Raw genomic sequence first — 125,411 nt, forward strand, 5'->3', positions numbered from 1 at the left:
TAGATGCTTTCTGACCAACGATCTTGCAGTAATTTTAGTCTTTTTGTGAGTTTTAAACGTTATAGATGCTTTCTGACCAACGATCTTGCAGTAATTTTAGTCTTCTGGATGAGTTTTTAACGTTATAGATGCTTTCTCAGCAACAATCTGGCATGTAATTTGTCTTTTTTGTGAGTTTTAAACGTTATAGAAGCTTTCTGAGCAAAGATATTGCAGTAATTTTAGTCTTTTTGTGAGTTTTAAACGTTATAGATGCTTTCTGACCAACGATCTGGCAGTAATTTTAGTCTTTTTGTGAGTTTTAAACGTTATAGATGCTTTCTGAGCAAAGATCTGGCAGTAATTTTAGTCTTTTTGTGAGTTTTAAACGTTATAGATGCTTTCTGAGCAAAGATCTGGCAGTAATTTTAGTCTTTTTGTGAGTTTTAAACGTTATAGATGCTTTGTGACCAACGATCTTGCAGTAATTTTAGTCTTTTGGATGAGTTTTAAACGTTATAGACGCTTTTTGACCAACGATCTGGCAGTAATTTTAGTCTTTTTGTGAGATTTTAACGTTATAGATGCTTTCTTAGCAAAGATCTTGCAGTAATTTTAGTCTTTTTGTTAGTTTTAAACGTTATAGATGCTTTTTGAGCAAAGATCTTGCAGTAATTTTAGTCTTTTTGTGAGTTTTAAATGTTATAGATGCTTTCTGAGCAAAGATTTTGCAGTAATTTTAGTCTTTTTGTGAGTTTTAAACGTTATAGATGCTTTCTGACCAACAATCTGGCAGTAATTTTAGTCTTTTTGTGAGTTTTAAACTTTATAGATGTTTTCTGAGCAAAGATTTGACAGTATGTTTAGTCGTTTTGTGAGTTTTAAACGTTATAGATGCTTTCTGGGCAAAGATCTTGCAGTAATTTTATTCTTTTTGTGAGTTTTAAACGTTATAGATGCTTTCTGACCAACAATCTGGCAGTAATTTTAGTCTTTTTGTTGAGTTTTAAACGTTATAGATGCTTTCTGAGCAAAAATCTTGCTGTAATTTTAGTCTTTTTGTGAGTTTTAAACGTTATAGATGCTTTATGAAACAATCTGGCATGTAATTTTTCTTTTTGTGAGTTTTAAACGTTATTGATGCTCTGAGCAAAGATCTGGCAGTAATTTTAGTCTTTTTTGTGAGTTTTAAACGTTATAGATGCTTTCTGACCAACGATCTGGCAGTAATTTTAGTCTTTTTGTGAGATTTTAACGTTATAGATGCTTTCTTACCAAAGATCTTGCAGTTATTTTAGTCTTTTTGTGAGTTTTAAACGTTATAGATGCTTTCTGACCAACGATCTGGCAGTAAATTTAGTCTTTTTGTGAATTTTAAGCGTTATAGATGCTTTCTGAGCAAAGATCTTGCAGTAATTTCAGTCTTTTTGTGAGTTTTAAACGTTATAGATGCTTTCTGAGCAAAGATCTTGCAGTAATTTTAGTCTTTTTGTGAGTTTTAAATGTTATAGATGCTTTCTGACCAACGATCTGGCAGTAATTTTAGTCCTTTTGTGAGTTTTAAACTTTATAGATGTTTTCTGAGCAAAGATCTGACTGTAATTTTAGTCTATTTTTGTGAGTTTTAAACGTTATAGATGCTTTCTGAGCAAAGATCTTGCAGTAATTTTAGTCTTTTGTGAGTTTTTAACGTTATAGATGCTTTCTGACCAACGATCTTGCTGTAATTTTAGTCTTTTTGTGAGTTTTAAACGTTATAGATGCTTTCTGAGCAAAGATTTGGCAGTAATTTTAGTCCTTTTGTGAGTTTTAAACGTTATAGATGCTTTCTGACCAATGATCTTGCAGTAATTTTAGTCTTCTGGATGAGTTTTTAACGTTATAGATGCTTTCTGAGCAACAATCTGGCATGTAATTTGTCTTTTTGTGAGTTTTAAACCTTATAGATGCTTTCTGACCAACGATCTGGCAGTAATTTTAGTCTTCTGGATGAGTTTTTAACGTTATAGATGCTTTCTGAGCAACGATCTCGCATGTAATTTGTATTTTTTGTGAGTTTTAAACGTTATAGATGCTTTGTGAGCAAAGAACTTTAATGATATGTTTGAGTTCGCCTTCCAAAGCGTCTTATTGTCCCAAATTGTAAGAGGAGTAATTCATATTTTATTTTTTTCAGGATACAGTTGGTCACTCTTTGAGATCAACAAATGATTGACGGCAGATATAATGGTGATGTCCATCAATCATAGGAAAACTTCTATTCTACTGTGCTAATGGAATTCAAGATCTGTGATTTCAAGAAAAAATTACACACCAGGGTTTTAGATCTTGGGGAAAATTCATAATTTTTAAAAATTCTTGTCTACATCTGTTTACAGCCAGGCTCTAAGTACCTGGATATTGCCTAAAGTTAAAGTTAGCTGTTAGAATTTAACTGCAAAAGTAATGTTTTTTCTATAAATCCTAAGATTTGTTGTTGTGACTTCAAGATCAAAATACACCCCCAGGGTTTTAGGTGTTGGGAGAATTGTTAGTTTTAAAAAAATCTTTTCTAGATCTGTTTACAGTGAGGCTCTAAGTACCTTGATATTGCCCAAAGTTAAAGTTAGCTGTTAGAATTCAACTGCAAACTAATGTTTTTATAAATCCTAAGATTAGTTGCTGTCAGTACCGTCGAGTTCTATTTCTACATTACTGTATACTGATTATCATAACTAACGTAAATGCCACTGTCAGTTTATTTGAAAACTTCAACAAAGAGCAAAGCGTAAAAATAAGTTTTTCTTATTTGCTATTTGAAATATCTCTGAATCACCACTTTAGCAACTTTGATCAGTATCTCACTCTTTTGGTTATCTTGTGTGATGGTAAATTTACTAGAAGCCTCAAAATTAAATTAAATCTTACTATTTGCTATCTATGTCATACTAAATTTTGCATTTACTAGAAGCCTCAACATTAAATTCACTCAATAATGTATTGTCGTCAATTGGAAATTTTACTTATATTTTTTCGTATTTATAGGCTACAATGTATAAGAATGTTGGTAATAATTTGTTTTATTAGGACTTAAAGAAAAAGGTTTTAGGGTTTTCAGTTTTGTGCCACTTAATTTCTATTTGGTTTGACTTGATATATTTTGGTGTCGTAAAGTTCAGCTGGTGACCACTTTCTTCCTATTGGGTGAAGATCTCTCTTTTTTTTTTTCTTTTTTTTTTCCTTTTTTTTTTCCTTTTTTTTTATAGAGACTTCTATTCTTCCTTTATTTCTATGATACCTTTAGTGGTACCTGTGGATTTTGGACTAATGCTGATAGATTGGAAAGCTACTTAACAATAACTGGGTTTTTACCCTGTTGTTTAGCTTGTGATATTATAAGGTTTTGTTTCTGTCCTTACTTTCCACCAAGCCTTCCTATTCTGTAAATATTTGTGGATAATTAAGCTTTGCCTTTAATTAATGCACCTAGATGCCATAAAACCTATGACGATTACTATGCTGGTTTGGAGTTCTCTGCTTAGGTGTTGCTTTTTCATGAATAACTTAGTTTCAACAGTGTTAATTTAGTTCCAATTTTCTTGCTTTATTTGGTGTGAAGTCTGCTCATGATGTTGAATAATCTGAAGAATTGCACATGACATACATTATTTGGTTAAATCATAATTCATATTTCATGGTGATTGATTGGTTTGAACGTATAGTAGTAAACTTTGCTAAGCTATCAAGTTGTTGTTAGTAACTGATTATGCAGTATATAGAGGTTCTGTCCAGAAAGTTTTTCCCTCGAAGAATCTATAGTCGGATACTTTACCAAATGTTTTATGAAATATCTTTTTCATGGATCTTACTGAAAACTTATATTTTATTATTGGTTAATTGTTGATGGTGTGATGAATTGTAAATGCTAGCGTTTTTAACCAGTTAAGGAATATAGCTTGAAAATTTAGTCCTAATCAAGTCCTCAAACATGATATTTTAGACTTCTTAGAAAATCTATTTCTCTTTTCATGATACGTCTGTTTTTATATAGAAAATCCTTGTTTACAAACTTTTACAGGTAATTATCTTTTAAAGATATAATTTTATAGGTCACTAAGAGGTGTAAAGGGCTTTCTTTGGTATTCAGGCTTTTTTGAGCACGTCCTGTGTAAAAATATCTTGCAGAGCACCCATTGTTTCATAATTTTCTTTGGGTAAAGATTGGCTATTGGGTAATGCCTTGATTTAACAAGCTTTCGTGATTAGACTCCTTAGTTCTGATTTCCTTAAAACTTCATTCATAGCACTCCTTAGTCTGTAAGAGTTATTCGAGGAACTCCTTGGCCATGGATTGTGGAGAAATTCATGCCCTGCATGCTTTTTTAGATTATTTGGTATACTCATTAGTCTATGCAGTAATTATGGAATCCTTTATCTATTAAGATATTCAAGGGGTTTCTTGATTCAATAAGCTATATGAGGCAACTTTTTGACTTACCAGTTTTTAGTACTTCTATGTTTACAGAATTTTTTTTATAGCATACACTGATTTATTCAATATGCCCCTTTGTCTATAGAATTATTTGGACCTTATTTCTTTGTCGATTAAGTTATTTATAACACTTCTTGGTCTTGGAAGTTATTCTGGACACTTTCCACTTTAGTTTTATCTAAAACCCTTCTATAGGGTTGTCTTAACACTCATTGGAAAATGAAGTTATCTGGGATATTCCTTGATCTGCAAGTTATCTGGAACACTATATTGCCTATGCAATTATTTAGAGCAATTCTTTAAGTATGGAGTTATCCGCTACACACCTTGGTCTAAGGAGCTATTTTGTGCAATTACTGTTTCTCTTTTCTTTTTTCTATTCAAGTAATTCCTCGTTTTATTTCTCCAATTACTCTTGTTTTCAAGAGTGTCAGTTTTCTTCTCAATCTTTTCGCTCCGGAGTTATCTGGCATTGCTCTGTGAATTAAGATCTCATTGACAAAATCTTCGTAAATGGTGGACTTGAGATTTAAACATATTTCATAATAATTTTGCCTTAATGTTTTGGAAAGATATTTAAAAGGGAACTTATGTATCAATATAATTCAAGGTATGTTCTTCACATGTAGCACTTTAAGTTTTTCCTCCTATGTTATCTACCAAACTATCATAAAACTGGCGAGAGATTTGCTTCTTCCCCTTTTGTTTCATAAATTAGAAAAAGTTAAAAGCATAAATGTAAATTTTTGTATATTGCCAAGGGAAAACCTTGCACAATAATTAACTTTCCCTTTCCTTTGATTAAAAGTAATGTATCCCCCTTTCTAAAGATGAAAACAACTATAATATTTCTTTTGATTTATATTTTAAAGATAAAGAATAGCATGGCTTCTTGCATTTCTTCTTTGTGAATAATTCTTAAGTGTTAATCAAATTTCGTCGCAATACTCATCCTCCCTTTGACTTTTTGTATTTTTTGCAACAGTTGGCTCTCTCTCTCTCTCTCTCTCTCTCTCTCTCTCTCTCTCTCTCTCTCTCTCTCTCTCTCTCTCTCTCTCTCTCTCTCTCTCTCTCCACTTGCGAAAAATTGAGGAACTTGGAGTAAGAAATAAATGGTATTTAAGTTATTGAAAAGCTAGATATTAAATTAGATATATTATCACCGTAGGGACTTAGTGCCATTAGTATAAGTCCGGCGGCTCATTGTAGGCATTGCTAAATGGTCTTTCCAAAGCTCCTTCTGACCTTACCTATACTTGTACATTCCTTCTGACCCTACCTATACTTGTACATTCCTTCTGACCCTACCTATACTTGTACATTCCTTCTGACCCTACCTATACTTGTACGTTCCTTCTGACCCTAGCTATACTTGTACATTCCTTCTGACCCTAGCGATACTTGTACATTCCTTCTGACCCTAGCTATACTTGTACATTCCTTCTGACCCTAGCTGCACTTGTACGTTCCTCCTTATCCTACTTACACCTGCACGTTCCTTTTGAGTCTACCTGCACTTGCACGTTCCTTCTGATCCTACCTACACTGATCCTATCTATACTTGAACGTTCCCTCTGATCCTACCTATACTGATCCTACCTATACTTGTACGTTCCTTCTAACCCTAGATGCTCTCTTGCAGGCTTCTTCTGACCTTGGCTGTACTTGAACGTTCCTTCTGACCCTACCTGCACTTGCACGTTACTACTGATCCTACCTATACTTGTACGTTCCTTCTAACCCTAGATGCTCTCTCTCGCAGGTTTCTTCGGACCTTGGCTGTACTTAAATGTTCCTTCTGACCCTAGCTGCACTTGCACGTTCCTTCTGACCCTAGCTGCACTTGCACGTTCCTTCTGACCCTAGCTGCACTTGCACGTTCCTTCTGACCCTAGCTGCACTTGCACGTTCCTTCTGACCCTAGCTGTACTTAAACGTTCCTTCTGACCTTAGCTGCACTTGCACATTCCTTCTGACCCTAGCTGCACTTGCCCGTTCCATCTGACCTTACCTATACTTGTACGTTCTTTCTGACCCTACCTACTACTTGTACGTTCCTTCTGACCCTACCTATACTTGTACGTTCTTTCTGACCCTACCTGTACTTACACGTTCTTTCTGACCCTACCTGCACTTACACGTTCCTTCTAACCCTAAATGCTCTTGTAGGTTTCTTCTGACATTTGTTGTACTTCAACGCTCCTTCTGACCCTAACTTAACTTCCTCGTTCCTTCTGATCCTAACTAAACTTGCACGTTCCTTCTAACCCCAGATGCTCGTGGAGGTTTCTTCTGATATTTGCTGTACTTAAACGTTCCTTCTGACCCTAGCTGTACTTAAACGTGCCTTTTGATCCTACCTATACTTGCACGTTCCTTCTAACCCTAGATGCTTGTGGGGGTTTCTTCTGACATTTGCTGTACTTAAACGTTCCTTCTGACCCTAGCTGCACTTGCACATTCTTTCTGATCCTACCTATACTTGCACGTTCCTTCTAACCCTAGATGCTTGTGAAGGTTTCTTCTGACATTTGCTGTACTTAAACATTCCTTCTGACCCTAGCTGCAATTGCACGTTCCTCCTGGTCCTACCTATATTTGCACGTTCCTTCTAACTCTAGCTGTACTTAAACGTTCATTCTGATCCTAGTTGCAGTTGCACGTTCCTCCTTATCCTATCTATACCTGTACGTTCCTTCTGACCCTAGCTGCACTTGCACGTTCCTTCTGACCCTAGCTGCACTTGCACGTTCCTTCTGACCCTAGCTGCACTTGCACGTTCCTTCTGACCCTAGCTGCACTTGCACGTTCCTTCTGAGCCTAGCTGCACTTGCACGTTCCTTCTGAGCCTAGCTGCACTTGCACGTTCCTTCTGACCCTAGCTGTACTTAAACGTTCCTTCTGACCCTAGCTGCACTTGCACGTTCCTTCTGACCCTAGCTGCACTTGCACGTTCCTTCTGACCCTAGCTGCACTTGCACGTTCCTTCTGACCCTAGCTGCACTTGCACGTTCCTTCTGAGCCTAGCTGCACTTGCACGTTCCTTCTGACCCTAGCTGCACTTGCACGTTCCTTCTGAGCCTAGCTGCACTTGCACGTTCCTTCTGACCCTAGCTGCACTTGCACGTTCCTTCTGAGCCTAGCTGCACTTGCACGTTCCTTCTGACCCTAGCTGCACTTGCACGTTCCTTCTGACCCTAGCTGCACTTGCACGTTCCTTCTGACCCTAGCTGCACTTGCACGTTCCTTCTGACCCTAGCTGCACTTGCACGTTCCTTCTGACCCTAGCTGCACTTGCACGTTCCTTCTGACCCTAGCTGCACTTGCACGTTCCTTCTGACCCTAGCTGCACTTGCACGTTCCTTCTGACCCTAGCTGCACTTGCACGTTCCTTCTGACCCTAGCTGCACTTGCACGTTCCTTCTGACCCTAGCTGCACTTGCACGTTCCTTCTGACCCTAGCTGCACTTGCACGTTCCTTCTGAGCCTAGCTGCACTTGCACGTTCCTTCTGACCCTAGCTGCACTTGCATGTTCCTTCTGACCCTAGCTGCACTTGCATGTTCCTTCTGACCCTAGCTGCACTTACCCGTTCCATCTGACCTTACCTATACTTGTACTTACACATTCCTTCTAACCCTAAATGCTCTTGTAGGTTTCTTTTGACATTTGCTGTACTTCAACGCTCCTTCTGACCTTAACTTGCTCGTTCCTTCTGATCCTACCTAAACTTGCACATTCCTTCTAACCCTAGATGCTCATGGAGGTTTCTTCTGATATTTGCTGTACTTAAACGTTTCTTCTGACCCTAGCTGTACTTAAACGTGCCTTTTGATGATCCTACCTATACTTGCACGTTCCTTCTAACCCTAGATGCTTGTGGGGGTTTCTTCTGACATTTTCTGTACTTAAACGTTCCTTCTTACCCTAGCTGCACTTGCACGTTCACGTTCTTTCTGATCCTACCTATACTTGAACGTTCCTTCTGACCCTAGCTGTACTTAAACGTTCATTCTGACCCTAGCTGTACTTAAACGTTCATTCTGACCCTAGCTGTACTTAAACGTTCATTCTGACCCTAGCTGTACTTAAACGTTCAGTCTGACCCTAGCTGTACTTAAACGTTTCTTCTTACCCTAGCTGTACTTATACGTTCCCTTGAACACTTCCATGTTCCTTCTGACCTTAGCTGCACTTGCACGTTTCTTCTTACCTAACTACACTTGCATATTCCTTTTTACCTACCTACACTTGCACAATCCTTCTGACCCAAGACGCACTTCTACGTTCTTCCTTACCCTACCTTAACTTGCACAGTATCTGTGCTGATTACTGAAAAAATCTATGCAGTGAATTGCATAATTAGATGAAAATTTTAATTTATTGGGTCAATAACACCTTAGTGTAAAGTTATTTTGTTTAGCTGAAGGGAGGGAGAAGAGTTCTAAAAAAATCATATGGTTGTGTAGATAAAAGAGAATTTATGTATAAAATAGATGGGATATAAATTAGATCCATTTTAATGGCCACTCAAATCTAAGGAAGCTCCTTTAATTTCCAGGTACTTTAAGTAACCTAGTGATATATAATTATATATAAATATAAATTATATATATATATATGCATATATATATATATATATATATGTATATATATATATATGCATATATATATATATATATATGCATATATATATATATATATATATGCATATATATATGCATATATATATATGCATATATATATGCATATATATATATATATATATATATGCATATATATATATATATATATATGCATATATATATGCATATATATATGCATATATGCATATATATATGCATATATATATGCATATATGCATATATATATGCATATATATATGCATATATATATGCATATATATATGCATATATATATATATGCATATATATATATGCATATATATATGCATATATATATATATATGCATATATATATATGCATATATATATGCAATATATATATATATATGTATATATATATATATGTATATATATATATATATATATATGTATACATATATATATATATGTATACATATATATATATATATATATATATGTATGTATGTATACATATATGCATTCTCTCTCTCTCTCTCTCTCTCTCTCTCTCTCCTACATGAATATACCTTGAAGAATGAAATGCTAATTGTTAAATTAAAGGGAGATTTTGTACACATTTTGCAATAAGGTTGAATTAGGAAGAAGTTCTCTTTTAATTGTACCTGATGATCACCAATTTCAGATCTCCCACTCCCCATCCTTGATCCTTCCATATCCCAAAATTGGAAATGTTATAAAAAAATGACACTCGCCTCATATGGCTGATGTGTCTCCCACTGCCCCCCTCCTCTTTGATCATCAGCATTTGCCAATTTGTTCCTCACTATAAAAAGAGCTAAAAAGTTCATGAGGTGGATCCTGATCTTAACTAGAGTAATCACTTGTTCTTTTAGACTGTTATTTTATTCCCCATGTACAGAGCTTGTTCATTCTTTTACTGGTGGCTTGAGAGCGGTAGCTCAATGTTATAGCTTGAATATATTGTACTTGTCAAAGGCCGATAGCCTGTACTGGTAAACATGTTGGACTTTATTCTGCTTGTTGATTCAGCTGTCTTGTCTGAGAAGGTTTTATCCTAACAGCTAAAGTCATGAAAAATTATGGTTGTGTTATGCCATTATTAACTTGCTCAAAAGCCTCATATTCTTTAAATTGGTAATGTTTTGTCAGATTTTAGAATTTAGTACAAAGGATCTTATTTTAATCAAGTATTTCAGAATGTTTAAGATGCTTGCATTGTAGAAGGTTATTATGTCAAATAGACAGGTTTTGGTACTATCATTTTCATTTCTTGTAAAGTTTTATTCACTTGTGTCAATGACAAAAACATCAAAATTTTATGAATTTTGTAATGTAAGTAGTGGAAAGTCTCTAATGTAAAAGGGTTGTGATTCAATGTGTTCCAGACATGTTTATGATCTTTCTGAAGTTAATGTGTAATCAGTGGTAATTGTAATTTCCAAAATTTTCATAAAAACTTCCAGTTCAAGTATAATTTAAATGTTAAAGATTAATGATAAGTATACTTAACGTAAGGATTTCAAGGAATTTGGTAAGTGTCATTTTGAAGTCTTGCATTTCAGAACTTTCTATTATGGCTAGATACCTGGGCTCTTTGAAAAGGTGCACAGCTCGGTTCATAAATTCCATTCTGTTTCTTGTCTTGTGTCGTTTGTGCCTATGACATAAAGAAGGGATAAAACACACTTTCAATCAATTTAGATAAATTGTGTAATAAGTTTTTGAATATCTTGAAGCTGGCGTGAAAGCTGTTCAGATGTGTGTGGATGTGTGTGTGTGTGTGTGTGTGTGTGTGGTTTGAAGGGTGGGGAAAACTGATTTGATATGAAGAATAGGTTTATAAATCGTTGAAAAAGAATCTCGTCAGGTTTGTGTGTTTTAAGTGCGAAGTTTCCTGAATTTAAATGTATACGATAAAATTATTGTGAAGGTCCTGTAGAGAGTAGGGTTCCCCTGCTATAAGGAACCAGAAAAACAGTTCTTAAAGTAAAGTATATATCCTCATAACCCGTGTTTTAAAGATACATTGATTTATAGAAACCTTTTCGGTTAATGCAATACTGATGTGCATAAATAGCCCTATCTTTAAACAATAAGATTCTTTGAGGAAAATTCCATAACATTGCAAGAGATGTATTAGGTATTCTACACCTGTAAAATATTCAATAATTGGAATATCGTACTAAAAGAATCGTTAATGCCTTAAACATAGATATTTCATTATTCACTTTACTACTATTTTATTCCCTTAACTATCTTTACGGTTAGATATCTTGATAATGTATTGAAATTGTAAGATTATTAAATTATACACTGCATCGCTGGCAGGTTCATACCTAACATTTTTGTGTAGCCATTTCAGCTTTAGTTCGTTTGTTAGATTGCCTGGCCCTTTGGCGAGTTTTAATTTTAATTCATTAGATAAATGGTATAAATCTATAAAATTTGAAACTAGCGTGAACTTTTGATTAACGTTGTAATGATTAAAATACTTTACACTCAGAATATGGATCATTATCAAAGTAATAACAAACCACCCTCATTATTTATAAGGAGAAATTTACAAATTATCATATTGAAAGAAGGTACAATTTAAAATGTTACAGTACAATATTAAAGGTTAATGTCTTTCGATATCTCTAAAGGTTTTCATCTTGCCTAAAACAAAGTACCTACTACTGACCTTGTAATCATTTCTGTTCCCACACCCATTGATTTAGTAACTTTAGTTATTTGCTCGTAAGGGATCATCAGAGTTCACTCTGGCTAGAGTAATTTGAGTATTAGATTAAGAATTATAAGATTAGATTAAAAATTATAGAATAAGCTGCATAAGTAATTAAAAATAAAATATTTGAAATTGGATATTGCATAACCTAACTACCTTAGTGTTACTTTTGTGTTCCACGATGCAGTGAAATAAGGTCTCTCTCTCTCTCTCTCTCTCTCTCTCTCTCTCTCTCTCGTCAGGATGTTGGATAACTTTCTCTCATGTCAGGATGCCAGATAACTCTCTCTCTCTCTCTCTCTCTCTCTCTCTCTCTCTCATGTCAGGATGCCAGATAACTCTCTCTCTCTCTCTCTCTCTCTCTCTCTCTCTCTCTCATGTCAGGATGCCAGATAACTCTCTCTCTCTCTCTCTCTCTCTCTCTCTCTCTCTCTCTCGTCAGGGGGTTGGATAACTTTCTCTCATGTCAGGATGCCAGATAACACTCTCTCTCTCTCTCTCTCTCTCTCTCTCTCTCTCTCTCTCTCTTTACTTGACGGTTTTGGTAGCTTTCCTTCAGAGACTACTCTAGCTCCACTATCTTCATAACCTTCAACTTACCTCCTCTCCTGCCTTCATTCTTCCAACTTGTTGTCAAAGCTCTTATAAGTATTACTTTAAATTGTACCTGCATTATTTTCCCTCTGTTGCACACAAGCACAAGTGCTTGGCTATATTCCTAAATTTAATCCAATCTCCCTCTTCAAAAAAAAAATATTAATCACGGGATTCCCTGTGCGTGAATGTTTCTTTTATTAATGCTAACGAGATCAATTGTTTTTAAGCCACTTTTACTCTCTAAGGTACTGTACATATTTATCGCACATCAGTATAGCAAAAGGAATAAAACCTATTAAATTTTCATCTTGGATATCAGTGTTTGATTTTGTTTTTTAAGCCACTTTTACTCTCTAAGATACTGTATTTATTTATCGCACATCAGTATCGCAAAAGAATTAAAACCAATTAAATTTTTATCTTGGATATCAGTGTCTGATTTTGTCTTTTAAGCCACTTTTACGCTCTTAAGATACTGTATTCAATTATCTCACGTCAGTATAGCAAAGAATAGAATTAAAACTCAGTAAATTTCTACCCTAGATATCAGTGTCTGATTTAATTATCATATTAATTCGTAAATATTGAATGTTGGGTCTTTGTGCTATGATAGTGTTATGAATTCCACTGCAAGGAATGAGGGATTGCTGTGCTAGTATTGTGTGATTGGTGTGAGATTCTTATGGAGAAATTGGGTCGTTCTTTTTTCTATTTCTCTTCAATAGATCATGTCCCAAGGTAGGCAGGGGTAGTCAGTTTTTTTATCAGTGCTTTGGTAAGGATGTCGTACTGGAATTATTTTAGTTACAACCTATTTTTTTGTTAATGGGTATGAATTAGGAATGCAGTTTTTTTTTATGTACAATTAGGATAGGGTTTGCATTGTAATTTACGTAGCGTGTTCTCTGAATAAATGTAATTTAACTATGCGGAAAGGTGAAAAATATCCTCTATACATTTTTGCTTGGACAGCACGCAGTCAGTCAGCTCATTGGTAAGCTTCAAACTCGAGTTTCTTAAAAAATCAACAATGTAGACTCCACAGCTTTCGTATGCAGAGTATGAAAAAAATGCTATTTTAACTTTTTCTTAAATAGATTTGCCCGTGTTATAATCATGAAAATGTATCACAGTTAAAAAAAAAATTCAAATGCCTAAAGTTAGATTTTCTGATATAAATATGCTTTTAACTTAAAAGTTTAGTTTTATATGAATTTATATGAAAAGTTCTTTAAAGAGTAAATTCTTTTCTCGATTTTAGAGTTTTGAGGTATTATTTTTATTTGCGGAACTATCTAAGGAGAAAATTTCAGTCTTCATAAGGGTCACCGAAAACTAAATGATAGAATATAGTGTCTTTTTGTTGGTTCAGAGATTTGAGTTTGATGATTTGCTCTCTTTAAGTAGCCTATATATTTTCCTAAAAGATAATTAACTTGTATAAAAGTTATAATTTCTGGTCCTGTGTTTCTCTATAACGAAAACGATTTTAACTTTCCATTCATTTGAATTTAAAACACGCAATGAGTGAACTACTAGCTATTTTAGCTAATTAAGTATATAATAATCTAAAGATATATTTGCCTTGGTAATTTTTAACAACCTTACATTGAAAAATATCTGAGTTCAGACACATCCGTGTTTCCGAGCAAGACTAAAATCATACCTTTTATTTAATAACTGTTCATCTTGAAATGGTTCTAACAAGTTCTTAACTCAGAATTACTTTTAAATAATTCAGACTAAAAGCTTTTACGCCTAAAACTAATAACTTTCCCAACGATGGAAGATGAATCGTAATCTATGAGCGTGATTTCCATCAGTCTCTCTCTTGTTTTAGCTCATACTGGTAACTTTACGAAGGCATTTTAGAATTAATTTCAGATTGGGGTAATCGGGCTAACCTAAAGTCTGTTGAGAGCAAAAATCCACAAGGTATCAAATTAATTTAATTACTAAAAATATCTTGATAATTAGGCTACTATTTTGACCGTAACTTGCCATGATGTATACAGTTACACAGGATCTGCGTAAAATATCTAATAAATGATAAAGAATCATCTTTGATTATTGACTGAGGATACAATAGTCAGGAATATATACGCTTGCGATAGCATAGCAAGGGATTATGAGCACAGGAAAGTATAGTAAGAGATTATAACAGTGTATGATAGATAATTATAAAATTATGATGAAATATCAAGGGCATTTATGCTGTGGTAAGGAATTATATGCTGAAGATAGTATATTAAAAGATTATAGATGAGGATAGTAGGTAGTGGAGTTGACTTCATTTAATTCTGTGTATAAAACATAGGCCTACTCATATTTATAGGAGTATTGCATATTTTTGGGAGTGTTGATTGTAGGCCTAAGTTTTTTTATCAGGAGTTATATCAACTTTGAATTAAAACTTAATCTACCTCAAACTGTAGGTTAATATTCAATTTGAAGCATGTGTTTCATATATCTACAAAAATGCAAAGAGAAAGTCATATTCATAAGGTTATTTTTCATTTGAAATAGTGTCGTTAACTTTATAAAGTATTTCAGGTTAAACTCGCTTTCCAGCGTTGCTTTGTCTAAGGGTTGTATTTGAAAACTTTATTACACAGCTAAATTGATTTAGGTGTCCACGTGTAAGATGAATGTGTACTTCGGTCCGATCTGACTGTCTGCTGGGAGGAGTAGCAATGATGGTCAGGGCAGTAGTCTTGCACGTCTCTTCTTATTTACCTGACTCAATCATGTGCATTAAATGGGGCGAGACTGGGAGGCACCTTGGCATTTGTGAATCTTGTCTGCTTTTTGAGAGAGCTTCAGGTGTCTGTAGTAATGGATCGTTCTGAAATTGCATATAAGGCCTGAAATTGACCTAGATTTTTTATTTGTGTTCCACTCTAGATATATTGGTAATTTTATTTTCGTTTTAAAGTGTATAATTTCATGTTTCATTAAAGAATTAACGTAATCTTATAATTTCTGGAATTTTGTAATGTAAATAACAAATGTTTTACCATTTAACTTCAGGAGAGCTACAAACTATTCCTGTAGTCATTGAATTACAATCCTGATATCATTGTTTGTAAAATTATAAATAAAATAAAAAATTCGAAAAAAGAAGGAAAAGGAAAGCATTCAAGGGCCTAGTAACATTGCTACCTAAAAAGAAAAACTGTGCATTAAGATTCTAGTTACTAGGTGGGATAGGGGATGGCCTTGGTGGGCTTTCCATTTCCTTTTTTTTATTAATAATTTTATATTCATATTAGAGAAAAAACTACTTACTTACATGGTCATGAAATTTGTAATATCGTTTCCCGAGCTTCAAACGTACCAAGGTGTTCAATAAAAAGAAAACGGACACACTGGAAAACAAAGAAAACGGTAAATTGTCATTCTATGCACCATATTAGATTAAGGGGGACTTGTCTAGAGCCCTTCTTAGTCGCTTATAGAGGCTAAGACATGACAAATTTTTCGTTTTCTTTGAATCTAGAGCGTTTAAAGCTTTCAGAAAATGGTGTTTCATGAATTTGATATATTGTCATTGACTTCCTTGTTTGTATTTCAATTATATAACTCAGGTGATTATACTGAAACCTGTCCATGTTTGACATTCAATCTTCTACAATAAAAGTCTTTAACGATTTTCTAAGTTTTTCTTCAGCCATACCGTGTTCATTGAAGTTTTAAGTACATATTTAGGTATAATTTTGTACCTAAAGTATTAATTGAATATCTTCAAGATTGAATAAGAGGCTTTTGAGGAATATTAACTAATGGAAATAACAAGAACATTAATTACCATCATGACTTTAGTCAGGAAAAAATCTACTTTAGACAGCTGAATTAAGAAGTGGACTTAGGTCCAAAATGAAATACGAGACAGTTCGGCCATCTTGACTTTCAATATATCATGAAACATTGGTAGTGCTGCTCTTAAACACCAGTGGGGAATGAACAAACTCTGTATATGGGGGATCAAGAACAGTCCAAAAAGGACAGGTGACTAGTTAGGAGAGGTCTATTTCAAAAGGCTTTTTAGCCCTTTTTCCGTGGGGAATAAGGCATTTGCTGGTACTAGAAGGGGTAGGGGGCGTTTAGGGAGAACACTCGGTCATACGAGGTTCATAATAGGGGTAAATAACCCACACGTACCTCTTTCATTGTTATTGTTTCGTTTTCTTTCCATGTTAATTTCTCATTTTCTTTTCCCATTTTCTTTTTATATATAAGGGTAAACTAAATTAAAAACTATAATACTTTTAACACATTTTATTTCGTATTCATAAGCTGTTACAATGTTTGAATATAATAAAAAAAATATCCTAACAGTTCAATGAAGTTTAAAATACCAAAATTATAATGACCACTTAAAAGGCATGTTACATATAGCACACAAAAATATTCAAAATTTTACTGGTCTTTAAATATTTTTTTGGCATGTATGATGTTCAATAGGGCACATATTGAACAACAAAATGCCAACAAAATATTTCAAGACATCAGTAAAATTTTAAATTTGTTGTTAATAATAGACGCTACTTCATAAGGTCCATTGCCTAAGAGTAATTGGTATAGACGAAAATACTTGAATACAAAAGCCAATCCTGAATGATTATTTCTGGCAAAAAAGTGGCATACCACAGTTAAAAGTATAACTACATATATTGAATAAGTAAAAGTAGATGTCCCAGAATTTGGACGTCATTGATATGGGCATTACTGACTACTTCAATTCGTTTTTAAGTTCATTGTAGTCAGCCGAAAAGGGTACATTCGTGATATTGAGTACAAGATATTAGAATAGCTAATTAAAATAAACTTCATTCATAGACAGAAATGAGACATCTTGGGCAATCCTGACGTTTAGCAAAGGTTGTTAAGTTATTTCACAATTCCCCCCTTAATTAATGGTAAAAAGCCTATGATTCTGGTCTTTTTCAAAATTGAAATGGGTAACATCAGTTTATATATGAAGTCTACAATGAAAACCCTGGTTAACTATTAATAGAAATGCCCCGTTTGACTTATACAGACATGCCGTCTGTCTACCATTGCCATTTGTATCAATATTACTAACAATAAGTCTTTGCCAATCGCATTGAGTATAATTTTTGGAAATAGTTTACTGAACGAAGGTTGTTTACGTTATTTTCTCTCGTAAGACCAATCTTACATGTCTACATTATTTTTGCAAAATCAATAAAATATTAGGCATTAACATTTCCTATGGGGAGGTAAAGAACTAACGACACATTACCCAATTCGAGGATTATTTAGACAAGAGTTTGAGACAGCTATTAAAATAGTAAAAGGGGAGAAGCAGCTAGTCATAGGAACAGACACGGATGGCAGGGTATGGAAGAAAAGGGATGGATGAGGAAGAAAAGGGATGGATGAGGAAGAAAAGGGATGGATGAGGAAGAAAAGGGATGGATGAGGAAGAAAAGGGATGGATGAGGAAGAAAAGGGATGGATGGGGAAGAAAAGGGATGGATGGGGGAAGAAAAGGGATGGATGGGGAGGTACATAGAGGCCATGGGTTTGGAATTAAAAATGAAGATGGGGAGTATATATTAAGACATGGCTCAGAGCTTTGAATTGGCATGTATGAATACCTGGTTTCAAAAGTTGCTTAAGCATTTGATAACCTATGAAAGTGGAGTGGAAAGCCAAAGGGACTACATCCTGGTTAGAGAAGCTGACAAAAAATGTGATAAACTGTGAAGTGATTTTGGAGGAAGCATGTGTTAAACATGTCTATTAGTGATGGATTTGAAAATGAGACAGATAACCCAAGAGTAAGAGGAGATCTAGAATTCAAGTCTGGGACCTTGAAGGATAAAAAGGATGGCTTAAGGGTAAATGTGGATAAAACTGAAGGAATGGTGAACTTCAAGAAATGTAGGGAAAGGATAGCTATACATGAAATTAGAGGGTCAGATATAAAACCAGCAGACAATTTAGATTATTATTATTATCACTTGTTAAGCTACAACCTTATTTGGAAAAGCAGGATGCTATAAGCCCAGGGGCTCCAAGAGGGAAAGTACTTGGGATCTACTACAGGTCAGGAGGGAGAATGAAGCTGAAGTTGAGAATAAAATAGCAGCAGCCTTTGGGGAAATGGAGGCAGATAGCAGGAGTGGTAAGTGATAAAAAAATGTTAAGCTAAAAGTCAAGATCTATAACACAGTAATAAGACCAGTATTAATATATGGAGTGGAAACATGGGCTTTTAAGACGAAGAGGAAGCAAATCTTGAGTGAACAGAGATAAGAATGCTGAGGTTGATTATGGGAATATCACTGCTTTAAAGATTGTTAAACGAAGAAATTAGAATGGCAAGCGTAGTAAAGATTACAGAGGTGATAGGAGTCTCATGACAACTGAGACGGTGGGTGTGTGTTGAGGATGAATGGTGAGGAAGGAGTGAGGAGGCCTTAGTTAGAGCTTGCTAGGGGGAGAAGACCAAGAGGGAGGCAGAGAATTAGATGCTGAGATAAAGTGAAGGATGATATGACGAGAAGAGGTTTGGCGGAAGAGGATGCCTTTGATAGAAGGCATTAGAGAGGGGGCATTAAGCAACCCACCCATTAATGTAGGGATAACGGTGAGAAAGAGGAATACTAAATCCTAGGACTGCTCAAGTTAAGACTTCTCATTTCCATTATGAATGAAGTTGATTCTGATCACCAATCCAAATATCTTGTACTCAATATTATGAATAAACCATTTTCAGCTATCTGAATATAATGAACCAATGATATGATTAAAGTATTCAATAATGACCACATAATAACCACTGATATCCAGATGCTAGGCCATCTACCTTTAATATATGTAATAATACCAATAGCATTAGTAGGTCACTTTCTTACCATAAATCATCATTCTGGATCCTTGCTGTTGTTTCTTCAAGTATTTTTATACACAACAATTTTTTCTTATGCAATTGACATTATTGAATAGTGCCTATTATTTACAAAATATTTGTAATAATTCCAATATACAGTTATGAGTTATACAAGCATATCACATCTCAAAAATTTTCATATTTGTAAAAAAAAATTGTGAATGACAAAACAGTATTTCATTCTACATTAAAGCAACTGGTTTTAAGCATTGGATATTGTGGGATCCGTGTGTACGATATGTTTTCCCGCGCAGTTATAAAGACGTGCGGAGCCTATTGCAGGCCCTTGTAATCTGGGTATCTGATTATTAAACAATGAATCGTCATCGACTCTTCTTCCTCAACCCCAAGATGGCGCAGTGAGATATGAACCTACGCCTGTGGAGCGTAGATCAGGATGGCACCACCTATTAGACCTCGTCTTGCAACGCCCTCCAGGAGGGCCATCGCAACTCCGTCACTTCGTCAGGCCCGCGACACCATTATCTCCCAGCAACAAGCTATCATTGCACTGCAAACCCAGGTGGCTAACCTGCCGGTAGCCAGAGTGCCACGTGTGTCCAATGCTTCAGCTCCTGAGAAGTGTGATGTGGAAATGTCTTCAGCGGCGTTCAGGACATGGAGGCGGTCTATGGAGTGCTGGATACACCTGAACAGGTGGCCTAGTTTGGAGGCCGTCATGCACATCCGTCTTCTGTGTGTGCCAGCTCTACAGAGAGCTTTAGATGCAAAGTTCTCAGCGGCCCAATGGTCATGTGTGAGCCCCAAGGAGGCATTAGATAGCGTTGAAAAGCTAGTACTACGGTCATCCAACCAAGCAGTGCTATGGAGCGAATTCTTTAATGATGTTCAGGCCACGGATGAGCCTATCAATGTGTATTTTCAAAGGTGTTCTCAGTTAGCTCTAGATTGCAAGTTCGAGTGCCCACAGTGTAATTCCGATCTGTCTGAATATATGCTATTGCGTAAAGTGATGGTAGGGTTGAATAATTTAGTGCTTAAAAGAGAAATTTTTCAAAGTTATCATAGGTATGATAGCGTAGACGCCCTCAGGGCACAGTGCATAGCATTTGAAGCTGCGGTTAGGGATGTAGGTGAGAGCGGGAAAATTTCCCGCCAAATTTCAAGTTACCCGCCAGTCGAGGCAGCCAATGTCACGGAGGAGGGGGAGTGTGCAGCCGCCACTATCCACCGTGCTGTGCATCGTACGCCGCCAACGAGGTGCGGCAACTGTGGCAGTTCGCACTCCGATAAGAATTCGTGTTTGGCCAAAGGTGTTACTTGTTATAATTGCCAGAAAGTGGGGCATTTGAAGAAATGCTGTAGGGGCAAACGTAAGGTCCTGCCAGAAGTATCTAGTGCTGTAGTGATTGCATCTACCGCCGTTGCGGGACAACCGTTATTGAATGTATCAGTGTCAGTGCCGGGGGGGAGGGAGTGTGTACCCACCACCGCCGTTGCCGATACGGGGGCCCAGGTTTGCGTCGCTGGCAGCGAGCTGTTGCAGCTGCTGCACCTCGACCCCGCGAAAGTTGAAAAGCAGCAGACGCTGAGAGATGTTGCAGGCATTCGTTTGAAGTGTTTAGGGGCAACTAAGTGTTGTGTATCATTAAATGGTCGATCCTCTATGCAGGAGATTTTCTTCGTGAATTCTGCAACAAATTTATACTTGTCATTGTCAATGTGTAAAGAGTTGGGTCTAGTCCCAGCTACGTTCCCCTATCATCTCGCCAGTGTTGCCACCGTTGATACAGTAGAGGAGGTGGATCTCTCACGTCCGACAGTGTTACCATTCCCCCCGCTGGAAGAAAACGTTCCCTTACTTCAAGATTGGCTACTCCAACGTTTTTCGGCGACAACCTTCAACACCTCCAAGTCACCCCTCCCAGTTATGGAGGGCCCACCCCACCGCATCCACCTCGTCACCGGGGCCATACCCTATGCTTGCCACACACCTGCAGCGGTCCCAAAGCACTGGGAAGATGAAGTCAAGGCTCAGCTGGAGGAGGACGTACGTAGGGGCATCATCCAGCCAGTACCACCGGGGGAGGCCACAGAGTGGTGCGCCAGAATGGTAGTAGTGGCCAAAAAGGATGGCCACCCGAGGAGGACAGTGGATTATCAGCGCTTAAATGCATGTTGCAAGAGGGAAACGCACCATACACCAGCACCCTTTGATATAGTATCTGGTGTACCTGTTCGAAGCTATAAGACTGTTGCAGATGCGTTCTGGGGTTTCCACCAGGTGGAGTTGGATGAGGACAGCCGAAGACTGACAACTTTCATAACCCCATGGGGCAGGTACCAGTATCGTCGCACCCCGATGGGCCATTGTGCAGCTTCCGATGCCTACACTCGACGGTTTGATGACGCAATTATGGATATTCCTCGCAAGTACAAGTGTGTAGACGACACCCTTCTGCATGACATAAGTGTTGAGGGAGCCTTTTGGCACACCTTTGATTTCCTGGCTACCTGCGCGAAGAAAGGCATTACCCTAAAACCAGAAAAGTTCTCATTTTGTAGGAGAGAGGCTACCTTTGTTGGTTTTCACCTGGGGTGGGACTCGTATGAGCCTACAAGTGAAAGGTTGGCTGCCATAAGAGACTTTCCCATGCCAGCCCAACCATCAGTTACGGATATCAGATCCTGGTATGGTTTCGTCAACCAGCTGGCACCCTTTTTGGCCACCGCGCCCCTCATGGAGCCCTTCCGGGAACTACTGAAGAAATCTACAGGAAAGAAGGTATATTGGGACGAACAGCTGCAACACAAGTTCCGACAGGCTCAAGATATTATTTGTCGGCTGGCAAAGGATGGACTACGGTATTACGACAAGACTAGGCCTACAGCAGTAATCACAGATTGGAGTAGGGAAGGTATAGGTTTCGTTGTCCTGCAACAGTACTGTGGTTGTACCTCCCTAGAGACCCCTTTTTGTTGCAAAGGGGGTTGGCGGCTGGCTCTGTGTGGGAGTCGTCACCTGTCTGCTGCCGAATCCGGATACGCAGCAGTGGAAGGAGAAGCTTTGGCAGTGGCCTGGTGTCTACGGAAAGCAAGATTGTTTCTGTTGGGATGCCCCTCCCTCATTATCGTAACAGACCACCGCCCACTAGTGAAGCTTTTGGGGGATAGGGCCCTCACAGATGTGGTGAACCCAAGGTTATTCCGCCTTAAAGAAAAGACTCTGCAATATAAGTTCACGATAAAGTACCTGCCAGGAAAGTGGAATTCAGCAGCCGATTTTCTATCTCGGTACCCCTCCCTAACGGCAGTCCCAGATAAGGAGGACACCATACAAGAAGAAGATATCTCCGCGGCGGTAGCAGCAGCAACAGTAGCTGTATTGAGCCAAGATGACGGTATTACAATGGACGAAGAGATGGTCATGGACGCAGCAAATAATGATCCCGTATACCAGTTGTTGCTCGCAAGAGTCCGTGCTGGGGACTGGCCTAAGCAAAAATCCCAAGAACTACAGTGTCTTCGACCCTTCTACAGCGTAAGGGACAGGTTGGCTGCTGCACAAAGTATGGTGACATATACCCATGAGGAGGGGGCAGTGAGATTAGTGATACCTGACTCATTACGTAATAAAGTAGCAAGGAACCTGCATGCCAGCCATCAAGGGCTAGATTCGATGTTACGTCGTGCAAGAGCAACCGTGTATTGGCCTGGAATAGCAGGCGACTTGGAACAATGCCGAGCTTCCTGTGATGTCTGCAACCTGCACACGCCCTCTTCACCGCCAGAAGTCATGATTGTTACCCCTCCCCCTGAGTACCCCTTCCAGCAGACGGTGGCTGATCTCTTTCAACTCGAAGGACAAGTTTATTTAGCCTACGCTGACAGACTGACGGGTTGGCTAGAAATAGCGCATTTCCCCAAGGGAACTGGTTCCAACAAAATTATAGCGAAACTACGTGGCTACTTTTCCAGGTGGGGGGCTCCCGAGCAACTCTCCACTGATGGAGGCACTAACTTGGCTAGTGAGGAGATGATGGACTTTCTTAAGAAATGGAGGGTTACCGTCCGCCTTTCATCTGCTCATTATCCACAGTCAAATGGGAGGGCAGAGGCTGCTGTGAAATCCGCCAAAAGAATCATCCGCTCGAACACGGGGGCCAACGGTAGTTTGGACAACGACAGGTGCACACAGGCAATGCTGCAATACCTGAATACGCCCTTGAGAGAGATAGGCAAGTCACCAGCTCAACTAGCAACAGGAAGAGCACTTCGTGATGGTGTTCCTACAGCAAGACAGCAGTATAAGGTAGATCGCCACTGGAGAAGAACCCTTCGACAGCGGGAAATATTGATGGCATCGTCTAGTGACAGATTTCCCCAATCACCAAGACAACGCTCTTGCAACATGACTCCATTGCATGTGGGCACCCAGGTTAGGATTCAAGATCCCGGGACTAAAAGGTGGGACAGATCAGGTGTCATCATCTCCCATCACCCATACCGGCAGTACACAGTAAGGCTTGACGGGAGTGGAAGGTTATCATTGCGCAACAGAAAACATTTAAAGGGACAGATAGCTTGTCCCACGCCCAGCCCACCGTCTGACCCAACCCCTAGCACCACACCAGCTGACAGCAGCAGTGAGAGCCCGCCCAGGTCTAGCTCCCCCACACCCAGCCTACCCAGTGCTACGAGACCACAACGCTCCAGGAAAGAACCTGGCTGGCTCACTGAATTTGTTAAATAATATGTAATTGTCATTGCTTTTGTGTACTGCTAGCCTATAAATATATGATTTCCTTGTCCACGTGTTATTATGGATTTTTTTTTTTCTTTTTTTTTAAAGAATTATTGATAATTCATGCTATACTATACATCTGATAGTGTTGCTCACATTGCTTTGTTCTGTGAATGTTTTAATTTTTTCTTGTATGGCTATGTTTGCAGTATGCAGTTGATCCACTTCTATTATGCCAATTCGACCCATTTTATTAAGCAATTATTGATTTATTTACTCTGATTATTTTTGTGTAGCTAGATGCTACATCGTGCATCCTATCTATTTTGTTACTGATTTACCCCATTTGATAATTATCAGATTGCAGTGTAATTGTTGTAATTATTACATGTCAATCTTGGAGGGGCATGTGGGATCCGTGTGTACGATATGTTTTCCCGCGCAGTTATAAAGACGTGCGGAGCCTATTGCAGGCCCTTGTAATCTGGGTATCTGATTATTAAACAATGAATCGTCATCGACTCTTCTTCCTCAACCCCAAGAGATATATACAGTATTTGATTACCATTTTCAATCTACACCCTATTTATATGAAGTTATTTTTTCAGATACTCTAGCCCTGTAGATTACTGACCAATTTCCATAACTCCCATATTATCTAAAGCTTGAACATCTATTGGAAAAATGTCTACATATGTATGCTACTGTTAAACTTTCCTAGTTTGCAATCTGGCTTTTCCAACAGCCTTGGAACATTGTCCTAGATAATTGATCACGACCTAATTACTTTTTATCCTACAAAACAGTGCCTCGGGAGCAATTAATTCCTTCTTGTATACCTAGCAAAAACCAATGTCTCTTGAGCATTCTCTTTAGAAAATATTACTCTTGACACTTTTTATAAGTATACCTATTACTGTATTACTTTACAAAATATTAATTTTGACTCTTTTTATACGTATAACTATTACTGTAATGTATTACTTTACAAAATATTAATCTTGACCCTTTTTTAAGTATAACTATTATTGTATTACTTTACAAAATATTAATCTTGACCCTTTTTTAAGTATAACTATTATTGTATTACTTTACAAAATATTAAATCTTGACACTTTTTATAAGGATAACTATTACTGTATTACTTTACAACTTATTAATCTTGACCCTTTTTAAAAGTACAGTATAGGCTACCTATTACTGTATTACTTTACAAAATATTAATCTTGACCCATTTCATAAGTATAACTATTACTGTATTACTTTAAAAAATATCAATCTTGACCATTTTCATAAGTATAACTATTACTGTATTACTATACAAAATATTAATATTGACCTTTTTATAGGTATAACTATTACTGTATTACTTTAAAAAATATTAATCTTGACCCTTTTTATAAGTATAACTATTATGGTATTACTTTACAAATTATTAATCTTGACCCTTTTTATAAGTATAACTATTATTGTATTACTTTACAAACTATTAATCTTGACCCTTTTTATAACTATTACTGTATTACTTTACAAAATATTAATCTTGACCCTTTTTATAAGTATTAACTATTGCTGTATTACTTTACAAAATATCAATCTTGACCCTTCTTATAAGTATAACTATTACTGTACTACTTTACAAAATAATCTTGACCCTTCTTATAAGTATAACTATTACTGTACTACTTTACAAAATAATCTTGACCCTTTTTATAAGTATAACTATTATTGTATTACTTTACAAACTATTAATCTTGACCCTTTTTATAACTATTACTGTATTACTTTACAAAATATTAATCTTGACCCTTTTTATAAGTATTAACTATTGCTGTATTACTTTACAAAATATCAATCTTGACCCTACTTATAAGTATAACTATTACTGTACTACTTTACAAAATAATCTTGACCCTTTTTATAAGTATAACTATTGCTGTATTACTTTACAAAATATCAATCTTGACCCTTCTTATAAGTATAACTATTACTGTACTACTTTACAAAATAATCTTGACCCTTTTTATAAGTATAACTATTACTGTATTCCTTTACAAAATATTAATCTTGACCCTTTTTATAAGTATAAATATTACTGTATTTCTTTACAAAATATTAATCTTGACCCTTTTTATAAGTATAACTATTATTGTATAACTTTACAAAATATTAATCTTGACCCTTTTTATAACTATTACTGTATTTCTTTACAAAATATTAATCTTGACCCTTTTTATAACTATTACTGTATTTCTTTACAAAATATTAATCTTGACCCTTTTTATAACTATTACTGTATTCCTTTACAAAATATTAATCTTGACCCTTTTTATAAGTATAAATATTACTGTATTACTTTACAAAATATTAAACTTGACCCTTTTTATAAGTATAACTATTATTGTATTACTTTACAAAATATTAATCTTGACCCTTTTTATAAGTATAACTATTATTGTATTACTTTACAAAATATTAATCTTGACCCTTTTTATAAGTATTACTGTATTACTTTACAAAATAATCTTGACCCTTTTTATAAGTATAACTATTACTGTACTTTAAACCTTTCATGAATAATATGCAAGTTTTATTTAAAACAACTACTTAAGTAATATTCTGTGAATGTCGATTTAAAACTACTAATGTTTTCCTTCTCTTATGACTACCGTAACTAATTACATTACTCTTCCTTTCATAAAAACCTTTAATATACACTTCTAAAATTCACCTAATTAAAACTGTCATTAAGTATTAAGGTTACACTTCTAGACTAAATAACAAGGCAGTTATTTGCATCTTTAGTATACAGCAGATTCAAAGCTTAAACCCAGTTGCCAAGAGGTTTTATCCTTTTAATACCAATTTTGTCATTCTAATGCTTTAAAATAAATCACCTTCAGTAGGTTGAAGAAAAATAAATAAGATGTTGTACTGCAAACAAGTATTTGGAATGTTATACATGACCAGAATGATTAAAACATTGATACTTTAGGAAAACAGATAATTTAATGAAAACTTCCAAAACATTTTATATGAAGTTTTTAAATTAAACTTGCTAACACCTTGGAAAAAAATTCAAAACAATCTATAATTACTTTGAAACAGGTATATTTTCTATTGTGAATATAACCTTAATTTTGAGAGAGAGAGAGAGAGAGAGAGAGAGAGAGAGAGAGAGAGAGAGAGAGAGAGAGAGAGAGAGAGAGAGAGAGAGAGAGAATTATATTAGCCTTGTAATGCTTAGCAACCCTATTCAAGACCTTAAATACATGATTCCCTTCACAAATATTCAAAATTATTCTAGTAGTGACATTCCTTGCTTCCCATTACACAAGATAAAAAGACTAATTATTCAAATTTTATGTAAATCTAACCTATTCAATAAATAAAAATGTGAAATCTACACAGTGCATATTTGGTTCTCCATTTACCGGTTAACTGAAATGTATGAAAATTCTAGTAATGGGGCTTTACAGTATATGAAATCTAGTTAAGCAGAATGTCATCATTGCAAGTGGGAAGGAAATATGACTTATTTTGAAACATACTAGCCAAAATCATCAATTAGTATTATTTTACTTCTAGTATATTGATAACACCAATACTTATCGTGTGCTGCTTGCTAGAATATAAGCTACAGTATCATCCATAACCCCCCCCCCCCCCTCCAAGAAAATAGACTGTCTGAATAGCTTTGGCAAGATGTGGATAATTAGCGCCAAACTGTTTTTGTCCAATAACTACTACAGTATCTTAGGTATATCTGCTTATACCTTTAAAGAGAACAAAGGACTATATTGACACTGTGAAAAAGAAAATTCAGATAGTTACTAATAATTAGATGACAGACTCGAAAGACAGAGACAGACAAATATGAAATTATATTCAGTTAAAATAATTAGTTGTAGGTTATGTTCATATACAATTAACATACTTTAATATAGATTGTCGAATGACCTTGAATTAATGGCTAAAAATATGATTATTATTAATTTCCCTTCAGTAACACATTTAGATAACTTGTTTACAGTATTTCACACAATTCTAAAAATGATATGATCTAGATATAAGAGGCTCAGAGGAAATTGACATTTTTTTTTTTCACAGCTGCTTGATGAGCATTTTAAACATGATCAGCAAATTTCTAAGAAAGAAATCATTCTTTATTTATATTTACCGTTCTTAATTGATTTTAAATTCAATTTCCTCATTTTCCAAAAAAAAATTTACAATAATATATAAGAAATCAATCCATTTAAAACACCTATAATAATTCTAGCTAATTATTTTAAGACGTAATAGGCATCCATTATCATACGGTATTTTTTAAGCAATTAACAAATGATTGTGCTTGTTTAATATCAAAGACTAATTAAGAAGTAGCAATATGAATTTTAATTACAAAGTTAAACAAGTTCATAGATGCTGATCTGGACCTAATTTCAATGACTAAATTTTGGGGGTTTAGAATTTACTAGGAAAAATAGCATAATGTATTTTTTTAACGTAAAGATGCATTGAATTAAAAAAACTAACTAAAACTATCTTTATATGCACTGGTTTTATATAGATTAAGAGTGAATAAAATACTTGCTTTTAGACTGAGTGAAAGTTAATAAATTCAATACTGTAATTAAATTCACACCTTCCAGAAACAAAATAATTACGTAATATCGTTGTTATAAAATCTATTATTACTTTTTTTTACTGTAATTTACCTTATTTTTTATCTTCAATTGGCGATTGCTACTGAACCTAGAGGATAAAAATATTGTGACCATCATAACACATAAACCCTTAAATCTCAATAACCTGGTTAATTGAGCATTTCAAGATATCTGTAGACCTGTAATGATAATTCTTACAAGGGTTTTCAATACTCCATAAGAGTTTGATGATAGACAGGCCGCTTGAGTTGAAACAAATCATCAGAGGTCCTTTTAAATTGGCAATTAATCAAATTATTAAATCATTTTGTCTTCCTTGGACATATTTTGGATTTTCTCATGTAGTAAATCCTAGCTCATTCGTTACCAATCTTCATATTGATGTCCTTGGGAATTTTCTTCTCTTTCGAGGATTCTAGTCTGAAAAATAAATAAGACATGTTAATTGTACAGATATATCAATCTTATTCCAATGTCTTACTGTGTATTTCAATATCTAGACTATACCTTTAGTAAAATATTCTGCATGAAAAACTATAGAACATAAGTTATTCTAGTGTATTAAATATAAAATCGTGGAAATAATGACAAACTAGACATGCCCATGACATTAGCAAATATTACAATCAAATGTATAACTTGTGAAGAGGAAAATATTACCTCCTAAATCCCAACAAGAAAATACTTCACTACAATAATCAAATCACTGGCCTCTAGGAATCCACTGACAAACAGGAGCTCCCCTAATCCTTCAGTTTTCTCTAGATACTCAATAAACAATAACTCCCTAAATAAAACATTCTACCTTAAAGCAGAGGATACATGATCACACACAATGCTCATAAAATTTTCACACAAAAATGATAAATTCTGACTAAAATAGGGTTGACTGACACAGTAACACTTTCAGGTGTAGAATATCACTTTGTATAAAAGATTAATGGTGTGCTACCGATTATCATTGTGGTGTTTTCGCTACCCTAAGCAGAAAAAACCAACCTGCAACTTCCTAAATTTATCAATCTAATGATCATTCTTGAAATGAGATATTAAATTTTCATTTTATACTGTATGGATCCTAGATAAACTAACTCCAGGTATCCTATATTACTCAATTTCCTATGGGATCCTATCATACTAATATAAATTGATTTCCTGGTTAACCTTCAATCAATGAACCAGCTTATTCTACCCATCTTCACTACCCTGTTATCTTGCCTTAAACTATGGAAAAACTTATAGCAAACATTGACTCAAAATAAACCTAGTATTGATCAGTTCATTGCTGAGTTTATTCAACGTTATTGTCTTTGTCAAACTGGGTGTACTTCATCCTTGGACTATCCAACACTTAGGTTGATAACCTGGTCTTACCCAAGTCATGTCTTTACCATTAATAAAAGCAGAATGTGTCTTTTACCAATGATTAACCAATGTTATCTTTAATCAATGAAAAATCTATCCAAACTTATCCTTTAATTATATAATCTTGCCACTCCATTGGCTGCCCTATCCTACCTTGTCCCTTAGCCGACCTATCATTGTCTAATTGAATTACTGTAATGTACAGTACTAAACTTATTTTACATCAACTAACAAATCAATTGGTGTATCAATAAACATGATTACATTACCAAAGCTTTTCCTAAGTGTCAGCATGATACTCCTAATTGCAAGCTAGTAAAATTTAGTGCTCCTTTTTAATAACAAACATTAATTAGGTTAAGCCATTTATACTATAACCAAAAGAATTGATAAAAATATCATAGAATCAGACTTAGTCTTTTAATATATTCCCATTATTGAATTAGAAGTCCTATCTAACACACATTTCTATATTGATTTTAGGACAGTAAAGTTTGACATATAAACCAATCAGTAATATAAAGTTTTTCATGAAATATGTGATGTTGCCTGTATACACAACTAAACTAAATAAATTATTAATTACTTGCAAGTAGCTAAAATTATATTTTAATTATAAAATAAATTTTTGAATATACTTACCCGGTGAATATATAATAGCTGCTGCTCCAGCGGCTCGACAGAAAAACACACAAAAAACTCGCGAGCGATCGCTATGAAGGTTGCGGGTGTGCCCACCAGCGCCAACTATCGGCCAGATACCACACATGCATGTAAACAAGCCTCAATTCTTCTCGTCCCGCTGCGTCTCTATTGGGGAGGAAGGGAGGGCCTTTAATTTATATATTCACCGGGTAAGTATATTCAAAAATTTATTTTATAATTAAAATATCATTTTTAAATATTTAACTTAGCCGGGGAATATATAATAGCTGATTCACACCCAAGGCGGTGGGTAGAGACCAGAGTTAATTAAGTTTACAGCGTATATGCTTAGAGTTTTTGACAGTTATCAATATAACAAAACCCAAATATATAGGTACCTGGTAAGGAAGTTGACTTAGACGATTACTCTGCCTTGTAAGTCTGTCTTCCTCACGAAGCCCAGCGATCCTCTTAGGATGCTGAAAGACTCCCAGGAGCTGAAGTATCAAGGGCTGCAACCCATACAAACAGGACCTCATCAAACCCCTAATCTGGGCGCTCTCAAGAAATGACTTTGACCACCCGCCAAATCAACCAAGATGCGAAAGGCTTCTTAGCCTTCCGTACAACCCAAAAAACAATATTAAAAACATTTCAAGAGACAGATTAAAAAGGATATTGGAATTAGGGAAGTGTAGTGGTAGAACCCTCACCCACTACTGCACTCGCTGCAACGAATGGACCCAGTGTGTAGCAGTCCTCGTAAAGAGTCTGGACATCTTTTAAGTAAAATGACGCGAACACTGACTTGCTTCTCCAAAAAGTCGCGTCCATGATACTTTGCAGAGATCTATTTTGCTTGAAGGCCACGGAGGTTGCTATAGCTCTAACTTCGTGCGTCTTAACCTTAAGCAAACATCGGTCTTTCTCATTCAAGTGAGAATGAGCTTCTCGTATTAAAAATCTGATAAAATATGACAAAGCATTCTTTGACATAGGCAATGATGGTTTCTTAACTGAGCACCATAATGCCTCAGATTTACCTCTTAATGACTTAGTACGAGCTAAATAGAACTTAAGAGCTCTAACAGGACATAATACTCTTTCCAGTTCGTTGCCTACGATCTCTGATAAGCAAGGAATATCAAAAGATTTAGGCCAAGGACGAGAAGGCAGTTCATTTTTGGCCAGGAAACCAAGTTGAAGAGAACAAGTGGCTTTTTCTGTAGAAAAGCCGATGTTCTTACTGAAGGCATGAAGTTCACTGACTCTTTTAGCCGAAGCCAAGCACACTAGGAAAAGTGTCTTGAGAGTGAGATCCTTCAGGGAGGCTGAATGTAATGGCTCAAACCTGTCTGACATGAGGAACCTTAGGACCACGTCTAAGTTCCATCCAGGAGTTGCCAAACGACGTTCCTTAGAGGTCTCGAAAGACTTAAGGAGATCTTGGAGATCTTTATTGTTGGAAAGATCTAAGCCTCTATGCCGAAAGACCGAAGCCAACATGCTCCTGTAGCCCTTGATCGTGGGAGCTGAAAGGGAACGAACCTTTCTTAGATGTAAGAGAAAATCAGCGATTTGGGCTACAGAGGTACTGGACGAGGACACAGATGCTGACTTGCACCAGTCTCGAAAGACTTCCCACTTCGACTGGTATACTCTAATGGTAGAAGCTTTCCTCGCTCTTGCAATCGCACTGGCTGCCTCCTTCGAAAAGCCTCGAGCTCTTGAGAGTCTTTCGATAGTCTGAAGGCAGTCAGACGAAGAGCGGGGAGGTTTTGGTGTACATTCTTTACGTGGGGCTGACGTAACAGATCTACCCTTAGAGGAAGACTTCTTGGAAAGTCTACCAGCCATCGAAGTACCTCGGTGAACCACTCTCTCGCGGGCCAGAGGGGAGCAACCAACGTCAACCTTGTCCCTTCGTGAGAGGCGAACTTCTGCAGTACCTTGTTGACAATCTTGAATGGTGGGAATGCATATAAGTCCAGATGAGACCAATCTAGGAGAAATGCTTCTATGTGTATTGCTGCTGGGTCTGGGACTGGAGAGCAATAGATTGGAAGTCTCTTGGTCATCGAGGTTGCAAAGAGGTCTATGGTGGGTTGACCCCAAGTCGCCCAAAGACTCTTGCACACGTCCTTGTGGAGGGTCCATTCCGTAGGAATTACCTGACCCCTCCGACTGAGGCAGTCTGCTAAGACGTTCAAGTCGCCCTGGATAAACCTCGTTAACAGGGAGATGCCTCGATCTCTTGACCAAATGAGCAGGTCCCTTGCGATCTCGTACAGCGTGAGGGAGTGGGTGCCTCCTTGCTTGGAGATGTACGCCAGGGCTGTGGTATTGTCGGAGTTGATCTCTACCACTTTGTTTCGAAGGAGACTCTCGAATTTCATCAAGGCCAAGTGGACTGCCAAAAGCTCCTTGCCGTTGATGTGCATGCTCCTCTGACTTGAGGTCCACAGACCTGAGCATTCCCGACCGTCCAGGGTCGCACCCCAACCCAAATCCGACACGTCTGAGAATAGTACGTGGTTTGGGTTCTGAACTGCTAGGGAAAGTCCCTCTCTCAGACTGATATTGTCGTTCCACCAATTCAGGCATGCCTTTACTAGTTCGGAGACCGGGATTGAGACCGTCTCTAACGTCTTGTCCTTCTTCCAGTGAAAGGCTAGATGGAACTGGAGAGGTCGAAGGTGTAGCCTTCCTAGCGAGACAAACTGCTCCAGGGATGATAGAGTTCCTACTAGACTCATCCAATTCCTGACTGAGCACCGTTCTCTCTTCAACATTAGTTGGACTTTGAGCAGGGCTTGCTCTATTCGGGTGGCAGACGGAAAAGCCCGAAAAACTGGACTGCAAATCTCCATCCCTAAATACAGTATAGTTTGGGATGGAATCAGCTGGGACTTTTCTAGGTTGACCAAAAGTCCCAATTCCTTGGTCAGATCCAATGTCCAATGAAGATCCTGCAGACAGCGATGACTGGACGAGGCTCTGAGAAGCCAGTCGTCCAAGTACAGGGAGGCTCGGATTCCCGATAAATGGAGGAATTTTGCTACATTCCTCATAAGCCTCGTAAACACGAGAGGAGCAGGACTTAGGCCAAAGCACAGGGCCCGAAACTGGTATACCACATTTTTGAAAACAAACCTCAGAAACGGTTGGGAATCTGGGTGTATAGGGATGTGGAAGTACGCGTCTCGTAGGTCGAGAGAGACCATCCAGTCTCCCTTTCTGACCGCTGCTAAGACTGATTTCGTGGTCTCCATGGTGAACTTTGTTTTCGTAACAAAGACGTTGAGCGCACTGACGTCTAGCACCGGTCTCCAACCTCCTGTCTTCTTCGGGACTAGGAAGAGACGGTTGTAAAACCCCGGTGATTGAAGGTCCGAGACTTTCACCACCGCTCCCTTCTCTAGCAACAGAGACACTTCTAGGTTTAGGGCTTGTCTCTTTGACTCCTCTCGGTACCTGGGAGAGAGGTCGATGGGGGAAGTCGCTAGAGGAGGTTTGCGTACAAATGGAATTTTGTACCCCTCTCTGAGCAACCGAACAGACTGTTGGTCTGCGCCCCTCTTCTCCCAGGCCTGCCAGAAGCTCTTCAATCTGGCTCCTACTGCTGTCTGAGGCTGTGGGCAGTCAGACTCTGCCACGTGAGGACTTGGCTCCTCTCTTCTTTCCTCTCTTTCCCTCGGCACGAGTACTTCCCCTGCTGGGAGCTCTGCCACGAAAGGGAGGGATAAATCTGGACGCCGGAGTGTCGATCCTGGGTCTAGCAGAAAAGGATGTAGAAGGAGTCCCCTTGCGAGCAGAGGACGCCACCAAGTCATGGGTGTCCTTCTGCACAAGCGAAGAAGCTATGTCCTTAACCAATTGTTGCGGAAACAAAAACTTTGATAAGGGAGCAAAGAGCAGTTCCGATCTCTGACAGGGAGTAACTCCTGCCGAAAGAAAAGAGCAAAGGGACTCTCGCTTCTTTAAGACTCCCGACGTAAAAGAGGAGGCGAGCTCATTGGAACCATCGCGGATGGCTTTATCCATACAGGACATTATCAGTAAGGAGACATCTCTATCAGCCGATGAGATTTTCCTACTTAAGGCTCCTAAAGACCAGTCAAGGAAGTTGAAAACTTCAAAGGCTCTGTATACGCCTTTCAGCAGATGGTCAAGGTCCGAGGAGGACCAACTAATCTTCGAGCGTCTCATGGCTAGGCGGCGGGGAGAGTCTACGAGGCTTGAGAAGTCACCCTGGGCAGAGGCAGGGACTCCCAAGCCGAGAACTTCTCCCGTGGCATACCAGACGCTCGATCTAGACGAGAGCTTTGACGGAGGGAAGGCAAAGGCCGTCTTCCCCAAACTCCTCCTGGTATCCAACCAGTCGCCTAAAAGTCGTAAAGCTCTCTTGGAAGAGCGAGAGAGCACTAGCTTTGTAAAGGCTGGCATGTTAGCAGGTAAGCCTAGAGCAAACTCAGACGGTGGCGAACGAGGAGCAACAGTGACGAAGTGATCGGGAAAAAGCTCCTTGAAAATTAACATGACTTTCTTAAAGTCCATTGATGGAGGAACCGTTCTAGGTTCGTCTACATCCGAAGGATGATCATCATGATGAGGGTCAGCAACGTCCTCATCTGAAGGATCCTCATCCGACAACTGCTGAGTAACAAGCAAAGGGGTTGGCAATGCTTGACACGCAGAGTCCACACGCACTGGTGCATTAGTAGCAGTCCAGGACGCTACGTCATGTAACTGCTTAACAGCCTGACTGTCAACAACAACAGGAGCGGGAGGACGCTCGACGTCAACTCGAGACTGTTTTGACTGCCTAGACTGAGCAGTCAAAACAACTCTAGACTGCGGTGGTTGACGCTCAGCGTCAAAACAAGTCAACTCCGCTGGTTGGCGAACATCCTGAACGTCAACAAGAGCATTAGGAAGTGGCTGAACGTCCATATGCGGCTGAAAGTCAACACGTGACTGCATCGAGTGAGGCTCTACAAAGCGTGACTGACGTGACTTAGCTACGCCAACGTCAACAGGACGAGCAAAGGCTCGTTTTGGCGGCTGAAGGCCAGGATCTCGATGAGTTAAGCGGCGAGGATCATCGTGAACCTTATCGGCAGAATAGTCTTCCATAAGGGAGGCGAGCTTAAACTGCATGTCTTGCAGCACAACCCATTTAGGATCAACGGGAATGGGTGCGGTAAAAGACGGGGTTAACGTCTGAGACAGCACAACCTTGCCTACACCAAGACTCTCTGAGCCTGTGTAACGTTGCTGCTTAGGCGGCGAGCAGTCTTCCGATGACTGCAAAGGGTCAGAGCTGTCCCAATGGCTACAACCAGGACGCTGGACCTGTCCTGAAGGGACCGACTTTCGCTTAAGGGGCCTAGAAACCTTGCTCCACGGTTTCTTATGCGAAAAGCCTTCGGATGACGAGGAGAAAATGGTCTCTCTGGTCTTATGGTAGGGGCGATCTTGGTGAGACACGCCTGTTACCATAGAGGGAACGTCTGTTCGCTGATCAAGGCCTCTCGAACCCATAAGTCGTACGACATTACTTCTCCCCTGGGCTTGGGAGCTTGCAAGAGGTCTCGGACTAGGCGAACGACAGGCACGAACAGACGAACCCTCGGTCGCAACACTGACAACACTTTGCGCACTAATCACTTTCCCACGATTTTCCGCTGTGGAACTCTGACACTTTAGCTCTTTAACGTCAGCCATGAGTTGATTACGATCTGTTGCTAACGATTCAACTCTTTCACCCAAGGCATGAATGGCACGTAACATGTCTCGCATCGATGGTTCCTGAGTGCCAGTAGGGGGTTCAGGCACAACCACTACAGGGGAAGGATTAGGTTCAGGGGCATGTGGAGAGGAAAAATCTACTGATCTAGAGGAACTCCTCCTTACCCTATCTCTCTCTAGCTTACGAGAATACTTGTCGTATTCGAGCCAATCGAATTCCGAAAGGCCCACGCATTCCTCACACCGATCTCCTAATTGACAGGTTTTACCCCGACAATTAGAACACACAGTATGTGGGTCGAGAGAGGCCTTTGGAAGACGCCTATTGCAATCCCTAGCATTACACTTACGAAATCTAGGGGCTTGTGAAGCGTCAGCCATTTTGAATTAGTCAAAGAAAGTCCAAAAAACAGTCCAAATCATCAACAATTAAATCTGTCCAATAAAGAGTTCAAGAGTTTAAGTTGAGGAAAAACACCTGCACTGCGAAAGCTCAAACCAAAATGAAGTACTTCACCAAATATGTTGAGAAAAATGATATTTTAATTATAAAATAAATTTTTGAATATACTTACCCGGTGAATATATAATAGGTGAGCCTCCGGCGGCTCGACAGAAACACACACCAAAAACTCGCGAGCGATCGCTACGAAGGTTGTGGGTGTGCCCACTAGCGCCAACTATCGGCCAGATACCGCATATACATGTAAACAGACCCAATTTTTCTCATCCCGCTGGGTCTCTATCGGGGAGGAAGGGGGGGCCTTTAATTTATATATTCACCGGGTAAGTATATTCAAAAATTTATTTTATAATTAAAATATCATTTTTAAATATTTAACTTAGCCGGTGAATATATAATAGCTGATTCACACCCATGGTGGAGGGTAGAGACCAGAGTTAATTAAGTTTACAGCGTATATGCTTAGAGTTTTTGACAGTTATATCATAACAAAACCCAAAAATATAAAGGTACCTGGTAAGGAAGTTGACTTAGACGATTACTCTGCCTTATTAGTCTGTCTTCCTCACAAAGCCCAGCGATCCTCTTAGGATGCTGAAAGACTCCCAGGAGCTGAAGTATCAAGGGCTGCAACCCATACAACAGGACCTCATCAAACCCCTAATCTGGCACTCTCAAGAAATGACTTTGACCACCCGCCAAATCAACCAGGATGCGAAAGGCTTCTTAGCCTTCCGTACAACCCAAAAAACAATATTAAAAACATTTCAAGAGACAGATTAAAAAGGATATTGGAATTAGGGTAATGTAGTGGTAGAACCCTCACCCACTACTGCACTCGCTGCAACGAATGGACCCAGTGTGTAGCAGTCCTCGTAAAGAGTCTGGACATCTTTTAAGTAAAATGACGCGAACAATGACTTGTTTCTCCAAAAAGTCGCGTCCATAATACTTTGCAGAGATTTATTTTGCTTGAAGGCCACGGAGGTTGCTATAGCTCTAACTTCGTGCGTCTTAACCTTAAGCAAACATCGGTCTTTCTCATTCAAGTGAGAATGAGCTTCTCGTATTAAAAATCTGATAAAATATGACAAAGCATTCTTTGACATAGGCAATGATGGTTTCTTAACTGAGCACCATAATGCCTCAGATTTACCTCGTAATGACTTAGTACGAGCTAAATAGAACTTAAGAGCTCTAACAGGACATAATACTCTTTCCAGTTCGTTGCCTACGATCTCTGATAAGCAAGGAATATCAAAAGATTTAGGCCAAGGACGAGAAGGCAGTTAATTTTTTGGCCAGGAAACCAAGTTGAAGTGAACAAGTGGCTTTTTTTGTAGAAAAAGCCGATGTTCTTACTGAAGGCATGAAATTCACTGACCCTTTAAGCCGAAGCCAAGCACACTAGGAAAAGTGTCTTGAGGGTGAGATCCTTCAGGGAGGCTGAATGTAATGGCTCAAACCTGTCCGACATGAGGAACCTTAGGACCACGTCTAAGTTCCATCCAGGAGTTGCCAAACGACGTTCCTTAGAGGTCTCGAAAGACTTAAGGAGATCTTGGAGATCTTTATTGTTGGAAAGCTCTAAGCCTCTATGTCGAAAGACCGAAGCCAACATGCTCCTGTAGCCCTTAATCGTGGGAGCTGAAAGGGAGCGAACCTTTCTCAGATGTAAAAGAAAATCTGCGATTTGGGCTACAGAGGTACTGGACGAGGACACAGATGCTGACTTGCACCAGTCTCAAAAGACTTCCCACTTCGACTGGTATACTCTAATGGTAGAAGCTCTCCTCGCTCTTGCAATCGCATTGGCTGCCTCCTTCGAAAAGCCTCAAGCTCTTGAGAGCCTTTCGATAGTCTGAAGGAAGTCAGACGAAGAGCGGGGAGGCTTTGATGGACATTCTTTACGTGGGGCTGACGTAACAGATCTACCCTTAGAGGAAGACTTCTTGGAAAGTCTACCAGCCATTGAAGTACCTCGGTGAACCATTCTCTCGCGGGCCAGAGGGTAGCAACCAACGTCAACCTTGTCCCTTCGTGAGAGGCGAACTTCTGCAGTACCTTGTTGACAATCTTGAATGGTGGGAATGCATATAAGTCCAGAAGAGACCAATCCAGTAGACACGCGTCTATGTGGATTGCTTCTGTATCGAGGACTGGAGAGCAATAGATTGGTAACCTTTTGGTCAACGAGGAGGCAAAGAGGTCTGTGGTGGGTTGACCCCAAGTAGCCCAAAGACTCTTGCCCACGTCCTTGTGGAGGGTCCATTCCGTGGGTATCACCTGACCCCTCCGACTGAGACAGTCTGCCAAGACGTTCAAGTCCCCCTGGATGAATCTCGTCAACAGGGAGATGCCTCGATTTCTTGACCTTGACCATAAGAGAAGGTCCCTTGCGATCTCGAGCAGCGTGAAGGAGTGTGTGCCTCCTTGCTTGGAGATGTACGCCAAAGCTGTGGTGTTGTCTGAGTTGACCTCTACCACTTAGTTTCGAAGAAGCTTTCGAATATCATCAAGGCCAAGTGGACTGCTAATAGCTCCTTGCCGTTGATGTGCATGCTCTTCTGACTTGAGGTCCACAGACCCGAGCATTCCCGACCGTCCAGGATCGCACCCCAACCCAAATTCGACGCGTCTGAGAACAAAACGTGGTTTGGGTTCTTGACTGCTAGGGATAGTCCCTCTCTCAGACTGATATTGCTGTCCCACCATTTAAGGCATGCCTTTACTGGTTCGGAGACTGGGAATGATACCGTCTCTAACGTCTTGTCCTAGTTCCAGTGAGAGGCTAGATGGAACCGGAGAGGCAGAAGGTGTAGTCTCTCTAGTGAGACAAACTGCTCCAGGGATGAGAGAGTCCCTACGAGACTGTTCCAACTCCTGACTGAACAAACGTTCTCTTTTCAGCATTAGTTAGACTTCGAGCAGGGCTTGTTCTATTCGGGTGGCAGACGGAAAAGCCCGAAAAAAACTGGACTGCGAATCTCCATCCCCAAATATAGAATAATCTGGGATGGGATCAGTTGGGACTTTTAGGTTGACCAAATGTCCCAACTCCCTGGCCAGACTCAACGTCCAATGTAGATCCTGCAGACAGCGAAGACTGGACGATGCTCTGAGAAGCCAGTCGTCCAAGTACAGGGAGGCTCGGATCCCCGATAGATGGAGGGATTTTGCCACATTCCTCATGAGCCTCGTAAACACAAGAGGAGCAGGACTGAGGCCAAAGCACAGGGCTCGAAACTGGTACCCCACATTCCTGTAAACAAACCTCAGAAACGGTTGGGAATCCGGGTGTATAGGAATGTGGAAGTATGCCTCCTGAAGGTCGAGAGAGACCATCCAGTCGCCTTCCATTAATGCTGTCAAGACAGCCTGGTAGACTTCATCGTGAAGTTTGTCTTGACAATGAATACATTGAGCCACTTGCCTCTTACGTACTCCTGCAGTGAACATGGCTGCCAGATCATTGGAGCCATCCCTGAGGGACTTGTTCCTGCAGAGAACATGGCTGTCAGATCATTGGAGCCATCCCTGAAAGCCTTGTTTATGCATGACATAATTGTACAGCAAAACTTCAAACGCTCGAAAAAACTCCTAACAGGAGATGGTCTAGCTCTGAAGTCGACCATAAAATCTTGGAGCGTCTCATGGCCAGGCGTCAGGGAGAGTCTATGAGGTTTGAGAAGTCTATCTGGGCAGAGGCAGGAACTCCCAAGCCGAGAACTTCTCCCGTGTCATATCAGACTCTCGCTCTATAAGCCAGCTTAAAAGTAGGGAAAGCAAAGGCTGTCTCCCCCAAACTCCTCCTGGTGATTAACCAGTCGCCTAGCAAACGTAAAGCTCTCTTAGAAGAGCGAGAGAGCACTAGCTTATAAAACAACGGCTTCGAAGTAGCTAGGCCTTGTGTAAACTCTGACGTTTAGGCGAACGAGGAGCAGCAGTTACAAAAAGATCCGGACAAAGATCCTTAAAAATCAGCATGATTTATTTAAAGTCCATAGAGGGCTGAGCAGCTTTAGGCTCCTCTCCGTCTGACAGAGTCCTCAAGGGAATATCAGTAGGAAGGGGATCAGCAACTTCCTCATCTGAAGGAACCTTGTCCGACAATAGCCGAGTTTCAAGCAAGGGAGAGACCTGCCGTGGTGGCAATGCTTGACAAGCAGAGTCCACACGCAAAGGAGCAATCAGTAGCAGTCAAGGACGCTATGTCATGTAACTGCTTAAAGGACTGACCAGTAACAACAACAGGTGCGGGAGGACGTTCGACGTCAACTCGAGACTGCCTTGACTGCTTAGACTGAGCAGTCAAAACAACTCTTGACTGCGGTGATTGACGCTCAACGTCAAAACAAGTCAACTCTGCTGGTTGGTGAACGTCCTGAACGTCAACAAGAGCAAGCGGCAGCGGCTGAACGTCCACAAGCGGCTGAGAGTCAACACGGGACTGCATCGAGTGAGGCTCTACAAAACACGATTGACGTGACTTTGTAACGTCAATGTCAACAGGACGAGCAAAGGCTTGTTTGGGCGGCTGACGGCCAAGATCTCGATCAGCTAAGCGGCGAGGATCATCGTGAACCTGCTCAACAGAATAGTCCTCCATAAGAGAGGCAAGCTTATTCTGCATGTCTTGCCGTACAACCCATTTAGGATCAACGGGAATGGTTGCGGTAAGAGACGAGGGTAACGTCTGTGACTGCAAAACCTTGCCTACAAAAAGACTCTCGGAGCCTGTGTTACGCTTTTGTTTAGGCGGCGAGCAGTCTTCCGATGACTGCATAGGGTCAGCGCTGTCCTAATTGTTACAACCAGGACGCTGGACCTGTCCTGAAAGGACTGACTTTCGCTTAAAGGGCCTCGAAACCTTGTTCCACGGTTTCTTATGCGAAAAGCCTTCGGATGACGAGGAGAAAATCGTCTCGCTCGTCTTATGGTAGGGGCGGTGTTGATGAGACACGCCTGAAACCATAGAGGGAACGTCTGTTCGCTGATCAAGTCCTCTCGAACCCATAAGTCGTACGACATTACTACTCCCCTGGGCTTGGGAGCTTGCAAGAGGTCTCGGACTAGGTGAACGACAGGCACGAACAGACGAACCCTCGGTCGCAACACTGATAACACTTTGCGCAATTATCACTTTATCACTACGATTTTCTGTTTTGCACTTACTTCACTGAAATCGAATTTTACAACAATTCACATTAGGTATGAATAAAACTGATTTCTACCTGAAGCACGCAATTCTACCCTCATCAAAAGGTTATAATTGCGAAATCAGTCGTATAATGTAAGCACATTAATACAAGCAAAAAACAGTAAACATATATTAAGATAAAAAGATCAGTGGCTGGGAAGGAGACTAAACACTAGTTCATTCAAAACTACGTTTTCAATCTCTCACCGTACAGTGCCTTGGGACGAGAATAAAAACTAAAAACGTTTTATCCTTTCTCCCCGTACAGAGACTAGGGACGAGAGTAAAAAACTGACTCGAGAACAACGTTACTCGCTTGGGACGAGAATAAAGATCGGAACGTTCTTTCTTCCTCTCTCTCTCTCCGTCTCTCTCTCTCTCTCTCTCTCTCTCTCTCTCTCTCTCTCTCTCTCTCTCTCTCTTGATTTCGCACCGAAGAGAAGAGCCCACTTACCTTTCGTCAATAAAACAGGTTATTTGACCAAAGGAAAAAACTGAAAGATTTTTCAATTAACAAGTTCCTTTAAAATAGTATTTAAAACATTTAAGTTTGAAAGAAGAATGAACAAAACGTCAGAATCGATTTACTCTTTCTGCAAAGTGAAACCGTGATTCTCTCTCTCTCTATCGTAACGATAGAGCGCAAACTGCGTAGCATAAATAAACTAAACGTTAGTTCATCTTTGAAACAGTACGAAGACTATTCAAAGAAAATCTTTCATAAAATATTTACTAAAAAATATTTATTTAATAAGTTTTAAATCATTTGCTCTGTAAAAGTTATTTACGATTGCAAAGGGCTCAACGTTGTTTAACTTCGGTTTCCAAGTTAGGACCGCCTACTCTCGGATTAGAGGAGGAATAGGAAAGGTCGCATATAAACAAATCATTAAAATTTATCTTGATGTTTATTATAAATGGAAAGCTAATCGAAGAGGCCTAATAAAAGCGGTTGAGATATAAAATATATAGTTAACAACAACAATTTATAACGTGATAAGATAATTGCTAAAAGCCTAAAACACACTTCCGTACTAAGGGAAGGGTCGGCCATTTAAAAGTCAAAGAAAGTCCAAAAAAAAAACAATCCAAAGTCATCAAAAATTAAATCTATCCAAAAACGAGTTCAAGATTTAAGTTGAAGATAAAACACCTGCACTGCGAAAGCTCAAACCAAAAGGAAGTACTTCACCAAATATGTTGAGAAAACTCCAGGTTATACAGCGAGTATTGATACGTCTTGTCGTTAAGGCCGACAGAGAAAAATTGGGTCTGTTTACATGAATATGCGGTATCTGGCCGATAGTTGGCGCTAGTGGGCACACCCACAACCTTCATAGCGATCGCTCGCGAGTTTTTGGTGTGTTTTTCTGTCGAGCCGCCGGAGGCTCAGCTATTATATATTCACCGGCTAAGTTAAATATTTAAAACTCCAGGTTATACAGCGAGTATTGATACGTCTTATCGTCAAGGTCGACAGAGAAGAATTGAGGCTTGTTTACATGCATGTGTGGTATCTGGCCGATAGTTGGCGCTGGTGGGCACACCCGCAACCTTCATAGCAATTGCTCGCGAGTTTTTTGTGTGTTTTTCTGTCGAGCCGCTGGAGCAGCAGCTATTATATATTCACCGGCTAAGTTAAATATTTAAAAACAACTATTACAGTATGGTTATTATATAAAAAATAAACCATAACTTTTAAGACAGTTATAACATCAAGTGAAAAATATATGGTCTTAGAAAAACTTTATGCAATAAACTAGATTTTTCTTATTGGAAAATGTACACAATTCTTGGCAGGTTAGGGTAGACTGCAACTTATTACAGTTTCCTTTTTCAAAATGTGAATTCCTGTAACTTATTTTAGCGGGTGGAGATCTGACTCGTAGGGGTCCAATACATGGGAATCCAGCGTGTAGGGACCTAGCACCACTACTCCCAATACAAAACTCAGCACTAGCAATAGGTGAGGACACCTATTTTGGGTATCCAGGCACCTCCTATATACTTAATGCATGCCCATCTTTCTTCCCAGAAGAGAGAACTATCGGCACTCACAGGAGGCTGTTACCACACTCTCTCCCCCTGTCAAATAAATGTAACTACTACTGATCTTACTGGACTTCTAGAACATGTTTGTTGTTCTCCTTCTCTAAGTAGCAGTGAAGGCTCCAGGAAAGAAAAGTAAGAGAAAGGAAGATCTTGATGTTTGCCTTCACAGAATCGCAGAGGCCAATGACAACACACTCGAAGGGAAGGACAGGAACTTTAAAAAGAGAGCGTCTTCCTAGTATCAGGAAAGCATTGAAAGAGGAGGATGGACAGAACCCTTTCCCATAACACTAGTAACTGGCTTCCTTCAACGGAAGTACATCGAAGCCTAAAGATATTCCTCTTTTCCAAGGATTAAATTTTCTTGGTGTCACAAAACCATACTACTGTACTGTAGTGAGGAAGAGCAAACAATAATGTCCAACAAGAACTAGGAGGAGTTAGCAGGATGCCCACATTACTGTCGCACAATTACATTTATTGGATATAACTACAGCAATACCTTGAGATACGAGCTTAATGCGTTCCAGGACCGGAGCTCGTATGTCAATTCGCTCGTATCTCGAATAAATTTTTCCCATATAAAATAACTAAAAAAAATTAATCCGTTCCGACCCACTGAAAAAACACCTAAAAATTTTATTTTCCTTAGTAAAATAAATTTTTGAATATACTTACCCGATGATCATATAGCTGTCAGCTCTGCTGCCCGACAGAAAAAACCTACGGGCGGAATACGCCAGCGATCGCTATACAGGTGGGGGTGTACATCAACAGCGCCATCTGTCAAGTAGGTACTCAAGTACTCGATGTCAACAAAGAACCAATTTTCTCCTCTGTTCCACTGGGTCTCTATTGGGGAGGAAGGGTGGGTCCTTTAATTTATGATCATCGGGTAAGTATATTCAAAAATTTATTTTACTAAGGAAAAAAACATTTTTCAATATCAAACTTACCCGATGATCATATAGCTGATTCACACCCAGGGGGGTGGGTAGAGACCAGCATTACATGTTGACATTATGAGCTAAGTATTCCGTATTTCATTTTAGCAGTTATTCAAAATAACAAGCATAAAATAAATAAGTACCTGGTAAGGAAGACGACTTGAACAATTACTCTACCTTTTTAAGTACGTCTTCCTTACTGAGCCTCGCGATCCTCATAGGATGCTGAGCGACTCCTAGGAGCTGAAGTATGAAGGGTTGCAACCCATACTAAAGGTCCTCATCAAAACCTCTAATCTAGGCGCTTCTCAAGAAATGATTTTGACCACCCGCCAAATCAAGTAGGATGCGAAAGGCTTCTTAGCCTTCCGGACAACCCAAAAATATTTCAAGAGAAAGATTAAAAAGGTTCTGGAATTAGGGAATTGTAGTGGTGGAGCCCCCACCACTACTGCACTCGTTGCTACGAATGGTCCCAGAGTGTAGCAGTTCTCGTAAAGAGACTGGACATTTTAAAGATAAAAGACGCGAACACTGATTTGCTTTTCCAATAGGTTGCGTCGAATATACTTTGCAGAGGGTGTCAGGCAAATTTCTCGAAATCAATTACGCGAAGGTAAATAACTCGAATTCAATTGACCGAAAAATAATTTCTCGAACTATCATTTTCTTGAATGTCAATTACTCGAAAACAAACAAGTAAATTTCTCGAACACAATCGAAAGTATCCTATAAGCGCCAAAGACCAATTGAGGCTATTAGCATTCCGTGATGTCCTGTATGTACGGGAGTACGTATAATGCACGATACACTGCGTACCTATTTGTAATCACACTTTTGCGTCATGAAAGATATTAACTTTATTTTTTTAGATAAAATAAAACAGTATGAAAAAACAAAGTAGAAAGAAAATTAGTGAGACTAAAACAAGTGAAAATCAGGAAATAAAAAGAGACGAAGAGAGGCCTGTCGAAGAATATCTACGAAGTGTAGCATACAAAATTTCATTTTGATTACAGTGAACCCTCGCTACTTCGCGGTTCGACCATCGCGGATTCACCACTTCGCGGATTTTTTCCATAACCCATATATATACAGTAATATATATATATATATATATATATATATATATATATATATATGTATGCATGTATTTATGTATATATGTAGGTATGTATATGTGTATACATATAAATATACATATATATATATATATATATATACACACACACACACACACACACACACATATATATATATATATATATATATATATATATATATATATATATATATATATATATATCTAAAGTAGGAAGATGTGATGTAGTTCTAAGGGAAAAGTATGGGAAATATGTCTGGGTAATAAGCAAAGCTCTACCTCCAGTTTGTTTCTACATTATGATCAGAGATAAATGTAAACAAAACATTGGTTGCCATTTTTTATCATGCCTTTTAGCATGTTTAGGAAATGCATGATATAAAATCACCTTTAATATTTGTGCCTGTTTTAGTTTAGGGTACTGTAGTACATGCATTAAGTGTTCTGTACATTAAAGGGTAGTTTGTTAACAGTACTACGTACAAGGGAAGGTTTTAAAAGTCTGAATATACATGTTGAATAAATAGGTAAATATGGTGTCACTACTTCGCGGATTTTCACCTATCGCGGCCGCGACTGGAACCTATCTACCGCGATAAACGAGGGTTCACTGTAATCAAATTTTAATATTGTATTTCATTCTAAATGATAATATTTTTATACATGCAATAAAATTATTTTTTTCATTCCTTCATTTACAATAAATTTTTAACATTTGTATTTGTCAACCCAAAAGGATATATTTTTCCTTGAAATACATCAAAATTTTTCCATTAAATTTTCTCGACAAAATAGATATCAGTTTTCGAGAAATATGGGATTCGAGAAAATGATAGTTCGAAAAATTATTTTTCGAGCAATTGAGTTCGAGAATTTGACTTTCGAGAAATTGCATTCGAGAAATTTACCTAAAATCTTTGCAGAGATCTATTTTGTTTAAAGGCCACGGAAGTTGTGACAGCTCTAACTTCGTGTGTCCTTACCTTCAGCCAAGCTTGGTCTTCCTCCTTCAGAAGGGAATGAGCTTCTCGTATTAACAGTCTGATAAAATAGGATAAAGAATTCTCTGACATAGGCAAAGATGGATTCTTAACTGAACACCATAAAGCTTCAGACGGGCCTCGTAAAGGTTTTAAAAATAGAACTTAAGAGCTCTTACAGGACATAATACTCTTTCTAGTTCATTTCCAACCATACGATAAGTTTGGAATATCGAACGATATTGGTCAAGGCCGAGAAGGCAGCTCGTGTTTGGCTAGAAAACCAAGATGTAGAACATGTAGCCGTTTCGGATGAGAATCCGATGTTCTTGCTGAAGGCATGAATCTCACTGACTCTTTTAGCTGTGATTAAGCATATCAGGAAAAGAGTCTAAAAGGTGAGATCTTTCAGGGAGGCTGATTGAAGTGGTTCGAACCTGTCTGACATAAGGAATCTTAGAACCACGTCTAAATTCCAACCAGGTGTAACCAAACGACGCTCCTTCGTGGTCTCAAAAGACTTAAGGAGGTCCTGTAGATCTTTATTGTTGGAAAGATCTAAGCCTCTGTGACGGAAGACTGATGCCAACATGCTTCTGTAACCCTTGATAGTGGGAGCTGAAAGAGATCGTTCTTTCCTCAGATATAAGAGGAAGTCAGCTATTTGAGTTACAGAGGTACTGGTCGAGGATACGGATACTGACTTGCACCAGTTTCGGAAGATTTCCCACTTCGATTGGTAGACTCTAAGGGTGGATGTTCTCCTTGCTCTAGCAATCGCTCTGGTTGCCTCCTTCGAAAAACCTCTAGTTCTCGAGTCTCTTTCGATATTCTGAAGGCAGTCAGACGAAGAGCGTGGAGGCCTTGGAGTACCTTCTTACGCGTGGCAGACGTAGCAGGTCCACCCTTAGGGGAAGTGTTCTGGGAACGTCTACTAGCCATCGAAGTACCTCGGTAAGTTATTCTCTCGCGGGCCAGAGGGAAGCAACTAGCGTCAACTTTGTCCCTTCGAGAGAGGCGAACTTCTGCAGTACCTTGTTGACAATCTAGAACGGAGGGAATGCATATAGATCTAGATGAGACCAATCTAGTAGAAAGGCATCTATATGAACTACTGCTGGGTCCGGGATAGGTGAGCAAAGTATTGGGAGCCTCTTGGTCATCGAGGTTGCGAAGAGATCTATGGTTGGCTGGCCCCAGGTGACCCAAAGTCTCTTGCATACATCCTTGTGGAGGGTCCAATATGTTGGAATTATTGTCCCTTCCTACTGAGACAATCTGCTATGACATTCAAGTTGCCTTGGATGAACCTCGTTACTAGTGAAAAGTCTAGACCTGTTGAACAGGAGAGGAGGTCACTTGCGAACTCGTACCATGTCAGAGAGTAGGTCCCTCCTTGCTTGGAGATGTACGTCAAAGCAGGGAGTTGACCGTGTTCACCTCCACCACTTTGCCTTGAAGGAGAGACCTGAAGCTTTCCCAGGTCAGACGTACTGCCAGAAGCTTCTTGCAGTTGAAATGCATTGTCCTTTGACTCGAGTTCCATAATCCCGAGCATTCCCTACCGCCTAATGTCGCACCCCAGCCTACGTCCGATGCGTCCGAGAAGAGAACGTGGTTGGGAGACTGAACAGTCAGGGGAAGACCCTTTCAAAGGTAGATAAATTCCTTTCACCAAGTCAGACCAGACTTTAACTTTCCGGAAACCGGGATCGAGACCGCTTCTAGCGTCTTGTCCTTTTCCAGTGAAAAGCTAGATGATACAGAAGAGGACGGAGGTGTAGTCTTCCAAGTGACACAAATTGAACCACGGATGAGTGTCCTAACCAGACTCATCCACAGCCTGACAGGGCAGTGTTCCTTCTTCAGCATCTTCTGGATGGATAGCAGGGCTGGGGGTTGATCGTCTTGTTCAGCAATGTCCTCATCAGAGGGTTCCTCATCCGAAACTGATGAGGAAACGGCAACGGAGTGGGCAACGTCTGGCTCGCTGAATCCGGTCGCACTAGTGGATGCGTGACGGAGCCGGACGCAATATCATGGAACTGCTGCACAGTCTGTGAACTGTCAACAACCATGGGTGCGCGAGGAAGCACAGCGTCAACCCGAAACTGTCTAGACCGTCTGGGTTGTGCAGTCAACACCCTACCGGGTTGCTGAGGTTGACGCACTGCGTCACAACAAGTCACCTCTGCTGGTTGTTGAACGTCTTCCTAGTGACACACTGAACGTCCACAACCACCTCCGAGATTCGCTTAACGTCAACGTGCGACTGGCAACCCACACTGGGTCGCACCGGAGGAGGAACCATCTCAACTGGCTGACGTGAGTAGGATACCTCAGCGTCAACAGGGCGTACAACCAACCGGTAGGAAGGTTGTTGGCTAGAAGGTTCTTCTCCGTAAAAAATCCTTTATCAAGGACTAAGCTTGGACTGCATGTCTTGCAACAAAGCCCATTAGGGTCTATGGGAGCAGGTGTGGCAACAGACGGGGTTAGCGACTGAAGCGGAACCATTTACCATCCCTGGAAGCATTGTTATGCTTTAATTAAAGTCCATAGGAGGCTAAGCAGCTTAAGGCTCCTCTCCAAATGACAGAGTCCTCAAAGGAATATCAGAAGGAGAGAGAACAGCACTTTCTCATCTACAGGAACCATGTCCGAGAAAAGCTAGGTTATCTCAGTGAGGGTCTCACTGGTGCATAAGCAGCAGACCAGAAGGCAACGTTATGTAATTGCTTGACAGTCTGTGAACTGTCAAAAACTGAACTGTCAACCACAACAGGTGCGTGAGGACATACAGCACTGGTGCATTAGTAGCAGACCAGAAGGCAACGTCATGTAACTGCTTGACAGTCTGTGAGCTGGCAACAACCAAAGCTGTGTGGGGAAGCCTCAACTCCTGACTGACTAGTCTGCTGCGGGCGAGTGGCGGTAACCACAGTGGGTTACGGAGGCTGACACACCGTGTCAAAACACGGCAGCTTGTGGTAGCTCACGCACGGCAACGGAGTGCTCCGTGTGTCTGTGGGAGTCAGCATGCGTCTGGCAGGGTCGACTGCGCATGGGTGGAGGAGCTCTCACAACAAGAGTGTGGGAGCAGGCAGCCATGCTGGGCGCACAACCGTGGCAGGTTGTAGGCAAACGGGCGCATCGTCAACCTTCTCCGCAGTCGGAGTGTGGGAGCAGGCAACAACCAAAGCGGAGTGGTGGTGCGTGGTGGGGACTGCCGTGGGTTGCGGAAACTAACGCATCGCGTCAAAACACGGCAGCTTGACTCCACCTTCCCACTGCTGATGCGGTAGCTCACGCCTGTTAACGGAGGGAGCCGCATGTCGGCTAACGTTAACATGCGTCTGGCAGGGTCGATTGCGCATCGGAGGTGGAGCTCTCCGCAGCCGGAGTGTGGGAGCAGGCAGCCTCAGCGTGAGCTGGGCGCACAACCGTGGCAGGTTGTAGGCTAACGAGAGCAGTGTAAACCTTCTCCGCACGAAACTCCTGCATAACCGCAGCTAACTGAGTCTGCATAGACTGCAGTAAAGACCACTTAGGGTCTACAAAAAACGGCAACAAACGGAGCTACTGTCCGTTGTGACTGAGGGTCTAAAACAGCTGGTGCGGCAACAGACGGAGTTACTGCCTGTTGCGGTACCACCTTGCCTCTCTTGGGAGGTGTGCAGTCGTCGGATGACTGCAGCGAGTCCGAACTGACCCAGTGGCTACACCTAGGCCGTTGGACTTGCGCGGAAGGGACCGACTTGCACTTAAAAGCTGCAAGATTTGGTCCATGGTTTCTACGAGAAACCTCTTCCGCAGACGAGGAAAAAATGGGCTCTCTCGTCTTTGTGTGGGTGGGGCGATCTCACGTCGGCAACGTGTGTAGATACGCCCGAAACCACGGAGGGAAAAACGTCTGTTCGTCGATCAAGGCCTGTGGAACCCATAAGTCGTTCGACATTACTTCTCCCCTGGGCTTGGGAGCTTGTAAGAGGTCCCGGACTAGGTGAACAACTGGCACGAACAGACGAACCCTCGGACGCAACACTGTAACACTTTGCGCATATCACTTTATCACTTTTGATTTTCTGTTTGCACTTATTTCACTGAAATCGAAACTTTAACTGATTTCTACCTGAAACACGCAATCCTATCCTTCATTAAAAGGTAGTAATTGCGAAAACAGTTTTACAATGCAACAGAAAAACATAAATAAAGATAAAGAATTCAGTGGCTGGAAAAGAGACTAAACACTAGATCCAATAAACTACGTTTACAATCTCTCACCGCAAAAAGCCTGGGAACAAGAATAAAACTTCTAGAAACGTTTAACCTTCTTCCCCTACAGCGACTAGGGAGAAGAGTAAAAAACGAATTCAGTGGCTGGAAAAGAGACTAAACACTAGATCAAATAAACTACGTTTACAATCTCTCACCGCATAAAGCCTGGGAACAAGAATAAAACTCTAGAAACGTTTTACCTTCTTCCCCTACAGCGACTAGGGAGAAGAGTAAAAAAAAAAAACGAGAACAACGTTACCCGCTTGAACGAAACGTTTATTCTCCTCTCTCTCTCTCTTCTCTCTTGACTTAGCACCTGAGAGAAGAGCCCAATTATATATCGTTAAAACATGTTATTTGCTAAAGGAAAAAACTGAAAGGTTTCCCAAATAAAAAGTTCCTTTACTTAGAATTTAAACCATTTAAGCTAAGAAAGAATGAACGAAACGCTAGAATCGGTTTACTCTTACTGCAACGTGAAACCGTGAAACACACTCTCTCTCTATCGTAACGATAGAGCGCATGTTGAACGTTCTGAACGTCAACAACTGCGGAGAATAAAAAACTAAACGTTAGTTCATCTTTGAAAACAGTACGAGACTATCAAAGAAATTCTTTCATAAAACATTAAAAAAGTATTAAATTCTTAAAAGGTTAAATACGATATGACGGGCTCAATGTTAAATAACTACGGTTCCAAGTAAGGACCGCCTACTTTTAGGAAAGGTCGCATATAAACAAACATAAAAATTAATTTTTTATAAGTTTATAATAAATGGAAAGTTAATCGAAGAGGCCTATAAAGGCGGAGAGATATAGAATAAATAATCTATAACTTGTTAAGCAAAATTACCAAAAACCTAAACACACTTCCGTCTAAGGGAAGGGTCGGCCATTTAAAAGTGAAAGAGAGTCCATACTCTCTTCGTCACCATAATTAAATCTATCCAAAACAAGTTCAAGTTTTGAAATGAAGATAAAACCCCTGCATAGCGAAAGCTCAAAACTGGAATAGTGTACTTCACCAAATCGTTGTGAAAATAAATCCAGTTAGGGACGGCGTATTAAGTAGGTCCTGCCTTTGGCACGACAGAGAGAAAATTGGTTCTTTGTTGACATCGAGTACTTGAGTACCTACTTGACAGATGGCGCTGTTGATGTACACCCCCACCTGTATAGCGATCGCTGGCGTATTCCGCCCGTAGGTTTTTTCTGTCGGGCAGCAGAGCTGACAGCTATATGATCATCGGGTAAGTTTGATATTGAAAAACAGTATATTACAGTGGAAAAACATGTTTTTAATTGTTCTAATTCACAATCTACGCTCGCAAAATAACAAATACCTATGTACTGGTTATGATCTGCAATAAAATGTGACATTATTATGGAGTTCTTACCTTCGAGACAGACGGTAGTGGCTAATGGCAGTGTGTGCGGAGGAGAAGGGAGAGAGAAAGGGGAGGAGAGAGACTTGACGGCAACATGTTCGGTACGCTACACTTTTGTTACACTACGTAACATAACTTAAACTTTAAATTTAACTTAAATGAGATTAGCTTACTGTACACACACTTGAAAATAAATGTTAATCTTACATTACACTAAACTTTATAATTTTGTTTTAATTTTAATTTTTTTACTTTTCTTCTTCCGGCTTGGCTCTTTTTGCCTTGCTTTCACCTTCACTTTTTTCCGGCCTTTTTAAAAGGAACCTATCTAGGGATGTTTGCTTTTGTCTCCCCTTAAAAATATTACGAAAATGACGTAAACAAGTGTCGTCACAAAAGGCTGACGCCCGACCGCACGCCAACTTGTCCGGGTGCCTCTTCTTCGATTATTTCATGCTGTATCTCGATTTTCATCATACGCTTTTTCTTTTCACTACCCTTGTTTGCACACGCTTGCTTTGGACCCATAGCTTATTCACTTAATTCGGTACCGATTAACGCAAAAAAACACGTAAAAAATGAAAAACTATGGGCGATGCTTGGAAATAACTTTACGCGACTGAGATCCGACAGGAAAGAGCGATTGTTGCTGTACTCGTGAGCAGCCTCTCGCACACTCGGCCACCTAGCGGCCACATAGGGAACCGTCGTATCCTCGTATCTCGGGGCAAAAATTTGCTTGAAACTTTCTTTGTATCTCAAATTTCTCATATGTTGGGACACTCGTTTGTCGAGGTATTACTGTACAAAACCCTCATCTTCCTCAAAATACCTAACACAATAATCTGACATAACCATTACAGTATCTAAAAGAAACAAGGAAAACAATAAAACTGCCAAATAAGGATGCTGGGAATACAGTTCTGTATATCCATACTCTTCTGCTTTAAAATAAAGTGTGAACTCGGTGCCTCTCTGGTGGCCAAGGCTCAGCTGCCACCCAGCAGTAACTACTGTATTACCACCTTATTAAAAGTTTTAACAACAGTTTCTAGCTTTGCTAAAACCATATTCCTATTATAGTATGAGGGTTTGTATTCCTGTAGGAACATACCTTAATTCTTCATCTACATGAGTTGGCAATGCATGATCGGTAACCATCGTTACTAAAACAAAAAGATGGGAAGTGGCAATGATTTCAGAAGCAAGAGCATCACAGGAAAACAGCCTTACTGCCATGGTCGAGTGATCATAGTTTAGGTACAGTACAGTAACACCTGATTCCAAAAGTAAATTATCTTGGTGTTAATATTTTAGTGTTGTCAGTCAAATTTCTCCAACACTATATCGTCTTAAAAAAATTCATAAAATTTTGGTAAAATTTGATTCTTATCAATATTACTGTGCATTAAAATCTTCACATAACTTTCCCTTCTAGATCTTGGTAACTGTCCTAGTGTTTTGCGATTTTATGCACTTCCTTGTTTTGGCAACGCGTAGCAACTATAATGCATCAGCATGGAGATTGCCATTCTGTTTTTCCTTTTAATCCTACTGCACATCATGGATTGGATACATGAATTTGGGGTATATAGCCCAGCACTGGGGCCACTGAGCCCAATAAATACTAAAGTGAACCTAGGGGGAAAAACCTTACTGATTTTTTTTTACAATATTACATAATAAGCAATGAATTGGTTTAAGCGTACTTGAAAATAATATCCCTATTCTGCTTTTTTTCAAGGACATAATACACTAAAATTACCTGTTGCATAAACCAACCTGTAACGATTACGTGCCCGCAATCACCCAAGCTACCAGAATTATCAGATTTAAGAAATATGGCACACCACTGATAATATTTGACCACCTACATGGTTTAACTGGGTATTGGCAAGAAATAATTCATATTTTTACCTATTTCTATTAGTTGAGCATCATATCATACAAGGAAAAGACGTCAATCACTATTCAGGCTATGCTATTTGAGTTTGGACAGGCATAGTCTTATTACTTGTTGAATCAATTTTCTTTTTTGGGAAAATATTGTCTATCTTGGTGGAAAAATGTGCTACGGGTAAAATTATAATTATAGACGGAACATTTTGAAATAATCAGAAAACCTGTTAGACCGTCTAAGAACGGGGATATTATTTTAGACATCTAATGGTTTTTGCTCAGTCGTGCGATCGCTATGCTCGCGGAAAAAGAAAAACACCAAGCTCTTGTGCACTGGCAAGCGGTACATGCTGAGCTGCTGATTATTATTAATTAAATTCTATTCGCAGTGAAATTAGTTTCATTCCTTAAAAACATGGATGTTTTCCTAAAGGCAACACCTGTTTTTCAATAGAAAAAATTTTTCCGTCCGTAGCTATAAAACCATGATGATGCTAGTTTTATGATTTAATGATACACTGCCAAATATGAGCTGGTTGTAAAAGAAACGCAGGGTCGAGACAGTGTTAGGGTAAGCTAAGGTGATGGCAATCTAAGGAGAGGGGGCATGGCAACCCCCGGTAGGTACGTAGGTAAGGATATGACTCGTAGGTTAATTTCAGGATACGACATTCTAAGGAGAGGGGGCACAACAGCCCTCTAAAGGTATGACGACAACTAGGTAAGGTTAAGTGAGGAACCTTAGGTTATGTGGTGTTCTTGTTTATTTCCTATTTGAAATGTGGTTTTTTACTCATAAATTTTGAAATTTTAAACTTGGTCTGTCCTATCCAACTACAAAGGCTACGAATTTAATAAGTGATCCATAGCTAAATTACAAAGAAATTGTAGTCCTGTAGAATTTTTCTATTATAGCTACCTAACTATAGAAATTTACCCAAAATACTTCTGCATCCCAGCTGTCAAAATTCAGTTTCATAATTCGAAATACGAATAAAATTTCACATCGATAGATGGGAAAATATAGGTTTTATTATAGTTAAGGACGGGACAAAATTAACTAAATTGTTTCAGAATCCTATAGCCTAATAAAACTAATATTCATTATACATTACACTCGAACAGTACATACCAATTGGACCTACGAAATTATGATTATGCCAAAGATAAAATGTCTTGGGCTATGACTGCCGAATTAAAATGGAGTAGGCCTCTCAACATTACAAAATTCTTATTACTCAATTTTTCTAATTCAAAATACACGTAAAATATATTTCAAACAAACCTGGCCCTGTATAAAATCTAAAGATTTTAAATTAAGATAAAAACCTTTGGATAAAAATGTAAAACGGTTAATTACCAAAAATGTCGGAAACAACATCCTTCAAACACTGGGACTGTCACTGTAATGACGTACAGCACGCGGAACAATACATTTTCCAGGAATTTATAATGTAAACCCATCTTATTTCTCATAAAATCATTATCTAATTGTATCTTTCTTTTTAATACCACAACATAAATATAAAACAAAAGATATATTAATTAAATGCCTAAATCCACAGGTTTTATGAAAAGAGAGAGGAAATATCATGAACTAGTTTTATGACTTTTTTTCCCAGACTTTAATCATTTAATAATTTCATAAAGAAAATTGTTTAATTGTGTCTTTCTTTTGGATACCATGATATAAAGATAAGACAGAAGATATATTAAATACATACTTAACTCCACAGGTTACACGAAAAGAGGGAGGAAATATGAACTACTTTTCTGTCTTTTTTCGCAAGCTTTAATAATTTAATTTCATTAAAGAAAATTGTGAAAAAAAATCTCTCATTAAATCATCATTTAATTGTGTCTATCATTCCAATACCATGATATAATGATAAAAAAAAGATATATTAATTACATACTTAACTCCACAGGTTTTATGAAAAGAGAAGGAAATATTATGAACTACTTTTCTGACTTTGGAATATTTTTTAATGTAAAACCATTTTATTTCTCATAAAATCATTATCTAATTGTGTCTTTCTTTTGAATGCCATGATATAAAGATAAAACAAACGGTATATTATTAATATATCGTTTGACTCCACAGGTTTCATGAAAAGAAGGATGAATATTATGAACTACTTTTCTGATTTTTTCCCCCAGACTTTAATCATTTAATAATTTCATATTTTCATTAAAGAAAATTGGTTACAGCTATAGAACAGTGCAATAAACGGTTTGTAGAAAATAAAACTGTTTGCTAATACAACGTGATTTTACACACATTCTCGCAGTATGCACACACACATACACACATCTTGGTGAAAAAGGTCGTGCATCGCCATGATTAGCCAAGTTGTACTAGTCAGGGACAACCATACTAGGTTGGTTTGCTGTGAGCGATCAGACAAAAACCTCCTACCATCACCAATCTGCATTGGCCAGTGTGGTGATGAAACTAGTCGAACCCCAGTCATGATTAAAGACATGTCTGAGGTCTTTGACCTGCAGAGGACCAGAAATAGATGCATTTGTTATATATATATATATATACATATATATATATATATATATATATATATATATATATATATATATATATATATATATATTATATATATATATATATATATATAGGCTATGCCCATCAATACAATATGAATGTTAAACAATATCTATTAGGAATTTTTATATTTTCATTTTTTATCCTATTTTATTTAGCGTGTGTAGGCCTATAATGAAACTTAATTACCCCACGACATTGCCGTTTTCGTCGTTCGCAAGATTTGTTTGAGTTACCCCTTTCCGTTTTCTATCCACCGTAATCGCAGGTAGACTCCTTTTTATACAATATACTCCATACGTACGTTGGTTCTTTTACTATATTTCGTAAGCTGTGTATTTCTAAATAGATTATCTACACTGGGTTTGGTTATAAACTATATATTGTTAATTCAAAAGTATTTAAATTTTATCTGACTCCGACTCGTTTGATAGTCTAGGGAATTTATTTGTCCGTTACAAACTGCCCATTATTGAGTACTTTTAAATAATTTTATTTTTTTTTCTATACCAGACAGATAGGTAATTTTCACTGGAACCACAAGGTTACTCCTTGTATTCTGAATACATAACCTGCATAAAACTCACTTTCAACGAGCCCCTAAGTCCCATGCTCTAATCTCGATATGACACCTTAAGTAACACTTCTCTGTTATTTGGGGGTGAGGATGACCGGATCACCCCTAAAGCTACCCCATTTGCCTTGGAGACGTCAGTGTGTAAGTGTTTTTTAAGTTTCACCTGCCGTGTCAGCATCGAGTCATGACTCGGCCCCCTAGCCATTTTCCCTGAACCATCAAACAATTGCCCAGAAGAGGACGGAGGAATTCCTATGACCCTGATGTTGCTGTGGCGTAACCACAGAGGAGAGGACAGAAAATCATCCTAGATCTCGTGTCCCTGGTCTACCGTAAATCAGGGAACACGGGGGCGAGCCAGAAGAAAAGTGTTGATTTTAAGACGCAGCCATAGCTACAGACATGGGCTTACAGGAAGTTAATTATGCGAGTTGTATTTTTACGTGTCTACTTTCCCCTTATGATTAGATCATACATATTTTAGATCACTGGCTTTAACATTGTCTGTTTTTGCAGATTTTATTGTACAGTACCGTAATTGATGAAATTGGGGTTTCATAACTTTGTATAGTATCTCTGGTCAGGTTACCAACCACGTCAGATCTCGTGCTTGTTTTGATTAATCCTTTTTCTGTTTATTTTGTTAAAAGTCGAGCTGTTATAAATTTTCTTACTTTTATTCCTCGTTGTCCATTGTATTTTTGTTGTAAATTTTCCAAAATAAAGGTAGGCTACAGTACTACACAGATTTAGTCAAACTCTTGTCCCTTTACCCCTTTTATTGGTTTATACGAATTGTTGAAAATTGAGAAACTTAGAATAGTTCCCAAAGAATTTGAAATTATTTGGTCCAGACATATTGAGGGGAGAAAGTTAAATAAACCAATGAAGTTAAGACTGATGTAATCAGATATCCTCTTCTTTGGGGTCATTGAAAGGTGAAAATCCTCATTCTGAATTAAAGCTAGTAGGCAGAAATTAATAACATATATGCCTCTACTCTGTTTTCCACTCGGCAATACTGTCTATAAATTGATTAGCTGTTTACCGCATCTCCGGGGTGGGGATGGGGTTCTAGGGCGGAGTTGAAATAGGCACCTAAACATTGGGATGGAATTAGAACAGTGCTGACAAATCTAATACAATATAAGATTTATGTGAAGTAATTCTTTGGATAGGATAATGGTGTGAAGGTTTACGAACTGCAACATCCAATGTATTTTCTCTTATGGTGCACATTGTGCTCACATCCCCTGGGGGAGATCTTTGTTGATTATTGTAGGGAGGTTTTCCTGGAACAAGTTACTACACCCCACACAAAGAAAAATTCCAGAGGTAACAATCTATTTCCTATCTCTTGTACAATATGTCCAGGAAAATAATATAAGTAACAATCCACTTTCTCTCCTTCTCTACAGTATATATATACTGTACCTTCTATTTTACCCGGGGACACACGTCAAATGCGCAAGCTTTTGAATTTTTGCAAGACTTATAAACAAAGTTTGAATCCTGAGGTGATGGCAGCTTTCAGAGAGGTTCAAACATCATTCCTGGAAAAAGAACTTTGGTTTGTACAGTTATGGAAAATACAATTTTCTCCCAAACTTGTCATTAAATAAGTCGAGAACACTTGGATTCTCCCCACAGAAACTTGTGGGCTATCAAATTCCTTATTCCTGCGCAGTTGCTCAATTAGCGTCATGAATTCTGTATAGAACTTTTCATAGTTCTAACTATCTCTCATTTAGATTAACCCAGACAATCCCAACCACTATATAAAGCAAGGTACTTTCCAGTTTACTTCAAAGTCTTTCCTTTTCTTCAATGAGGTTCAGTATTAACACAGTATTCTAGGAGTTTCATTACAGCTCTAACTAAATTGTGGAGAGATTTTCACCTTAAATTTTGGTGGAACCTTCAGAAATTCAAACTGCAAATTATCTCTCGTTAAGCAGGTTTACACAACTCATTTATCTGTTTAACATTGTTATTTACCTCAAGTATTCTATTTTGTTTCATTTCTCTCATAGTTTAAGACTGTCCATCCTCCTTTGAAAATACAGTACAAGCATTTGTAAAAAGTATTTTTGTGTGACAAAGGATGAGGCAATTTCTTTAGTTGAAAAAAAAAAAAAAAAAACTTAATGACAATTGTAAATATTGTGGTATCACATTTTTGACCATACAAAAAAAAAAATGTTAAAAAAACCCAAAAGGCAAATACAATGTACATAGTTCAAATTTTTTATTATTTATGACAAACAAGACAAATAAAAGAATACTTCAAACCCCTGGTTCTTAATGCTATCTTTATTAGCTGGCTACTTATGGAAATAAAACACTCATGAAATATAACATTTATTAATCTTATCCTATAAAATTTAAATTGCCTAACAAAAATAACATAACCTCTCTCAATTAAGGAACAGAATGGATTGCAATTTAAAAACCTTAAATATTTTGGTGGTTAAATCTTATATCACTCTTATGTTTATAACCATAATCAGTACCTGTGCTACGTTTACTGTATATATGTTTTTTTATGGTTATTTTAACAGTAAAATCCTTCCACATATTGATTTAAAATTCTGAAATGTCTAAAATACACAAACTGGCATCATATATATATGATAAATACTGCCCATCAACAAATCGGAGATAGAGAAAATATGAATGTCTATAACGAATATGAAACTATTGTACTGATCAACTTGGTGAGGGATATAAACTGCACAGCAGGATTCACTTGAATGAAGCAGAGCTGAAACTAACCATAATTAAATATTAAATACCTGATGTAAATAAAAAAATGCACAAGTTATATAACAATTTACATGAATACCAAACATACTTTCACGTACAAATCTCAGTCCATTTCACACTCGCTGAAATCCACTCATCGGAACTGTAAAGGAGATATACGAAGACCAATGCAGTCCTTGCCCACTTGTGCCACACAGCAAAGTGTACAGGTGATACCCTTGTGTTCTGGAAGATAAGAAGCACCGCACAGAGGACACTGTACTTCTGGTTTTCCTCTGTAGATTGGTACATATGAGCTGGCACACACAGTGAAGGGATTATGTTCGTCATACTGGACCACCAATTCGTCGGCTGGGTTCTTTTCACAAGCCTGAATAGAAAAAAAGGGAAGTAATTAAAGCTTAAATGTGATTTGCAATTTGACAACTTTAGCTAAACGAAGATTTTTTAGATGATTATTTCAACTCTAGCACTCTGCATTACTGTTTGAATTATTTAAACGGCATCTGACTAGTTAGACGACACTTGCTAAAAAATCAAGGAAAGACTTCCATTGCCTCTTAAAAACAAAGGAAGTTGATTAACTATACTCAATTTCTTTTAATGAGGCACATTTGCACCGACTCGCAGCGGTACCCTTTTAGCTCGGAAAAGTTTCCTTCTCTCTGATTGGTCAGAATTATCTTGTCCAACCAATCAGCGATCAGGAAATTTTTTTTAGCTAAAAGGGCACCCCTGCGAGTCGGTGCAAATCTTCCTCGCTAAAAAAAATTGACTAAAGTACAGTCATATACCACATAAGTTATTGAATGGCTCCAAGCCTTGTAACTTGATAGAAAAAAAACCTTTACAGATTCAACCTTTCAAAGAACCAGAGTCTGATTCAATTATTTGTATTGAATAAAATCTCTTTTCATTAAATATCCCTTTCAAAAGAAAAGTTTAATATAAGAGAGACCTCACACTGCACTTTAAACTAAAACACTACTGTATTCAACAATCCTCAAACAACTTGAATTCCAAAATAATGACTTAAGGAAATTACTACTTTTGGATATATTGTTTGACCTTCACATTCATAACTAACCAATTAACTCCATTATTTTTCTCAATCATTTACACTTTTATTGAAAGTAATTATGTTTTCTTAAGGAAACTACAAAATAAAAAAAAATTACTAAAAGTAATGGTATTTTTCAGAGAATGGTTTCAGCAAAGCTGGATGCAACTTAAAACTTAACGAGGTGGCAGTAGTCAGCTGGAGAGTGGCTGGTAAGCCCCGTCCACCAGACAGGGCACTTTGTTCCTTAAATCTAGGATTTGCAGGGTGGTTGAGTCAGGAAGTGTAACTTAAAATTAATCAAATCTGTATAGCTAGGTAAAATTACCATTAATTTAAAAGTTTGTGGTTATACTTCCCAAGATAGTGGGCAAAGATAGTCTGTCGTTACACCCCAAGATCATGAGCAAAGATGAGGTCTGTCGTTACATCCCAAGAAAATGGACAAATGTGATGACTGTCATTGACCAACTCTTGTCTAGAAGAACTGTGGGCATGAGAGGTTCTTCCTGAGAGCTGAGAGAGATCTGATATGTCTGACTTCATGTGCTTAAATACGGGATGATCCTTTCATCGCCTTGCCGGCAGGAAAAGCAAATCTGATTATCCGATGAAGCCAGAAAAAAAAAAGCTCAAAGATATTTTCTCTTATTCCTTGTGTAACTGTCAGAAGATTCATAGTGTCCTCCCATGACAGGGAGGCAAGTCATCCTGGTCTCTGCTACTTGCTTTTAAGAAAGAGATAAAGAATGACTAGAAGTTGTGAATGGCTGGATTCTAGGTCCAGGCTATGAACTTTTGAACCAAGGTGATAAAAGATCTTCTATCCTTCAGAATAACTAGTGACAGGCCAAATTATGCCATTTCCTATTTGCTTAGTCAGGCCTAGGTAGGCTAGAGGGGACAGACAGTATTGAGAGTCGAAGCCTTGTCTGCTGCCCTTCAGGGGTTTGAGTGGTATTTCTGGAGACACCTGTGAACTGGAAGAATGTTTCGTGTGGCTTGAGCTCCCTATGAGCTCTTCATCATACTTGATTCCCAAGGAGTCCAGAACCAAGTCAGTTTAAAAAACTTGGATTAAGGGCAGAGCGGTATCTTTCACAGCAAAGATTGAGAGAAGTAAAAGAATTACACAGCCAAATGAGGATGCTGGAGGTACATCTGTACTACCGACAGCTAAAAAGAAAAAGGGAGTTTTTGTGGCCTGTCAGTTGGGTGGGGCATACACGCCACCCTCCAGCTAGCTACTGCCGCCCTGTTCTCCAGCTTCGCTGAAAGTATACTCTTATCATAGAATGAAGGTTTGTATCATGTAGGAACAAATGAAATGAACAGTAAATACCTTAGAGGTAATCTCTTGAACAAAAAGTAGCAATTTTCTTGTATAGTACATTAAAAAATATTACAAAATTCTTACGAACAGCTGATCTCTCAGTGCAGTTGCCTACTTTATAACAAATGGAACAGACAAACTTACCTGAACAACCTTCCTGATATTCTGAGCTACTTCTGGTCTTGGGCCAAGGTTTAGAAGGCGGCGGCCAAAGCTCATAGCCATCTTATAATTCTTCATCTTAAAGGCTAAGTTAACAGCTGTCCTAAGGGTAAGGATTTGGTGGCCAGGCTGCAGTTCACAATGAGTGAAGTATGCTGCCAGTTCTAGAGATCTCTTTAATTCATCCGGTGTAGATTTTCCCAGGCCTTTTCTGTGAAGTTCCATGGTGATGCCTAATACATATTCTTTACATACTCTGAGCAAATTCTGTGCCTCAGTTACCTGAAAGGGAAGCATTTCAAATAAACCCTTGTATATAATGGGGGAGGGGGGCTGTGGCACCCTAGCAGTACCAGGCGAACTCGGATGAGTCCCTTGTCAGGCTGGGAGGAACGTAGAGAAGAGAGGTCCCCTATTTTGTTTCATTTGTTTGATGTCGGCTAACCCACCCCAAAAAAAATTGGGGGAAGTGCCTTGGTATATGTATGTATATAACTTTACACGTATAATATCTAAGTTTATGAATTTGACAAGTATAATTTTGAGCAAGAAGTTATGAGTTACACACAACAACACAACATAAAAAAATATCTTATATAAAAAATATTTACATAAAAAACCCTATACATAATCAATATTCATAAAGTAACGTTACTGAACAGTTTATTTTACAAGTTACTTTACTAAAGGTACCCTTTTAAAACTTGATATCTTGGCTATATCTATAGTCTCTCCAAAATGCTACTACTGTATCTATTTCACCTGATTCGCACCATCCAAGTTCCTTAACTCCCTCAACATATTGACTTTAACTAGCCTACTTCCATTTTATATCCTTCGGCTTAGTAACATTTCCACATTTTAACTAGATCATCACTCTCCCACTGTCTGAAAACTCAAATCATATGTTTTTTCTGCATACTCAAACTTACTTTGTTGGTTTTTTTTCAGTCTCACAATTTTCAAGTTTCTCTCACAAAATGGGCAAGATCAGCAAGTAGATTTTTAAATGCTTTTCTCTTCTCACAAGTGACAAATTTGCTCCATTAAGCAATCCTAACCTTGAAACTGTTAAATAATCTTAAGCTTTACATTTATTCTTTTATCCATCATTCAAATAACCTTTTCCCATTTTATACAAATACTTTCCCACGAGAAAATTTTGAATGGGCTATACAACTCCCCCTGCCCAACAAGACCAAACAAAAGTTGTTGCCTCTTTGACATGTATTGTATGAACAAGTTCGTTACTCGTGCTCTTTCTTTTATTTGATAATCTAAAGAATTCTTTGTTGATTCTAAAATTATCTTGAGCTATTTTAGATCTATCTCTGACTCTTCTTTCCTGTAATTTCCAATAACCTCCTCTAAACCCACACATCTGCTTTATTATGGAAAGCTTGCCAAACTGTCATGTAATCTTACCTTAATATTATTTGCTTTACACCAAATAACTTCCTATCTATACCATATACAGTACCAAACTTTAAGAAAGCTGACAATTGGCTTTTACCTTTCAATCCCATCTCCACACACTACTGTGTAAGTTTAATCAAGCCTGGCTCAATCAATTACCTTCAACATGACAATGCTACGAATCCAATTATCCTCCTCTTCCAACTCTACCTCTAGTTTGTTACTCAGCACTACCAAATTCCTTTAAGACCATTCTTGACTGGCTATTCAAAGCCTTTAAAGTCCGGCACGAATTAAAGGCACAATTTTATCCAAACAGCGTTCATTGCCAATCAAGTCACTTTGGTCCAAGAAATCATTATTATTATTATTTGCTAAGCTACAACCCTAGTTGGAAAAGCAGGATGCTATAAGCCCAAGGAATCTCATATTAACCTTGATCCCTTCCATTTTCAACATCTTCAAAATGTTATACGCAATTCGCATTAAAAAAAAACTACTATATATTCAATAAGAACATACTTTGCATAAACTGGTGGACTGCTCATCCATGATATTCAAATACTGTACCCACATTTAAATCAAACTATCCAATACCATCATACTCCTCTGCCAATTCATTTTTGGTTTTGCTACAGTTCTGCATTTAATCTCAAACATTTTTCTTCCACCGAGTCTATAAGGCACAAAAAACCAATTGGTTTAGAACTAGTGTATAGTATATGCATTGTCAAATTAGAAAAAAAAAGAATCACTTCCTATGTTGTCTCACTTGGACTAGATTATATCCTTAATATACCAAGAGAAATATTTCACCCAATGCATTTGTCTTTTCTTTATACTGAAGAAAATTAATTTAACTTTGCTCCTCAAAATTTCTCCCATTGCAAATCTTCTAGGAACTAGGCCATTTTATACATTACAAATGCACACACTTGATGTTCTCTAAAATTAAACTAAGCAAAGTAAAATGAAATGTGTACAATGAGAAAAATGTGTTAGTGGCCCTTCAACAAAGCTGTAATAGTATTTTGTTAAATTTTGTGGCGAACTAGCACTTAGATCATTATGACTTGAACTTTTAGTTTTGCACTTTACCTAAGTTTGTGTTAACAGATTTTGTGCAAAATGCTTGGTAAGTGATAGCATGAAAATCTATTTCTTCACAAAAAAATTCAGTAATGGAGTATTACCGACTGTGTTGAAAGCACAGCATGCATAGAAACAGTCTTTGGTATGATAAAGCTCACTGCAAAACATCAGTGATAGCAGGGACAAAATTGGGGTTAAGGATGGTAATCCAAAAATATAAAGCCATCACATTCATGTAGATATATGATGGAATAGAATGAAAAAAAAAATTATAACAGATCAGTGATAGACATAAAATGATTAACTTGACTTCGAAGAATATACAAAAATAAAAATCTTGCAGCACATAGGAGTAAAAGAATAGATATGTGCAATGTTCTTTGCAATGCATTATTTCCTTATTGGAAAATATCTTATAGTTATGTTATTTCTAATTTTAAACAATATATAACTTTTTCATTCTTAATGTATAATGGCATATGCATGTCAATAGAGTAATGTAGATATTAAGTATTATTGAATAAAAAATATTGATGTGAATTTAAACCGATAGATTATTCCGGCAATCTAACTACAGTACTCAACAAACTGCTTTACTTATTTTTATTCATCATAATTTTCTCTTCAGTTAACTATCCAGTAGGTTGTTAAGTACTACTACATGACATGCCACAAAAGTTCTTTTCTTCGTCAATTTACGTGGTTGTGAAATGCAATTTAAAGCTATGTGTAAAGTTTTTTTTTCAAGCCTTTAAACAACTTTCTCAAACATAAAAGTAACCCTTACTTTTGAGCACACTACCAAAAAAAATTTTTTCCATACCTCTTGTTTTGTGTCAACAACAATCAGAGGAACAGCCAAGAGGATAGCACGCAATTTTTCAACAGCTTCTGTGAACTTTGCAGCCGTGGTCAGTTGTGATGCTTCCTGAAATTAACAATTATGAATAAACTCCACCCAATGAATGATATATATCAATTAATAAATAAAATTTTCCACATATTAACACTGCTGATAATTTAACAATGAAAATTTACATTAAAAAGTAGATTAACTTTCAAACATATACATACTCCTGACTAGATCCTACTAGCATGAGATTTTACATACCTTTAGTCTGTCCATGAGGTTAGAAAGACGCATTCCCACTGCTGGAAGCTGATCTTTGAGCTGGGCTGTTCTCCAGTTTCGGGCGGGGTAGCCGGAAAGAGACGGGAGTGCCGGTGCACCGGGATAGCTTGTGCGAGAATGAGCATACGAAGAAAGGAACAAATCTCTGTAGGGTTCAAAGTTCACGACACCAACCTGCATAAAGAAAAGGGTATAGGCTCATAAAATACACCTGAAATTTACATTATCTTAGAAAAAAAGAGAAGTTGCACTTCCTAATATAGTTGGCTCTTGAATATCCATGAATTTAAAGCTCGAAATTCAGTTTAATAACAATTATTACTATATTGACAAGTCAAAAAATAATCTGATGAATGAATAGTCATCCAATTCTGACAGAATACACCCATATAAAAAAAAAAAATTATAGAAGTGTAATAAATACCATTAGAAACATGAAAAAGCATTGCAAATTATTATTATGAAAGTAACTAACCTTAAATGAAATTTGAAAAATAATTTGAAAGCCTAGAGCATATATAACATAAAAGAAAAAAATATGACAAAAAGAAAAGACAGGAAAATAGTACAAATGAAATGTATTTTACAGAGCTACATGAAAACAGAGACAGAGACTGAAAATCTTAAAACTAGTTACCTCCTCAAAACCCTGCCAATTTCGTGTTAAATATCTTATCATAATGAAAACATATGTTCTAGTATTCTTTCTCTTACCCACCTGTCTCCACCCACGCTGCATCTCACAAAACTAAACTAACAACATGCTATATAATTCACTGTTTAGATCAACAGAGACATGCGCAGTTTGATAAAGTAAGAACCTTTGAATGTAGAAAATACTCAGCTTCTTAGATAAATTATTTTAGAAAAATTACCTTTTCAATTTGGGGTTGCAATGTATTTTTGTAATATGAAATTCAAAGGTGTTACTGGGTACTAATGGACTAACTATTATTGTTGAGACAAACTGCTCTTATAATAAGTTGTAGTTGGGTTCTTTAGCAGCAGCACCACAAGGTCAAGAAATCCTCAGAATTACAGGAGGTTTAGGAGCAGAACCAAGACCAAATATCATAGATTTATGAGGAATGGGAATTTAACCAACAAAGATAACAATGGCTAAGTGTACGCAATGTTATTTTTTCATTTTAAATCAATAGACTTGATTCTAATTTTACTAAAAAAACTTAGAGCTCTTATATGAAAATTTACAATTTCATGGAAGCATATAGATGCTGAATGTACATAGTGGACAAGTGATTGTAGCCTACATAAAAATTATTTCCTATGCAGGTTTTAAAGCATAAAAAATAATTGTATAATTCCAAATGCTGTATATATTATTCTATAAGTATCTTCAAACATAGACCACCAAAAACAGACCTGTTACAGGCCTTAAAAAATTAATTTTATCAACATTTATCATTCTCTTATTTTCTGTCTCCCTCTACCATTCTTCCTTTATTTTATCAGCACAAGAATAACTGCTAAAACACGCTTCTCATTACCATTTTGCAAACGTATCTGAAATACTTTATTTATCCAACTAGTTTTGCTAAATTGAATAGACGAACAATTTAAGGTTTCTATAAGTTTTTGTCTAGTCTCTGAAGTAAATAAGGGATTTTAACGAAGGAAAAATCTATTTCTGGGTGAGGAACCTGTGTCGCCCAGTGAAATGCTCCTTAAAGCACCATTTCAAAGGTATAAATACTGCTAAATATACCAGAGAAAAAAGTTGCATGGAATGGCAGGAATATATCCAGCTCGCTCACCCCTAAAGGGTGTTGGTATTAAAACTGGGGCGAGTGATACCACTACCAGAGGTCCCTTTCCAATTGGACTTCTCCTTCCTCAAAATCCCCAGTTACTACGAGGTGTCGTTCACTACAGCTACTGCCCCCCAACCACTACCTATCCTTCTCCCATCATTCCTTGTTAGTACCCGTGAACGTTCGGACGTGTTTTTCGTAGCTCTGTGTTATTTTGTGTTTTTGAAGATGTCAGGCGTTTTGGAGATCCCTGCTCCCAAGTTGTATAATTTATTAGAATGAAAAGAAAACAACTTAGCATAAAAGTTGATTTAAAAAAGTAAAACTACACTGATACACTATCATTACCTGATCATGTAGCAATCTAGTTGCTGACTCGAAGGCTCCAGCAAGAACATGATCAATAGCGAGTTGACTGCGTTGGGTCCATCCATGAGTGGGCGGATGACCTCGAGGAGGTGGCACATAATATCCATCTTCGCCAGAGCCAACAACAGTAGAGGAGGTACCCTCCAATTCAGGAGGCAGGTCAAGGTCATCATCGACTTCCCATCCACCACCTTCTCCGTCACCAGCTAAAGAGATTTTGAAAATTTCAGATAAAATACCAATGAAGTTGCTTTTTTTTTTTTTTCAATATTTTACTTGATGTGGACCTTCAATGCAGAGTCACAAGTAAAATATATATGCTTTCAACATTGTGCACATTTCATCATTTTCTAAAATACTTACTATTAGAATTGTGAAGAAAATACACCACTATCTGAATTTTATACTGTATGCCAATAATGGGAAGACATAAAATCTATACTGTACATAGAACAGAAAAAAATGCTAGCATATTGCCTATCGACTCTTTTAAACTCCACTCCTGAGAAGTTCTCTTACAATAGTTTTCCTAAGTTTTAATACTTTATAACAAGTTTTGTAAACGGAATATCAATAACTAATTTTGAAAACTTTTTATGTAACAAATATCAACAGTGCACTTGCCTTCAGCTGTTAGTTCCCCATCCTCTGCATTCTCTTCATCATCATCTCCCCATCCATCACCAGCTATATCACCAACATCATCAACAGCCATTGCTGCAGCAGTTCCAGTAGGTGTCTTTCCACTTGCTACTGCGGTGTCGAAGAATCCCTGTAGAGCATTTTCAAGATAAGTAAAATTTTTATCCAGGTAAGGAAAAAATGATATAACATTCATAAACCTGCAAGAGGCCAACTCAGTTAACCCTTTTACCCCCAGGCTATTTGAAACTTTCCAACCCTTAACCCCCAGGCGTTTTTTTTTCTTCAAGCACATTTTGCAATATATATTCTTTAAATTGCTCTAACAGCCTTAATTTTCATCATAGAGAGGTCAGGTTGGTCTCATTCTTTTGGAAAATGCCTGGAGTTTCTCATAAAGTTGTCAAAAATATGAAAAAAATTGTAAATAGCAGTTTTTACCAAGGACGTACCAGTACGTCCATGGGGGTAAAGGGATGAGTTTTGTGAAACGTACCAGTACGTCCATTAGGGGTAAAAGGGTTAAAGGCATATTTGACGCTTTTGTTTACATCTCATTCAGTCCTTCAAGAAACTACTGACGTTGAAATTTAATTTTTACCACATGTAGCAGAACATGGCTTCAATGGCCCTGAAATAAAACATGGCAAAAGCAAACTTCACACTTAATTCATTCAAAAAACAGCCCTGCCCACAAGAACTTCTCAAGTCCTTCAACAAATAAAACTATGCACTAAAAATAGAATCTTTAATAATGAAATTTATTATTTCTACTCACACGATGTTTATATTGCTTCTTCTCTGACAGCTTGCTTTACCAACGTTTACCAATAAGATTTAAACAATTATCTATTACTTTCCTTTCAACAGACATGCCTTTAGTAAATTTATGAAGCACTAGCAGTTAACGGCAGGAAGCAAAGCTGTGAAGCACCAGAGGCTTTTCATCTTTTCACTCGAAACTATTCCCTATCCTCCTGACACCACAAGTCAGTGGGAAGGAGAGTAGGTATGTAAATAAACATCAGGTGATTATATAAATAAACAGAGTTCTGTTCATTTCTATAAACCTCCATTGATATTCATATTGCTGACTCACACACTGCTGGTGGTGGGATGGCAGCTTATGCAACCTTTTGCCATTAGACCCAGATTAACATCTAAGTAGAATATAAAAAAACAGTGTGTTCTGACAAGGCAGAGTAACAAAGTTAGCTCTCTTCACAGGAATTGACAATTCTAGAAAGCATCCCTTATTAATCCAGTAATAATAAAAAAAACAAAATCTGGAGTCTGGAAAATAGTACTCGATATTGTGTCAAGCGTGTGTGATGAGAGAAATGAAAAGACATACTATAGTAAATTCTTTTTAGTGAGGCAGATTTGCACCGACTCGCAGGGGTGCCCTTTTCGCTTGGAAAAAGTTTCCTGATCGCTGATTGACTGCGCCTCATTAAAAAAAATTGAGTATAGTTATGGCATACATATGTCTAGGTAATTACCATACACAGCCAGGTTCCCTCAATAGTTCCCTCGATGGGGAAAGGCTACTATAAGGAAAGAAAACAGATAGTATTCTAGTTTTAGAGCAAATGTCTGTGTTAAACAAATCATCAAGAGAGAAGCACTATGATCATCAAGGGAGTTTCCTATAAATAAATACTGTACCAGATTTCGAAGTCCTAACTTACTTTAGCTACTGTCAGGAGAGGCCAAGCTGTATCCATAGGCTGTACAGGAATTGGAGGCTGCAGCAACTGAGCATTTGGTAAAGGTTCTGGGATACTTCCATTTTCAACATGGGCTGCGAGAGATTCGGTTTCCTGAAGAAAGCCGGGTGAGAAAAACAAATTCATGAGCATAACTTATTAGAAATAAAGTTCAGGTTAAGTCTAAATGTATTTCAAGATACGAGTTTAGAAGATAAAAAATGCAGGAACTTACGAACTACATAGGTCATGTTTAAAAATTGACAAGTCAAATATCCTCACCAGCTTTAGATATAAAATCAATTATGCGCAAGTGAATATACCATGGATAGAAAAAATAAATTATGTATACAGTAACTTAAAAAATATTTTTACTTAAGCTAATATACTGAATTTACCTAAAGTATATAAAGTACATTTTTTTCAAAGTAAAAAAAAATAAATTACTAAACTAAATACCTGTTGATAACCATGAGTGGATGCAGTAAGAAGAGCCAAAGAAGTTTTACCACATGCTTTCAGGACTCTAATCCTTTCGGGTACGTCACCCAAGTAAAGTGCGTTCGTGTACCATCCTTCGTAATCTTTGCGGATCTCATTGATTTTCATCATTCTACGGAGTTTTGCGATATTACCAGTAATCAGGTACAGGAAGGACAACTTGTCGTAATTCTTGGTCTGTTGATAGCAGTATTCTACGACCTGTGTGTTAATAAATAAAAAGTTATATACCAAAAGAATAATGAAGTAAAACAAAATATAAGCAAGTAACTAGTAAAGAAACATCCTTGTAGAATTTTTTTTAACAAGTAGCACGAGTAAAAATATTACAGCACAACACAGTACTCTTAACCCTTTTACACTCAGGCTATTTGGAACTTTCCAACCCTTAACCCCAAAGGTTTTTTTTTTTTTCAAGCACATTTTGCAATATACATTTTTTAAATTGCTCTAACAGCCTTAATTTTTGTCATAGAGAGGTCAGGTTGGTCTCATTCTTTTGGAAAATGCCTGAAGTTTCTCATGAAGTTATCAAAAATATGCAATAAAAAATTTAAATAGCAGTTTTTTGCAAGGACGTACCAGTACGTCCATGGGGGTAAAGGGATGAGTTTTGTGAAACGTACCAGTACGTCCATTGGGGGTAAAAGGGTTAAGAGCAACCTCGAAACATAAAACTGTTACAGTGTACAGTAGTGTGCTCGCTTTTACAATAAAAATACTTTTATGTAAGTAATCAAATAACACTTACAGGATGATTTCCATGTAAAAGAGCATGTTCTGCAAGCTTCTCCCAGCATCCTTTGTCATCTAGAGCCTTAGCTGCTTCAAGTGCAACATCAATATTACCACACTCCAGCGCCAAAATGAACCGAGTGCGCTCATCCTTAACAAAGTGCAGAGCAACTTCTGGGTAACCCTTCTTCTGCAGGTAGGCAATAATGGACTGCCCCACAAGTTTGGCTCCTCTGACCATTTGTAGCACCTAGAACAATCAAATATATCTGCCGGTGATAGCAACCTAAGATGCTAAAATCATGCGAGTTGTCATGTACTGTATGATATTAGGTGATCTTAATTCTAACATGGTCAAGAATAAAATCATAAAAATCAATGTATCCATGTGTGTGATAAAACTGAAATCAGGAGAAAAATTAACTTAATAACTTGACAATAATTTGGACTTATATCCGGTAAAACAGAAGTATGAGACTGCTCAATTTAACTTTCGGGTAGAATTTAACATCTATATAAAGTCCAACTACAAGTGCAAAAGCAAGTTTTATTTCATTCAAATGTTAAATATTCACTAATAATTAGTAACAAGTCATGAAAACATAACCTTATTTAAAAATTCTAAAATTAATAACAACACAGAAATAGAGGAGGAATTGAGCTAACCAACCCTTATAAATTAACTCACTAACCTCATCATATTTACGCTGCACCAGAGCCAGCTTGAATCGGAATTCTGTAGAGTCAATTGTGAGAACTCTTGGTGTAACTTGGCGATCAAGACAATACACAGAGCTTCCTGAAACTCTCGTTACATACACAGGTAGTTCGAGGGTGCGGATAATGCCATGATCACCATTTGTAAGTGCATACTGTAATAAAAAAAAAATTTCTATCAATGAACCCATTCTAAAATTAACTAACAAGAAAATCTAAAGATACTTTTAACAGCCAGTAGTCTTGGCTAATATTCTTTACAATCCGATGGTTTCAATTCATTAAGGATTCAATTGGACTTCTCGTTTTTTGTGTAATGGGGGAGGGGAAAAGAAATGGCTTTTATTAGGACAAATTTAAAAAATGGCTTCAGCATTGTTTTTAGTGATCTCAACAAAATAAAAATCAATACAACAAAGATGTATATAAATTTATAACCTTGACATGGCTGATGAAACTTTCTCCATTTTTTCCATGTTAACCCTTTTACCCCCAGGCTATTTGGAACTTTCCAACCCTTAACCCCCCGGCATTTTTTTTTTTCAAGCACATTTTCCAATATATATTTTTTAAATTGCTCTAACAGCTTTAATTTTCGTCAGAGAGAGGTCAGGTTGGTCTCATTCTTTTGAAAAATGCCTGAAGTTTCTAATAAAGTTATCAAAAATGTGCAAAAAGAAATGTAAATATAAATTTTTTGCAAGGACGTACCAGTACGTCCATGGGGGTAAAGGAATGAGTTTTGTGAAACGTACCAGTACGTCCATTGGGGGTAAAAGGGTTAACAGCCAACAGTCTTGGCAAATATTCTTTAAAATCCTATGGTTTCAATTCATTAAGTATTCAACTAGACTTCTCATTTTTTGTGTAATGGGGGAGGGAAAAAGAAATGGCTTTATTAGGACAAATTTAAAAAATGGCTTCAGCATAATTACTTTTAGTGATCTCAAAATAAAAATTAAGACAACAAAGATATATATAAATTTATAACCTTGACATGGCTGATGAAACTTTCTCCGCTTTTCCCATATCAATAAAAAAAGAATAAAAAAATTCAATGACATAGTTGTCCTTAATTTTGGCACTTGCCTTCTGGTAGTAATACTGACTACTAGAAGAAAAAATTCCTACAACTCATACTCTTAAACATTTCTAATTTCTCTCACTAAACAATTATTCTATTTTCTGTATGTTTCAAAAACATCTACAAGGTGAAGCAAAGATAAATGCCATTAAGTTGCAGAGCTACAACATGAACATAGATTAAGTATAATTCTTGTCAACAGATTCAAGAGTAACATCTAACTATAAAACTTACAACTATGACATTTTATAACAAAGAAGCACATATACCTCCAAAAAAGGACTTGTATTAATATTTTGAAATATGCATTACCAGGAATTTCTGATCAACTGAGAGAGAAAATGTTTTTGGAACTACAGTAGATACATATGCTAGTAGATAAAAAAAATTACTGAATGTAATTTTTTAAACTGTGTATTCTGTGATGTAGAAGGAAATGCTAACCACTTTATGTTATATTGTCCACAGTTTAGTGAAATAAGAATAAAAGCAATTGACCTTCAACAATCATACGAAGAAGATAGTGCACAAACAGTTGGAAAATTCCTTTTTTGTGAAGAAAATATTGAAAATAAGAAAAGTGTACTACGACAAATGTGGATGAAAAGAGAAAAACTAGTGAAAATAAGGAACACACAAAACTAAAAGACACAGAGGCATCGTTGCAAAGGCAAAGCATCAACCTGAACCTGATGTGGAAAACTTTTCAGCTGTTTACAAGGTGTTTGCCAATGGTATTTCATTTGCTAAGCAGACAAGCTTAAAAGACACCGAACAAGAAACTAATTATTCGTGACAAGCAAAATAATTGTGAATTCATAGTACTTTGAATGCAGATCAATCTGCAGCAACAAACTGAAGAATTAACCTTAATGTGATTGCTTGTTGTGTAGATGAAGACACCGCTGTCATCCCAGGAGCCTGACTTCACCCTGTTAGTTTCTGTAATCGAGCAAAGCCTCTCTAGCTTACGATTGCAGATAAGAATGGTGTGTTTCGAGAGCAAAGCTACTGTGGTCATGTTGTTGGACCATACAACATAACGGCATTTTGCTATCCGTGCTGTACCAAGGACTCTGAAAAAATGGGAGAATACAAGTACATAAAATTATTACATTTATAAAAACTACTAAATGTACAGAAATAAGTTAAAATCCATGAATTATCATTATTATTATTATCATTAGCTAAGCTACAACCCTAGTTGGAAAAGCAGGATGCTATAAGCTCAGGGGCTCCAACAAGGAAAATAGCCCAGTGAGGAAAGGAAAAGAAGAAAAAGAAAATATTTTAAGAAGAGCAACATTAAAATAAATAACTCCAATATAAACTTTAACAAGACAAGAGGAAGAGAAATTAGATAGAATACGCTAATAAATTGTTTTATTGCAATCTGACTGCATATAAAACTGTACATATAAAAAAATAATAAAACTGCACTTCTTCCAAAGGCTAATAAATAAAATAAAAGGTCTTACCTTTTCTGCTGGACATCAAATAATGAAACCCCATCAACATCTCTCAAAAGTAACATGCCAGTTCCCGCGTAGAATATCTCATCGCAATCAGGAGTGGTTACTTTCTTAGTGACTTCATTCTGAAGGTTCTTGATGACAATCTGAAAACACACATCTGTTAGCTTGGAGCCAGCATAATTTAGAATAAGCAAATTATTGTTAAACTACAAAATATTACAGAGATATCTTGAGCAGTCCAGGTACAATTTTTTGTTGCGATAGTGACAATCTAAATTAGTGTCAAGCAGAGCTCCATAATGCCACCTGGTGAATAAATAAGGATTGTACACTGTGTTTAACATTTGGCCATCCACTTTTGTTTGCAAATTCTTGTGCTTGAAGGTGCACTAAGGAATGATTCCTCTTTATAATATTTTTTAATGTATAAATAGACAGACTACATAAATAGTAGTAGTGCTTAACTGATAACCTGACTAGACTGAGGCACTAAGTACTTTCAATGAACTTCAAAACGTGTAATAACTCCAAAAAGTATAAAACAACTTGAATAAACTGAATAATCAAGAGGTGGTAATCCCAAAAATACATTAACTGTAGAGACTGATTATGGGGATGAGGACAGATATTGAGATGATTGCAAGGTTATTCCATTCATAATAATTATCTAAAATCTTTGATTTCTCAATATGTAGATACAATACTATACATACAGACATTTGAACTTCTAATCACAGGATTACGTTTATGGTTAGACTTAAAAATGATAATATACAAATTTTACATCTTTTAGTGTTAAAGCTTCTTAGTTAATATTTCAGTTTTTTAGGGAAGCATAATCACTTTGGTAACACTAGGGAAGCACAATCATTTTGATAACACCAATACTTAAGAATGTAGGTTGCCCAAACATCAAATTTTAATAACCAAATTTACCATTTCTATATTCACTTGATGTTCATAGGATTTCCTCATCTAAGCTGGTTAAATACACAAGTCTACCGTAAAAATATAAGTTTCTCATTTTCTTTCACTTTTACAATTCTATCCCTTTTGCGGAGTATCAAGTTTATATCATGGTGTATGGCTACAGGATTGCTTGGGTATGCTACCACTGTATGTGAATGTATAGCTATCTAAATATTTAGCCGTGATTTTCGACGGGTTGGGTACATTAATGTATGTGTACATACAAACATACATCATCAGTCATAACTTGTCCACTGCAGGACAAAGGCCTCAGACATGTCATTCCACTCCCATCTGTTTATAGTGTTTCTATGCCAGTCTATATCCAAAAAAATTTCTTGGCTAGTCAATCCATCCTCTTCTCTTTCTTCCCATGCTTTGTTTGCAATCTCTAAGGTCCCATTCAGTTATTCTTTTTGTCCACCTCTTATCTGTCATTCTTATATGTCCAGCCCATGTATATGTGTTACATATAAATATTACATATCGTCACCCTCATAAACTAACTGCCTAAGTCATTTTCTCCACTTGTTGAGAAATAAAAAAAAAAACCTTCTTATTTCCTAATTCTTTATATCGTTGTGTTGGCTTCAATTAACACATTCTAATTCACAAATTCTTCTGTTAAGAATTTGTGAATTGAAACTCAAGACAATGATATAAACAATTAGGAAATGAGCAGGTCTTTTTTTTTTTATTTCCCAACAAGTGGAGAAAATGACTTAGGCAGTTAGTTTATGAGGGTGACGATATACATATCAGATATACTGTATACATATCATAAATTTGAGAGAGATTTACCTGATGACTTTTATCCATAACAGCAAATCTGTTTCTGGCCACCCAAACTGCAGTTAAACCAGCTGAACGTTTGGAGTCTGGAGAATCTGGATTCTGTGAATCTGTTTCCTTTGGTACCTGAAAGCAGCAAATAAAAAAAATTGTGATACATATATAATAGTGATGAATTAAAAAGTTTTTATACAGGGAAATTACCAAATGAGTAAAAAAAAAATACACAAAGTTACCATAAAAATGTAATATCCTTGTACTAAATAACTTAAAAAGCAATGGATAAATCAGTGCCTGGCCCTAAAAAGTTCATAACCTTTAATAGGCAATACAGTGTTCACATAAAGAAAAAATATAACTTTAATGTCAGTTCACTACTACCTATTTAACCTTGATCATCAAGGATGAATTTTATATCCAAATAATGAACAATGCACGTGAATAATTACTATCATAAAAATATTGATTTCTTAGTCCATTCCCTATCGCCAATTAACTTTTAACATGAAAGAAGTAACCTGTATACAAAGGAGGAACAATAAACTTGAATGAGGCTCAATACTACACAGTATTCTAGAAGTTTTATTCCAGATGTTACGAAGTTGTGGAATGATCTTCCAAATCGGGTAGTTGAATCAGTAGAAATACAAAGTTCAAAGTTGGAGCAAATGTTTTTATGTTGACCAGGCTGACATGAGTCTTTTTATAGTTTATATATGACATATCTGTTTTTGACGTTAATAGTTTATATAGGACATATCTGCTTTGATGTTGTTACGGTTTTAGAATGATTTATTGTTAACTTGTTCTCATCATTTATCTATTTCCTTAATTCCATTCCTCACTGGGCTATTTTTCCCTATTGGAGCCCTTGGGCTTATAGCATCTTGCTTTTTCCAACTAGGGTTGTAGCTTGGCTAGTAATAATAACAATAATAAAAAGAATTGTCGGCTGACAAGGACACAAATCAAATTACCATGTAGTAGTTCAGACTCCACAGGAAAGAGAAAATAATCTGGCAACAAATTACTCCGGATGATGTAAATCTGAAAAAACCTAATCTGGAACAAACCACCGAGCTCATAAAGCTCAGAATAAAGAATCACGATGTCCACAATGAAATTTACATAACCTTTATACAAAGAATTGTATAACTGTACTTCTCAATCCAGAAACCTAAAGTCTTTTGCATGGCTATAACTTTATCACAAGCTGGAATAATCTTTGGCGTTTGGAAATGAGGTAGTTAGTAATTATGTCAGTGGTGAGATGAAGGTACCATCTGCTAACTCGGTTGCAAGATCCCACTGTTATTATTATCATTATTACTTCTAAGCTACAACCCTAGGTGGAAAAGCAGGATGCTATAAGCCTAGGGGCTCCAACAGGGAAAATAACCCAGTGAGAAAAGAAAACAAGGAAAAATAAAATATTTTCAGAACAGCAACAACAACAACAAATATTTCCTATATAAAATATAAAAACTTTAACAAAACAAGAGGAAGAGGAATACAATAGAATAGTGTGCCAGAGTGGGGAGACCTTGTTCAAGAAACTAAACTGGTGTTATTCCTATCACTAAAAATTGTTAACTTCCCTTTCACAAATGAAAGGTGCAGGGTGCGTACTGTAACCACCTGTACAGTTTGGCATTTGTAATGTTGAGGCAAACAGGGCTTTGCAAGAACCTTATATTAGGATATACAAAAAAACCAAACCTCGCACTATGAACAAATAAGAGTCCATTCAGAGGCTGGAAAAGTTCTCATAAGGCAACACAATGGATCCTGAATTCCATTACCTTGAAGCCTTTCTTTTATCTTTATAAGCTGAGCACTTCCAGGAACTTGTAACAGGCAGAGTAAATATCTCTGGAGTAACAGCTACAAACTAGACAACTCTCCAATCTGAAGATCAAAGAATTAACCTCCTCTAGTAAACTCTATGAAAATGGGTACCAAGATGGGTAGAATGAGCATGTTACCTTCAGAGTGGATGCAAATGCTCAATATATCAACACCACCAAGAGCAAAAGGAAGGGTGCAATGCTTATGAGACCATTATGCTTACAGATGAGCCCAATTACCTCTTTGTGCCTTTCCAACCCATCCTATTGAAGTTCCATGGTCAAGAGAAAACCAAATAGCGCAACTGCTCTGAGGACTTGATTCATATCATCTGTACGAGAAAAACCAAACTTTTTTTTTTTTTTTTTTTTTTTTTTTTTTTTTTTTTTTTTTTTTTTTTTTTTTTTTTTTTTTTTTACAAAATCCCCCAAAGGAAAACCCAAATGTGGTAACTGGTCAGAGGACCAAACAATAATTCACTATAAATTCTTTTTTATCAATTTAGGCCATCAGACCCAGCATTGGAGTCTTTGAGGCCATTAAGCAACCATGTGCAATGAGTAAATCCCACAGTTGCAATATGAAAGAAAAGTAAAGGGGTTGGAAATTAAGATAGAAAATAGGAAGCATGAGCATAGGTATAGAAGGGTAAAATACAAGTGCAGCCAAGGGCCAGAAAGACACTGCATAAGCCCTTTAAGTAATAGGTACAGACCACTACTTGAGACACAATGATTGTGGCACTATTCTCTAAGGATTACACAGACAGACGACACCTAACTGGACTGGGGAAAAACCACTTCTTTACCTTCAATCCTAACCCAGCAGCAGGACCAAACTTTCTTGCACTATTGTTCAGTCAAGGAGAGAAGATACAAACAATACAAAGCCTACGCTAGATGGTAGTTGACTCGGGCTTTGGAAAACAGTCTCCTTTAAGGGCAATACTATTCCCACAACTGAGAGTCCACCACAAAACTCCCACAGCCATACCAGACCAGTTACAAAGAACCAGGAAGGATAGTCACAAGTTACACCAAAGATCTCCCCCAAATTTCCAGAAAAGTATGACCACACAGGAGTTCATGTTGGTTCTTCATCTTTAAAAGGCCAAGTGGGTGACTTAGCCATTGTATGAACATGAAGGTCGGCCTCTAGGACCTCTTGAAGAGAAGAACATAGCTGACCTCCCTTTTACATTTCCTCCAGTATGAAAAAGAGCAAAGCTGAATGAAAAGTAAAATGAGGAGGAAGAAGAGGATAACAAAGGAAAACAGTAACATGAAGCAGATTTGTACTAAACTCCATGTTCTTCCAAGCCAAGAAAGATAAAACCTGGCCTAATCACAATCATAGTTAAATGATGTCCACAGTATTCTTACTGGAACTCTTACATTTATGCCAGGCAGCCTGAGAGAATTACATATTCAGGAACAGTTCCAGCCACAGGAACTGGTCATAAGTCAAAGGAGTTCCTTAAAAGGGGTTACATTTCAAGAACAATGAAGACTTCTCAGATCTCCCCCTCTTAGTCTGGAACCTATCTGATTGATATAACAAATAATTATCACAACACACACACTGTATGTATTAAACTAAAGAACAAACCTGAACCTCCAAAAAGAATAAAAAATTCACTCTTCCTGGAACAAGAATCAAGTCGTCATCTTACTAGAATAGTAACAGCAGTCAAAAAATTAGGGAAACACACTTCAACTACCATTGTGAAGGGAAATTCTAGAAGCACAGATATAACTACAATGTATTACAGTCTAACTATACGCTAGAGATTACATATGACTGAACTCCTCCACTTGATTATTGTTAATTAACTACTATTGCTAGTTACAGAGCCTCAACAATTGTAACAGCCTGCACTTAAAGATATACTGTAACGAGGCAAAAGATGAAGGTTTGCATTCTAATATAAACAACAGGAAAAATCTTACCTGGTATAAATCATAGTTGCTGTTGTCTAAGACGTGTGTTCGAGTAGTGAGGAGGACAGCATTTTCTGCAGGGTTGAAGGACATACTGTACACTGGAGCTCGAGCACCTGCCCTAAGTTGCATCACTGCTACATCCCTGCAAAATCATAAAAATGCTTATAGCTCATTACCATAACAAACTAGTTCATTCACTTGGTTCATAAAACATTTTAAAAAGTACCATTACCTTTCTTCTCTAAATATAGTGCAATGATAATCCATAACACTGAATATCATCAAGAATAAACTGCTCTTCATAAATGTTTCCATAAATAATTTCAGAGTGAATCTTCTATGCTTAACACTTTGACCCCCAGGCTATTTGGAACTTTCCAACCCTTAACCCCCCAGGGTTTTTTTTTTTCAAGCACATTTTGCTATATATATTTTTTAAATTGCTCCAACAGCCCTAATTTTTGTCATACAGAGGTCAGGTTGGTCTCATTCTTTTGGAAAATGCCTGTAGTTTCTCAAAAAGTTATTAAAAATATGCAAAAAAAAATGTAAATAGCAGTTTTTTGCAAGGACGTACCAGTACGTCTATGGGGGTAAAGGGATGAGTTTTGTGAAACGTACCAGTACGTCCTTTGGGGGTAAAAGGGTTAATCTTAAAAATATCTATTTTTTTTTTTTTTCAAAGCATTTTGTATTTTTCCTAACTATAAAAACCTGAGTCTTTTATAGGAGCATGCTTTCACCTAGCAGGAATATGGCTGTTAAAATTATAACAAGATGACGGTAATTACTGAAGGGTAGCGGGAAAGCCCTACCCGCTTGTCAGCAAACAGTAACCATTTTGACCTTCACCTAGGACTTATGGGGTAGTTGAGGTGGGAAGTAAAACTTAAAAGGTCTGAGGTTTGTAGAATTATGAAAAATATAAATTACTTAAAAATTTGAGATTTGTTCCTACGAGCATACGTACCCTCGTCCTTTAATATGAGACTTATCCTAAGGAGGGGTGAAGTCCATATAGCCAAGCTGGCTGGTTTAAAATTCCAAAATGTCCAAACAATTTGACCTGGGAGGATGTAAAAGTGTTGATTCCTGTCCACCTACCATCACCTGAGAAGATTCTCAGGAGAAAAGTTAGGTTTCTGTCTGGCAAAAGTCAGCCCCTGATGAGGTTAGAAGAGAGAAAAAAAAGAAAAAAAGAAATGTCCACATCCGAATTCATCCCATCTCGTAAGGAGGATGGGGAGATGCTTTTTTATCTACTGTATGCACTTAGAAAAACTGTTTATTACTGAAATTTAGCAGCATCAATGTCCAATCCAGCACATGATGGTAAGACTGCTGAATCCAATAAGAGAAAATAGGAAAAAGGCCTGTTCATCTTACCTCTCCTCCTAGACTTATGTCACAACAGCCATCTTGGACGAGGTGCTTCTTGTCTGATGAAGAAGCTAGGTTCGACACACAATCTGCTGAGCAGCTAACACAGGTCCACGTGAAAAAGTACTCTAGAACTTTACGGACATACTCCCACAAAAAGGGCTGTATCACTTAACTCTGACAGGTTCTCCTTGAAAGCTAAAGTAGAACTAATCACTCTGACTTCGTGAGCAAGAGCAAGACCTGGTTCTTATGGATCTTCAGCCAGAGGAGGATACGCTCTCCTAATCTATTCTTGAAGCCAGAGAATATGGTATTCTTAGAGATCTTCTCTAGTCTACCTGGACTAACAAAGGGATTTTGACGAAGGAAGTCTATTTCTGGGGAAGGAACCTGTGTCGCTCCGTGAAATGCTCCTCTAGCACCATTTTTAAGGCATACAGTAATTACTGCTGAATATACCAGAGAAAAAGAGATGCATGGAATGCCAAGAATAAACCTAGTTCGCTCACTCTTTGAGTGTCTGTATAGAAAACTGGGGCGTGTTAGAACCACGGCCATAGGTCCCTCTCCAATTATACCTCTCCTTCATCAACATCCCCTGGAACAACGAGGTGCCGTCCTACACCCGTCTGTGCTTCCTACTACGACTATCCTCTCTACCCCTACATCTCCCCACCCCATCCTCATTCCTCCTAAGCACTTGCATTGGTGAGACGTGTTTTGTTTTGCTCTGTGTTGTTTTGTGTTTGTAGTATGAAAAGCTGACTCTGCTTTAAATTCCTTGAGATTTGTGTACGTGTTTCTCTGAATCTTATGCAATGAGGGAAATGACCTTAGATTCTGCTCTTTATCTGATGGTTCATCCCACTACGGTGATTTGAGTTATCTCAAGACCAAACTGCTAGACGCTTCTCATAAGCATAAATGGCTCCAAAGAAGAAAGACCTAAGCCATCCAGTCCAAAGACCTGGCTCAAGGATAAGCTATAGTCTTTTACCGCTGAGACTGAAAAGAGCTTCTCACAGCGAAGGTAGACAAGATAATCTGCTATCACCTACTAAGAGGCCCCAATTGTATCAATACCACTTGAAGAGCACCGGTCGCAAAAGACAGCCCACCTGTGTAGTGCCCAGTGAAATGTCTTTAACTAGGAGGAGACGCTGGCTATTTTTCAACTGTGCAGTGACATGGCTGTCACAGAGTTGTGATACCTCTGCAGTTTAGGCTGGGGCACTGGGGTAGTTCTCTTTGTACCTTGACTAAGAAATATCACCAGGTCTGGGTACTATTCATAGTCAGTACCTGCCGGTTACCTTTCAAATCAAGGAGAATGACAGAAAGCGTAGATAGGTGTTGTCCCACGGGTGTTGAAAGGCAGTGTTGGCTCACAGAATTCTTTTAAGTTACGTAACTGTTGATCTGGGAAAAAATACATGTGACCGTGTATTCCCATGACCAAATTAGCTATACAATGTAAGTCAACCATAACACACGTGATTAAATGAGAGCATGTGCCAAGAGCACTTGTGGTTGCATAAGAACAGGTAAGGGCACGTGCACAGGAGAGCTATCACGGGCAAGTCAGCGAACAAGACAGCAATCATGGGCATGCTCACATGATAGTTATCATGGGTACACGCACAGGATTCCTCTGTTCACCTAAGGTGAGGGGAGTTATGGACATGGTGCAGCATCGAGTCTCCCATAGGGAGAGAAACGATAGGAGCCACGTGTATGTAACTCTTATCGATTGGTCTTTGAACTTCTTCATCCATAGAGGGGAAAAGGGCAGAATCCATCTATCCCGCCCAACAGTGTAATGAAAGAGATGAAGTTCAGGCTGAAGTGGAAGATGAACTTTAAGTTCTCCTGAGTGTTGTTCACGCCAATGAAGACACACCAACGAGGAAAAGATCACGGGAACCCTACAAAAAGACGGAACACCCATGAGATACATCTTTAGCACCTTTCCAGCAACGGGAAGAGAATAATGCTAATGGCGACTGTACAAGTTTCTTCCTCCGACAGTGCAAATCGATGTCGAAGGATTGCAAACCATCTTAGGAATATAATGTCATTGTCATCACCAGGCAACAAAAGCCAGGGAATATAAAGCAAACAGGAATGCTGTCCAACAGGAACAAGAATGTGGATATCAGCAGGTTTGCATAGAAAACTGTCACACACCTAAAGTTATAAGGAAACCACTGGAAACCCATCCTTCCTTCTAAATATTCCTCATTAACGATGATGGACTTTCCTCACTAATGATGATCTACTAACACAATCGTCTAGGAAAAAAATAAGATAAAAAAGCCAGTTGAGGGTACTAGAAAAGGGATTTTGACGAAGGAAAAATCTATTTCTGGGCGAGAGACCTGTGCCGCCCAGTGAAATGCTCCTTAAGCACCATTTCAAAGGAATATAACTGCTAATATTACCAGAGAAAAAATGTAAAGGAATGCTAGGTTGAACTAGCTCGCTCACCTAATGGTGTCGGTATAGACTGGGGCGAAATACCAGAGGTCTCGTACCATTTAGATTTCTCCTCCTCGAAATCCCCCAATAGTGAGGTGCCGTTCAACCTCCCCTGCCTCGCAGACCAGTACTACTAACTCAACCCACGCTTGCCCATCACTCCTTACAGCACCCTTAAGTTTGGGGTCTGAACAGGGGGGGAGCAAATAGGGTGGGTTCACTGGGCGGCACAGGTCTCTCGCCCAGAAATAGATTTTTCCTTCGTCAAAATCCCTTTTCTGGGCTCAATCCCTGTGCCGCGCAGTGAAATAGTACCAGAGAAAACGAACCCAAACTTTATTAACTATACGGGAACGAATAAAAATCAACATAACAAACAGTGGTTTAATCAAAAGCTAACGTAGAAGACGGACGTCTTTAACAACATCAGCATGATAAGGTATAATATCCCAGGAAGGGAAGACAAAAGAACATCAACTTAAAACAAAACCAATTAAGGTCAAACACTGGAACAAATTACATACACTTGAACACTAAAGAAATACAGTTCGTATGGAAGAATAAATTGAACAATGATAAAAAATGGCAATGTTACGAACTAGGAACACCCATGGGTGTGATACAACAAACCGAACTCAGGTAGGAACTGTAAGTGAGGCAGGTAAGAGGAAGAAGGTGGAAGATATAGGATTCAGGGATTAGTTAGAAGGAATTTGTCCGGGGGATACCACGCTCCCTGCAGCTACGGTAGCGAGTTGAAGGGCCTCTAATTGTTTAAGATAGTGCCGCTTGAACACTGAGGGGGATTTCCATCCGGTATATTTAGAGATATCTGTAAAGTTCATATGATGGAAAAAATTTATTGAGGTCGCTACCGCCCGAATGTCGTGGACGTGAGGAAAAGACTCTGGATTGGCCTGTTTAATAAAATACAAGATCTGTTGTCTGATCCCTTTCAAAGTTATAGTCCCTCCCCGCTCCCTGATGAACAAGGGTCCCGAGGTCTTATAGGAAGTCCTTGATAGAAAGGACTTTAGAGTGGTAACCGGGCATAGGGAAGGATCCTGAAGGAGAGGGATGATTTTCCAGGAGGACCATCTATTCTGAGGGTCTTCATTTTTGGCCAAGAAGACCTTGTCTGGGGAGAGGAGGACCTCTCCTGACGGAAGGAACTCTATGTGGCCTGGATCCCTTGATAAGGCAGCTAATTCCGAAATCCTGGCGCCAGATGCCAAACTCACGAGAAAGAGAGTTTTCCTGAGTAGAGGGATATACTCACATGAATCGTTGACGGTTTCTGACGCTAGTTTAAGAACATCATTGAGAAACCAGGAAATCGGGCTAGGACGAGAAGATGGTCTCAGTCTGGCACAGGCTCTTGGGATCGAAGCTAGCAATGAATCTGTTAGATCTATATTAAAGCCGATTAGAAAAATCTTCTTCAAGGCAGACTTGATGGTAGTAATAGTGTTGGCTGCTAAGCCCGACTCAAACAAGGTTCTGAAAAAGGTTACCGTTAGGTTTAGTGTCATAAAGTCAGTACTAGAATCTTTCAAAAACTTAGCTAGTTTTTTGACCGCTGAGTCATATTGACGAAGAGTGGAGTCTCTCTTGTCAGATTCTAAAAATAAAGTATTCTGGGGGTCTATGTTAGCCCCTTTGTGTGCCGCAAACTTCATGAAGTCCATAAAGTTAGGGTGGTCTGAATGTTTGAGGAAGCGAACACAGTGCACGTTTGTACTATCTGGGTCAAAGTCGGGTTGGGAATCTGGTGAGGGTGGAGATTCAGCTCCAGTAAAAGAGGAAACCAATTGCTCTTGGGCCAATTGGGGGCCACCAGGGCTACTTGACCTTTGAAGGTTCGAAGTTTGTCCAGCACTTTCATCAGTAGGTTCACCGGTGGGAAAAGGTAAATCCTTTCCCAGGCGTTCCAGTCGAGAGACATGGCATCCGTGGCGTAAGCCCGAGGGTCCAGGTTGGGGGCCACATAACATTTCAGCTTGTGGTTGGATTCCGTCGCGAAGAGGTCTACCTGGAGATCCGGCACTTGGAAGAGGATCCATTGAAAGGATTTGCGATCTAGTGACCATTCTGACTCCAACGGTACCGTCCTGGAGAGTGCGTCTGCCACAACGTTCCGAACTCCAGCCAGATGAACGGCGGATAGGTGCCATTGGTTTGAGGCCGCCAGGGAGAAGATTGCCACCATCACGTGATTGATGGGACCTGACTTGGAGCCCCCTCTGTTTAGACAACGGACTATGACTTCGTTGTCGAGGACTATCCTCAGATGTTGTTTCTTGGCCGGGGAAAGACGTTTCAAGGTTAGTAAGACAGCCATGGCCTCCAGGACGTTTATGTGAAATTGCTGGAACATTGTAGACCAAAGGCCCTGAACTTTCCTGTGTTGGGAGTAGCCTCCCCAACCTGATAGGGAGGCATCCGTGTGGATGACTATCCTTGGAGGGGGGTACTGCAACGGAACCGATTTTGATAGGCTCTTGGCGGTTGTCCATGGGAGAAGCCTCTTCCGAAGAATGGGAGGAAGGCGTGTCTTCTTGTCCCGACGTTTGGTGTTCGCTCTGGAGCGCCAAACTCGGTTGATGTCTTTCAATTTCGCTTTCAGAAGGAGGTCTGTCACTGAAGCGAATTGTAGGGACCCTAGAATCCTCTCCTGGTTCCTTCTGGAAGTTACCTTTTCCCCGAGAAAGCGTTTGGTATTTTTCGCAATCTCTATCCTCTTGGACCTGGGGAGACATAGAGTGTGAGAACGTAGGTCCCACCGTAATCCCAGCCACTGAAATTTGGTCTTTGGTGTCAGACGAGACTTTCCGAAGTTTATCTGGAATCCCAGAAACTGAAGATATTGGATCACCTTGTTTGTTGCCTTGAGACAATCCTCGACGTTGTCTGACCAGATTAGCCAATCGTCCAGGTATGCAACGACTTGGATTCCGTGGGATCGGAGTTCCTGAATGACCGATTCCGCCAGTTTCGTGAAGATTCTGGGCGCGATGTTGAGCCCGAAAGGCATCACTTTGAACGTGTAAGCCTTGTCGTCCAGTCTGAATCCTAGGAATGGGCGGAAGTGTCTCGCTATTGGAACGTGATAGTAAGCATCGGTAAGATCGATGGAGGTGGTGACGGCCCCACGGGGAAGCAAGGTTCGCACCTGCGAGACGGTAAGCATGTGAAACCTGTCGCATTGAATGGACAAGTTTAGTCGAGACAGATCGAGGATGACCCTTCGGCTGTCGGAGTCTTTCTTCGGAACGCTGAATAAGCGACCTTGAAACTTCAGATATTTCGTTTCCTTGATCGCGTTCTTGCGAAGAAGATCTTGGGTAAACAAAAGTAGGTCCGGTGTCGAGGGTTGATGGAATCTGTTCGGTGGAGGAGGCCCTTCTATCCAACTCCACCCCAGGCCCTTGGAGATTATGCTGAAGGCCCAAGGACTGAATTTCCAGCGACTCCGGAACACATAAAGTCTCCCTCCTACCTGAAGACCGTCAGTAGTTGGAGGTTTTACCGCCTCGGCCACCACGTGACCCTTTTCCACGGGAGAAATATCTCCCTTTGCTTCTGTTCTGAAAAGAACCCCTCGAACCGGGGCCCCTGCCTCGTTGGTATCCTTGGGAGGAAAACCGGGACTCATAGACCGGGTTATAAACAGGAGGTAAACGAGTTCGAAGCCACTTGGTTTTCAGGGACGAGGACATACTTCACTTGGGGCTGAGACTTGGAGGTGGAGGGTTGGATGCCCTGAGAGACCGGGGCCGACTGGACTACTTGAATAGGTTGGCGGAATTGGGTAGAGCTATAAGGGCGTAGCCTTTTTCTGCCCCGGGAGTGAATGCTCGATTGTTCGAACTTCCGTTTGGGAGTGAGACCCCAACGGACTTTGAGGCTCTGGTTCACTCTGGCAGCTTCGCTCAATACCGAGTTGACCATGTCCTCCGGGAAAAGGTCCGGACCCCAAGCAGAGGCTTTAATGAGCTTATTTGGCTCATGGCGGATAGTGGCTTCAGATAAGACATGCTTACGGCAACGTCTTTTGGTCACCAAGAAGTCGTAGCAGTCTGCTAACAAAGATTGCAGGGTGGCTTTAGTCATAACTTTAAAAGAGTGTTCCTCGTCATAAGTAAGAGAAAACATCTCCGCCATAGTCGAGATGTTGAGGCTCCGGCTAAACCTAGACCGGGACTCGAACTCGAGTCGGATTAAGGTTTCAGGTAGTCTTGGGAGGCGTTCACTGAATTGCGTCGATGCACAGTCCGCGGATAGCTTACCAGAAGTGAATGTCGATTGAATGTTAAGCCAACATTCATTATCTGATGGGAACAGCAGAGATGTAGGATCTGTCTCCCGGAGTTGTGGCAAAGGCTTATCTTCGGTCACTGCCTGAAGGGCTAATTCAACCATTTTGGTGACGCAAGGAGTGGGGGTCTGTTCGTCCACAAGAAACATGGTGTAAGTACTCTTGTGGGGGGTCAGCATGGTGTTTGTACAACCCCACTCATTTAAGGTTCGAACCCAAACAGACTGAGCCTGTTCCTTCGGAAAGATAACGGTCTCTTTAGGGACCTTATCTAGTCGGACAAGAGCCTCTTCCGTAAGCCGGGCGAAGCCGGGGAAAGGAAATTGAAGACCGGGAGGGAAGAACTCAAAATCTTCAATGGGCCTGGTCCCAAAACCCTCGATGGTCAACATTCCGTCCGTGAAAGGACAGTGGAGCGCCATTTTCCACGGGTTGTTCTTCGTGAAGGGTGGAAGTTTTGAGGCGTCCGGGATGAGGAACTGCTGTTGTTGAGGCAGTCCACTTTCCAGGGTATCTAGTCTTCTGGTGACGGCAGAAAGTATAGAACTAATCTGCTCTGTAACGACCCTCGACAACATATTCGTGAGGGCCTCCGGGTCGAGGTTGGTTGTGGTAATTAAGGGGGATGACTGCACTCCCGGGTCCTGAGACATAGGGGCAGTGCTAGTCGAGTCACTAGGAGCTCCGGGGAGGGGAGCCTTCTTGGGCTTCGATGATCCAGGTAGTGTAGGATTCTGACGAGTCCTCACTAAAGGTCTTTTCTGAGATTTGACCTTGGCAGGAACCGAGAGCGATCTTGGGGAGGATTCGTGGTTCCCTTCAAAACCAAGAAAGGAAAAATTATTAGAAGTTGGAGAAAAAGAGGGGCTAAGAAGAGAGGTCTTAGCGCCAGACCCACCTGCCTCACTTACAACCTTACCTGTGTCAGGTTCGTCAAAAACCATGGGCTCTATGTCTAAGGTCAGAGCCGTAACATTGTCTTCAATGGGGTCCGGGTCGTCAGGGATGTCTGTATCCTGGACGAGATTGAGTTCTACGATTTCCGCAATGTCAGCAATTATAGGAGCCGCCACTTGCCTAGGCACTGCTGCCGAAGATTTTGCGTTCGGGTAGATAAGTCTACAATAATCTTCTGAGAGGACGTAGGGCTTCCTGGCCTTTACGTTACGGGCGAAGCCGCCTACCCACAATTTCAAAGTGGCTCTTGCTGAAGTTTTAACCGCCTGGGAACTCTGAAAGAACGGGGATAAGGTTAGCAAACCCGAGGACAAAATGATAAATGAACGCGAAGATTCATAACAGAAGTCAATGATTATCTATCATATTGATGTCGCCCAGTGAAGGGAAGTAAATACAAAAATGACTGAAAGAGGCTCACCGAATCTGAAGCGAGGGTGGAGATAAGGTCATAACAGATAAGGCAGTTGTCAGGGTGCCATACCACAATATCGTCCATCTGGATCCCACAGTCCGCGTGGGACCGACAGACAGCATGGCCGCAAGGCTGGTTAAGGACGGCCGCGCAGGCTGTCATCCGGCAACGGACCACCTGTAAAAGGAATAGTCCATGAGCATCTACTAGTTTCTCTATAAGGGGTCCCGGAGGGTCCGGGACCTGCCAGTTAATAAAATAAATGTATAGCCTTAGACTAAACATGCAGAGAACTGAGACTATTCCAATAGCAATCCGGCAGAGCCGGGTATGAAAAAGGATGCAAAAAACAGTGATTAATATATAATCATAACTAGTTCCGGGGCCCCCGTGGCCGGGGAACAGGGTTGGTAAGTAAACTTAAAGTAACTTAAAGTAAACTTAAAGTACCCAAGATACATCCTTAAAGTACATGAATAGAAAACGCCAATTATGATCAAAAACTAATGTCTAATGAATAGGGCTCCCGGAGGGAGGATATTAATCAAAACCGTGTCAGTGTCAACCGATCATGTAGTTAAGAGCTCGGCGGCTCCGATGTCTGATGACGGGAGGGTACAACGGGAGAGCGCGGGGGGAGCCAGTGGAACCCCCCCCTACCTTACCTGAGGTACCGGGACAAAGGTAATGATTCATGTAGAATATAAAATAATGATATGGGATATAATAAGTCCTATACGGACGATAATAGCATGAGGTACCGTAGGGGAGGACACTCCTAATATAAGTGCTCATTCTAACAACCGTAATTAAAAGCAAGGTTACACCAAGGTGCAGATATACCGACTAATCACGTGTGATAGTCCCCGGTGGTCCCGGCCTTCCCCCTCCCCGACCGATGGCGACGGGAGGGGGGAGACGAAACCGCCCGGTATGAATGAATGAGACTAAGTCATACCCCGTTGGTATACTCAGTCCTCAATATGTCGGAACGTTGATGGAAGACTGAGGTACAAGCATACTTGACCCGTAAATCATAACCAACAACCATCGAGTGAGAGGAAGGGTGTACACTGAAGGGGGGGGGGGATGGAATAACCTCCCCAACTTGTTGGGGGGGGGTGTAATGGTACAGGGAAATCGCCAGTGCGCAGTGGTAGACAGGGCTACCAACTGGAGATCCCCTAATCATGACATGAAAATCCCAAAAATATGATCATAACGGAGTAAGCAATAAATATAATATCAATGCACAAATACATAAAAATAATTAATGAATTAAAAGCGAAATCACGTAAGTAAGGTTAGGCATGCAGAAAAAATATGGCGAGAGAGGGACTCGGGCGAGTGGTAGGGGAGGAAGCATGACGCCATCAGCAGATGGAAAGCAGGGGTACCAACCTAGTTACTGAAGCGGTAGATCGAACAGTAAAAACAACAAAATACGCGAGAGTCCCACTCGAACCAAACGTAAAACTAGGTGGAGCGTAATAAAACAAAAGGTTTTACTAATAATAAGTGAGATGGTCGAAATTAAAGCTCCTAGAACTAGCGAAACAATCTCAATGTTGACGCTATCCACCAACATGCACGAATGCAGGCATACCAACATAACCTACTCCTGATGAAACGCTAACACCGATATCATAGGATAACATAAAATAAATGCTATATGAAAGCATAAAGTCGGTGTACTAAATGAATGTTGCTATATGAAAGCATAAAGTTGGTGTACTAAATGAATATAAGGAAAAAACTCCTAAAGGATCGAACGAATATAAAAGACGGACGAACTAACGAGACAAAGGGCAGAGGCGAAAGAAAGAACGGGGACGCCGCTCATATATAAACACTTCTAAATAATAAAAACAAAGATGACACTGCCCAATCTCGTTAAAAACTCATGGATAAGGTACTTAACTTCGATGGGGTATCTTGGGAATCGGCCATCGAGAGAAAGTTGATGATAAATCCAATGAAACACACGAAATAAAAAACTTGGACTTATATCAAACAGGTGCTTGAAAGGAGTGATGGGCAAGCGTGGGTTGAGTTAGTAGTACTGGTCTGCGAGGCAGGGGAGGTTGAACGGCACCTCACTATTGGGGGATTTCGAGGAGGAGAAATCTAAATGGTACGAGACCTCTGGTATTTCGCCCCAGTCTATACCGACACCATTAGGTGAGCGAGCTAGTTCAACCTAGCATTCCTTTACATTTTTTCTCTGGTAATATTAGCAGTTATATTCCTTTGAAATGGTGCTTAAGGAGCATTTCACTGCGCGGCACAGGGATTGAGCCCAGAAAAGGGATTTTGACGAAGGAAAAATCTATTTCTGGGTGAGGAACCTGTGTCGCCCAGTGAAATGCTCCTTAAAGCACCATTTCAAAGGTATAAATACTGCTAAATATACCAGAGAAAAAAGTTGCATGGAATGCCAGGAATATATCCAGCTCGCTCACCCCTAAAGGGTGTCGGTATTAAAACTGGGGCGAGTGATACCACTACCAGAGGTACCTTTCCAATTAAACTTCTCCCTCCTCAAAATCCTCCGTTACTACGAGGTGTCGTTCACTACAGCTACTCCCCCCCCCCCCCTCCAAACACCACTTCCTATCCTTCTCCCATCATTCGGAGGCTAATAAATGGTTGAGCTCATTGCCCTGTCAGGTGGACAGGGGTTCCCCGCCACCCAACAGCAACTATCGCTACCTCAGAGTTTTAACAGCTCTATGCAGCTTCGCTGAAAACATGACTCCTATTATAGGACGAGGGTTTGTATTCGTGTAGGAATAACTAAAAAATTACTCTGAAACCATGAAAAAGAATTACAGTCTTTATTTTCTGAAGAACGTGTTTTGATTTAAAAGATTATCTAAAACTGCTGGAATTCTATTAAACATAAAATGAAGCCAAATCATTCGAGATACTACAGTATATTCACAAAACCATACAAGATTTTTTCCTAACTATGACAATATAATACAAGTTAAAACCCCAAACCTTACTTGTTCTTTGTCAGATCTAGGCGGCGTAAGAATCTCTCTTTTACATAATACAAAAGATTTCCATGCAAAGCATACGCAGGTCTCTCACGCTCCAGCTGAAAAACAAAAACCATCTTTCACAACGAAGTATTCAGTATGCATTACATACACATACAAAATTACATCTCTAGTCGATACAAAATAAGATATGTCAAAATTCTGTTGATGCTAAAGACTTAAAAGATTGTAATAATCTACAATAAAAAGTGTAAAAAATGGGCATTTAGTAGTTAGTGTAGTACAGAATAATGACGCATTAAAGTACAAGTTTCCAGACTGCGTAACTTAACTGGAAAAAGATAGAAGAGTAATATTTGACAGCAAACTATCATCTGCCATAGATATCTAATAAAAAGCCTACCAATAACTTTAGCATCCCAAAACATTAATGTAATGTCTAATAATCTAATAATCTACCTATGTACAAGAATGTATAAAACAAATTTCCAGCATGAATGCAAAAGGAAATTAATGTAATAAAGAATAATTTATATACTGTACAACATTAAACTAACATACACTCCTACCTTGAATATAATCATGCCACTGTCATGGCCAGCTGCAAACAAGTTCAGGGTTGGATGAGCAGCTAATACCCAGAACCTGTCGTGCTCTCTGCGGAATGTGTGGAGGCACATCCTTTTAGCCATGTCCCAGACTCGGATAGATTTATCCTCGGCGTTCGAGAGAATCAATTCTTGCCGTGGATGGAACATCACACACGACACGTTGTTATAATGACCTCGACATGTGTCTACTTCCCAGGCCTGTAAAAATAAGATCATGATGTTTATGATTTTTTTATGTTGAACAGGCTGTGTCTTTCTATAGTTTATAAATGAAAGATCTATTATAATGTTACTGTTCTTATATTTTATGCTAATTGTTCATTACTTCTCTTGCAGTTTATTTTTTTCTTATTTCCTTTCCTCACTGGGCTATTTTTCCCTGTTGGAGTCCTTAGGCTTAGAGCATCCACTTTTCCAACTAGGGTGGATTGTAGCTTAGCTACTAGTAATGATAATGATGATAATGATAATGATGATAATGATAATAATGAAAATAATAATAATAATAATAATAATAATAATAATAATAATAATAATAGTATCACTTGAGAAAGGAAGGATAGAAAAAATATTTTCTATCTTACATAATGATATAACAACATTAATAATATACTACAGGCAAAATTGAAGCCAGTGAAAACACCAACCTTTGATTCATTCATTCTCCATAGTTTAACCTGCCGGTCATCGGACCCCGAGATTACGAGAGGAAGAGAGGGATGGAAAGCAGCCCAGTTGACTCCTCGATCGTGGCCCTCGAGCACGTGACGAACCGTGGCATCTCCAGCACTAAAGAGTTCAGGGTTACGGGTGTGGTGATCTTCACCGCCACCTAAACCTCCCATTCCAGGGGCTACATTCTTCTTTCGTAAACCTGTGCATTAAAACTCCTCTAGAAAATCATTCTCGCGTGAATTTTTCACTTTAACAGTCGCGGCGAAACAATCAACCGAGTAGCTACATCTCAAACCCAATTCAAATCTACAAAAAGCTCACTTATCAATCAAAGACCCAATCAACTGTTACAAAAAAAAAAAAAAATCAATTTTCAAATTATGGAAAGCTAAGGTAATCAAAAAAAGTAAAGTTGGCATGCTTTTCTAGATAACAAACAAAAAATTAAAACGCTACATTAAAAGGGCTAAAAGATCACTTAAGATTGATACTGACATTACTGTTACTGTATAAGATTAATCTGAAAAGACAAGACATGAAAAGGAATATTTAAGATTTCCAAATTTGAAATATCTCAACAATATGCAAGGAAACCCAATAGTACTGTAACAAGGTACCTTGAGATTAAAATTAATTATCAGGACAAAATTAAAACAATCCACTCGAACTGTGACTGTTTAACATCTTGGTATTTTAGACTCTTCATAAGTTACATTACTTCTACAGAATACTGAATCCTTCCAAAATTACAATTTAGTAATATTTCACTGTTTGGCAATTATTAATTTAGACATGAAAATTAATTCTAATTAAATTACTTCAAGCATTTAAATTACTGTACCTACACCATCTTGAATAAGCAAATAAAAAAATGTTATGTTAAACTTTGCTAATGCAGTATGTAAATGACAAACTTTTATCTTGAATGAAGGTATTATTTTAGGAAAACTATGAACATAGATGAATTAAATGTTAGCTTGACATCAAAAGTAGTCAACACACTAGTTAGTGCTAACCTTCCATCTCATGAAAGGAAAAAATAAGCAGGGTATCTTTAAAACACACGAAATCAGAGGTTAATAAAAATTAGATAAATGCAGACAACACAAAACAACCAGAGGTTAATAAACAACGGAAAAGCCACAGGTTATTAATGTTTCACAAAAAACTTGGACAAAAGTTCATAAATTGTGAATACAAAGTAATAGAGAAAGCAAAAAGCCCAAAAAACTATAAGAGAAACAAAACAATAGCTAGGAAGCAGTACCACTACTCACGTTGGTACCCAGAATTAAACCAATGGTAGAAGACCTCGTCATGCTGGTCTGTGGAAGCTTAATTTAAGTCAATAAGAGAAAGTAACAAAAATATCGGGCTTGTAAATGCTATGCAGTTTTTCATGATGGATTATTATCCTAAATATTACTAACAAAGCATACCAAATTATTTTGGCATACTACCTAAGTGCTCTTTATATTGGGGGAGGTGATACTATTCGCACCACCGTTCCGTAACACCATATAATATATGGTCATTCCTAATTCACTAATTCCCACCAAAACCAATGCTACTGAAAGTGAAAAAAATGTTAATTACGGAAAAGAACCAATTATAGCCCTCACACCGAATAAACCATTCACCTAAATTGAATAAAAAACCGAGTGTGGAGAAAAAAAATCTATCGACTTAAATTAATTCTTTAAAAATCCTTTTCTTGCCATTTCAAGAAATTAAATATTGATGTCAATTACAAGAATAACTCTTTATTGCTGTGGTATCTAAAATCAAATGAAAAAAAGAAAAGTAACCCCTTAAGCAAACTAAAATAAAATTTCACATGAACGGATTCCAGTACCTCTAATCCTAGAGAAAACGAGCTTCAAGTTGCATATGGTAAAAATTAAGTTAAGGATTGCATAAAGAAAATTGATAAAATCTTTACTAAATATATAATAAAACCCTGATGCATTTACTCACCTCATTACTTCTTTAAAAAGTTTAAATTTTCATTGGCACAGGAAAATGTAAGCCCGATGAACTCTGTTTTGCATATACACTTCCAATATTGGAAAATTAAAGGCCATAAAATAACTATCACTTATACAAGGCTTTAAAACCTAGAAAGGACTATGCTATTAACCAACGCCAGAGCCACATAGTTTTGAGGGTTTACCACAGCCAGGAATAAATTATAAAGTCACCTTTGAAAATGTAAAAATATCTTCACAAAAGATATCTAAGACAGTAAAGGTAGGGATGACGGGACAAAATAATTAACTATATATACTGAATTAAACACTAAAAAATTTGTTTCAAAGTAAATTATTCCTCCGATTGAGTCTAATGACTGCTGAATAAGAAGAAAACTATGATAAACTGTAATAAAGAAACATGTGACATCTTTATATGGTATGCGGTGATTACTGAAGCAATCATTTTCAGTGGAGTTTATCAATAATTTCTAAATTCAATGTTATTAAATTGCCAATGATGGGTTTCCAAACACAGTAGTCAATGAATAAAAATTCAAAAATGTATGAGAGATGGTCTTATGGTTATCTAGCATCATGATGGTGATAACTTTTTTCTATATGCTCACTTATTCAAATGATTCATACGACAAGTGTAAGTTGTTAAGGAATTGTAAGCTACCAGTACTGCCGGGTAACCTTGTGAAAATTCCAATTTGAATAAATTAAAAAATCTATCTCTCTCATGCACAAGGCATTAATTTCAAAACAATGTGAAGTTTGTATCCAAAACAAATAGCTGTTCTGTAGATGGAGTATATTCATGCATAGCAGTTTAATGAAATGGGAGGTGCCTTGACAAAAATCTAAATGTATTGGTAGAAAATTTGTTTTAAGCCAGATTTCTAATTACCGGTATACAGTACTGTATTCTCACGTAACATATTAAGAACCTTATAGTGACGTTATAGAGGCATGTTTTCTTTGGCCCTTTATACAATATGACAAAGTTAAAACTGTTGAAGCACATTTAATCAAATGTGTATTTTACGGTACTATGAATTTTTAAACCAAGATTCAATTTCACATTGTTTTATTCCTTGATGTGGACTTATGATTATCCTTAAAATTCAAGTTACTAACTCCAACTTCCAGTTAATTTACATAGTAATTTAAAGTGATTTTGAGTCATTTTTCCACCTGAACTGTTTTTGACCAAATACTCTCAATCAATAACAAATTTCTACAGTGAACTACAATTAAATTTTCTGAAAATAATATTGTACTTCTAGAATTTAATTACTATAAAAGAAATATTATCAGCTTGGTCTTAAAAATCACTTGTTACCATCGCATTTCCATGGTACAGCAGGATATTCTCAAAGTAAACTCAATCTCAAATCTAATAATGATATGATGTTATAATTCATGCAATAACTACCTCTTATTTAAATCAAAACCAATTGGATACTTAATGTTTTTCTTTTGAGGGTTAGGTCTTGAATGCGCTTAACTTCACAACAAAATCAGGATGTGATGAGAAAATATCAATTCCTACCGAATTCAATTACCGTATTGAAAAGTCAAAGACAAAGCAGAATCACCTATCAAAAAGACAATGAAACCTCTTAACGTTCTTTCCTTTTCGCACTATAATCAATTCTTTTTAGTGAGGCAGATTTACACCGACTCGCAGGGGTGCCCCTTTTAGCTCAGAACAGTTTCCTGATTGCTGATTGGTTGGACAAGATCATTCTAACCAATCAGATAGCAGGAAATTTTTCCAAGCTAAAAGGGCACCGCTGCGAGTCGGTGCAAATGTGCCTCATTAAAAAAAATTGAGTATAGTTTTCAATACTTTTCAAACTGCTCTAGATGTCTCTTCCCATCCTAATACCCATTTATAACTTTTAGGGAGATTTCCATTTCAGATAGCTTTCATAAGCTACTTCACATTCAGTCTAATCCTTGTCATGATGAAATCCAAAATGTCGCATGTATAGTAACAGGATATATTTTGCCTATCTGATATTTTCCACTGTCAGTTTAACCCTTTTACCCCCAGGCTATTTGGAACTTTCCAACCCTTAACTGCCAGGGGCTTTTTTTTTCAAGCACATTTTGTAATATATATTTTTTAAATTGCTCTAACAGTCTTTGGAAAATGCCTGAAGTTTCTCATAAGGTTTTAAAAAATATGCAAAAAAAAATAAATGTAAATAGCCGTTTTTTGCAAGGACGTACCAGTACGTCCACGGGGGTAAAGGGGTGAGTTTTGTGAAACGTACCAGTACATCCACTGAGGGTAAAAGGGTTAACATGAACAGTCTAAAAAATATTATTGTAAGCTTCCTTCAACAGTATGTAATTGTATGTAAGCAATGGTGCAAAGCTATGTCCGTCCAGCTTTGCTCATATGGCTTGATTTTTATGAATCTTTTATCTACAATCAAGTTTATAGTCACTGTTCTTTATTAAAACTTGTGGGAATTCAATTCTATAAAGGTTGCTGACCAAATTGTTATCACTATCATAATAAAAGGTTTTTTATTTGTCCATACAAATTATGAATAAAAAACTTTGCGAAAGAGGTCCTTGGTTATGTATCATTGGAAACCTGTTATAAAGTTGCAATGAACACTTACTTTCCGCATTTTTATTTTCATATTCATTTTTTCCTCAAGCGATGAATCATTATAAAGTTTTCAATAATTGGGTTATGAATCATGGTACTTTTTAGTATTTTCATGACGTTTATCGAGAATTTTCAAGTATTACTTCAAATATCCATAAACTGTTGAAATTTTTCCTGGGCACAGAGAATTGTTACAAAGTGGATACAAAAAGGAAGTAGATGAGGAAAGGTCCAGTAGGGGTAAGGGGAAATTATTGAATGCTGCTACTGCATCATCGGTTGACATCTTAAACCAGATCCTTAATGTCTAGAAGCATCAAAAAAAGTCAGAAATGGTGGCATACACCTATAGGAGTGGGTAATGGGATATGTAGTAAAATTGGTAAAGAATTTTCTTGAAAAATGGAAACCAACAACATTAATAAACCACATAATTTGGCAAGTATCAAACAGGATATTCCACCTACCGAGGAACAGCCAAATATTCAATATTACCTACAGAGGAACTGTCTGTAAAGATTGCCTTGCCTTGTGTAAGGCACGGGCTCTTGCCGTTGGGCAGCCCGTAAACTGCCAAATATTCAACATAGTCCAACAGAAAAGCACTTGTCAAATTTACCACAGATGCTAACACCCACTGAACAGGACAAACATCCACCCAATCACATTAGACAATGCAGTACCTTACTATTTACTATCTTTTTGGTCACCTGGTGACACGGATTGCCACTAAGCCAACCAATAACACAGCGGTAGCAATCCATATATCAACACTTAACCTTGCCTCTTCTAACACCCCTACATTTCTATTATCCCTTCATGTAACAAAACTTGAACCCAGATTATATCACATCAGATGATTATAGAAAGTAAAATTACTTTTCAATGAATATTATAGAGAACAAAGGAAAAATTAATTTCAGCTTAGACAGTAATTATCATCCAATATTCTGTAGCAGATAATATAGAAATGATAATCACTATAAAGGTATCATAAATTACAACAATCAATATTTTTGGTGTACGCAGCAACAAGTGTCGTGAGCAATAAACTTTATGTTTAGATATGCTCTTACCCAGCGAAGGGTCTGTATCTCACTATTGAACCTTATATTAAGTACTGTATACATATTAATATAATTTTGTTCTGATCTTTGGGAAGCAATGTAACATCCCTTAGCAGTGGACTTTCTAACTTGAGCCTATCATACATCACCACCATTTCAAATGGCATGGTTCTACTCACACTAATAAAAATAATGCGTACTTTGTGGTATAAAAATAATTACTGTATACAGCATAAGAAAATTAAGTTGTCTAAGTATGTAATTACTTCGTGTGTTGACTCCTCCCAAGAAAAATTTAAATTCATTCACGGGAATTCGGCCATATGACCCACCAATGGGGTCGACAAAGCCTGTCAGCACCAATCCACCACATAGGCAATAGCAATAAAATGACTTTTTTTAAAGCAAGGAACAATATAAAATATAGTGGAAGATTCTAAATTAATCTAAGGTTAGATTGTGGATGCAAGAAGTATATGTACTGCTAAAAACTCCAGTATTATACCCAAACATTTAGTACTTTGCAAACATATACGACCTACTGTAATTCTGATTTTACAAGTTAAGATTTGTCTGGACCGTTATCAGCAACTTTCAAATTTTTACTATACAGATGCTCCCCTACTTACGAACATTCGAGTTACGAACAACGGTACATACGAACACAAATTGAAGGAAGTCCAAACATGTTCGTAAACATCCGTAGATTTCATTTCAAGTTAAATTCTCTCTCTCTCTCTCTCTCTCTCTCTCTCTCTCTCTCTCTCTCTCTCTCTCTCTCTCTCTCTCTCTCTCTCCGTATTTTGATTTTTAATGCAGTTAAATCTTCACATTTCTTTGAAAATTATTAAAAAAAATTTTATATCCTTATTCGATGTTTCAATTAAGGGAATAGTAACGGATCGGAAGAAAACCACTTGATTTGCCTCTCGCCTTCCGTCAGAAGAAATATAACGTCATCAGACTTTTGGCATTTTTTTTTTTTATTTCTTAACATATTAGAAATATCTTCAAGATGAATATTACATCAGCGCCAATATGTTACAGAAAATCAGTTTCCCTACAGTTCTTATTATTAGGTATCATGCGAAATCATTGTAGCTCTTTCTGTGTGTGTGTGTGTGTGCTCGCTCTGTCAATCGCATACGGGTAGTTAATTCTAAAGCTTCATACAGTATTCAATTTTTCGTTCAATATTAAGCCTTCATATTTCATTAGACATTATTGTGTTTAATTGTGGTTTATTAAAGCACGTTCATATTTTTTTTTTTAATTTCTTGAGCATTTCAATAATCAACAATTACTTTTGATTTACTTTTGGTTGGGAGATCAGCTGATCTCAAGGTGACGCTGCAGTATTACGATTATGCGCACATATAGTACGAATAACACTGATTTATATAATTTTCTTGATATTCGAAATCTCTTCATAGTGAATATTACAACAGCGCTAATATATTATAGGGTATCACATTTTCCATACAGTTCGTTGATAGACCTTATTATTAGTTATAAACGGAATACGCAACCCCCCACCTCTCTCTCTCTCTCTCTCTCTCTCTCTCTCTCTCCGTATTTTGATTTTTAATGCAGTTAAGTCTTCATATTTCTTTGAAAATATTAAAAAATTCTTTATATCCTTATTCGATGTTTCGATTATGGGAATAGTAACGGATCTGAAGAAAATCACTTGATTTGCCTCTCGCCTTCCGCCAGAAGAAATATAACATCAGACTTTTTTTTTTCTTAACTTTACGGTAAGTTGAAGGCTACTAATCTCATAACTAATGATACAGACCACTAAAACACTTGATATCGTTACTCGGTGTTTCGATTATGAGAAATCTGTAATAAGATTACTCGGCAACATAATGAAAGGAAATCATTCGGTTTGTCAGCGCTCTTCCGCCAAATACATGACGTCACAAGATACGTGATGTATACTCTACAAAGAATGATTCCGTCGGTCAAAATTGAAATAAAACAATTCAGTAAACTAACCTCTCTCTCTCTCTCTCTCTCTCTAACATACGTAGTACAGTACTGTACGTATTCTCTCCATTTTATTAAATGTTTTTTTCAGTACAAACCAATACAGGTTACTTATACAAGCCTTAAACATACTTAAACATACTTATATAAACCTTCAATATACTTATACAGTACTGTATATGCCTTAAACATAAATTATAATACAAAATATGGCACTGAAGCAACTTACGAACAGTTTGAACTTACGAACGATCGTTCGGAACGTAACTCGTTCGTAAGTTGGGGAGCGTCTGTACTGTATTGTATTGTAATTAACAACATTCCTTAGTGTGATTCAAAGACTAGTCAGTAGTGGAAATTACTCTCCACATCTGCTTTTGTATTAAATACTGGCACAAAATAAGGTATCCGATGCCTATTATAGTAATAATTCTTTTGTGCGGTCTCCAAGGAATTTCTCGTAATAGCCTACAACAGGGAATCCAATGCGACAAATACCAAAGCAACATTCTGCCCTGCTCTAGAGTCAGTTCAAAGTTCAATGAACAAACTCAAAATGTACAAGAGAAACCCTCGAGTTCATCATATTGAACTCGTCACGGCACCTACAATGATAAATCCATCTGGCTATTGGTGATGTCATCACCAAGAACCTCCACAACAGTTGTAGAAGTCCTTGGTGATGATGTGCCACCAATAGCAAGACGATATCAACATGGGAGGTGCTTTGTGAAGTTCAGGAGTGCCTGAACTTGAGGGTCTCTTATACACACAAAGTCCATGCTTTACACACTGATACACTGGCCCTAGAGCAGGGGTCACACTATTTTTTTTTGGTATTTATGTCATATTGGATTCCCTGTTCTAGCCTTTTACAGTAATTGGAGACTACACAGCACATCCTAAATATAGGGGTTTCCTTCATCAAAACAACTCATTTTGATAAAAATTATAATCCTATAGTATATTAAAAGAAAATACCCGAAGAACTACTTTAGCAGAAGCCAGGCCCTTTACTTTGGATAGCTACAGCTTTTAACTGCCAATAAATAAGAACTTGAAGACAGTGCTTGTACAACTAGTTATAGCCATACCCCAACATTTTATAAATTCACTAGCTATGACTAAACACTCAGCTATGTTTCAAGCACAAGCTATGGAAGGGGATAATCCCACACCCCTTGTTCACTGGGTACCAACGAGTAGTGCCTACCTCCTGGCTTGCCGGGAATACCTGCGATATCCCAGACGCGAACTGTTGAGTCTAGTGAAGCAGATACAATCAGATCCTGCGTTGGATGGAAACGAGCACACATCACGTAATGGTTGTGTCCTGTCAAGATAGACACGCAGGAACGACTCTGCCAGTTCCAAATTCGGATTGTCTGGTCATCAGAAGCAGAGAGGATCCATGGGTACTCCTACATGGGGTGAAGGATATCACAATGGTAAGGATGGGAAAAAAAGCTTTCACCGAGTACCTACAGGTATTTCTAAAATAAATCTACTCTAAATCCTATACATTTTGTGTACACATCAAGAAAAACATGAGAAAGACCAAGGTACTGTACATTCCCGTACATCAAATATTTTCTGTAAAAACGTCTTTAATATTAATTATAATAAAACAAATCAAAGTACAGTACTATTAAATGGTTTAAAGATATTTTATATATCATATTGAGGTTATATGAGCAGAATTATGTATATATGCCATCTTATATGCACAATTCTCAACATATAATTATTCCATTTCCAATGGTCAAAACTGTAACGAAAACTTGTCTTCCTATAATGTCAACTTAATAGTCCAATATGCTGACTTTATGATAGCTGTAGTTATCTAAGCTTTGATTTCCAATTAGGTTTACCTTCATTCACTGTACCTTGTGTATTGTGATATATTTTCTTTAAAAATATGACACTTCAAAAGAAACAGAGTTATCTACAATAGTATTTTTTTTTCTAAACTTATAATATACCAGACAGATACTGTACGCAGCCAAATCATACCTGATGGAATTCAGTTGTTCTTATGTAATCAAGATGGCCAAGGAGGGTGAAGAGACATCTCCGAAGCTTGTAATTCCATACCTGAAAACACACTAGAAGTAAGTCTTAAAATTACCCCTTTCGTTAACAATATAATTTATAAGATTATAACAATTCTACAAATTATCAAACAATAATGCGAGTCTTATAATGGAAAGCTCATTCTTCTTTACTCTGTTCTTACCATCTTATTTGATAAATGTAGATTTACTTATGTACTTATAACCTGCTATCATGTTATATGAGCCAGATCCAAACATTAATAAACTTTTGCTAAATAATATACAGTATAATACTACTCAGTACTGTGCATATTTGTACAGTACAGTACTCGTTCTTGAGAGAACCAAGCACATTAGCAAGTGTGTGAGCTCCTGTCCATGTGCTGAATGAGGCAAGAATGTACAGAGACCTACCCTTCCCGGAAGGGACAGTACAGGTACATAGTACAGCATTATTTCACCCATTGGATGGAACAGGGTAATTGAATGCCTTATCTATGTTGGTGAGGATCCTTAATGACAGCCGCCCATGCACAACGTGGCATCCCAGTGATATATCAAGTATTAGGATCAGATCAAGACCTCCCGTTCCAATTCCTAATTGTCACTTCTGGGAAAACTTGTGGGGAATCAGTCTAAGTTTCAGAGCAGTAACAGTCTGTAAGGAGATTCTTTGCAATGTTACCACCGTTTTCAATGCAGTCTGGTCATTGACTGTCTCAGTAGGAGCTGTCAGTGAGGACTGGAAAACGACGTCTCGCTTCCTATTTGCTCTTACAACTAGGGTGTAGTCTACATAAAAGACTTCATAAATTCTTTGGAAAAGGAAAAGGAAAAGGAAGAGAACTTGCCATACTTCATGATGAAGGAGAAAATGCTCAGTCTCGTACTGGTGGGAGCTCCATACTGAGACAACACTGTGTTGGGTACAAACTTGGTATGTACTATTACACTTAGTACATACTGTTCTTGGAGTGGTACGTACATTGGCTGATTTATCCTTCTATGACTTCGACTACTCCTTCCAGGAGGCAGTAACAGCTCATGAGTATTGTGTAGGCATAGCAATCTGGTGAGAAGGGATCCACTGTTTGTTACGTTCCCAGAATGTTTCCGTGTGGATTCAGCATGCAGGGGTCAAATTTGGGGTATGTTCCAGGAACGTATCTGTGAGATCTCAATCAAGGAAATCTAGTCGTCTTTAAATATGTCTAGGGTTTGCTGACAAACATAGAACTCTCAAACTTCTGGCCCTACTAGAGGGCCAATACATGCTCTCGTAGGAGGCGAGTATAGAGTTAAAGCGGTTTGCTGTAAGAGTGCACGCGCAAACATGTGGGATGCATTTTGGCATAATGAGCACGCTCACTAGTGAAAGCGAGAAAAGAGGAGAGCTCAAACTTGTGATTGTGATGAGTGCCTAGTGCACGGTCTTCCAAAAAGGACAGGGCGCACTTAAAGGTCTGTGCACACATGCGTGCAATCAGGAGGGAGCAACATAATGTTTCCCATAAACATTGGAAGATCTTGCTGGTCTCTGCAGTGAGAAGCAAGCAAGCACTGGGGCTCATGTACCGAAGAACATGTGCAAACAGGTAAGGGTGTGTGCAAACATTGTAGAGCTCGTGGGTGTATGCACGAAGTTAAGTGTGTAATCCCGTAAGAGCGTGCACACAAGCTATTGTCTTCTCTTCTTCCTCGTTGAAGGGAGTTAAGGAGTTCCTGAAGCAGCATTCTCTCTCCCATTAGGACAGAAAAAGAAGGAGTCTCCCAAATGCAACTCTTACAAAACAGACTTTAGATCTTCTATGGCCCTTGCCAAAAGGGTAAGACGCCCTTCCAACCTAACAAGCAATGTATGAGGAGACAACAGAGCTTTCTCAGGTGTCCTCTGCATTGTCTCTTCTCTCGGGGTCATCTCATTCTTCTTCTCCAATGAAGGGAGTCACAGGGACTCTAGGTGCAGCATCGACTCTCCCACAGAGAGAAATGGTAGAAGTTACGCATATGTAACTCCTATCGACGAGTCTACTACGATTCTTCATACAAAAAGGGGAAAGGAAGAACAGAGCCTATAGATCCCGACCAGCAGTGCCGGAAGAGATGAAACCAAGGCTGAAGTGGAGGAAGAACTTGAAGTTCTTCAAACGTGGCTTCTAGGCTGAAAGCAACGGCACTTCCAGGAACTCCATAAAGAGATAGCACAACCAGGAGATGTGCCTCTAGCGTATTTTCGGACAAAAGGAGAGCAGCAACCCTTCTCTTCAATTTGGCCTCGACAAGCACGCCTTCCAATTTTCAAAAGAATAAACAGCAACAGAAATACAGTCAAACATCCCTCGTACACAATGAACTACCAATAAATATCTAAAATTACAGGTTAAAACAGATAACCGATGGAGCCAAAACCACATCTGTACATTAAAGAATGATGATTTAAATTCTGTGTACGAAAAATTAGTCATGCTAATGGTGGTCTAGTATCTGAGTAAAAAATAACAAGCCTGAATGTGAACCATTGCCTCAATACAGTTACATAAAAACAGATGCTATACCTTGATTTTGTAGTCGTCACCTCCCGATACGAACAATGGCTGTTGTTGGTGGAAGCATACTGCACGTACTGGCCCTTCGTGTTCATCAAACTTATCGACTAGGGTACACATACGATAATCCCATAGCTGAATGATACCACTGTGCAAGCTGAAAAAGTAATACCAAGACATTAAAACTACATTCAATACCAAAGTTTATCATCACTTATCATCCGTTCTTTAATGATATTTACATTTTATGCACAAAACATGTTCAAGCACCAATAATAAACCTACCTTGCAAGTACCCATGGTCGTTTAGAATGAAAAGAGAGTCCTTTAACCCTTGCACTTTTAGTTTCAAATTTTGTCAACATGTTGATTCATCAAGTCACAACTCTGCAAAGACAAAAAACCAAGGTTAAATCACATCAAGATTTTCAAAATTACTGGAGTACAGTTCAACCAGGCCATGAGTTATAAGTAACAGTGAAATTTGTTGTAAAAAAATAAAGTTTTAAAATGTTATACACCACCCAGCTGTTTTACTCAGCAAAGCTGTATACTTATTAGTAAAGCTGCTGAGGATTTCCTTAAATACTTCAAAAGGCTAAAAACACAACTACTACTAAGTCACTTTTGTATACAGACCATACTTGGTTGTTCATGCATAACACCTCCAAATTCTCTATCATTCATCTTGAACAAAGAAGGACTTTGATGTCAGCTGGCTTGCATAAAAGGCAAAAGCATTGGAATGATATCCTCAAGTCCTTTTAGATCATTCTATCCCACTGATTTTGTTTAGGAACCAAAAATTAATCATGGCAAATCAGGCGATCTTTTAAGCTTTGATTTTTGAGTACTTGCTCTCCTCCTTCCTTGATTCCTTCGAAAAGGGCGAACAAGAATTCAGTGTCCCTTCAGAGCAACCAGCAACTTCAGGAGACTCTGGATCTGAGGGAAGTCTCCTGTCACAAGGATATTGAAAAGACCACTCTGAGCTGTCCAAGGATCAATTAAAAACAAACTATCGGGGACAGCCCATATTTCTTTATAAAAGATATACACACTGCAGACATTGATCTCCTATGCATGTGAGACCAAAGATCTATAGGGGAGAGCACACCATAGATATAAGTGCATGCAAATCTTTACGATTGAGTATGTCTCAACATGCACGCTAACCTTAAGTACGGAATGAGAGCACATCATATAGTAGTTGCACATGTTGTTGGAGAGACCCTAGGTTTACCCAAACTATGTCTAAATGTGCCAGTATTGTGCTCCATTGCTAACTGTGATAGAGGCACACCCATAGGATCGTGAGTGTTAAACTTCGTGCTAAAGTTAAAAGCGCTGGATACAAGGATCTCCTTCAGTGTGCGCAAATATTGAACACGCTGTCCACAGACAATATTTGGAGAGGCGGGGTTAATCAAAGAGGGTGAATGTATGCTAGAGGTACTACATTCAAAAGAAACAGTCTAGTTGGTCTAACCCTTTAGTGCACTTGGAGAAATGTTACTTGTGAGGGTGTGTAAGAGAAGGGAAAGACGTGCACAGCCCCACAATTATGTGAGGGTGAGTGCACTCGTCATCTGGAGATGAATGCAAGATCTCTTTAGAGAAAGAGAGCTCGTTCCTCTCTCCAGTGAGGTCTCTGGGTTACCCTTGTGGAGTCCATTAGGAGTGGCCTTCCCACAAGGCAACTTGAGAGCAGGCTCAAGGTCAATGTCAAGTAAAGGCTTAAGCTCAGCAGAGGGAATAAGCGTGAAAGCAAGTCGCTATAAGGAGCGAGTTCCCTGCAACCCCAGGGACATCCACAGGTGTTACACAGCATAGTCTACAGGAACATCTGGAAAAGAAAACTCCTCGCAAGGGAGAAACCTCTGTTCCAATAGAGGAAACAGAAGTCACTCCCGTCCTCGAAATTTGTCTTGCTGTTAAATTGGCACCACTCATCCCCAACTTGCCTGCTGAAGAGGCTGAGAGGAAATAACTGGAGGACAGAGGACTAGGGTTGGAAGGAATAGGTCTCGCCGACTTCAAGCTCAAGGACGAGCCAAAGGTGAATGTCTCTTGCTTCACCTTCTTCTGCCTCTTGCCATACACCTGCCACTGGGAGGGTGAACACTCACTACACTCCTTACAGGGGAATTCCATGGGGCAAATCCCCTTGCACGAAGGGCACAATGAATGAGGATTAACCTCCATACTGCTCATGAAATTGCAACATTTTGCCAACACTTTCGGGCAGGTCTACATGTATGCCGACAAAGTCTTACAAAGCCGGATTAGCAAACGCCAATAGCACATCAGTGTGAGTCAGCAGCGAAAATCAAGTGACTTCAGCAAAAGGGATGGAGCTTTTCCACAGCCAGCCACTAACTATCGGCTATTGCCGACCCTTCATTGTAAGTTTTAACTGCAGATTTCCAGCAGCGCTCGAATCAATTCTAGTATTAAAGGACTCAGGTTTGTATTCGTGTAGGAGCAATTAGGATTTTTGGAGGAAGCACATACAAAATGAGAGAAATACCAGGATGCAGCCTAACTTCAACTACGCCCACCTTACCTTCCTTAAGGTGGGTTTACACGGTCGAACGCTTCGTCAAACGCGGTTTGACAGACAAGTGTTTGAACGTGTGAACGGGGTATTTGGTTGTCGAACATGTTCGTCAAATTTAAAGAAAAGTCTGTTCTAGCCTGACTTTAGTGGGCGGGGCTTCATAGTCCACAAACCTTAGGCATTTGTGGCTGACTCCACCTCTTTGAACCGTTTGACAAGCAAGTGGGATAACCGGGTTCGACGAACCATTCGTCCGTGTAAACCCCGTTTTAGGGAGCTGGATCCTCCTTGCAAACTTACCATGTGGATTTGGTCCTTTGACCCCTTGCATTCCCTAACCTGATCTACTGTACAATGTCTTATCCCTTTGAAAAATTCAAAATAAACCAACTATTTACTTATGCTATACCTATTTCCCATACCTTATTCAGTTCAAGAAGTTGTAGACTGTGATTTGCCTTCATGTGTGAATTTTTTTTTTGGAAATTTGGCATTTGGAAGCCCAAAAGTTCAAAGCATTCAAAACTCTTATGGGAAAACTTCGTTTTTACATGTGAATTTTTCTTCGGGCATTTTGCATTTAGAAGTCCAAAAAGTTCAAAGCATCAAAATATGTTAAGGGAAAACTTACTGGTACTGGGGATCATACTACAAATGGGAATTCACAGTGAAGCAAGATACCATAAAAGACTAACATATTGGTGGCTTACATTAACATTTCAGGTAAAACTGAATGCAATGAATTGCATGTACAATATGTATCGATAGTAAATAAAGTATAAGTATGCAATAACATCCAGGAACCGGGAGCATAAGAATTTTTTAGAAGTTTTAATTTGTTAAAAATTATCACCCAAGCAAACCAACAATTAACTTGTATAGAAGTACTCTTTGCAATTCTATCAGTATATTCATATTTTTGTCATTTAGCCTATACAGTATTCCTTTAATTAAAATGAAACATAACCAGCACTCGACAGTTTCTTATGGCGAACTCAGCCTTTGCAAGAAATTAAAGTACAGGTATCATATATAAAATATTTCCCATTTATGGTGCATTTTCCAAGACAATCAATATCATTTGACCCTTTGTAAATGTGAATTTGCAATGATGACAAATATAAGATCAAAATAAGGTAAAATTCCATAATATGCCAATAGCCCCTTTGAAGGAAAAATGTGTTCCTGGTGCATTTCTTTAGGTGTTTAGAATGATTCTGACAACAATACAGTAATTGTCAGATACCCATACTTTTAAAATGATATTTTAATTATAAAATAAATTTTTGAATATACTTACCCGGTGAATATATAATAGCTGCTGCTCCAGCGGCTCGACAGAAAAACACACAAAAACTCGCGAGCGATCGCTATGAAGGTTGCGGGTGTGCCCACCAGCGCCAACTATCGGCCAGATACCGCATATGCATGTAAACAAGCCTCAATTCTTCTCGTCCCACTGCGTCTCTATTGGGGAGGAAGGGAGGGCCTTTAATTTATATATTCACCGGGTAAGTATATTCAAAAATTTATTTTATAATTAAAATAGCATTTTTAAATATTTAACTTAGCCGGTGAATATATAATAGCTGATTCACACCCAAGGTGGTGGGTAGAGACCAGAGTTAATTAAGTTTACAGCGTATATGCTTAGAGTTTTTGACAGTTATAATATAACAAAACCCAAATATATAGGTACCTGGTAAGGAAGTTGACTTAGACGATTACTCTGCCTTGTAAGTCTGTCTTCCTCACGAAGCCCAGCGATCCTCTTAGGATGCTGAAAGACTCCCAGGAGCTGAAGTATCAAGGGCTGCAACCCATACAACAGGACCTCATCAAACCCCTAATCTGGGCGCTCTCAAGAAATGACTTTGACCACCCGCCAAATCAACCAGGATGCGAAAGGCTTCTTAGCCTTCCGTACAACCCAAAAAACAATATTAAAAACATTTCAAGAGACAGATTAAAAAGGATATTGGAATTAGGGTAATGTAGTGGTAGAACCCTCACCCACTACTGCACTCGCTGCAACGAATGGACCCAGTGTGTAGCAGTCCTCGTAAAGAGTCTGGACATCTTTTAAGTAAAATGACGCGAACACTGTCTTGCTTCTCCAAAAAGTCGCGTCCATAATACTTTGCAGAGATCTATTTTGCTTGAAGGCCACGGAGGTTGCTATAGCTCTTACTTCGTGCGTCTTAACCTTAAGCAAACATCGGTCTTTCTCATTCAAGTGAGAATGAGCTTCTCGTATTAAAAATCTGATAAAATATGACAAAGCATTCTTTGACATAGGCAATGATGGTTTCTTAACTGAGCACCATAATGCCTCAGATCTACCTCGTAAAGACTTAGTACGAGCTAAATAGAACTTAAGAGCTCTAACAGGACATAATACTCTTTCCAGTTCGTTGCCTACGATCTCTGATAAGCAAGGAATATCAAAAGATTTAGGCCAAGGACGAGAAGGCAGTTCATTTTTGGCCAGGAAACCAAGTTGAAGTGAACAAGTGGCTTTTTCTGTAGAAAAGCCGATGTTCTTACTGAAGGCATGAAATTCACTGACCCTTTTAGCCGAAGCCAAGCACACTAGGAAAAGTGTCTTGAGGGTGAGATCCTTCAGGGAGGCTGAATGTAATGGCTCAAACCTGTCTGACATGAGGAACCTTAGGACCACGTCTAAGTTCCATCCAGGAGTTGCCAAACGACGTTCCTTAGAGGTCTCGAAAGACTTAAGGAGATCTTGGAGATCTTTATTGTTGGAAAGATCTAAGCCTCTATGCCGAAAGACCGAAGCCAACATGCTCCTGTAGCCCTTAATCGTGGGAGCTGAGAGGGAGCGAACATTTCTCAGATGTAAAAGAAAATCTGCGATTTGGGCTACAGAGGTACTGGACGAGGACACAGATGCTGACTTGCACCAGTCTCTAAAGACTTCCCACTTCGACTGGTATACTCTAATGGTAGAAGCTCTCCTCGCTCTTGCAATCGCACTGGCTGCCTCCTTCGAAAAGCCTCGAGCTCTTGAGAGTCTTTCGATAGTCTGAAGGCAGTCAGACGAAGAGCGGGGAGGCTTTGATGGACATTCTTTACGTGGGGCTGACGTAACAGATCTACCCTTAGAGGAAGACTTCTTGGAAAGTCTACCAGCCATCGAAGTACCTCGGTGAACCACTCTCTCGCGGGCCAGAGGGGAGCAACCAACGTCAACCTTGTCCCTTCGTGAGAGGCGAACTTCTGCAGTACCTTGTTGACAATCTTGAATGGTGGGAATGCATATAAGTCCAGATGAGACCAATCTAGGAGAAATGCGTCTATGTGAATTGCTGCTGGGTCTGGGACTGGAGAGCAATAGATTGGAAGTCTCTTGGTCATCGAGGTGGCAAAGAGGTCTATGGTGGGTTGACCCCAAGTCGACCAAAGACTCTTGCACACGTCCTTGTGGAGGGTCCATTCCGTGGGAATTACCAGACCCCTCCGACTGAGACAGTCTGCCAAGACGTTCAAGTCGCCCTGGATAAACCTCGTTAACAGGGAGATGCCTCGATCTCTTGACCAAATGAGCAGGTCCCTTGCGATCTCGTACAGCGTGAGGGAGTGTGTGCCTCCTTGCTTGGAGATGTACGCCAAGGCTGTGGTATTGTCGGAGTTGATCTCTACCACTTTGTTTCGAAGGAGACCGTCCAGGGTCGCACCCCAACCCAAATCCGACGCGTCTGAGAATAGTACGTGGTTTGGGTTCTGAACTGCTAGGGAAAGTCCCTCTCTCAGACTGATATTGTTGTTCCACCATTTCAGGCATGCCTTTACTGGTTCGGAGACCGGGATTGAGACCGTCTCTAACGTCTTGTCCTTGTTCCAGTGAAAGGCTAGATGGAACTGGAGAGGCCGAAGGTGTAGTCTTCCTAGCGAGACAAACTGCTCCAGGGATGATAGAGTTCCTACTAGACTCATCCAATTCCTGACTGAGCACCGTTCTCTCTTCAACATTAGTTGGACTTTGAGCAGGGCTTGATCTATTCGGGTGGCAGACGGAAAAGCCCGAAAAACTGGACTGCGAATCTCCATCCCTAAATACAGTATAGTTTGGGATGGAATCAGCTGGGACTTTTCTAGGTTGACCAAAAGTCCCAATTCCTTGGTCAGATCCAACGTCCAATGAAGATCCTGCAGACAGCGATGACTGGACGAAGCCCTGAGAAGCCAGTCGTCCAAGTACAGGGAGGCTCGGATTCCCGATAAATGGAGGAATTTTGCCACATTCCTCATGAGCCTCGTAAACACGAGAGGAGCAGGACTTAGGCCAAAGCACAGGGCCCGAAACTGGTATACCACATTCCTGAAAACAAACCTCAGAATTGGTTGGGAATCTGGGTGTATAGGAATGTGGAAGTACGCATCTCGTAGGTCGAGAGAGACCATCCAGTCTCCCTTTCTGACCGCTGCTAAGACCGACTTCGTGGTCTCCATAGTGAACTTTGTTTTCGTAACAAAAACGTTGAGCGCACTGACGTCTAGCACCGGTCTCCAACCTCCTGTCTTCTTTGGGACTAGGAAGAGACGGTTGTAAAACACCGGTGATTGAAGGTCCGAGACTTTCACCACCGCTCCCTTCTCTAGCAACAGAGACACTTCTAGGTTTAGGGCTTGTCTCTTTGACTCCTCTCGGTACCTGGGAGAGAGTTCGATGGGAGTTGTCACTAAAGGAGGTTTGCGTACAAATGGAATTTTGTACCCCTCTCTGAGTAACCGAACAGACTGTTGGTCTGCGCCCCTCTTCTCCCAGGCCTGCCAGAAGCTCTTCAATCTGGCTCCTACCGCTGTCTGAGGCTGTGGGCAGTCAGACTCTGCCACGTGAGGACTTGGCTCCTCTCTTCTTTCCTCTCTTTCCCTCGGCACGAGTACTTCCCCTGCTGGGAGCTCTGCCACGAAAGGGCGGGATAAATCTGGAAGCCGGAGTCTCGATCCTGGGTCTTACAGCAAAGGATGTAGAAGGAGTCCCTTTGCGAGCAGAGGACGCCATCAAGTCATGGGTGTCCTTCTGCACAAGCGAAGAAGCTATGTCCTTAACCAATTGTTGCGGAAACAAAGATGTTGATAAGGGAGCAAAGAGCAGTTCTGATCTCTGACAGGGAGTAACTCCTGCCGAAAGAAAAGAGCAAAGGGACTCTCGCTTCTTTAAGACTCCCGACGTAAAAGAGGAGGCGAGCTCATTGGAACCATCGCGGAAGGCTTTATCCATACATGACATTATCAGTAAGGAAACATCTCTATCAGCCGACGAGATTTTCCTACTTAAAGCTCCTAATGACCAGTCAAGGAAGTTGAAAACTTCAAAGGCCCTGTATACGCCTTTCAGCAGATGGTCAAGGTCCGAGGAGGACCAACTAATCTTTGAGCGTCTCATGGCTAGGCGGCGGGGAGAGTCTACGAGGCTTGAGAAGTCACCCTGGGCAGAGGCAGGGACTCCCAAGCCGAGAACTTCTCCCGTGGCATACCAGACGCTCGATCTAGACGAGAGCTTTGACGGAGGGAAGGCAAAGGCCGTCTTCCCCAAACTCCTCCTGGTATCCAACCAGTCGCCTAAAAGTCGTAAAGCTCTCTTGGAAGAGCGAGAAAGCACTAGCTTAGTAAAGGCTGGCATGTTAGCAGGTAAGCCTAGAGCAAACTCAGACGGTGGCGAACGAGGAGCAACGGTAACAAAGTGATCGGGAAAAAGCTCCTTGAAAATTAACATGACTTTCTTAAAATCCATTGAAGGAGGAACCGTTCTAGGTTCGTCTACATCCGAAGGATGATCATCATGATGAGGGTCAGCAATGTCCTCATCTGAAGGATCTTCATCCGACAACTGCTGAGTAACAAGCAAAGGGGTTGGCAATGCTTGACACGCAGAGTCCACACGCACTGGTGCATCAGTAGCAGTCCAGGACGCTACGTCATGTAACTGCTTAACAGCCTGACTGTCAACAACAACAGGAGCGGGAGGACGCTCGACGTCAACTCGAGACTGTTTTGACTGCCTAGACTGAGCAGTCAAAACAACTCTAGACTGCGGTGGTTGACGCTCAGCGTCAAAACAAGTCAACTCCGCTGGTTGGCGAACGTCCTGAACGTCAACAAGAGCATTAGGAAGTGGCTGAACGTCCATATGCGGCTGAAAGTCAACACGTGACTGCATCGAGTGAGGCTCTACAAAGCATGACTGACGTGACTTAGCAACGCCAACGTCAACAGGACGAGCAAAGGCTCGTTTTGGCGGCTGAAGGCCAGGATCTCGATTAGCTAAGCGGCGAGGATCATCGTGAACCTTTTCAGCAGAATAGTCTTCCATAAGGGAGGCGAGCTTGATCTGCATGTCTTGCAGTACAACCCATTTAGGATCAACGGGAATGGGTGCGGTAAAAGACGGGGTTAACGTCTGAGACTGCACAACCTTGCCTACACCAAGACTCTCTGAGCCTGTGTAACGTTGCTGCTTAGGCGGCGAGCAGTCTTCCGATGACTGCAAAGGGTCAGAGCTGTCCCAATGGCTACAACCAGGACGCTGGACCTGTCCTGAAGGGACCGACTTTCGCTTCAAGGGCCTTGAAACCTTGCTCCACGGTTTCTTCTGCGAAAAGCCTTCGGATGACGAGGAGAAAATGGTCTCTCTCGTCTTATGGTAGGGGCGGTCTTGATGAGACACGCCTGTTACCATAGAGGGAACGTCTGTTCGCTGATCAAGGCCTCTCGAACCCATAAGTCGTACGACATTACTTCTCCCCTGGGCTTGGGAGCTTGCAAGAGGTCTCGGACTAGGCGAACGACAGGCACGAACAGATGAACCCTCGGTCGCAACACTGAAAACACTTTGTGCACTAATCACTTTCCCACGATTTTCCGCTGTGGCACTCTGACACTTTAGCTCTGTAACGTCAGCCATGAGTTGATTACGATCTGTAGCTAACGACTCAACTCTTTCACCCAAAGCATGAATGGCACGTAACATGTCCCGCATTGATGGTTCCTGAGTGCCAGTAGGGGGTTCAGGCACAACCACTACAGGGGAAGGATTAGGTTCAGGGGCATGGGGAGAGGAAACATCTACTGATCTAGAGGAACTCCTCCTCACCCTATCTCTCTCTAGCTTACGAGAATACTTGTCATATTCGAGCCAATCGAATTCCGAAAGGCCCACGCATTCCTCACACCGATCTCCTAATTGACAGGTTTTACCCCGACAATTAGAACACACAGTATGTGGGTCGAGAGAGGCCTTTGGAAGACGCCTATTGCAATCCCTAGCATTACACTTACGAAATCTAGGAGTTTGAGAAGCGTCAGCCATTTTGAATTAGTCAAAGAAAGTCCAAAAAACAATCCAAGTCATCAACAATTAAATCTGTCCAAAAAAGAGTTCAAGAGTTTAAGTTGAGGAAAAACACCTGCACTGCGAAAGCTCAAACCAAAATGAAGTACTTCACCAAGTCTGTTGAGAAAACTCCAGGTTATACAGCGAGTAATGATACGTCTTGTCGTTAAGGCCGACAGAGAAGAATTGAGGCTTGTTTACATGCATATGCGGTATCTGGCCGATAGTTGGCGCTGGTGGGCACACCCGCAACCTTCATAGCGATCGCTCGCGAGTTTTTGTGTGTTTTTCTGTCGAGCCGCTGGAGCAGCAGCTATTATATATTCACCGGCTAAGTTAAATATTTAAAATTTATAAATTTGGCATAAAAATTTACCCCTGAACTGTATTTCATAAAGGAAACAGAGCTTTTGTAGTTGGTTGGGACAAACTGGGAGCAAAATTTCAAGTTATGACTGAAAAAGCACAATTTTAAAGGGAAACAAACAAGAACACAACCTAAAGTTCGCCACCTAACCTAACCTAGGAACCGAATCCTCACCTACTTATGGGTTAACGCCCCTGCTACCAGGGTGGGCTGACAACCCCGGCGACCCACCCTTAAACTGATGTATAAGTGGCTTACCTTAAGACTAAGTGTCAGCCCTGTATTTACTTTCCAACCGGCTTCACTCCTGGCAAGGTAACACTAATTATAAAATTTTGTAAATCGTAAAACTATCTTCATATATTTCAGAACAAGAAAAACCTTTTACCCATAAAGTAAATTGATGTGACAAGTAATAAGAGGGGTGTATATATGACGACAGAACGGCCTTATTTTTTACTCATCGCAAACTTGAATAGAAGAAAAACTGTTCAGATTGGTCTTAATACTGCGAGTAAGTATTTAGTCAAGAGATACAGAATAATTTTGAAAATCGTTCAAATTGCCAAGAAATTAATATGTAGAATGATCTCTATACCCTGACACGCACTTTCTCACTCATCTAGTTCCTAGAATTCATTGTAGATGATATTTCGATCAATTCAGCAGCGCTTTAGTGGCGGAACACTGAGCTAACCGACGGGCATGGTAATTTGAAATGACCCAATTAGATCCTGCTTAACCCGGGAAACAGCCAAAAGGAGTTTCTTTATCCAATCAAATTCAATATTTACAAAATTCAAAAAGGGTAATAGGAGCATCAAGCGAGGGTCGGAGATGTCCGTTCTTAGCCGCCATTACGTAAAGATGGTAATGTTAAAACTCCAAGAGTGACGAAGTTTGACCTGATTAAAGCAATTTTTTCTATAACTTCAACAACCCAAGGCTGGCGAGGGTTAAGAACTTAACCTAACAAAGGGAGTTTACATCTTAATTAAATAAGACAGGACTCCTCGGCGATTAATTTGGCATCTACTCCAAGTGTAGAGTTGGTGAAATATAGTATGTTTATGATAGAAAATAAACTCTCAATTGCAAATCCCGTTTTTTTTTGGCGCTGTTTAAATAGTTCGTGCTGAAGGAAGATTACCAAGGAACGTGGAAATTATTTTGAAAGATCCAAACTATCTTGTGAAGATGTTTTTGTTATTTTAAGTATCTTTGCATATAATGTATTGCAGAACACGCGTCCATCTATCTCATTCACCGCAAAAAGACAAATTAAATTTTTTCCTTTGAAAGATGATGATGATGCAACCCACACGTCCACAGATTACGACGTCAGTGACCTCAAGCAATAGAAGTACAGCTCTATTTGTTTTTGATAAAATATAATATAAGGTGAATGTAGTTCACTGGGACAAGTGTAAAAAATAGATTTCCTTTACAAAATATGATTGCGCTCCCTTGCTATGAGTGAAACAGGTTGCGAAGCAACACAGGGTAAGCTAAGAATACAACAGTCTAAGGGGTCGGCCCCTCGTTAGGCAAGTAGGTAAAGGCAAATCTCGAAGGTTAGGTTAGATGGTGTTATTGTGTAGAGGTTTTACAGAACAACGGACGCAGGTTTTGTACAATGGCGGACACGGCTTATGAACGCCTAAAAAATGAGAAGGAAACAATTACAGACAAGACATTACTAAGGCTCTCACTGTCAGTGATCCTATGGACCAATACCTAGAAAGGAAAGACTATAAAAAATAAATGTCATTTTTAAAGAAAACTCTTTATTCTATAGGAAAAGCTGTTGTTTAGTAGGAAAGCTTTACCCGTCCGTAACTATAATAAGACTCCATAACAGGTATACGATGTGGTCATGCTAAATTATAAGTTACAATACAGAGGCCTCAGGAGGTAAAGTGTAAGGATAAATAGTATAATCTAAATAGCCTGGTAAATATTCTTATCCCTAAAAGTAACAATTTAATAGCAAGAACTAATTTTTTTCATAAAACATAGGTTACAAACAAATGGTAACTATTTTACGACCATCCTTATCAAAACGTTAACCTCAAAATATCTTCCCTTCACTGTAAAATTACGTTTTTATTCATGAATGGTGTGTATAAGCATAAATATGGTTTATCAATTACCTGTACACAGATTAAACTTAGCAAGTCAATAAATAAGACTTACGTTTGACCAAATGCTGAGTTGGAAAAATCGTAGCATGGAATACCTTAACCTTATCTGAGTATAATTCTAAAGCTAAATTTGAACTTAATATAAGATATAGGTGTACTTTAAGTATTGTGAATTCTATAAATTCGTTCAAAATATAAATTCAAAAACATATTTACAAGGAAAAACAGGAGAAATCCTTGACAAAAGATGAACACCGGAGATTTTGACACTTGTGTTGTTATGACGTGGATTCTCCCAAATTTTACTAAAACCATGGCTGCGCATCTTTTAAATTGTTCGCAAACGATAACATTAAAAGTTATTAATTTCATTAAAAAATAAATGATAGTTATAATCCTGTTTTACTGTTTAATTGCTATAATATTTTACAATTTTACTGGAAGATTTGCCTTGCTGTTATAAGGGCTATACATCTTATACAATGATTGGACCAAGGGGTTTCATTCTACGTAAATGATAGCCACTACGGTGTCAAACCCAGCTTATCCCAATTATTATTATTATTATTATTATTATTATTATTATTATTATTATTATCATTATTATTATTATTATTATTAAATGCTAAGCTACAACCCTAGTTAGAAAAGCAGAATACTATAAACCCAGGGGCTCCAACAGGGAACATGGCCCAGTGAGGAAAGGAAACAAGGAAAAATAAAATACTTAAAGACCAGTAACATTAAAAAAAATATCTCCTATATAAACTATGAAAACTAACAAAACAAGAGGAAGAGAAATAGGATAGAACAGTGTGCCCGAGTGTACCCTCAAGCAAGAGAACTCTAACCCAAGACAGTGGAAGACCATGATACAGCGGCTATGGCACTACTATGCTATGTATCGAAGAGCTACACCAAAAGAAGTCAAAGTATTTAACTGCTGAACAACATTAAAATGCACTTTCCATTAAATAAATAAATTCAGTAAAAACAAATCTTTGTTCAGCAACCCTATCGTATTGCATTGCAAGGAAAATGGAAGTCCAGAAGAATAAAGAACGGGCTGTTTTTCTGGGCTTATACTGCAGGGGAACCCTACTCTCTACATTAGGGCTTTCCAAAACTTTTACTAGACAACTTAAAATCTTAAAACAGTTGCATATAGTTAAAGAAACATTATCTGGAATCAAGGAACCCCTGTCGTTGGCCTACTTAGAATCATACTTTGAATTTTGTTGGGGTTAAACTTCCTGCCACATAATCTGCACCTTTCCCTAATTTTAGCTAAAACTTTATTAAGGAATTTAGCTGTCCAAGATCTACATTCAGGAGACTGAATTGATGCAAAATGAGTAGCATCATTTGCATATACAACCAGCTTATTCTCTGTGCCAAAGCACATATCGATCTACATTGGTTACCTGTTAAGGCTAGAATTGAATTTAAGATTTGCTTGTTGACCCACAAAGCACTTACAAGTGATAAGCCTAAATATCTTCGTGATTGCTTGGTCCCCTACCCTCAAGCTACCACCGCTGCTGTAAGAGTTAGACATGCCGATGACCCATATAGACTATTCGAAATTAGTGTGAATCATGCAATAGGAGGAAGAACGTTTAGTTATGCTGCACCGAGACTCTTCATTGACCTTCCACTTAATGTTAAGAATAGCAAAAATGTGACAGCTTTCAAGAAAAACCTGAAGACTTATCTTTTTAGAAAGTGTTACAATAGTGACCTGAAAACTATTAAGCCTGAATACAGATGCTAGCGAAATAACTGATAAGATACAGAGCAAAATATTATCTAGAAAGAAATTATTTTCACACACCAAGGCCCGCCTGAACAGACTCTTAGTGTCTGATGGAGGGCGAGAAATAAACCCCAAAAGTAAAAGTAAGTAAGTATCACGTGTACATAGTATGAAAAGTAATGAGTCAAGAACACTACCCTGATGAACACCAGATTTTGCTTTTCTACATTCACTTGGTGCCTGCCAACAACTACTCTTTTCAATCTTTTACTTAACAAATCAATAACGATGCTAAGAAAAGACCACCTACTCCAAACTATATAAGTTTTAAAACGGGGACCTCGTGATCAACACAGCCAAAGGCTGCACTAAAATCAAGGCCAGTCATACGAACTTCCTGGCAACAATCAAGGGATTTCTGTACAGCACTGAGAATTGCAAAAAGGATATGTCATGCTATAAGGCTTTGCGAAAGCTAGATTGCAAACTACGGTATAGGTTACCTTCAGCATACCTATTTAACCGTGCTTTTTGTGCCCTTAAAAAAAATGCACGATGTTTGTTTCTATATCTAGTGAGACAAGTATCATGATACTTAAGTTTTGATAGCAACACAATAACCTCTTTATATCTCTGTATGGATATCATCGTCACCCATTTCCATGCCCATATCATGCAAATTATTTTCTTCCTTTTTACTACCATCATGCAATAGGAGGAAGAACTTTTTGTTATGCTGCACCGAGACTCTTCAACGACCTTCCACTTGATGTCAAGAATAGCAAAAATGTGGCAGCTTTCAAGAAAAACCTGAAGACTTATCTCTTTGGAAAGTGTTATAATAGTGATCTGAAAACTATTAAGCCTGAATACAAATGCTAGCGAATAACTGAAAAGATACAGAGCAAAACATAAACTGGAAAGAAATTATTTTCACACACCAAGGATCGCCTGAACAGACTCTTAGTGTCTGATGGAGGGCGAGAAATAAACCCCTAAAAGTAAAAGTAAAAAAGTACTATAAAAGTGAAAAGCCCGAGAGCATTGTGTATAACCTCTTTCAAAATTTGTCAATTCAACTCTTCTTTGCTTGTTCTCTCTATTTTTTTTTTATTTGTCTGCTACGAAGGCTCGATAATATGATTCATGTCATAAACACCTGTTCTCCTCAAGGTCTTTTGCGATTATCATCATCATTATTATTATTACAAGCTAAGCTACAACCCTAGTTGAGAAAGCAGGATGCTATAAGCCCAAGGGCTCCAAGAGGGAAAAATAGCCCAGTGAGGAAAGGAAACGAGGAAATAAATAAGCTACGAGAGAAGTAATGAACGATCAGAATAAAACATTTCAAGAACAGTAACAACATTAAATTAGATGTTTAATATATAAACTATAAAACTTAAAAAAAGAGGAAGTGAAACAAGATGGAATAGTGTACCCGAGTGTACCTTCAAGCAAGAGCACTCTACCCTAAGACAGTGAAAAACCATGGTACAGAGGCTATAGCACTGCCCAAGACTAGAGAACAATGGTTTGATTTTGAGTGTCCTTCGCCTAGAAGAGCTGCTTACCATAGTTAAAGAGTCTCTTATTATTATTATTATTATTATTATTATTATTATTATTATTATTATTAATTGCTAAGCTACAACCCTAGTTGGAAAAGCAGAATGCTATAAGCCCAGGGGCTCCAACAGGGAAAATAGCCCAGTAAAGAAAGGAAACAAGGAAAAAATTAAATATATATATTTTAAGAATAATATTTAAATAAATATCTCCTATGTAAACTATAAAAACTTTAACAAAACATGAGGAAGAGAAATTAGATAGAATAGTGTGCCCGAGTGTACCCTCAAGCAAGAGAACTCTAACCCAAAACAGTGGGAGACCATGGTACAGAGGTTAAGGCACTATCCAAGACTAGAGAACAATGGTTATTAACACGGTAGAATACCGCCTAGCACGAGGCCATTTGCTTCAATAGGGGTAGAAGATGACGATAATGAGAATAGAGAAGACATTAAGTAACATGTCATCTTTTAAAACGTACCCAAAAACTCGGTCACGTATTACATATTTTTTCCTGGGTCTAGAGAAAATGTTAATTATGTCCATCCTCAATTATTATTATTATTATTATTATTATTATTATTATTATTATTATTATTACTTGCTAAGCTACAACCCTAATTGGAAAAGCAGGATGCTATAAGCACAGGGGCTCCAACAGGGAAAATAGCTCAGTGAGGAAAGGAAACAAGGAAAAATAAAATATTTTAAGAAGAGCAACGAGATTAAAATGAATATCTCCTATATAAACTATAAAAAACTTTAACAAAATAAGAGGAAGAGAAATAAGATAAAATAGTGTGCCCGAGTGTACCCTCAGGCAAGAGAACTCTAACCCAAGACAGTGGAAGACCATGATACAGAGGCTATGGCACTCTCAAATTCTCTAAGAATTTTGGCACTTTTGACCAGTGTATAACTATTCCACTTTTCTTTTTTTGGGCGTTAACATATCTCACTAAAATGGCTGAAATATTAGACATAGGCTCCTCTCACTGAAGCGCAAAATCAAAACTAAACTATAGTCAATTCTTTACAGTGAGGCAGATTTGCACCGACTCGCAGGGGTGCCCTTTTAGCTCGGAAAAGTTCCTGATCGCTGATTGGTTGGACAAGATGATTCTAACCAATCAGATAGCAGGAAACTTTTCCGAGCTAAAAGGGCACCGCTGCGAGTCGGTGCAAATGCGCCTCATTAAAAAAATGAGTAATATAGACAATAATATCGGGTTATATATTTTTCTATTATTATTATTATTATTATTATTATTATTATTATTATTATTATTACTTGAACTTAGCAAATGATTTATGACACCTAAAAGGTATTTGACAAAGAATTTCCTACAAAATTAAATACTCATAATTAAGTAAGAAATCAGGGAGTTAAATATGCACTCATGAGAGAGAGAGAGAGAGAGAGAGAGAGAGAGAGAGAGAGAGAGAGAGAGAGAGAGAGAGAGAGAGAGAGATTTCTCAGGTTATATGGTTATTAAACAGCTGGATGCAATCCTGTTGGTTTATTAATTTAAGTGACACTCCCCGAACACGTTGATGCTGCCAGACGTATTGCAACGTTTTCTGCCATATTTTCTACAAAATAAATTAATACATAAGCCTCAATAATAAAGGATAAGTAGCTACTAAGAAATAATCAAATATGAATAATTTATGTTTTATACATATATTTAACTCGATGGTGTTAATACGAATGGTTTTATTAACAATACCTATTAACAATACCTTAGATGCCGTACAACACTTTTTCCTCATCTTAAAGAGAGTGAATTAAAAAGACTTATAACTCTGTCGGAGATTACAATAGTATTACTAATGTCATCATAGACATAATTTTTGTGTGCATTTTTTTTTATTTTTAATCTACACTAGACTAGGACTTTACATCTTATGATCCCAAATCTAGAACGTTTATTCCAGGTAAGTTCGTGTGTTTGTTTATTATCAAGATTGCGAGTATTTTCGAAGGAAAAGAAGCTAGAATATGTAGGCCTACATATTTTACTGGCACGCTATTCAGTCTTATTTCTCTTTTACTTGTTTTGTTAAAGTTTTTTATAGTTTATATAAGAAATCTTTATTTTAATGCTGTTGCTGTTCTTAAAATA

The 125,411-nt window shown here is 38.7% G+C and overlaps 2 protein-coding genes across 3 annotated transcripts in view; one reads left to right on the top strand and one right to left on the bottom strand.

Moving 5' to 3' along the window:
- Positions 1-60,254: 60,254 nt before the first annotated feature.
- On the bottom strand, positions 60,255-120,277 carry alphaCOP (coatomer subunit alpha). 2 transcript variants are annotated; one of them, XM_068372304.1, is made up of 22 exons: positions 120,174-120,277; positions 107,815-107,916; positions 107,539-107,686; positions 104,943-105,023; positions 104,164-104,350; positions 95,238-95,464; positions 94,549-94,788; positions 93,983-94,077; positions 81,430-81,565; positions 77,642-77,758; positions 75,875-76,014; positions 75,265-75,472; positions 73,288-73,467; positions 72,612-72,845; positions 71,819-72,061; positions 71,342-71,473; positions 69,633-69,780; positions 68,988-69,214; positions 66,847-67,041; positions 66,559-66,663; positions 63,210-63,509; positions 60,255-61,042 (listed from the first exon to the last, which is right to left on the bottom strand). In XM_068372304.1, the coding sequence occupies exons 2-22, from the start codon at positions 107,892-107,894 to the stop codon at positions 60,806-60,808; spliced, it is 3,660 nt and encodes a 1,219-aa protein (XP_068228405.1). In that variant the 5' UTR covers positions 107,895-107,916; positions 120,174-120,277; the 3' UTR covers positions 60,255-60,805. The 2 variants fall into 2 exon arrangements, with proteins under 2 accessions (XP_068228405.1, XP_068228404.1); XM_068372303.1 differs by having other exon boundaries at positions 104,143-104,350.
- A 4,822-nt stretch (positions 120,278-125,099) lies between these two features.
- Positions 125,100-125,411, top strand: part of LOC137639093 (uncharacterized) — a 59,269-nt gene continuing 58,957 nt past the window's right edge. Inside the window, exon 1 of the mRNA XM_068371416.1 lies at positions 125,100-125,223. The gene's annotated coding sequence lies outside the window, so the exon portion shown is untranslated. The remainder of the gene's footprint in view (positions 125,224-125,411) is intronic.

Source organism: Palaemon carinicauda, chromosome 4 (genome assembly GCF_036898095.1).
Source record: "Palaemon carinicauda isolate YSFRI2023 chromosome 4, ASM3689809v2, whole genome shotgun sequence".
Lineage (NCBI taxonomy): Eukaryota > Metazoa > Arthropoda > Malacostraca > Decapoda > Palaemonidae > Palaemon > Palaemon carinicauda.

Excerpts from the sequence above, each read along its gene's own strand:
- alphaCOP (XM_068372303.1), bottom strand. The coding sequence starts at position 107,894 with ATGTTGACAAAATTTGAAACTAAAAGTGCAAGGGTTAAAGGACTCTCT. Across the intron at positions 72,846-73,287 it reads TGCAGCGTAAATATGATGAG|GTGCTACAAATGGTCAGAGG; the intron begins GTTAGTGAGTTA and ends TGATTGTTCTAG. Across the intron at positions 69,781-71,341 it reads CTCTCCTGACAGTAGCTAAA|GGATTCTTCGACACCGCAGT; the intron begins GTAAGTTAGGAC and ends AATGCTCTACAG.